We start from the raw sequence: 106321 nt of genomic DNA on the forward strand, positions 1-106321 counted from the left end.
GATACTAGGGCCCTATGTGTATTTTACATATAACTCGAGCAAATTTCATCCGTTTTTCGTAATTTTTGTTTCATTTGGAAGGGAGGTAATCAAAGGCCGAATAGAATGTTGTTGTAAAAAAATTAAATTTGGGTCCTTGGACTAAGGCCACTACTAGGGCCCTATGTGTATTTTACATACAACTCGAGCAAATTTCATCCGTTTTTCGTAATTTTTGTTTCATTTGGGAGGTAATCAAAGGCCGAATAGAATGTAGTTGAAAAAAAAATTAAATTTGTGTCCTCGGACTGAGGCCGATACTAGGGCCCTATGTGTATTTTACATATAACTCGAGCAAATTTCATCCGTTTTTCGTAATTTTTGTTTCATTTGGAAGGTAATCAAAGGCCGAATAGAATGTAGTTGAAAAAAATTTTAAATTTGGGTCCTCGGACTGAGGCCGATACTAGGCCCTTCAAAAAAATAAAATTTTAGGGCGATTTGAAATTTTTGTTTTATTTGAAAGGAACGTCGTACGGGGCTTCGTAATTGCGCTATGCGCAATTTGTAAGATGTACATATTACATAATAATTTTACTTTAACTACATTAACCGGCGCAATAGGCTTACGGTCAAAGTAGGGTGACAGACGCACTAGGGTCACGTACGCAATAGATATACGGGTTTGTACGGGGCTCAGTCGCAGCAAACGCTCCGACTGTTCTGATGGCTCGTTTTCTTGATAAGTACATTTTCATTCAAGGTTCCATTCACAGAATTTTTCGCATTATCGAAAAGTTACGGTGAAATGAGCCTTATGCGTTCAGAAACCTTAAGGAAGATTTACATAGGTACGTTGCTCCAGTAAGATTGAAAATTGATATTCTTTTCCAAGACATTTCCCAACATTTTTACCAGGAAATGCCAATATTGTTACGGGTAAATCGGATTTAGATACCGAAAAGATTTTTTTTTGTTTTTGAATGCTCCGTCGAGTTTTGAAGTTAGCAGTTTTACCTGATCATCACGATTTAAGGCTCTGCCTCTTTTGTTGAACTAGAGTGCAAACACATTAGTTGTTTCGCATCGAATGTCTGCACTGGAGTCATGTGGTGGTTTCTTCTATTTTCAATTGAATGCATGAAACAAGCAGTGTCATTTAAACATAAATTTTAATTATTCTTAAAATTAGTAACGACACAAGATTTTTTAAAATGAAATAATTAATTTTGACTTGAATCATTGAAACGATTAGACTAAAATAAATTTCATTCTTGGTTTGTAAACGATTAAAATTAAAGAGGAGTGCAATAGATGGATGAATGTTGTAGGTTTTTATATCGATAGATAGACCATTAAAAATAATACGATAAAAGGGGCAAGTAAAATGATTGTTTAAGTAGTCTGCATGTCTAATGCATTTATCTCATAATAAAAAACAAAAATGCAAAAGAAATAGAATGAATCGAGATAGTCAATTCAACAACTAATAAATTTAAATTCTGCAACAGTCCTGTCGAGACGATCGTTGATTATTCTGTAGATTTCGAGCTGCCGCATCACCGTATTGAATGCCACTGCCTATTCGTTCCACGTCCAATTCACCCGTTTCTATTTTAGCCAAAATAGTTTTCGAGCATTTTAAAAAAGCTTCTTCAACACTGTCGCCGGTCTTGGCGCTAGTTTCCAGAAATATCAGATCTGTCAAATTGAATATGCAAACGAAAGTCAGTCAACCTTTCAATCAGCATTCACTCATCTCATCATTACCATTTTCCTGTGCAAAAGTACTCGCTTCCAAGAACGTCACTTGTCTAGCTTCTTCCAAGTCTTTTTTGTTACCCACCAACAGAATGACAATTTGCGGACTAGCCATTTTCCGTGCATCGTTCAACCAATTTGACAATGTGTTGAACGATTCACGTGACGTTGTATCGTAGACGAGTAATGCACCAGCAGCACCGCGATAGTAGGAACGCGTAACCGATCGGAAACGTTCCTGACCGGCTGTGTCCCATATTTGCAATTTTACCGATTTGCCGCCAACGTTAACGATGCGCGAACCGAATTCGACGCCAATGGTGTGTGAACTGTCTTCTTTAACTGGAAAATTTAAATTTGATTTGATAAATGTAATGACAGAGGAGGTAGTGTAGTTAGTTTTGTGTAGTGAACTATATTCAATCGCACCGATTCATTTGACTGTAATTGAGCGAATTACTTTCTTATCTAAATGCGGACTACCTAATCATACAAAAAATGCTTTCTCGTTGAATTTGTTTTTTTTTTCTTGATTGTCCATTGTGCTTGAAGTGCTGCAGAAAATGTCACTACAAGCCGGTGCAACCAGATTTCAAACAAGAAGTGCAACTTGGTACTCAAACTACTATTTTCGTTCCTTAATTTTACCTGCTCTTACTTCTATAATACCATTTATGGCCCAATATAATTATCTATCAGTCAAGCAGATCACCTTTGTTATCACCGACAAAAATTATCTTGTATGTAAGAGTGCAGCGGGACACAAAGATTGCCGAATAACAAAAACTTGAATTCTATTTTTAGGAACTGACTCACTCTTCCCCTTACACACCAACGCAACTCTCAACATACAGGTACATTCTTTCGTGAAATTTGTTACCTCCATTAACTAGTCCGTAACGGTTACAGTATACCTACCCGATTTGTAAATATTTGTAATCAAACAGTTAACTCAACAAAACCGCTTAGCGCAGTTAAATTAATTTGTACACGTTTCAATCATGGAAATTGATTTAATTAACGTTGGAAGTTTGCGAAATAGACGACCTTGAGTTGGGGTATTGGTGTAACACTATACTTGGGTTCACGTCATGTATAATTTCACACACAAAAAAACTTTCATTTGAAAATCGATGAAAAACCAAATGTCCAATTTCTACTTACATTTACTCTCGATAAAATGATGCAGCAAACAACTTTTACCAGTGTTAGCTTGGCCAATAACAAGGAATTTAAAAAGATAATCTGAAAATTGATTTTTCTTTGTTGTTAAAATGTCAACAGCGAAATGTTTAATTTTTCACTTTAAACTTAATTTTCTTTTTTGCTATTTGCGCACTTACCATACGATTCGGACATTTTCTGCACGGCTTTTCAATGTCGATGTGTAGAACTGTAGTCCAATTATTAGATTACATTTAAAGCGACGACAATGATCAATAACTAATTTACAAAACAATTTTAAAATTCAATTTGCGTTGCGATAACATGAATGTTGTTTTGACGTTTAGTTTCTGCCATTTTGAATTCAGTGTTGTCAGATCTTTACTTTGTTTGAAGAACCATGTGACCATATGTTGTACAGCGGGGGAAGTTACTACCAAATTATATAAACACTGATGCAATGAAAGATACTCTATCTATATATGTCAAAATTGGTATGGAGCAGAAGAAATAGTGATTTCATATACACAAACTCACCTCTCAATGATTTTCATTGAAAGGTGAGTCTGTTTATATGAAATCGCTATTTCCTCCGATTTGTATAGATCATCTTCAAGGACGTTTGAAATGCCATCCACATCGTTTTTTACACAGGATTTAAAATTTAGTACTCAAATGGCAGCTCTTTTTCGACATAAAGAAAAGATCTCGTTCAGGAACTAAAAATTCGTTACCCAAAGTGAAGATTTTGACAATTTTTATATGATAGAAGTGTCAAAATCGTCACCAGTGAAACTTAACGAAGAGTTTCTGAACGAGCTCAAAAGTTTGTGTTTAACAGAACACAACGAAACTAATCTGAGGTTACGTTTGAAAGTACCGTAACCTGAAGATGATCTATGGATGGGTCCTTATATTTTTGTGTGAAACTAGTTTCGTTTTGTTGCACACATATTGAATGAAGGATATGACACTCCTATAACTAAAGGTGTTATCGAAAAGCTCCTCAAAAGTGGATGCTTTCGCACTAATTTATTTCACCGGAAACGTACACACATTTAAACTAAAGCGTTTCCGTTAAAACGTAATTTTTAAGATTACCGTCGTCATTTTATTTCTACTGTATGATACAGTCTGTAACATCGCTTCTGTCACATCAAGCGACAATATTGTAGTTTGTTCACATGATTGACCATAATAAATTTTTCATAATAGATCATTTTCATGACCTTGTAAACGTCAGACACGATCCCAACTGTCAGACATGTCGAAAAATATCGAATGAATTGAACGAACGTTTTTCATATAAAAATCAGTAAATTGAACGCAGTTAACGTCAATTGTATAACGTACCGTATAATGAAAATGATCTATTTCATTGGCTTCCACGAATATTTTAAGTAAACCGTTGATTGCAATGTTAAAACGAGCCATCAGAACAGTCGGAGCGTTTGCTGCGACTGAGCCCCGTACAAACCCGTATATCTATTGCGTACGTGACCCTAGTGCGTCTGTCACCCTACTTTGACCGTAAGCCTATTGCGCCGGTTAATGTAGTTAAAGTAAAATTATTATGTAATGTGTACATCTTCCTTTCAAATGAAACAAAAATTTCAAATCGTCCTAAAATTTTAATTTATTGACTATAAATACACATAGGGCCTAGTATCGGCCTCAGTCCGAGGACCCAAACTGATTTGATTACCTTCCAATTGAAACAAAAATTACGAAAAACGGATGAAATTTGCTCGAGTTATATGTAAAATACACATAGGGCCCTAGTATCGGCCTTAGTCCAAGGACCCAAATTTAACAATTTTTTCAACAACATTCTATTCGGCCTTCGATTACCTTCCAAATAAAACAAAAATTACAAAAAACGGATGAAATTTGCTCGAGTTATATGTAAAATACACATAGGGCCCTAGTAGCGGCCTTAGTCCAAGGACCCAAATTTAATTTTTTTCAACAACATTCTATTCGGCCTTCGATTACCTTCCAAATCAAACAAAAATTACGAAAAACGAATGAAATTTACTCGAGTTCTATGTAAAATACATATAGGGCCCTAGTAGCCTTTCACTTCTAAGGCCCTAACTCACGGTCCACTCACCCGATTTTAAAAAAACTTTTTTTTTCCTGGATTGGTATTGACAATACCTATCATTTGCCGTGTCATTTACATTTCCATCGTTTATTTTGCCATAAATATCACCAAAAGACCTTAAATCACTTAGGTGGCCCTAACTGACGAAGGGCCGACCCGAATATGCCCATCTTCGAACTTAGCCTCACTATTTCGACTATCTTTCAGGGAAAAAAAAATTTGAAATCGGATTTGATTTACTCAAGATATTGACGTGACGGACAGACGGACAGACAGACAGACAAAATTTTTATTGCGGATTCGTCATCTATGAACATAGGCAAACACTTTGCCCTTACCGTCTGCTTCGAATTCCATCAATTACACACGGCATCGTAATCCTATAAGCCCCTTTGTACTTCGTACGGGGCTAAAAACAAAAGAAGCTCATTTCCGCACAAAATCTGAATCAAATCACATCGAAATTATTACAATTTTCACAACTGACACCAAATTTTTGTGTTGGTGATTTGACGTTTCAAAAACAATGCTCATGTTACGATTAACCACTTCAACGACGATTTTCTTCGTTAAACCATATTTGACTAAGTTCAGAGTGGATGCGATTTGGGTGTGAAATTGAGTGGGAAGTGCTTTTTTCATAGATTTTCTTTTTGTAAAATCTTTTAAATGAGTAAAGGTCGGAACAGATCAGATTAATCTGAAAAATTTGTATGAAAATTTCAGGAAATTTCAAAAAATTTTCAGATCAATCTGAAAAATTTCAGATCAGATTGAAAAAATTCAGATTTTCAGATTTCAGTTTGAATTCAGATTTGACCTGAAATTTTCAGATTCAGATCAGATAAATTTTAAATCCATCTGAACCTGAACTGAATCTGAACATTTCAGATCGTCTTTTTTCAGTTTCAGATCAGATAAAAGTGATCTGTTCCGAACTTTATAAATGAGACAATATTTTGAGAATGCCCGATGTACGAGTTACTTATTTTTCTTGTTTCTGCTGATCTGTGAAAAAAAAAATCGATCCTCGGAATAACAAGGAATGCTAAGAAGTGCTTGTACAAACGGAACTTAACGTACGCTCATCTGCATTCTCTGTAGACAGAGAACCAGGCGCTCAAAATCCAACCCATACATTATTGACAGCACACTCAAAACAGAAAAATGCGCATCCAAGGGGTGGTTGATTAGCGAATTCACTTGAATACAGTTTCATTGATTTTTTATCTGACTTTATTCAATGAATCTGTATCGGCGATGGTACAACTCTTTAATTTGAGGACTTTTGTGCTGACAAGTTGTGTTTATCTAATTTTATATTTCAAAAGAAATTGTATAAACAGAACTTGTACCCTCCCTTATTCGTTTGTGTCAAGTTGCAGGAAGTGGTGAGATGAGTACGATACGTTCGATACAGAGAAATGATAAGTTGGTACGCCTGTGGCTTATCATTTCTCTGGTTCGATACTTAGCAGGTGCAACAACGTTAGTCCTAAGAAAAAATGTTGATGGCAATATTACAAAAATGAATTCAAATGGTTTGCATTAGCTTCAGTGTTTACCGCGGTCCCTCATCTAATACTTTATATCCATTAGGGGTGGTCGATCTCCTGGGACGCGAAAGAAATCGGTCCACAAAAAATTGTAGAGGTCTATTTTTCAGACTACAGTCCGGAACTTCTTCAGGTGGCGAAAAGTCAAGAACTCAACATTTTCTAGTAGCCGTACTTTCGTACATTAGCTTTGAGCTTTAAGACACCTTCAATGAAGATTGTTCATCCCACTTTTGGTAATTTCTACTCAATGCATTCCACGTATACATACGAGTGGTAATGCTAGAAGTCATACCAATTGCAAAACTGCTCATCAGGTTCTTCGACCTTGTTCTTAATACCTAACTGATAAATTTTGGCTGACTTTGGCTAATTTTTGGCTAACCTTAAGTTAATCAAATTATCTTATTTGAGACTCAATCAATTCAAACCTCTGTAAGTGCCAATCTGTAATACAGTGATTCATGAGCATATCTTGTTTTAACCAGGGTAAAACTACATCTGCCTTGGATTTTACCAGAGTCTCTGATTTTGGTCGTACAGCTGAATTTTTTTATAAAAATAATTTTGACAGACAGGCTTGTATGGAAATCCAACATAACAACGAATTTTTTTTTGAATTTTCATACAAAATTCAAATTTTTAACGGTCAAAAATTATTTTTATAAAAAAATTCAGTTGTACATACTATTTGACACAATTAGCTTTAGTGCTGGAGTTTTTAGTATTTATTTTATTGAAATGAAACAATTTGAAGTTAGGATGTGCACTGTGAATATTTCCGGAAATCGTATTGATCTGTGTTCAATATTTGTCATTTGCCCACTTGTTAATTTCTCTCTCGCGTTTAGAGCTTACACCAAAAATTATTTGGCACGTAACCAATTTTCCGAAGATAATAAATTTTTCTTCAACATTAATGCTTTTTAGCTTGACCCAAACAAAATGTTTTTTTTTGTTTGTTAATGAAATCGTAAATTTGAACACACATAATGATGATGATGTCAAGAGTAGAATCCGTGTGTACAATTTTGTATAAGGTGGGAAAAAACAAAAGAAAAATGAAAAACATTGTAATTGGTGTAGTGGGTACACAAACTTTGATTGATGTTTTCTGTTAGAAAAATGAGATGCTAATTTCAGCTAGAAAAATTTTAAATTCATTATTAACTCAACTCAACTCAAGTCGACGTGATTTTGGCCCTCTATGTGACTTACGTCACAATTAGCTTCGGTGCTATTTAGAGCATTGTAGTTAACCATTCACAGACGGAATTCATAGTTTAGTTATCGAGTCAGTTAATCGATTTGATCTAAGTATTTTTGCCAGATTTTAATAAAATCTTTCACTTTGTTTGTTTTGACATTTTGCTATTTAATGTGAAGTTAGACAAAGCTGGTAAATAAATATAGTATTCGTCGACGTAATAATGGTCATGGTAAAAAAAAACATTTCCACGTTTCATGATACGAAAACAGACGAAATCACGCGCCGAAAGTTATCGGAAACCATAGTTTTTTAGTTCTCTCTGAGCAGACCTTGTAAACAGATCTAGGGGATACGAAAACAGACGAAATCACGCGCCGAAAGTTATCGGAAACCATAGTTTTTTAGTTCTCTCTGAGCAGACCTTGTAAACAGATCTAGGGGATGATGTTTTAAAGGTGCAAGCACAGTTCACCGTTTTGGGTCTTCGTTTAGATATTGCGCATGCTCACAGAGAGAATTTTCTCTCTGCGCATGCGTATTGTCTAAAGGGAGACCCAAAACGGTGAACTACGATTGCAGCTTATGTGTCCATTCCACTCAACAAAAAGTACTCCGTGAAAGAGCCGTGAGAGAGCGAACTGTCTAATAAACAAATGAAAAATTGAAAAAAGTGAGAGACAAAATTGAATTTTTTCAATTTTTTCTTTGTTTATTTGACAGTTTGCTCTCTCAGGGAGTACTTTTTGTTGAGTGGAGTGGACACTTTACTCCTTGCTTTACTCGCATGCGACCTGTTTTGAATTGATGTATACGAAGGCGGAGCTAACTCTCTCACTTTCTTTTGCTCTTTTTGTTTTTTCTGTTTTTCGTATCAAAAAGCTTGTAAAATTATCATATGGAGAGAACACACTCAATCACATGTGTGTGAATTCGTATGCCGAGAGAATTATTTTCCATAAGTATGTATGTTTCGTCGAGACGAAGTCGAGGTTGCTGTTTTTCACACGTATACTGTAATTTCGTGGTTTTTTTCCTTATGATGAAAATTACTATTTACTATTATGGTTATATGGTTATGATTGGACTTTCCTTCAACAAACTGTAGGAGTATACTATCATTAAATCTACTACTTCTGTTGCTTACCGCACATTTTACCTATATAAATACAAAACAATGACCATAATGACAATATCACGTGAGTCATACACTATTATAAATATTTGCATTAAGTTGATTACCCGATTACATATTAAAATTTTCAGGATAGTGCAAAATTGCCAAATTAATTATTTTTTAATTGAGAATTGGTGGAAGGAATAAAGCAATGCAACTAATGACATTGGTAAGAAGAGACTTTGAGCTAGGGGAAGCTTCAAAGCGTTTGCGTAACTATAATTTTAAAATAAATACTTCAAATGTTAACTTACATACGCTATTTGATCGGAGCGGAATCACAAAAATTTCCCAAAGGCTCATGAAAAATGGCTCAAATATCGCATTTATCAATACTCTTCGTCCTACGTATATCGAGTAATTTTAATAAACGAATAGCTTCCAACAATCCAACATTTTGTTAGCTTCTCACAACAATTGACGAATACAAGTCGGAGAGAGATGAATTGCTATTTTTAAAAGTCATCATTACATAAACATACCTATACTACAGAAACTATAATGAAAAATGGGAAATATATTTTGACTATCGCATTTTATTCTCGCACTCTTTTACCAGTGATTTTCGGCATAACAACATTATTGCCCACCGTTCAAAATTTATTTTGACTAACAAAATACGATTACGAAATTTCGCTGACATTGAGTTTTGAGACGAGAGTCATTTAATTTGAAGTGGAAAAATGTCTGCAAATCGAATTCAGGTAATCTAACGCTTTTCCAATTCAATTACAATCGACATAACATTGTGAATTGTGCACTTTATGGTTTATAAGGCATGGGGCGATGGTGTATCTCACGGATTTGCTGGTCAGCCATCCACTTTCATGTTGAATCCGAGCGGATTAAGTCTATCAGGAATTACATTTGAGATTATAGGTAATGACTTGATTCAAACACGTCCTACATCTGACCAGTCACACATTGCATTACATAAAAAGTAGTTCTTCATTTTCGTGTTGTGAAATTGTCTAATTTAAACGAAATTTTATTTCAAGGACCGACTCGTCCAGAGTTTTTTGTTGATTATCTATCGGGTGGACTGATTGCAGTCAGTTATGTGCCAACATTTCCAGGTTTGAATTGAAATTTCAATTAACAGCCTCAATTCATTCAAAGAGTTTTTGTTTTAAAGGTTTGTACAAAATTCACATTCGATTCTTTGGCCGAGACGCACCAGGATCTCCATTTCCGGTCGAAGTTCTCGGTGATGCGCAGTCGAAACAGGATATGGTGCGTGACGTAATACAAAATGTTAAAATTTCCGGATCGGCTGCGACTACTGGTAAACCTTTAATTACCAATCAATTTTTGCTCGATCCACGAAATGCCATCGTCGCTGGCAATTTAAGTGCTCATATGCGAGGGCCTGGTCACATCGAGGTCGATTTTAAAGAGAATTTGGACGGTAAAATTTTTGCATATTAGCTTTGTAGGCCAAGCCAATTAATGGAATGTTTCAAAGGAACCATCCATGTGCAATATAAGCCGGAAAACAGTGGTGTGTACAAATTGAATCTTAAGTTTGGTGATGTGCCAGTTCAAGGCAGTCCGTTCACCATTAATGTGGTTTAAGCCGTCCCGGCCTTTCAACAACGTGTTGTATTAATTTGAATGGAAAATAAAATATTTTTGTGATTTCTGTGAATGAAACTCAATGGACTTTGTACAACGAGGATAAATGGATAGAGATGGATATATGGAAGAATCACATTGGTGGTTATTACGCCCCTGTGGCTCTGCATATAAAGATATTTTTATAAAAACATTAAAAGCTTACAACGAAGTCGTTTCAAGTTTTATTACAAATTCAAATTCCAACGGACAACGTTATTTCACCCTTAACTCAATGTTTACATTTAAGGCAGGCCACTCTTAAATTCCTTTGTTTTTGCATACTGTGACCACAGTTTTTCGTCGGTCATATACACCTGTTCAGTGATTGAAATTCGTCATATTTTTGAATCGGCACAAATACTCTTTAACTTCGATACAAGGCGTGTAATTAATGTCAACATCATTAATGTACTGGTGATATCGATCCTTGAATTCGGGTTGTTTTGGTCCCCAACTACTTTCCGGACGGAATATTTGAATGATGTTTGCCTACAAAAAGGGTTTGTCATTTTACGAAAAGTAATTGAAAGGGTTAAAAGTTTGCATGTGCACCAATATTTTGATTAATGACACGGGTATCAATGTGAACAATCACTAAATATATTACTTCCGTTTTTTAGACGTGCTTGATACAATTCTCGTCTATTTATGTGCATGCATACAACCACATTCTAGAATTGATAATTCCAAAATAAATAGAAATTTCGTCAATTTTTGACAGGACGTTATAGTTGGATTTACCGTTATAAACCTTAAAGCTCTATTAAAATCGGCAGAAGTAATGTTGGGAAATATATTACGTACCGAGGCTAATCAAGAAGTACACGGGAAAACAATGTTCACAAAACGTAAGCTTCGTAAAGCTTTGTGTTACTCTATAAGCTTTGTACTGAAGTTTTCTTTGTGTGGTAAATTGTATATTATGAGTGGAGCAAGAGCTTGAAAGCCAAAGCTTAAAGTTTATATTGAACGTTATAACTTGTAACTGTTCCGTTTTCGTCTATTACTCACCTTTAATGTATTCTTGGAACTCCATTTCTGAATCAATACAAATAACATCCAAAACGGAAGCTGAACGATTCCACAGAAGAAAATGCACCATCCGATTACTAAATACCAAAAAAGAAAGCTGCAAATAAGTAACGCCCCCAAAAACTTTCAATTTATGTTTATACCGGTAACGTTTGCTGGATATTTCTGTTCGTTATAAGAAATAGGTTTGAATTGCACGACCTGATAAATCAAGATGATTAGCATTAGAAGCGGGGATACAATCTTCCACGTCAGACGGTAATATAAACCGGTTTCAACATTTCGCATAAATTTAACATCTAACCACAATCTCTCTACTCCGTAAATCCATCCAAATGTTATTAGTTCTGGTACAGCAAGGACTAGTGCTACGAACGACACACCATAGAAATCTACCAAATTTAGTATGTGTTGACCGCCCTGCAATTTTAACTTAGCATAATTGGAAGGATCAACTAGCAGAATTGTTTGATACCAACGGGTGTTAGGTATACCAATCCGCACATAAATTGCACTACTGCTATCGGTAGAACGATTTGCCAATGCTTAAACTTGGTGAATTTGTCTTGTATAAAATTTACCAGCACCAAAGTCATGCCAACATTGCTGCCTGTATAAAGCCAATTTATTGGATTAGTATATGAAGAAGAGGTGACAACGTACACCATCAATTATACCCAGGCCTAAGGTAAGTAACATGAAAAAGAATAAAATCGAAAAGAATTGGGGCCACAGAGTGAATTTCGAAATTGCATTCGGATAGGAAACAAATGCCAATCCAGAGCCGCCTTGAACGGTTGAACGTATATCAGCAGTACCCGTTTCGTGAGCAAAATTTCCTAGGATTCCGAATATAATAACAGAGCATAGCAGGGACGTTAATGTGTCCAAGGTGGTAACAATGTTAACGCTTCTATGGGAGGAAAGGAAATTCTAATGTTTGAAAAAACTCAGATAGGAGCTGCGGTAATCGACCAAGAAAACCACTTTTTAGACCATTCCTTTGTAATGGAAGAGGAGCACCACATACAAAAAAATACCTTTCACGTTCGCAGCTCCACTAGAAATTCTACAGTACACTTCAAGCTGAAGGAATTATAATAAATTAAGAAAATATTGAAATAATTGTCGAAAAGGTGGCTTTCTTGGCTGATTCCCGCAGCTTCCAGACTTACCTGTTGATGTTGTGAGTGAATTTGTTAAACGACGAGTACATGATTATCGTTCCGAGGCATATTGCTAATGAGAAAAACACCTGGATAACAGCTGAGCTCCAGACCTATATCTCAATTCAATAAGTCTTTTTTGCAAGTTTGCTTTTTCACTACAATGAAATTTACCTGAGGAGTGAAAATGTCTTTCGGAATGAATAAAAATTTAATTCCTTCAATGGCTCCTGGTAGTGTAACGGAGCGAACAAATAAGATGATCATAACGACGTACGGGAATATGGCCAAAAAATACGACGCTTTTCCTGATGACCTTATTCCTGGAACGTACAATTTACACGTCGATTTCTACACACAATTTTCAAAAATTCCGCCATTTTTTGAAATATGTGGGTTCGAGATATTCCTTACCCCTCCTCTCGTATACGAATCTAGCTTTTCACTGACCTTTAATAAGTATCAACGAAATGGATACCCAAGCAACTCCCAAATAAAGTGCCAGCTCAATATCCGGATATCCGATACCATCATCGATAGAAGTTTTCTCTTTCAGCACCGATTTGCTGCGAATAAAATTCCATTGAATCTGGCCGGTGTAGAAAAATGAAAGTGGAAAATTTTACTAAAAATAAAATTCAGCCGAAGATTTGAATCGGCTGACATTTGTTGGTGATGCCAAATGGGATAGATCGGATGAGTTAATGCAGTCCCTGCCATATTCGATTTTACAAAAACTCCATGGAAGCGTTGACGCAAATGAATCGACTAAATATTTTATTATCAATGCAAGCACGGACGCGTAATACGATATCGCTAAGGCGGTTGCGTACAATTGTCCATAGCCGATTCCTATCGATTAAGAACAATTAATGAAAATCGAAATTTGATTCGAAAGTAATTTGGAATCTGTGACGACCTCTCATTGCTGGTGATACATCGTATACGTCAACACTATTTCGACCGGAGAATTGACCCAAAATCATTTCCAGGCAATAGATGGGTTTCCCAATGACGAATAAGATAATTATGTCTTGACAAAAAACCATTTTTGTCGTCAGCTACACTGATGAATTCACAGCGCAGCGCTGCTTCTAGCACGAACATAGAAAATATTCGGAGGCTGATCACAGTACTGCTATGACTTAAAACGTACAATACAAGGAATCCTAAGCGGTAGCTCTTATCACTAAAGCCTCCGAGTTCGACACTTGTAAATTCGTCATTCATGCTAGGAGCAGTGCTGTGTTGAAGGCAATTTCAAAGAAACTTACAAGGAAATAGAAAAGCGCCTCCGCCATTCTCTAGAACGGTAAATGGAAATCTCCATACATTTCCCAGGCCGACTGACAGAGAAATGCACGACAGTAAAAATTCAATGTCATTCGCCCAAACATCACGATTCGATGATGGTCCTTTGGTCTTAAAATGTAGATACGTTGCGGAATTGAATGGAATTTTAATTGAAAGAAAAGTCTACTCACCTCCCCCACCATCTCGGAATATATAGCCTCGATAATATGCTCTCTTAATGATTTCAATTAATTGTAATTCTTTTATCAAAACTGAGATAACGCAACATATAAGATTGGAAGATGCGGGAAGACACTGCTTGATAAAGATTATTCACTTCACGATAGTAACAACAACAGAACGACGTCTGTACGGTGTGATATTTCTTAGAAAGTGAAACGCAAAACCTTGTTATTGTACGGGAATTGATATATTTCATTTGTTGGATGCGTATATTGAATGTCATGAAAACCTATATAGGTGACTGATTGGCTCTCAGCATTTCCTTTCTTATGGTATATAATTTCAGTTTTCCGCTGATGGTGTACATTACACTTTACGCGTGCGATGAGTTTAATTTTCTTCAAGAAAAGTGTTGAATAAAATGGCCTGTTATTGTTTCACCTTCTGGTTGACCGACAGTTAGACAGTCTGCCTTCAACAGTGCGATAATAAATTGACCTAAAATTCTACTTTTTTTACATTGGATGCTGAGAAAGTAATTTATTACATGGGGTAACAGAATTGTGATAAAATCAAGCTGACAAATGTGTTTTTCAAGGAGATGTGGGAAAATAGAAAAAGTAGGCAAATATCCCGCTCCTCCCGAGCAAAAAACTTCGGTTTTTACAATAACACATTGTCGAAAAACAATTACAGAAGAAAGTTACTCAAAAAACACACGTGTGAGTTTACCAGTATGACAAAGCTGTTTCCGAATTATTGAATTACTTAGCAGCATCCAATGTATTCTGGTCTATTGCCTGCTTGCATTAAGTTGACTATCAGAAAGGAATTCACGTAAAGTGAACCAAACATTTTTGTTTATGTAATGGATCATTTTCGCGGGGGCACACTGTTATGTAATGGTCGATTTTCGCGGGAGACAGGCAATAATATCTTTAGCGGGTTAGAGGTTCAAAATTAAATAGGTCCACTGTTAGTCGAACTATTTACGCATTGACTTTGTCGCAGCTTTTGTTGACGAATAATTTGAAGCTTCGAATGATTAGGATGAACACTATAAGTGTCTTTTGATAACATAAAATTCAGCCGAGTTTTCCTGTTTTTTTTTTCGTGAATCGTAATATCCCCTCTGCGCGTTAAATAAAATATCTCAAGTTCGTTACAAGTGACCGCGTCTCCATCTAATGTTGAACAGACATTTATCGTGAAATTCACCTATATTTTCTAGAGTGCTAGGTAAACATATTGTTATTTTGATTGGATTACATTTTATTTCTCCAACACGCATATCAAGCACATAATATGTTATCTTCAGCCGCTCTCTGATTTCAGAGCACAATTAAACAGTTGGAGCAACGGTAGTAGTTGTTGTTGTTGTAGTAGTTGTTGTAGTAGTAGTTGGTAGAAGCGGTAAGCAGACATCGCCTTTGAATAAACGACAATAACCTGGCTTACAATCCCATCCTGGTAGAAGTAAGGGAGCGTATGGACAGACGCCACCCCATATGCACAACGACTTGCAAAAACTGACAGTCGGTACAAAGACTGCGTTGGGATCAAAGGGTTCAACAAATGCTAGAAAAAAAATTGAAGAAGAAAAATGTTTAACAAAATCGTCTTCAGTGCAAGAAAATTTGAACAATCGGAGAGATGGAAGGTGTCAAGGTGGCACTGTCATTATTTGAACATGTCTGGTTTCCCATATATATTTGTGGTTTCCTCTGATCGACAGCGCCACCATGCCACCTCTCGAGTATACTTAACACTTACTAGCTTCTAAGCTTACAACCGCCAACATCACCAATACCAAGCTAAGTACCAATTTCATTTTGTACAATAAATTTTTAATTTGCTAACTTTTACAACTTTAACTGATGGCAGCTATTCAGATTCTGATGAAATACTGCCAAAAATTGTCCTTTTTATATAGGTCTCGAACGATAAAGTACATTCCAATGGAGTGTGACTTATACAGGCGTTTTTGTTACTGTTTTATTTTTGATGACAAATAAAGCTGAACAAATATTGGTGTAGCTATTTTTTAATATACAAATTACATTCAAATAAGCTTGAGAACAGACCCGAAAACGTATCAGACTAACAAAAATAAATAGGAAAGTGATTCAACAGAATTTGATATGCAAATCGGCAATGACATTGGTCGTTTAAAGATAGAAATACACGTGTACCACCGTCAAGGTCAAGAAGACACTAAACCGTCCCGTCGTACGAAGTAGGAATGCCTAACGTTCATAGGATATAGGGAGTATCTCAGTTAAAGTTAAAGTATTGTAAATGTTACGAATTAAAAAAGGACTCTCAGTCCATTCGGTTCATTAAACTGTTGAAACTATCTTATTCGAAAACGTTCATTGGACGTGTATTAGATGTCTAAATGTGTACTAGATATCTAAGAAATCACTAGGGATTCAAGAGTCATCTCTAGAGAGCTGAGTAGTCAGGGATCTATAAGTAAGGAAAGTATAAGAGGGATTCTTCTGAAAAACAGAAGACCGAAATCGGACGCATTTTTGTAAGAAAAGTTCAAGTTTTCGGTTTTTGTTCACCTCCCACTAGCCACACAAGCTTCGAAGAGTTTTTTTGAAAGTGGTCTTGGCTTCTGGGGTCGAATACCTTGCTGGGCACATATAAAAAATTCCAATAGAAAATGGGTCCGAAGTCCGATTTCGGTCTTCTGTTGTTCAGAAGAATCCCTCTAATTGTGAAATGAAGATTATTTAAATTGCTAATATATTTTATAATGTTACCAAGATTAATTGGAAGAAAGTGACCTCAGTAGTTATATTGAAAATTTTCTTTATTAATATATTTCCATTCACGTTAGCAATAATAGGGCTTGGAACGACGTACTAGTTTACAAGTACCCCACACTAACAAAAAATATTTTTTCACATCACCTGTGACAGATAATCTTTTCAAAAAGATTTTTTTTTATCATTAATTTTTTTTATTTAATTTCAATATTTTGCATTTTACAATAAATTTTACAATAGAACACTACAGGATTAAACGACTAAAATCACATAAAAATATCACAATTGTTTTCAATTCCAAAGGTGTCCCGAATACAGGTGGCGTTTCTTCGTTGAATGGAAATAGAAATTTTTTGTAACAGAAAATCTAGCGACCTTGGTTCGTCGGAATTTCTGGCCATAAGATTACCTGCAGATGGTAATGTTACGAAAAGTTAGCTGACACAGGTAATGTTGTAGGAATAAATTATCTGTGACTGGTAACGTGCCCGAAAGCTTCCTGTAAGTAGGCTATCTGTGAAGCATTACCTGTGACAGATAATGTATCCGTCAAATGTTGGCTGTGGCAGGTAATGTACATTATCTGTGGTGGGTAACCTACATAGCTGTAACTGGTAATGTTCTAGCTTATATTCACAATAAAACTATGAAACGTTACGTACTGAATGGCTCAGTGATAACGCGCTAGGCTCATGATCTGAGGGTCCCCGGATCGAATCCAGTGCGTACAACTTTTTTTTTATTTGCAAATTAACTGTCGAAGTTAAGCTTTTACATTACCAGTCACAGCTAATTTTTTAAAAGATTACCTGTCACAGATAATGTTATGAAAATACATTACCTGGGGACGTAGATTACCTGTGACCGCTGTTTATTTTTCTGTCAGTGCAATACAACTTATAATAGACTGGTCTTCGGTCCTCTCGCTCTCAACGTAACATGTTGAAAGAGAAAGAAATATTTTGACAAGTACCCCAAGGCAAGTTATAATTAACTAGTCTTCGGTTCTCTCGCTCTGATTATAACAGTCTATAGCTGAATACGACTGTTTCGTGAAGTTTTACCCTGAAAACGAAAATAGCGCCGTATAAAGCTAAAGAAAATTTGCTGACAAGTCAACAAGATCCATTTCCTAGTCCTACATCCTATTCATTCTATAGTCTAGTATAACCTGTAATCGGTAGTTCCTGCTGTTGTTGACTTATTGACTTATAATGCATAAGCCCAAACGAGCTGCAATGAGTTAAAAACGATTGTAAAAAAAAATCGAAAGCATAGATGAGGAGATAATACCGTAAGAAGAGAGAAATCATTCGAAAACTTATCGACATTTTTAACCCCTTTGTGAAGGGGCTGTAGGATCGTCTTGACAAAGCATTAAATTTGACTGCTAGAAACTTTGCACCCATTGAGCTCCAATACGCTTTTTTTTTAAATCTTCGTAATTTTGGAAATGGAAGCAAACTGTATGTGCAAGTCTTGGAAATGTGTGAGAACTCTATGACAATGTAGAGAAAGTGAAAATTGGAAGTGGGTGCGAACTCGATGTAGAGTGTTTTCCGAGAAATTAAAAATTAAAGAGAGCTTTCTGTAATTTTCTATTTTTGTGATGGTAAGAGGAAAATTTTATATTTTGAAACAGCTTTCTGCATGGGCGCGAAATTCTGACCCAAGTGTAGGCACGAGATTCCTTGATACATGTAATTTCTCAGAAATGCAAAAAATAGGTAATTACGTGACTAAACCGCCGTGGCGACGATGATATATTTGTGATTAAGATTCACACGCGTATCAGAACACTTGTGTCGAGTTTGTATAAGTGAATTCAATTTTTTTTTTTAATATTTCGGAAAATGTAAATTTCGAAATACCAAATATACCAAGTCGTCACGTCAAGCAATATTTAGACGTATTAGACGGTTCAACAATTTCCATGATATCATACTTTTTGATACTGACTTGATGCGTGTTTGTGTCGTCGATATCAAACTGAATACTTTTGTTAATGAACTATTTTTAACTAGCAATCTAACAGTTCAAAACGTAATATCTTCTTCTTCTTCTTCTTCTTTTTCAGCCTGTTTTGTATCCACTGCTGGATGTAGGCCTCTCCAACTTCTTTCCATTTCGTACGATCCATTGCCATTTGCTGCCAGTTTGTACCTGCAATATTCTTAATTCCGTTTGTCCATCTCTCTGGTGGTCTACCTATAGCTCGTCTTTTATATGGTCCAACGTTCGTCTGTCCTTCTTGCAATATGTCCCGCCCAGCTCCATTTCAGAGATGCTATTCTTTCCATGACATCAACGACCCTGGTTTGTTGTCGAATCCATTGATTCGTCATTCTGTCTCTGAGTGTTATTCCAAGCATACTCCGTTCCATGGCTCTTTGTGTCACTCTCAATTTATCTTCGGATGCTTTCGTTAAATAAACAGCCTCGATGAAGCGGGTAACAGTGGCAGAGTCGTTTTGTCGTTGCGTCATATTGCGACAAAGTGGTTCAACGAAAAAGTGACAGTTGTGAAAATTCTAAATAATTTTTTTTTGTTTTGATGTGGTTGATTGTGATGATTTTTCGTTTTGTGTGTGAAAAAGTGTGCAAAATTATGATTGTATTATATTAATAATTGATTAATAATTTGCCACCAGTGACAGTGTTCTCATAAATAATAAAATCGGTGTTCAATGTTTTCAAAAACGAAAAATTCCATGGCCAATGTTCTCGTTCTCATAAACATTAAAATTGGTTTTATGTGAACATTGTGAATAGATCCAAAGAAATTGTTACGTTGAGATATGAACCTAGGAAAGCACTCCAACGACCTGATTCATTTCATATGATCCCCTCGGTCTAGATTCTAGATCTGAGATTTTTTCTGATTCAGTTTATGTGATCTGTTTGATCTGTTGCGAGCATTAATTATGAAAATATTTATTATTTCTTGTGTTCAATCAATTCAAATCGAATTCTTGAAAATTAACATTCAAAAATGTTGCGCTAAAAAAATCCAAATTTTACGACAGATCCACTTTGTCGCATTTTCTCATGTCGCATATTTCTGTCTCTGCCACTGTTACCCGCTTCATCGAGGCTGTTTATCGTTAAAGTTAACGTTTCCGCTCCATAAGTGAGCACTGGAAGGACACAAGTGTCGAAAACTTTGCGTTTCAGACTATTATTCATTTTGCTTTTGAAAATTAGTCTGAGTTTTCCGAACGCTGCCCATGCAAGACCAATCCTACGTCTTATTTCTGCAGTTTGGTTGTCCAGACCTAACTTCAGTTTATGTCCTAGATATACATAGCTGTCGACTCGTTCAATGACAGTGTCACCAATTTTGATTTCTCTATCGTCCCTGATGTTGGTCATGACTTTTGTTTTCGATAAGTTCATCTTGAGGCCAACTTTCATTGCCTCTTCACTTAATTGTTGTAGCATAAGCTGAGCCTGACCTATATTCGCTGCTATCGGTACAATGTCATCAGCGAAGCGGAGATTGCTCAGGTACTCTCCATTTATCTTTATTCCCATTTTACTCCAGTTTAACTTCCTAAAAACACTCTGCAGAATCGCCGTGAATAATTTCGGTGAAATAGTGTCACCCTGCCTTACACCTCGGCCGATTCTGAATTTCTCCGTGCTCTTATGAAGTTTTATAGATGAAGTAGCATTTTTGTACACATATCGAATTGTGTTGGAGTACCTTGAGTCTACTCTACATTCGTCTATCTGACAACAACAAAAGATGCTAAAAAGCCCATTACATTCCATTGATTATTTCTTGTCTATTTCTAATCCTCTGTGTTGAATTCTAACGTTATCAAAATCATGTAAGTAAAATCGGTAAGGTCAGCAATAGTTAATCGACCATTGGAAATCATTTTAACGCAGGCCCGTAGCTACGGGGGGGCTAGTGGGGGCTGAGCCCCCTCTGGAATTTCCAAAAAACCGTTTTTTTCCCATACAATTTTTTTTAAACGTCGTTCAGCCCCCTCTGGGATGCCTGAGAAATGGTTTCTAGCTACGGGCCTGTTTTAACGTTTCACTGATAGCGCTGACATAATATCAACTTGCTGTTTTCTTGTGATCAACCGATTGACACAAAAACTTCATCAGTTCTATTCTACGTATTTTAATGGAATATGTAGAATGTGTGGGTGGACTATAATTCCATTAAACTTTTAGAAACACAAAGCGTTTCACAACAAAATCATTAAATCTGTTACGTCATATGTTCCGGGAGTACCAAAGTGTTGATGCCGAATCTATTACTTCAATACTTACATCATACATTCTGCTATACAAAGTGAACACAAGCAAGTTCTGAGCTTGATATTTTCGTCTTTTCGACAAATAACCATTAAGCTGACTTTGGTATTTTGAAGTCCCCAATAAGAGGATCTTTTACACCTTGATGGGCATACAAGCTGGCATTATTACTTATATATATTCCATGTGGATATCCACTCTTCATTCGTTGCATTAATGAAATGCCTTACTAATAACAGGTGAATTTGACTAATTCAATGACGAAGCCCCAGCCACTCGGCAATTATTCGTCCAAAAGTCTACCAAAATGAAAGACTAAAAATTGGGAAAAATGTTTTTATTTCAAATTCTTTGTTCGAACCGACATTAGTTTTTTGAATCGCTTATTGTCTCGCGATGCTGCAGTTTCATGTGGACTTTTAATGCAGAGGCCAGGGCGAATCGCTTACTACAGTAGTAACATTCGAACGGTCGCTCCGTGGAATGTCGTTGCAATTTATGCCGTCTCAGATCGTTTGACATCAAATAAGCGGCATTGCACTGATCGCATTTGTTCGGTTTTTTGTTCAAATGAACACCGTCGATATGCAGTCGAAGATAATTGGCTTTCCTGAACGATTGTTTGCAGTACGTACAATGGAAATTACGCACCTCATTATGAATTTTCACATGATTGTCTAAGCTGGCAGCGAGTCGAAATTGCTTTTCGCAAACGGGGCACGAGTATTCGAATTCCCTAGAAATGCGACCACTGCCTTGACCGTGCTCATGCATCATGTGTTTCTTAAGATTGCCATACGTTGAAACGAAGTCGCAGAGTTTACAATTTTGAATTTTCGGCGGTTTGCGATAGCGATACCGGTACGGATATGCTACCGAGTCATGAGTGGATAAATGGGCTCGCAGAGCGACATCACCACGAAACGCTGAAAGAGATTAAAAAAAAAATATTGTGACTTGCAACCGATGCGCACGAGTAACGTACCTTTTCCGCAAAAATTACACAGGAACGGAGTCTCTTTTGTGTGAGTTCTACAAATGAAAAAGGAATGAAAATTGACAAACTGAGCGGTTTTGTGAAGAAAGCTAAGTCTCACCGAACATGATTCTCCAAATGGTGTCGATGTACGAACTGTGACGGGCAAAATGTGCATTTGTGAGGTTTGTCTGTGGAATGAGAATTCATTTGAAATTGAAGCGGATGAATCGGATCCACGGATTTTAGTCTTATTCTTACCTGGATTGTGTTTCATCAGGTGGACGCGGTATCTGTCTTTCAGTTTGAATTCTTTGGGACAGTGTGGACATCTGTACAATTCATCGGGATGAACTCGTCGCTTATGCACTCCGAGACTCTTCGGCGTTTTAAACGACTGCGTACAGAACAAGCAAGCAAACGTATTAAAAACGTGATGTTGCAAGTGCTTGCGAATCTGTCGTTTCGAAAAGAACGTTTGTCCACAAAAGTCGCAAATGAGCACTTTGTGACACCGTTGATGGTTGTTGAGCTTTGTCACTGTGGTAAATGATTTGTCGCATTTGGTACACGGATAGGCAGTGTGGTCGTTCTCCAAGTGATGATCCAAATCCATAACTGTCGGTAATGTTGCTTTACAAAATCTGCACTGAGGATTGATGCCCTTGACACACAGCTCGTATCGTTTGTGGTAGACAACCGAATTTCGATGGTCGAAACTTCCTCCACATCGGTTGCAAATGAATGATTTGGGCACGCCCGGATCGTTCGAATTGACTGCTGGTACACTATCGTCCATTTCGATTAATTGCTGATTAACTAACTCTGGATCTGGCAGTTCATCCTGTTCCTCCTGCGAACACGAAAGTAATATTTTAAGAAAACTGAACTGAAAGCTTTACATGGGTGCCCGTACCTTTATGTCAACAATGTCAACGGGTGAATAACACATAAGTGCAACGTCGTCCCTCGCTTCAACTTTCACATTTGATTGTCGCTGGACGACAAATTCACTGATGTTGGCAAGTGCACATTTGGATCGTTTACAGATCTGCTGGAACAGCGTCATCTTCGAAAAGATATTAAAACACTCGATGCAGATCTGCTTCGGTCCGCTGGTGTCATTTGTAATCTGAAACAAATGGTTTTCGATCAGAACAACTACATTCGGAGCTGGGTTACAGTCTACCAACCTCGACATTCATTGACTCAAGTGCGGCACTAATGTTCACGAGTTCTCCGCTAACTTGTCCGAAATCATCGTGAAACAGAATCTTATCCGGTGAATCGGTGAGGTCTTTCAGACAAACCTTGCACACTTCGTTCAAGAAAACTGACTTTGAGAGCGCTTCATCGAGCGGTAGGTGATCTGCAGCCAGAGAAGGATTTTGCTAGAATGGCACAGCGACTATTTATAGCTACTTACCCATTGGCGTTAGTTCCAGCACATCGTCGGTATGACAAATTTCTTCTAGAGGAATATTCGTGGCCAGTTGGGTTATGGTTCCGTTTGCAGCTAACACTCGTATAACATTTACGACGATCGGCTGAAATCGATGGTTTTTTATCGCTTTGGAATGCGTACAAATGTACGTGTATGACGTACCTCTATGAAGAGCTCCGTAATTTCGTATTCGTTGTTCATTTGAGACATGTCGGGTTGATCGTTTGAAGTAGCGTTCCTCCGAACATGTTTCTTATTCTTCGATACAGCGACTCTTGTCACTCTGATGCTGTAGTCATGTTCTCTGACACTTACGTCTTTCGCAGGCAATGCACATGGTAACAAACTGCGCTTCATAATGAGATAACATCTATTTTAACTTGAAATAAACAGAGATCGGGGACCCGATAACCCTGCAGTCAAAATAGAAAATTTGAAATTCGGAATTCTTCGAAAACTGTTTGACTTAAAAGGGTCTCACGGGCCATACGGTCAGTCAAAATATATTTTCTTTTGGGTTTCTTTGTTTATTTTGACGACATGTCTCAGCCAAGCCAGCCAAGGTAGATATGGGCCCATATATTTACCTTGGTCTCAGCCAAGGATTCCTTTACCTTTTTCAATTTTAAATGATATTCTTTCTTGTGTACATTAATAGGTTTGTTCCAAGGTAAATATATGGTCGGAGGTCGGAGGTAATATCGTTCAGTCGCAAATAAGTTCGATACCACTGATATCTTTTTGAAAATGATAAATGATGGAATTTGTTTATGTACTGTCCGTTTGACAAGAGGATCGCCACGGTTCAGCAGGGGGTTTTGAACATTTGTTTTTTACACGTTGGCACACGTGCTCTTGTCAGATTTAAGATTCTTTTTACGAAGGTTACGCTGATTATACTTTGTGAAAAAGGCCAATACCTTGCAAATATGTCACATCTTGGACAGAATTTGACACTGCAATATCTGCAACATGAGAAAACTAAATGTTCGAAACCCCCTGAAACCCCGTGCTTCCACCTACGTAATATACACAAACTAGGTGAGCCAATCTTAATTTATTGACTATGATAGGTTTCTTCCATCGTGCGTTAAAAACGAATTTTGACAGGCCGAAAACAACCGACCGTCATCCACATAAGTAAGCATAACCGCAACTTAAACAAATTTGTTCGCTAAAACTTCAAAGTGAGGTTGTGTTGGCTTCTCTGTGAATGACGATTGACATTTTGAACGGCCTTAGAAGAAACCTATTTACTTGTGTTTCACAAAATGTTTTTGCTATCTCTATAACAGATGGCCCGAGTCTTATTCCGTTTTTTGTTTTTAACGAAGAAAGGAGATGGCGTCTGTCGTCAAACTCAAGGTTCTGAAAGAACAAGTTAAGACCAAGGCTGTATACTTTGGGGAGGTCACGCAGACCGCCATTTTATTAGATACGTGGGAACACACCACTTCTGACACATCATCCCAAAGGATACAGCATCGGTTAAGACACTTTCGAGTTGATCACGAAGGCGGTGTGATCAAAATTTTCCTGTAGCGCCAACTAGGTTTGGAAAATTTTATATGACGATTTCAACTTAACAAAAAAAAAATTTGTTTTCAAGTTGACTTTTCAAACAATATACATGCTTTCGTAAGTGTCTTAACCTGTTCTTTCAGAACCTTGGTCGAACTTTCGTGCCGCTGGGCTGCACATCTTATCCGGTTATATTCATTCACATAACCCATCAAGAGCTCGTTCAGAAACTCTTCGTTAAGTTTCTCTGGTGAGAATTTTGACACATCTTTCATGTAAAATATGTCAAAATCTTCACTTTGGGCAAAGTATATAACCACTGAAGGTAATGCAGACCCTCAACGGATCAGAGAAATTACGGATCCAAACTTTCAGGTGATATCATTTTCGTATGTTGTCTAACTTAGATTTGTGCAACATGGCGGCCCTAAATACTTCAAATTCACCACTAAATACAGTAAACGAATTTTATATGTGTGCAACATAACGCCGCTAAATCGTTCCAGATTCACCACTAGATGCAACTTGACGCAAACGAATTGAATACGTGTGGTAACATGACGGAGCTAAAATTCACCTGAAAGTTTGGATCTGTGTGTAACTGCGGATTTGCATTACCTTCAGTGTTTATGTACTTTGGTAAATGCGTAGCGGAAACACTACTGTCTATAAGAGGTACAAGTTTTTTCCATCGTACGGTAATATTTAAAAAAAAAAAACGTCCTCTCCGTTCGTGCCTTCGTCATCAACTCAGTGCGGTAACGTCCATAAATGCATTAAAAGTATACTATATTCTCTTTCTCTATATAAATGAGCTAATCTGTTTTTGCTATGATCTGATGGGCTTTGCTCAGAAGTTGCTTTCCATCATCGTCCGAATTTTCCGTCTGAATATGGCAACCTTTTTAAGTAGACCTTCAACACTTGTTCAATTGAAAGATTTACTGCTGCCTTGGGAAGGAATCAGTGGATACAACTGATGATGGCTAGATCACGCTAGTCGATGACCGCCACTGAATCCCGAGGTCGAAGCAGCGTCTCTGCCTCACTGTGTTTTTCACTTCCCGTGATCAAGTTCGGCCTATCTAATGGTTTGTACTTTCATTGCACCAAAAGGTTTTTTAGACACTCCCCACTATTATCTGTTGTGGCTGTTTTTCAAAACACCTAGACTAGTTTGTAATCAGATCAATAATTAGATGTAGAGATTTATGCACGAACCGTCACAAAAAGACATCTCCAAAATAAAAAATAAAAATCGGTTCATCCATATCGCTCCTCAGATCATTGTCGATGTCATTTGAGATGTCAACTTGCCATTTTTCATCCAAACTCAAATCCAAAAAAATTATATGAATTTTTTGGGGGTTAGGTGGCAATTATTTTACACAGATTTATAGATGTGTTTGTGGAGAAACCGCTATTTGACGATGACGATGATCTATTAACAAAATATTTTAAATATCCGAGAAATTTACTATGACGAGACATTTTCTGTTGTCCAAACCTAGCATTGATCACAAAACATTTCATTTTAAGATGGAAATCTAGATAGAATTTCACTTACAACTCAATATTCTGGCGAGCGATCCAATATTGGTATAACTGAAAATGAAAAGGTAAAAATTTTCAAAATCTACCGCGCACATTCGACCACTTTTTCTTCGAAGACACAGATGACGCTGCAGAATGTCGCCATATTTTTGGTAAACGTCACGCGTACCACCATACAGTAATTTCATTCTGTCGCAAAACTCGTTGTAGTAATCACGTAAAAAAAATCTGTCGATGAAAAATCTTGATAATTTGTAAATAATCTTCAATTTTCTGAGTTTATTGTATAATTTAATGATAATTAAAGGTGTTGACTTCATCAATTATAAGTAATTGAAGATGTAAGTACGACTAATTTGATGACAATTCCAACATTAATTTCTCTTCACTCTTCGTGTACCTCCGCCATTTTGATTAAATTCGTCAATTTTTTTCCCACTTTTTCATTGAAGGAATTTTTTGTGTTGTGAAATGAGGCTTAATACGTTTCCAGTTCGTTTGGAAATTAACATTCACGTTAAAATCGTATCTGATGTTGGTGTAGTTTTAGAATGTATTCAGTTGTGCCAGTAAAAATTCATTTTTTTTCTCTCTCTATTCCAATTTTCAGAAAGCGAAAGGTAAGTTTTTTGTATAAAATTGCGATGAGTGACGCAGCCTCGTCGAACAATCAACTGGGATCAATCGGAACGGACAATCAGTCGTCATTGCCGTGGATATATAACAATTTTCCAAATAGCACCAGCGACATAAACTCATTTAATAATATGGCCGGAACAGCTGCATTCAACACCAATTTCAATTATGCCCAACAATACGCGAACGCCTATTACAATCATATGCATCAGTATGCAAGCAGTCAACAGAAACAGCCACCATTGCCAAACACACCGCCAGGATTCGGTAACAATTCGATGAACGAAGCTCCTCCGTTGCCACCGCATCCGCCGAGCATAACAACGTCTACGTCGTCGTCGCCCGGTAGTTTGATAGCGCGTCCACCGTTTTTTAATCCATTCGCGGCTAAACAGCCCATTCGGTTCAATTTAAATAACAAAAATAAACTGCAGCACAACAATCCGTTGAATTTAAACTCGTCGCCTGCGCAACAGCAGCAGCAACAACAACAACAACAACAGGATCAGCAATCACAACAACAGCAACACTACCTTTCGAATAATGCCAAGAAAAAGCGGAAGCGTAACAAGAACAAAGCCAATCAAGCGAACAACAACAGCGGCATCAATAACAATTCCAATACCATACCGAATTACCTTGATATGAGCATCCCTCCGCCCATCCTACTCACAAATCCAATCACAAGTCCCGACTTAACCAAACCTCCACCAACACTTTCCACACATTTTATAGGTCTACCTGCTCAGAGTCCGGATATTGCACCCGCAGCACAATCATCTCAATCCACTTCAGCTAAAAAACCCGATCCATTCAATCATCCGACCGATGCCTTCCCGGAAAGTTTGAATGTTTATGTGGCGCGTTGTTATGCAAAATGTAAAACCGATTTCGATAAAGATCAAATTGACATCTGTTTGAAAGGTCGTATAACGGCCGCAGCGAACCGTGGCGAACTCTGGACGAAAGATTGGGATTCGGAACCGATACCGAGTGTACACAGCGAACGAAACAATGTGTTGGTGCCGAAGCCACCCGTTGTCGGAATGCTAGCACAGTATCAGAAGAAGAAAGGTCTTTCGCAAACTTTAGGCGCTCGTCTCGGCGGTCGATCGTCGAAAATTAATCGCGATATGAGTAGTCGGTCCCAATCGCGGTCACCACCATCACGCAAACGTTCGAGTCGCTCACATAGCAGTGATTCAGATAGTCCGCCTAGGAAAAGTCGTCGCAGCTCCAATTCGAGTAGTGATGACAATTACAAAAGTCTTAGGATCAAAACGCCAAACAAATTTACTGATCGAATGGGTGTGGCGGGGCTTAACAAGAAGCAAAAGAAGAAGAAAAACAAGAAAGGTCCATTCGTTGTGGGTGGCGAGGTTGACGGTGATAGTGAACGGTTACAGCAACGTGCTGCTCGTTTCAAGGAATCAGCGAAACGACCGAATTCGGTTGTGACCGCTGCCAATATGGGCAAACGGAAGAAATTCAACCCAGTGCCGCAACATAGATTATTCGTCGATGATGCCGATGCCGGTTTTGATCTGATTGATTTCCACATTGTCGGCACATGTAGGGATATGGAAAAGTCGTTTTTGCGTTTGACTAAGGCTCCGCTACCATCAGAAGTTCGGCCGGCAGATGTGTTGGTGTTTTCATTGGCTAACGTTATGAAACGGTGGAAAGAGAAGCCGGACTACTTCTATGCGTGCGATCAATTAAAGTCGATTCGCCAAGATTTGACGGTAAGTGTGTGTGTGTGGTAGCATGGTACTGAGCGTTTTGTTTAACCAAATTTTTGTTTGTTTGCTTTGCAGGTTCAGGGTATCAGGGATTTATTCACAGTTAAAGTTTACGAAACGCATGCGCGAATCGCTATGGAAAAGGGAGACCACGAAGAGTTCAATCAGTGCCAGACTCAATTGATAATGCTCTACGCTGATGTGGGAGGGGAAAATAGACAGGAATTTATCGCTTATCGTATCCTGTACTATATCTTCACTAAAAATACTCTTGGTAAGTAACCAGTTCGACCCGACGTTCGACCACACAAAAGACATTCCAAATTAACGATAAAAAAATAAAAAAAATTTATTTTCCTTTGCAGATTTAACAACAATAATGAAAGAACTCGATGAGGCTGACCGTGACAATAATGCCGTTGCTTTTGCGTTGCAGTTACGTTCGGCATGGGCGTTGGCCAATTACAGTAGATTTTTCAAATTGTATAAAACTGCACCGCTGATGGCTGGCGCATTGATCGATTGGTTTATTGATCGCGAACGTAAAGCAGCACTCAAGACGATAATCAAGGGGTTCGTATTCGATTTTTGATTTTCCTCTTTTTTTTGACTTAGTTTCAAATTGAATTTTCTTGGCTAGAGGTATGAGCAAAGTGCAACACCAGACTGTTTTCACGTTAAAACTCTCTTGATCTTGTCGGTTTGAATCGAGACTTCAATACAACACGCGCTTCTGTCTGTAATAGCGTAACAGTTCGCAATCTAAATGAAGAGCACAAATTGTAGAGCTTTAGCCATTAGCTCGTTTCCGTTCCAATAGCCCAAGGGCTCGTATCTGTTTCTTGTTTGTTTTGACACTCGGTGAACTCACGACATAGAGAAATCATATTCCATTGAGGACGAAAAAGATACGAAAATCTGGTTATTGCCTTCGTGCCTTTCAATTTTCTCAGGCGTTTCAGCGAAAATTTTTCTTTCAAACTTCCGATCGGTCAAAAATTTGATTTCTCTGTAATGTTGGCTCGCTGACACAGCCCACAGACCTTTAAATTTAAAAATCACGCAAATCTAGGACGAGGAAAGTGAAAAGTCTTAACTGGTGTCAGTGCCACTAGCTGTCCTCAAACCCATTTTTGATTGACTAGTTTTCCTGCAAATTCCAACGCCAATTGACTCTTACTCTTTCTCTTCAATTTAGCTACCGACCGAGCTATCCGGTGGACCTGCTGTGTAAAACATTGGCATTCGAATCGACGGCGCAATGTGATGAATGGATGGTGCCATTCAATTTAACGTTTTCGAGTCCACAAAAAACGGTCATCGATTGTAAGAATTCGGTGTCGGCATTGGTCAACTTTTAAATGTATGCCGGAATAGGGATACCTGGGGAAAATGATATTGAATGTCCAATTTGGTGCTCGTCCGATCGAATGTGTGACGGGGGTGATCAAGTAGAAAAGTTTAGTTTTTTTGTTTCATGAATCTGAGCAAGACAATGAGAGAAAGACTCAAGTGCTAAAAGTGGAAAAATTGCTAGAGACAATTTTGTTAGAGAAAATAATGACTCTGTGATGTGTGTGTAGTGTATGCGGCTAGGGATTGTAGAGATCTCGTTTAATTTCTTACTTTTTTTACATTTTTTTTTGTTCATCTCCTTTATTGAGTCGACAATAGTTCATACACTGTTCACACACATGCCCATACGAATATCGACGACACGACTACTGCGCGTCTTTTGTAAATACCGAAGTATCGAATTAAAACCGCACCGGATCACATCAATTTATGCGATCGGTTCATGGGATTGGACAGGAGAAGAAATCCAGCCGATTCCGAAAATCGGACATCGTTACGACTATGGTGCAAAACACACCGTTAGGGGAACCGTCACTGACATCAAAACGTTGACAATTGACTTGTCGATGCACATGATCATGGAGAGTCCTCAGATCGAAGAAATGAACAAAATCGCTACGACGACTGGCTTACTGTCCGTATGTACGGAAAACGAATCACAAAGAGTATCCAATAGAGAAAGAAACGGATCAAGGAGCCATGTTTCAACGAATTGTTTTTTTTTGGTTGTTGTTGCTGCCGCTGTTGTATTAAGTGTTTATTGGCAATGGATGGACATTCAAGACGAACTTTCATGTGTGAACAATTAGGATGTGTGCTGAGCTGCAATATATTCATGATTTACATCACATTGACGAGTTTGTTAAATATCGTTGTCGGGTAGTATGTGGCCAAGTGATTGAGAGGGAGAGAGAGAGAGAGAGAGAAACGATTAAAAATAATAATTGGCAAATGATGATCGGCATGAATGTTTCGAATTAATCGGATTTTATTTTATCGTCAAAACGAATTCTTTTACGTTTTCTATCATTCTTTGTTAGTTCAAAAAAAAAAATTTGTCTCCTTTAATTTCTGATTTTTATTTTTAATTTGATCTAAAAACTAACTGCGATCAGATAAAATGATAAATTAAAACTCAGTGATTTGACGGTGTGATAAAAAAAATTAAATAATTTGCTAAACAACAAAAAGTGGTTTCCGCCGCCCCAACTAAATTTGAAGGAATGAAAAAAGATAGACATTTTTACGATTCCGTCGATGATCTTCTTACAGTTCCCTCTTAAATGTTTTAAATAAACCAAAAATTTAATTCTTTTTAAAAGCTCCGATTTTCAGGTCTAATAATTTTTGCAATTATAAGTGGGAGCGCGTTCACAACATCGCTACCTCCTACAACAAGTATAACAAAAACAACGAAATGCTATCGGAACATATCCGGTGATCGTCGAACACATTTTTTTTAATTTACTTTTTTCCATCCCAATCCAAGTCTCCACATTGAAATATGAATCCTTGTCACATTTCCATTCTGATGCCATACGATCGTCGAATCCCATGTCCAGTTGCACTTAAAATCCTTTTATATATTTAAATGTAAATAGTCTCACCAACATGTTGCTAATATTGTGTTCAACAATTTGATTACGTTGGAACATCCAGTTTGCGGAAGTTGTAAAATATTTAACAAGAAAAATATGCAAATAAAGACAACAAAACGTTACATAAAACTCCAAATTCGTGTTGCGTTTAATTTAACTTGTAAGAGAAGACATCTGTCTATAACGTCGGAATTGAAGGATCCTTGAGTTTTGTGCTGCAATGTAGATATTATTGTGGAAAGGACGCTACAGGTAGAAGTTTTAACCGTGAGAAGAAGCTGAAATTTCAATACCCTGAGAAGTACTTAGTAACATCCTAGCGTCCCAAATCAGGGATTATTTTGCAAAACAAGCTGCCAAAATCGGATGTTTTTCTTTCAACGCCAAAACATACAGTCCGAGGCAGTGAAATTTCAGCATGCATTTTATTCAGCTGTTTTCCAGCTGATAATCATAACTATTTACACGGCAAGCCTTATCTGTAATCTGTGTTTAGTTTAAATTTGTTAGGCATTTCAGGTACAGGAGAAGAAAGAATGAAAGCAGACCTATTAACATTTAACGGCGTGTCCTTTCGACTTTTGAATTCCTGTTACCGTCTACCAATGGCAGATACAAAACATCTGAAGTACTTATGTCTTGGCATATTCTGGCACCATAACCTATCAAACTACATAAGAACATAACGACCAAAGAAATACGTCAGATTCCGGTTGTTTTTCAAAAGAATTCCAAAGTCCTAAGCACCGTACCAAGTAAATAGCCTCAATACGAACAACACACACTCTACGGATAATAGCGGCAGAGTCAAAATGACCCAAAATTATATCGGCTAAATTTGAAGTTTTTGAACAAAATGATGTATGGACGACTTGTACATTATCAAAAATAAGGGGCACCTTCCATACATCACTTTTCGATTGGACCACAGGTACCACCCGGAACCACCTGGAACCACTTGCAAAAATCAAGCAAAATTTCGACTCTGCCGCTATTATCCGTAGAGTGTGTGTTGTTCGTATTGAGGCTATTTAGTACCAAGCACATTCCGCAGTAGATGCAGATGCAGAACGAGGGTCACCCATTTCGAGAGAAAATATGCGTCGGTAGATTGTAGTACTCGTAGTTCTGTATTCCAAAAGAAGAAACAAGAATAGACCGGCTATAAGTCTAGTGAGGTCTTTTTTCTTTCTCTCAATTTTCTCACTTCTCTAGATACCAACTACCAAATACGTGAGTTACAAATAGGCAAGCAGGAAGAATAGTTTCTTCAGTCGATATCCAGCTGTTGAACAGTAAACATCGCCACCATCGTTCTATCAGTTTCGTAGTCAACTACCAATTTTGTATTCAACTACCAAACTCAACTATTCAACAACCATTTTGGTATTCAACTACCAGTTTGGTAGTCAACTACCAAATTCTCGAAATATAAATAGGTTAGCGGCCTAAATAATAGAATCAGTTGATGTGCAGCTCTCAAACAGTTAACATCTCTACCACCTCTCTATCAGTATGGTACTACCAGTTTGGTAGTCAACTACCAGTTTGGTAGTCAACTACCAGTTTGGTAGTCAACTACCAGTTTGGTAGTCAACTACCAGTTTGGTAGTCAACTACCAGTTTGGTAGTCAACTACCAGTTTGGTAGTCACCTACCAGTTTGGTAGTCACCTACCAGTTTGGTAGTCACCTACCAGTTTGGTAGTCAACTACCAGTTTGGTAGTCAACTATCAGTTTGGTAGTCAACTACCAGTTTGGTAGTCAACTACCAGTTTGGTAGTCAACTACCAAAAATTCAAGCTGTAAATAGGCAAGCAGGCAGAATAATTTTGTCAGTCGGTGCGCAGCTCTCGAATAGTAAACATCTCTGCGAAAATTACGTTTGGTAGTCAATTATAATATTGTCAGTCAGCTACCAACTACAAAATTTTAGAATTGCAATGTTAACTGTGAGCTATCGGTTATCAGATAACAAATAATTATTATTTGCCTGGTGTTGATTTGCTCATAGCGACTTTGCAATTTTGAATTTCAGCTGGCAACTACCAAAACTATCAACTACCAAAACTACCACCTACCAAATTTTCGTTTTATAAATCGGCAAGCAGGTACAATAATTTCGTCAGTCGGTGCGTAGTTCTCGAATAGTAAACATCTCTGCCGAAAATTACGTTCGGTTGTCAGATACCAACTACCAAATTTTCGAATTGCAATGCTAACTATGAGCGATCGGTTATCAGATAACAAATAATTATTATTTGCCTGGTGTTGATTTGCTCATAGTAGCATTGCAATTTATCATCGTGGTAGCCAACTACCAAATTCTCGAGTTATAAATAGACAAGCAGGCAGAATAAGTGTATCAGTCGTTGCGAAGCTCTCGAATAGTAAACATCTCGTTGGTAATTAATTCGGTTGTCAACTATCACCGTGGTAGTCCAACTAGCAACTACCAAATTTTTGAATTGCAATGCCAACTATGAGCGATCGGTTATCAGATAACAAATAATTATTATTTGCCTGGTGTTGATTTTCTCATAGTAGCATTGCAATTTTGAATCAAGGCTGTTATCGTCTCATTTTTTATTTGTGACACAGACACATGGACGGACAGACAGACGGACAGACAGACGGACAGACAGACGGACAGACAGACGGACAGACAGACGGACAGACAGACGGACAGACAGACGGACAGACAGACATACGGACAGATGAAGTGTCCACAATAGGGTTTTTTTCTAAAAGAAAAAAGACCTAAAAATCACCAGCGTTACAATAGTACCACTCTTTTAGTTCCACTTTTTTCCGTAAAAGGGAAAAAGTGGAACTATTGTAACGCTGCATATATGCAATGATTTTTAGACCAGCGTTACAATAGTTCCACTTTTTCCCTTTTACGGAAAAAAGTGGAACTAAAAGAGTGGTACTATTGTAACGCTGGTCTAAAAATCACAATTATGCGGCTAGGGTTGCAGATATGGGTACATCCGCGTTTCACTGTCAATTTTTCTTAATTTTGCAGATTTTGTCGATGATCTCATTTAGATGTTCAAATAGTTGGTTACTCAAAACCCCAACGGAAAAATTTGTTATCTACGACATGCTAGTTATTTTAACTGGGACCCCTGTTCGTTCTGTCAAAATTGGTAAACAAAAAGGAACACAAGTTGAAGGAATTCTTGTTGGAAAAATGTAAGGTGTTTGTGAACAGGAACGGAGTACTTTGTAAAAGTGCGTGTTTTACGTTGATCAAGTCGTCCATAAAACCCTATCATACAAGAACATCTAAAAAAAACGCTCATGTCAGCAAGTGTATGGAATCGATTCGCATAAATCTACTAATCTGTTCGTTGGACTTGTCTTATGAGATATTAGGTCACTTACAATTAACTTGGTACTGGTGCTGAGCAAATTGGATTTTTTGCTGCAAAACAGAAAGTCAAAGTTAACCATTCCGATGATTTTGTGATTCATTCACCCATTCACGTCCTTACTTTCCACTCTACGCGAAAAATCAAAGTTTCCAAAATATGAATGCCATATTGGAATCAGATGAACAGACCGAAAATGCTGCTCCCGGAATCGATCTGGCTGTAGGACTTGAAACCAATGTGGTTGACGCAGCAGTACAAATGTCCGATTAAAGGTTATTGTGCGAGTTAATCAAATTTTTGTTGTTTATAGATTCCAGATTCGTTGGACGATAAATCATCCAAAGTGGAATCGGATGACGAGGACAGTTCGTCGTCCGAATATGACTTCTACAAAAATGTAACTGAAAAGCAAAAAAAGGCTGCCCTGAAACACAACGAATGTTTCGTGTGCAAGAAGCGCTTGGGATCGTTTGCAGTAAGTACTTCCTGATTCGAGTTGATGCAATCACCTCCACCACGTTATCTCTCGTAGATTTTCAAGCGACATGTCATGACACACGCCAAGCGAAAGAAATTTAAGTGCCATCTCTGCCCGAAATCATTTTCAGAAGGCCGATACCTAGAAGACCATTTGCTGATCCATTCGGGAAACTTCCACACTTGCAATATTTGCCATAAGAATTTTGCCAATTCCAGAAGTCTGCTGGGTCACATTCGCATCCATACAGGTCTCAAGGACATTTCATACTAGTGTAGTTGATAAGGACCATTTATACGAGAACATTTACACTCGTATAAAAGCTGGGCTACCTCTCTAAAAGTTAACTTTTCTCATTGTAAAGTAGGTAAAATTATCAGTAGATTCCTTAATGATAATTTTACCTGCTTTGCAATGAGAAAAATAAACTTTTAGAGAGGTAGCCCAGCTTTTATACGAGTGTAAACGTTCTCTTATAAATGGTCCTTATCAACTGCACTATACCCAAGCCAGTCCGGTTGTAATTTTTTTTCTTCGAATTTGTCAGGTGAGAAGCGGTACAAATGCGAAATTTGCGACAAAGCGTTCACAGAATCCTCAACGAGGGGCAAGCATATGGCTACGCATAGCACAGAACTTCCATTCGGTTGTGACTTGTGCGACAAAGCGTTCAGCCGAAAGTCCAACTTGCAGAGGCATGCCGAAATCCATGTGAGGGAGAAAAGGAAACTGACGGCGGACGATGTGGGGCAGGAGTGCCCGATTTGCTTTAAGAATGTTACCGGCGATTTTAAGCGACACGTGAAATACCACGAGAAAGCCGAACAGAATACCAAAATTTATTCGTGTGATTTGTGCAGCGCCAGCTACACGCGATTCAACAATTTACAAGCCCATATGTGGAGGCACACGGGAAGGAAGGAGTATAGCTGTGATATTTGCTCCAAAGAGTTCAGCCACCTGTCAAACGTTAAGAAGCACATGAAGATCCATTCCGGGGATAGAAAGTAATGTTTTGATGTTTCGAATAGGAGTGAATTGCCACCTTCAATCGATTTTGTTCCGCTTTACTTTACAGATTCGTTTGCGATCAGTGTCCACGCGCATTTACCATGCGTTCGTTATTACGACGTCATTTACGGACTCATTCCGGCGAGAAGAAAGAAAAGAATTTCCTGTGCGACCTGTGTTCGAAATCATTCACCGAAAGCGGTTCGCTACGTTTTCACATGTTGACGCATACAGGTAATTCAATTGCTACCGTTTTTCTTGGCTATCAGAAGCGAAATTCATTTCAAAAATTGTGTCAGGTATCAAATCGCATGTCTGTGATGCGTGCCCGAAAGCCTTTTATACCAAATCGGAGCTCCGAAAGCACCAAAACGTTCATCAATCGCCGAAGCCTTTCAAATGCGACCATTGTCCTTCGTTGTTTTCGCATAAGCATACCCTGAAGAAGCATATGCTTACGCATGAAGACAAAGCGGAAACAAAAGGTAATTGACCGTCGACATTGTCAGCCTTTTGAAGTAGTTGTAAAAATATGGAGCCTGACAACACTGCAGTCAATACTAGATTGTAGGCTAAATAGCCTTGACTGCAGTGTTGTCAGACACCGTTATTTTTACAACTATTTCAGGGGGGCATCATTGCTGCTAACAACACATCTTTTCATTGTCCCCATTATTATCCTTAGGCGAAGGTGAAGAGTACCTGTGTGACATCTGTTCGAAAAAGTTCACAACGAAACACAGTTTCCGAAATCACCGAAATAGCCACCGCTTTCCCAGCGAATTTACGTGCGAAATATGCCAGAAGAAATTCTCCAAACTCTACCGCTTGAACAGTCACATCGAAAACATTCACAGCGAAAAACTGTACGACTGCACGATATGCTCGAAAGCGTTCGCTACCATGAAACGGTTAAAATTGCACACCGACAAACATCTCATCGAAAAGGAATCGTTACCGTGCACCTTGTGCCAGAAAGTGTTCCGATCGACAGCCAGTCTGGAGAAACATTTCGTCAAGTGCAAAAATGCAATGCGAATTCCACTGCATTTGGCCACAACAACCACAACCGAGTACAATAATGCATTAAATCTTTCGCAGTCAATATACCATCGATATAGTACGCTCGATGGATTTTCCGGGCATACCACGACGTAACTAAATTTTAGTTTTTTTTAACGTAATTTGGTGTCATTAAAAGCTGAGGTCTTTAAAAGAAATGTTCGATTTAATTCGGGTGTTTGTAGTGCCACTGATTGGAAATCAAATATCATTTGCAACCAGACAAGGGAAATTTTTCCGATAAGTGTACCTAGCTCGGTAGTTGCAGTTAGAGTGTTACCTAATAAACAAATCTGATACCTGGAGCCACCCTTTAAGTATGGCAAACCCCAACAATCCTAAATACTGCTAGAAATGTCGTCAGTAATCTAAGCCTGTTCTGGACGTGGCTCCCCATTAGAAATACTAACATTTAAGCTTTTCAAAACGGCAAACGTATTGCATTCATTAAATCTACTACTTCATTCGCCCTAACAGTTCGCTATTTTGTCTACTTTTCGCGTCCAGTAAACCACTAATTTAAAAAACTTCTTTTCTCCATCACGTTGTCGATAGTTTCCATTTCCGTTAAAAGTACCTTCTTCGACCTTTGTCTAATTGAGCCAGATTTGAGGGCAACGTCAAACGTTTAACAAAAGAAATTGCTCTCATTTTGACATTGCCCTCAAACCCGAACAAAAGAAACAACTTTTCAACGACTCTCAGTTATCACCTCCTCTCCTCTTTAATCTGTCTAGTTGAACGATAAACAGAAGATTCGAAGGTATATCTAAGGTAAATATATGGGCGGAGGTAATGCCATTCAGACGCGCGGCCTAGCACAATAATTCGTTGCCACTGACATCTTTTTTTAAAATGGTTGACTAAGATTTACTTGTATTTCACAAAATGTTGTGCCTATCAAAAAACAGATGGCCCAGGTTCCTAAGCAATTTTGTCATTTTAAAGATTTGGAATTGGCAGCGCCCGGTTTTTTAACGTTACGCTTTTGCCACTGCACATCTGATTCGGTTGTATATGGCATTACCTCCTCACTATATTTACCTTGGGTATATCACATAGTGGGGTCAAACATACCAAATCAACAAACGACCAGCTGATACGTATATGGTTTCTTGACAGTTTCGAAAGATAATTTTGTTGAGACGTCAGCGCATATTCACTTGATATTAACAACAGTGAACATTCAAATCAAATTCGATCGAAATGACGGCAAGAAAAGCGATCGATGCTTGGTGTCAGATGGCTGTGCCGGATTTTTTAAGGAAAATTCCTGAAGTTAAAAGACTTTTGATTCAGTCGAAAACACCTATGGCTGCAATGGAAAAAGGGTTAACTGCCGAACAGACTATCAGTTTGATGGACAAAGCCGGTGTTGATAGACTTTGTCTCAGTGCATGGTATAGACCGGGCCATCACACGGTGATTAGTAACGAAATGATTTACGAATGGACAAAGAAATATCCGGAGAGGTTCATTGGAATCGGAGGAGTTGATTTGCTTCGACCGAGGTCCGCCTGTACGGAATTGGAGAGAGCAGTGAAAGACTATGGTTTCAAAGGACTTCGTGTTATTCCGTGGCTATGGAATCTGCCTCCGAACGATAAGCACTATTATCCGTTGTTCGTTAAATGCATCGAGTTGGACATTCCATTCTTTACTCAAGTTGGTCACACGGGTAATTGGGATTGCATTTTCGTTTGAATTTTCTTTATCATTAAATTGGACTTTGAACTTTCAAAAAAAAGGTCCCCTGATGCCATCTGAAACTGGCCGACCAATTCCATACTTGGACGAAGTGGCATTGACATTTCCCGAACTGAGAATTGTCGGAGGCCACATTGGTTATCCATGGACCAATGAAATGATAAGCATGTGTTGGAAGCATGAAAATGTCTACTTAGACACGTCCGCCTATCTGCCTGCGTATTATCCATCGGAATTGATTCATTACATGAAAACGTACGGCCAGGACAAGGTGTGTTATGGAACTAATTTTCCGCAACTGCAGTGGAAACAAACAATGGAACAGGTTGTCGCTCTAAAATTGTCGCCGGAGATTGAGGATAAATTTTTGTACAAAAATATTTGCAAAATTCTTAAATTATAAAACGATCGACACACCAATGAACGTTGTTCTTTTGTATGCATGAAGGTGTGAGCCACTGCTTCAATGGTCTGACTTGGCTCGAAAAAGCTCTTCGGGCACAATGTTTTATAAAATGGTAATCACAACGAATAGGATTTTCGCATCGGATACCTTTTCACAATACCACCGGTCAGCTAATTCACACTTATTATAGTACGACTTAGGCTAACGATTTTCGTTCTAAATTATTTCGTTTTCCTATAACGGCTTTCGTTCATTTAGTCCGGGTCCTTGTGTCGAAAAATGGCTCCGTGCGCCTTTAAGTTCTTTAAGTTTCTTCTTTCTTACGTGAAAAGCCATTCATATGAAACCTTCCAAGTCTAATATCTCTAGAAAATACTTAATTTTTTTCTGGAAAATTTCTTCTGTTCTACAAAGTATGGCTTTATACCGATCACGGTGTGCCTGAACCAAATTTTTAATAAAAAAAATTTACAATAGTATGTTACTGGGTGCTGCGGAGGTAGTACATTTACATGAGTGATCAATTTGTGATACGAGTGGAACTCACAAGTGTGTGTTTGAGCGCCGAAGTTTGAAAACTGTTATTTTGACAAGGGTAGGGTTTGCATATCCGAGCCGCAGGCGAGGTATGCAACAACCCGAGTAAAAATAACAGTTTTCAAACCGAGGCGCTTAAAAAACACTCGTGAGTTCACAAATTGATTCCGAATGTAATGAACTACCAAGCAACACCCAATAATTCATATTTTTTAACATATTTTTTTAAATGAACTTTGAAAATTAAGAGGTTTTGACCAAGGTAAATATATATTTTCCTTGGTTTTGACACTCGGCAATGATTTTCTTGATGATGACACATTCCTCCTCTTCTTGTGTTTCTTTAACATTACAATCGTCGGTTTACTTAAAATATTCGTCAAAAGCAACGAAATTATGAAAAATTTATGGTAAACAAACAACAATATTTTCGTTTGGTGTGATGTGAGATTCAAAAGTGATGACCCAGTAGAAATAAAATGACGGCGGTAATCTTAAAAATTGCGTTTAAGCGGAAACGCTTTAGTTTAAATGTGTGCTGCCGCCAGATCGGTTTTCGAGAATTTCGTCGTTTATGGTCTTCGTCACATATATCGATTTTTTACGGTGGGCTCAGTGTACATAAAAGTTGAGTCAACATGATAATCTAATCTCCAGGCTTCACAGATTATTTTATAAAAAAGATCAAGTCTAAAAAATATTTTTTGAGTTCATGACTGATTGTCAAAGTTCCCCGATGGTGATTTTGAGACTTTAATCTCTCGAGACTTCCACGACGACTCATTCTTCCAATCGGGGTATCGCTTCCAGACATAGAGCTGCGATTTGCTGAGCCTTGACTTACACGACTCGTTCGTTCAACATCGGAATCTATTAGCGATTGTCGAACATGTGTTATTGTTGGTTGATCCATCTCGGGAGAACTGCTGCTTGTTAAATCAAGACTTATACAAGTCATTCGTTCAACCCGGGAATCGCTTGACGACGGCCGAACACGTTGTTCCAATACTGATTGATCTATTATGTGCAAAGATCCACGGTTCGTTGGAACTTGATTCTTTTCAGGCTGAGTATGTGGGTCAGCTCGGAGTTTATTGATATAATCGAGACAATGAGTTTTCAATGCCAACATCTTTGGATCGTTAAACATCTTTCGTTCCATTGCTTCATTCTGTTGTTTTGTGAACTCGAATAGCGATATCTCCTTTACATTATCGTGCTGAAAGTAGAATCAGCACAATAGTGTCAACCGTGTCAACGTTCAAAGTTTATAATCAATTGGACAATGTTGACTGAACAGTCATGACAGTCAAGTGAAAACTGAAGCGATTTCTAAACGTTCTTCAGATGCCTGCTGCTACCCACAAAGTCTGACGAAAATGTTTCGTAGATCATGTGACAAGACTCAGGGAAGAGAATCCGAATTTTTTTCAGTTTTTAAATGCCCGACAGCTTGTGAAGTTTCACGATGGAAAATCGAAGGTTGAATTGGTACTCACAACTCTTGGAGGACGTGGTGGATACGTCCGTGGATTATGAATACGTGATAAACTCTCCGCAATCACAGGTGCATTCCGTATCATTTCGTAATTTTTGAGGTTCGGCATAATGTCGTCCCAAAATCTGTCAAACAATTCGGTCGGCGTTTCTTGGCAATTATAGAACTCCTTAAATTCTTTCCAAGCGTGTTCGATGTAGACCATACCATACCCATTGTACGCATACTGAATCATCGCATCGTCCAGCGAAACGTTACTCAGTCCCAAATAATCAGTCATTCTATGTACAGGAACTTTTCTGGCAGTTTCTTGGGCAAAGTGTGATGAGATGCGCAACTTGTTGAGTTATGTATATCTTGACATCTTGACAGTTGAATTGCAGTTTTTTATTCACTTGACTGTAAGTCAGGGTCTTATGCCGAAAAAACCCTGCAATGTTTGTCCCAAAGGTTGTATGAAATGTTATGAAAAACGGAATTGTTTGTCCCTATATTTTGCTTTACTTGTAAACACAATAACTTGAGTAATTATCAACCAATTAAATGCTAATTTTATTTTTTTGGTCGACGCAGAATTCAATTCCTGAGGGTTAGTTCGAAGATGGGCTCCGTGAGATTAAGGATCTGGAAGCTACTCCAGAAAAACAGTATTTTACACTGTTGAAAATTCAATCCATCGAAAAAGATTACTTTGATGATATTTGATAATTTGTCGGTTAGTTAGGCTATCACGCATGATAGTCAGCTATCACTGGTGTGATATAGTCAACTATCACTGGTGTGATATAGTCAACTATCACTGGTGTGATATAGTCAACTATCACGGGTGTGATATAGTCAACCATCACTGGTGTGATATAGTCAACTATCACGGATGTGATCATTACATACATCTATATATACATCATTGTAATTCTCAAACACTGAAATAAAAGCGGTTCCTTTCATGTTGATGTTAATAAAAAATTTTCAGCAATTGTGGCTTGAAATTAGTGCACAACAAGCAAGCACTATATTTTTCAAACGCAGAATAAGGGATATGACACCCCTCTAATAGGATGTAGCGGTTTTTACAAAATGTGTTAGTTCTTTTAAGGCTCAGCCGGAAATCCACTCAGCTGGTGCATCTGATCATTTTATGGAAGAAAAAAAATTTCAAACTTTTATTTTGTGCTGCCGCCAAATCGATTTTTGAAAATTTTGTCGTTTATGGTCTTCGTCACATATATCGATTTTTTACGGTGGGCTCAGTGTACATAAAAAGTTGAGTCAACATGGTAATCTAATCTCCAGGATTCAGAGATTATTTTATAAAAATGATCAAGTCTAAAAAATATTTTTTGAGTTCATGACTGATTGTCAAAGTTCCCCGATGGTAATTTTGAGACTTTAATCTCGCCACAAAATTTGATGAAAATGTGCAAAAATGTAAATTAAACTTTATGCTAAATGTACCGCGTTGAGTCAAATACAACATCTGATTTGATTTGGGACACCTAAATTTGATATTTATCTGACAAAAAGTTGTGTTTTTGGTACATGGAATATTGGTGGCGAAAGTCGAATTACCTCAAATCAATAATTTTTTAGCTTATAATGTATTCCCAGGTTCTGACAATGCGAAACCTTTAATTTTAAGTGTTTTCTAACTTAATTTACGTACTGTTGACAAGTTCTAGAGCCAGTAGCTGCGTCTCGTTACATTTTCAAATTTTAATGTTTAATGTTGTAAATTAGCTTAGAAAACGCCTAAAATTGAAGGTTTCATATTGTCAGAACCTGGGAATACATTATAAGCTAAAAAATTATTGATTTGAGGTAATTCGACTTTCGCCACCAATATTCCATGTACCAAAAACACAACTTTTTGTCAGATAAATATCAAATTTAGGTGTCCCAAATCAAATCAGATGTTGTATTTGACTCAACGCGGTACATTTAGCATATTTAAAGTTTAATTTACATTTTTGCACATTTTCATCAAATTTTGTGGCGAGATTAAAGTCTCAAAATTACGATCGGGGAACTTTGACAATCAGTCATGAACTCAAAAAATATTTTTTAGACTTGATCATTTTTATAAAATAATCTCTGAATCCTGGAGATTAGATTACCATGTTGACTCAACTTTTTATGTACACTGAGCCCACCGTAAAAAATCGATATATGTGACGAAGACCATAAACGACAAAATTTTCAAAAATCGATTTGGCGGCAGCACAAAATAAAAGTTTGAAAATTTTTTTCTTCCATAAAATGATCAGATGGACCAGCTGAGTGGATTTCCGGCTGAGCCTTAAAAGAACTAACACATTTTGTAAAAACCGCTACATCCTATTAGAGGGGTGTCATATCCCTTATTCTGCGTTTGAAAAATATAGTGCTTGCTTGTTGTGCACTAATTTCAAGCCACAATTGCTGAAAACTTTTTATTAACATCAACATGAAAGGAACCGCTTTTATTTCAGTGTTTGAGAATTACAATGATGTATATATAGATGTATGTAATGATCACATCCGTGATAGTTGACTATATCACACCAGTGATGGTTGACTATATCACACCCGTGATAGTTGACTATATCACACCAGTGATAGTTGACTATATCACACCAGTGATAGTTGACTATATCACACCAGTGATAGCTGACTATCATGCGTGATAGCCTAACTAACCGACAAATTATCAAATATCATCAAAGTAATCTTTTTCGATGGATTGAATTTCCAACAGTGTAAAATACTGTTTTTCTGGAGTAGCTTCCAGATCCTTAATCTCACGGAGCCCATCTTCGAACTAACCCTCAGGAATTGAATTCTGCGTCGACCAAAAAAATAAAATTAGCATTTAATTGGTTGATAATTACTCAAGTTATTGTGTTTACAAGTAAAGCAAAATATAGGGACAAACAATTCCGTTTTTCATAACATTTCATACAACCTTTGGGACAAACATTGCAGGGTTTTTTCGGCATAAGACCCTGACTTACAGTCAAGTGAATAAAAAACTGCAATTCAACTGTCAAGATGTCAAGATATACATAACTCAACAAGTTGCGCATCTCATCACACTTTGCCCAAGAAACTGCCAGAAAAGTTCCTGTACATAGAATGACTGATTATTTGGGACTGAGTAACGTTTCGCTGGACGATGCGATGATTCAGTATGCGTACAATGGGTATGGTATGGTCTACATCGAACACGCTTGGAAAGAATTTAAGGAGTTCTATAATTGCCAAGAAACGCCGACCGAATTGTTTGACAGATTTTGGGACGACATTATGCCGAACCTCAAAAATTACGAAATGATACGGAATGCACCTGTGATTGCGGAGAGTTTATCACGTATTCATAATCCACGGACGTATCCACCACGTCCTCCAAGAGTTGTGAGTACCAATTCAACCTTCGATTTTCCATCGTGAAACTTCACAAGCTGTCGGGCATTTAAAAACTGAAAAAAATTCGGATTCTCTTCCCTGAGTCTTGTCACATGATCTACGAAACATTTTCGTCAGACTTTGTGGGTAGCAGCAGGCATCTGAAGAACGTTTAGAAATCGCTTCAGTTTTCACTTGACTGTCATGACTGTTCAGTCAACATTGTCCAATTGATTATAAACTTTGAACGTTGACACGGTTGACACTATTGTGCTGATTCTACTTTCAGCACGATAATGTAAAGGAGATATCGCTATTCGAGTTCACAAAACAACAGAATGAAGCAATGGAACGAAAGATGTTTAACGATCCAAAGATGTTGGCATTGAAAACTCATTGTCTCGATTATATCAATAAACTCCGAGCTGACCCACATACTCAGCCTGAAAAGAATCAAGTTCCAACGAACCGTGGATCTTTGCACATAATAGATCAATCAGTATTGGAACAACGTGTTCGGCCGTCGTCAAGCGATTCCCGGGTTGAACGAATGACTTGTATAAGTCTTGATTTAACAAGCAGCAGTTCTCCCGAGATGGATCAACCAACAATAACACATGTTCGACAATCGTTAATAGATTCCGATGTTGAACGAACGAGTCGTGTAAGTCAAGGCTCAGCAAATCGCAGCTCTATGTCTGGAAGCGATACCCCGATTGGAAGAATGAGTCGTCGTGTAAGTCAAAATCCAACAAGCAGTTCTTCATTGCCTGGAATTAATCAATTAACCATGGAACGAAGTATTCAGCAATTTTCTAACCATTGCCAGATGAGTCGTGGAACACAGAAGCGTGTAAGTCGAGATTCAACAAGCCAGCGTTCAACGTCTGAAAGATCAACTGCCGATTCGATAATTGTTCTTGATTTAACTGAGAGCACCAGTGAAAGTGAGAGTGAAACTCCTCGTAAAAGACGTCGCAGTGCTGACGGAGAATAAGAGTCACCGAATGAGGATGAATCACTCATTCTATGGAAATTCCTCTGATTAAAACATTTGTTTCATCATAATGCTGGAGTTTAATTTGGCTACATGTCTTGGAGAGTGATTGCTAAGTCCAAAGTCTTACTCAATTTTTGTCAACTGGGTAGGCAAGAAATAAGTCTGAGTTGTACAATAATGATGTGCCAAATTTCAATTTTGTTCATTCGAGGCGAACCTGAGCTCGACAATCATACAAAACCCTCGACAAAACCGCGACTTGACATATTTCGTCGACTTCTAGGAATTTTCTGTCTTGAGGCTAACTTGCTCCCGACCTAACGGCGGGTCGGGTCCCTTGACTGTCAAAACATGCATAAGAAAGTTGATTTAGATTTCGCTCAGCGTTTACCATTTTAACATACTTACTGGTAAAATGGTAAAGGCTGAAAATCCAGTCATAACAAAAAATTAAGTTTTGACAGATGATAAGGAGTGATGTTAGGACACCTTTGGTTGTGTTAGTGATAAATTATCGCAAAAACGTAATCTTGTTAGGTAAAACCGGTAAAACACTGTTTTAACTCGTTTATCAGGGATTGTTCCACGACCGACAGATATCAATTTTTCCAATTTTCGGCACCCAACTTTTTTTTAACCTCATTTCTCAAATCCTCCGGAAATCGTCTAAATTCACAGTATGGCCAATATGTACTGAAAGAATTCAAACGGAAGAAAACCGAATCATCTTTTCAATTACACAAAACCCGTACTTGTACATGTTCTTTCGATTGTATTTTACAAATTTTTCAGTGTTCGTCGTTCATTCAATCCACTGGAAAATTGGAATTCTACTTACGTTCTCATATTGTTCTGATGGTATGAACCGATACAAAGATATAGCAGAAAAAAAATTCGAATCATCACATTCTGGAAATTGTTCTAATTTATACAACGTAACATTGTACGAATAGAACAACAAATTTTTGTTTAGTTTGAGGCATGGCAAAGCTAACATGACACCGAACGCGAACCGATAAAATTATGATGAGCCAAGCAGGCGTAATCAAACATTCCAACATCAAAAGCAAATGCATAAACCGACGACGATTGCACAGCGCTACCTCAGTTGTACCAGAGAAATTAGATAAGTAGTATTCCATTCTACCCAGTCAAAGTTCCCCAATCACGAAACGAAATTTCAATGGACAAGAATAGTAGCAATGAATCTAAATACAATGGCAACAGCTCGAGACAATATGCACGAAAGTCGACGTCGTCATTTTCACGATGCTCAACCCACAGCAGCCAAATGTTGCCTTGTTCTTCATGTGCAGCAGAGAGAAATGCATCCAACGAAAAGAAATGAAAAATAAAACGCGAAATTCGTGTACTTAACTTTCATCTACGGTCATGATCAATGTGTGTTGTTCAGTGGTGATTGTTCTTCAATAAACAAATGAATTGCATTGAGTTCAAGTTTTCTTTCTTGTTTTGAGATGGCTGAGAAGGTACGTGGTCCTGTGTTTAGTTTAAAAGTCCGTTGGAAGTAAATCAAAAGAAAAATTTTGTTTTGAGCATACGCAGGCTAATTATTGAGCTCGTATTTCTAGCCTGTTAAAAGTAGAGCACTCATCGTTCTACAAGCACTGTAGAATTACGTAAGTTCGTAGTGGGGTGACGTATATTGAGCTGTTGATTGAAGAATTTATTTGAAACGGAAAAAGAACCAGAGGATTGAACCATACATCGGTAAGGTAGGTGCACAACTCGCCTAATTCATCAAAGTTTTGTTTCGGTTTTGAATACATTTTTTGAAAGGTTTGTAAAATATTTTGAACGACTCCGTGAAAGGAAGTTTCGAGTTTGAAAGATCGATTTGTTCTGATCGAAAATCGGAGACGTCATCGATTAGAGAAATTGATGTCCTCATGTGCTCACATCTACCGTTTTATGTCGATAACAGATGGAAAATAACCGCAGATGCTTAAAATAAAAGATCTATGGACGAATGAAACGTCTGTTTGCGGTCAGATCTCTCGTTGACTTATTCATGGAACTGTTGAACTTCTTATGAGCAACATAAATAAACAGAAAGAAAAAATTCATTCAAATACATGCAGATGCCATTCATTGTAGTCTAAGCCGGCAGCTTTTTGAAGTAGTGGTTAGAAAACGGATTCTGGCAACACTGCAGTTAAAGCTAGAGTGTGGGCTAAAAATGTTTTTTGCCACTCCCTTAGGAAGAATAGGTACCACAAAATCATTTCTTAAAAGATTTTATTAATTTTGTGGTCTCAATTATGTCTTAATTGTAAAAAATAAATAAAATGTTGGGTCTTGATTATCAGAAATTATCATCTCGAAGGTCATAAAAATACTGATGCAATATTTGTAATCGCTAAGATGTTAGGCAGATGTAGACCACACAACGGTTAAGGTATAAAGGTGTCACTTGAGTCTTATTTAAAAAAAAAGTGAATAAAAATTGACTTGAGATGTAGGTACTTCACCGCATAATTTCCATCAAATTTTCCTTTCATTAGCATTGAAATTAGATTAATATGACGTCCTTAACTGAATTGCAAAAAAAATAATTTATTTCCACCATTTGTGTTAAATAAACAGTCTCGTCGTCTACTCAAACATTGAGCTTTTGTTTACAATTCACATAAATACTTCCCTCATTTCACTTCACCACATCAGTTCCAATTCACGATTGAGGACAAGATCAGTTTGAAAATTTAAATTGTAACAAAAACATGAACGTGAAAGCTATAGGGGTCATTTTTGCATTACTCTTCGCTGGTAACTTAATAGTGTCCTACCACTAAGCTACATTGACACGAAAACTCCCTTTTATTGAAACAGTCACAGCAGCAGAAAGTGATCAAGAATATTGGATCGAGCAGGGCGAACAAAATGCTATCAGAGATCTTGATCAATGGCCAGACGCCGTTACTGCACTCAATGATAACAATCCAACACCTGTTAATGAGCAACTGGCATTCTGGAAGTCACAAGTTGATGATGGCGTGACTAACATGGACGAATTCATTCCGACACTCATCTCTATTGTCGATAGAATCAATTCGCTGGCTGCCGGTGAGCCCAATGACATTCGTCGTGGTGAACTGCAAACGATTTTGCGGCAAATTGATGGTCAACGTGATAACAAATCCTATTATTTACTTGATGGTGCCGTTCAGTGGATTGCGAACAGACTTGATTCGCTTCAGGCTGGAGGTGAACGTGCTAACGATTTGGTGTCTCAGCTTACAGAAGCTCAAACGTCTGTGGCAAAATTACGAGATGAACTTGATAGCAATGCTCAAAATTACGTACGGGCCATAACGAAAATTCAAAAGTTGAAAGAAGATATTGCTGCGAATATTGTTGGTAAGTTAATGAAGTGAACAAACGTGGAGTGGTCACTAATTGACATGCCTTTTAGAAATTCGTGCCATAGCTAGTGCCTTGTTGGATGCATTACAAAGCTCCGTATTGTTACAGAATGCAGGAGCAACCAATGAATTCGTCAAATCTATTACTGCTTAAAAACATCAAAGTGTGTTCGTTATGTAGAGTTTGAATAAAAATTTTGTGTGATCGAGTTTACAGCGATTTAAAAAAAAAAAAAAAGCTATAAATCCAATGCAAGAGCATTGAATGGGATGTGAGAAAGTCGAACCTTGAAATACGTTGAAGCGCAAAAGTCTTCAGTCTGGGGCATGCAACAATGAATAAATGTGCTACTTCTTTTGCTGAAAGTTTTGCATAATATTTGATAGAAAATCTTTTACTTCATTCGTTATGTCACCAGAATTAAGCAGAGGTCATTGCTTAATTTTGTCGTCTCCGAACAGATATATTCTGTATGTCTGTGCCACATCAGATTGTTGAGCTTATGCATCTGTATTTCATATAGTGAGAATTCTTGCCTAAGAGTTCGATGAAATTAACTGCCAACTCAGGATTACTGTCATTTGATCTCTCTTGTTAAGACTTGAACTTGCATTCTACGAATGGCCATTGCATCAGTGTGTAATCATTAAGTCTCCTGCTTCGATTGCTCCGATCCATCTCACGGCATTTGAATCTATTACTTCGTCAATTTCGTCGATTTATCTCATTTTGACGTGCGACTCCGAGACCAGTTCGACAGAAATCACTCTCGCTAAACACTCGTTCACAGATCAACTGAAACACGTCTCTCGAGCTTATCAAAAACTGAACCGAAACGGATTTATTTAAAGTAAAAATTGAAAAGGAAAAATTTGCAGAGCGTTTAAGGGACATAATCGATTAAATTTGCAGCGGTGATGTCGGGCAAATTTCTGATTCCATTCTTATCGACCACCGTTACCTTGAAGTTGGCCAAATTAATAATCAAACGTTTCTGGATCTCCTTGACGCATTTCTTGAAGATATCATACGCCTCATCCTGGGTAATCTCTGCAAAAAAACAAACATTTCTTGTCAGTTAACGCACTCTTAAAACACCAGCGGAAAAAACACTCACTCGCATGGTGATACCGGTCAAAGATACTGGCACAGAACATTCCCCCATAGCCATGACCACCGTAATCGAGAGACTTAGCATTGGCCAGATAGTCGATGTAGTGCAATTCACCGCCTTCCTTTTCATCGTAGCCAGCAACAAATAAGTTGACATGATACGGCGTACGGCTTCTCAGATATTCGGCCAAATTTTTTCGCGTAAAATGGGCCGCTGCTTTCGGGGTCAGCTCATACCCGTTTCGCATTCGATAAAGTGCCAGATTCTTTGAAATGTACTGCGTAAACTGATCAGTGTCGCCCGATTCACCAATGGTGGCCATCAACAGTTTATCCGATATTTTATGGATCTTTTCGACATCTGCAACGGAACGAATACAGAGAAGTTGTCAGACGAAATTGCCGAATCATTCGCGGGTTTTAGGTTAGAAATTTCGGATTTGCTTGATGATGTTACCTTCTTTCATCATGATAATGGAGTGGGCGTGTGTGCAATCTGCAGCTAGCATTACAAAATCCGGTCCCTTGATTCCCAATATTGTCTCCATTGCAGTTCCTTTGAAATTCTTCTACTTTTCCGAATTGAAATTGGATGAATGCAAGTTTTGTTAATATCAAACTGACGCAATGACAACTAACAATCACTGACAGATCCTCCAAAGTCCCATCCTCAATAAAATGTCTGAGAATACGTCTCTTTGACATTTTTGAAATTTGTTGAAATTTTTACCCAGTAAACAAAACCTACCCAGCAGTATTTATGGCGCCTGATTTTAAATATTCAAAATTGTCGAGACCATTACAATTTTTCAATACTTTCTTTCGTTAAAGCTTAGTACACACCAAGTCACGCACTCATCTTTTTTTCAATGCAAGAAAATATGGGAAAATCACACTCGATGGAAGGTTTCATACAAATACGTCCACTGATCTAGTTCGTCTGGCAGAACGTCCGTACATATCTGTATTTGTTTCGCATCTCTCTCTTTGATTTTTACTGGACAAATTTTTTGTTGCTAAACACTCCTTAAACAGAAGTAGATCTGAAAATATGAAATTATCTTGGAATCCAAGACTTGGATATTTCATGGTGAAAATGGACTTTTAGTTTCTAGTCTTTGGTTGCAATGGGACAAGTAGGTTGGCCTGTAGAGGCCAAAGTTCTGAAAGAACAGGTTAAGACAACCACGAAGGTGGGTGACACCAAATTTTATAAACAGATAGTGTGAGAAATCAACTTGAAGAAAACATTTTTCTCGAAAATTCAGAATTTCGTTTTTGTTAAGTTCCATTTTACATATATGTATATATATACACTTTGCAGCCGCTGACGCAATTGTGTGTCGCCGCCTTCGTGATCAACTCAGGGTGCTCAGGGTTGTCTTAATCTCTTCTTTCAGAACCTTGGTAGAGGCGTCACATTTTTAGGTCTTTTTTCCATAGGAAAAAAAGACCTATTGTGGTAATTGGAACCCCAAAATATTTAGCAGCAGAGATGTTTACCGTTTGAGAGCTACGCATCGAATGACGAAATTATTCCGACTGCTTGCCTTTTTATAACTCAAATATTTGGTAGTTGACTACCACGTTGGTAAATTGCAATGCTACTATGAGCAAACCAACACCAGGCAAATCAATTATTATTTGTTATCTGGTAACCAATCGCTCATAGCAGACATTGCAACTTGAAAGTTTGGTAGTTGTTGGTAGTTGGACCCCCAAAATATTTAGCAGCAGAGATGTTTACCGTTTGAGAGCTACGCACCGAATGACGAAATTATTCTGCCTGCTTGCCTATTTATAACTCAAATATTTGGTAGTTGACTACCACGGTATTAAATTGCAAAGCTACTATGAGCAAACCAACACCAGGCAAATCAATTATTATTTGTTATCTGGTAACCAATCGCTCATAGCAGACATTGCAACTTGAAAGTTTGGTAGTTGTTGGTAGTTGGACCCCCAAAATATTTAGCAGCAGAGATGTTTACCGTTTGAGAGCTACGCACCACATGACGAAATTATTCCGACTGCTTGCCTTTTTATAACTCAAATATTTGGTAGTTGACTACCACGTTGGTAAATTGCAATGCTACTATGAGCAAACCAACACCAGGCAAATCAATTATTATTTGTTATCTGGTAACCAATCGCTCATAGCAGACATTGCAACTTGAAAGTTTGGTAGTTGTTGGTAGTTGGACCCCCAAAATATTTAGCAGCAGAGATGTTTACCGTTTGAGAGCTACGCACCGAATGACGAAATTATTCTGCCTGCTTGCCTATTTATAACTCAAATATTTGGTAGTTGACTACCACGGTAGTAAATTGCAAAGCTACTATGAGCAAACCAACACCAGGCAAATCAATTATTATTTGTTATCTGGTAACCAATCGCTCATAGCAGACATTGCAACTTGAAAGTTTGGTAGTTGTTGGTAGTTGGACCCCCAAAATATTTAGCAGCAGAGATGTTTACCGTTTGAGAGCTACGCACCGAATGACGAAATTATTCTGCCTGCTTGCCTATTTATAACTCAAATATTTGGTAGTTGACTACCACGGTAGTAAATTGCAAAGCTACTATGAGCAAACCAACACCAGGCAAATCAATTATTATTTGTTATCTGGTAACCGATCGCTCATAGCAGATATTGCAACTTGAAAGTTTGGTAGTTGTTGGTAATTGGAACCCCAAAATATTTAGCGGCAAAGATGTTTCTTCCAAGGTTTCTTCCTCGAAAGATGCACACCGACTGATGAAATTATTCTGCCTGCTGGTCTATTTGTAAATCGAGTATTTGGTAGTTGCTAACCAAAGTGGTAGTTGCTAACCAAAGTGGTAGTTGACTACCAAAGTGGTAGTTGACTACCAAAGTGGTAGTTGACTACCAAAGTGGTAGTTGACTACCAAAGTGGTAGTTGACTACCAAAGTGGTAGTTGACTACCAAAGTGGTAGTTGACTACCAAAGTGGTAGTTGACTACCAAAGTGGTAGTTGACTACCAAAGTGGTAGTTGACTACCAAAGTGGTAGTTGACTACCAAAGTGGTAGTTGACTACCAAAGTGGTAGTTGACTACCAAAGTGGTAGTTGACTACCAAAGTGGTAGTTGACTACCAAAGTGGTAGTTGACTACCAAAGTGGTAGTTGACTACCAAAGTGGTAGTTGACTACCAAAGTGGTAGTTGACTACCAAAGTGGTAGTTGACTACCAAAGTGGTAGTTGACTACCAAACTCATACGGAGGTTGTAGAGATGTTTAATGTTTGAAAGCTGCACACCGACTGATGATATTAATCGGCTTGCTTGCTTATTTATAAATCAAAAATTTGGTAGTTGAATACCGAAGTGGTACTTGAATGAATACCAAGGTGGCAATAAACAGGAGATTCAAAAACGATGGTGAGATTAAAAAGAAAAAGAAAAAAGACTCACTAGGCGTTAGCCGGTACTATTCTTGTTTTCATAGTACTTCATTCTCTACGGCCAACTTCACATTTGTCATTACAGAACAAATGTCACCATGAGGATTCTTTTGAAAAACAGCCTACCGAAATCGGACGCATTTTCCAGTGGACTTTTTTATATGTGCCTAGAAAGGACTTCGACCCTAGAACCCAAAACCACTTTTAAAAAAATTCTGGTGAAAGGTGATAAAAAACCGAAAACTTTCACTTTTCTTACCAAAATTTCTTCGGGTACACGAGCCGTACAGGGTCGTGTGGGATGTCATTAGAAAGGTAGAGACTAGGGATAGGTATGGAGAAACGTTCAAATTTGTTCTAGCCGGAGCACATACGGATTTGCATCAATGAAAGTAAATAGATAGGTATGGCCAAACGTTCAAATTTGTTCTAGCCGGAGCACATACGGATTTGCATGGCGCCACCTCAAACAAACTCATTTCTAGTGCAAATTTCCACTAGAAATGAGTTCGTTTGAGGTGGCGTCATGCAAATCCGTATGTGCTCCGACTTGTATGGACTGGCCATACCTACTTATCTACTTTCATTGATTTGCATGGCGCCACCTCAAACGAACTCATTTCTAGTGGACTTATATGGACTGGCCAGGCCGTAAGATTGGGGAATTCATTTGGGAATTTTGGGAATTTTTGGGAATTTTGGGAATTTTGGGAATTTTTGGGAATTTTGGGAATTTTTGGGAATTTTTGGGAATTTTGGGAATTTTTGAGAATTTTGGGAATTTTTCGGAATTTTTGTGAATTTTTGAGAATTTTGGGAATTAATTCCACAATCTTAATGAGATATTTACTTTTTTCTTACTAGTTCAAACAAAATCACTTCTGTTGGTCATTATTATTATTTGCTGAAATAACCATAAACGACACGAAAATAAAGGGTGTAAACATCTTTAAGTTATAAGACCCGGAGCAAGTCTTAATCAGATTAGTCGATATTTTCTGAATTACATTTCTTGTGACTTGTATGGCTTGTGTGATTCGATATATTTTTACTAAACCACAACCAATATCAGCAACCCTTTTTCACTGAAAGTAAAGATATGGTAGAGATATGAAAAAAAATCGAATTCTGATGTTGTTATCAGTGTTCGACCAATTGTGCTTATATGCATGTGTTGCACCTTTACTAACATTTATAAGAAAGTCTTTAAGACTACATCCTAGAGAGGTACCGCTCTGAAGATGATCGCACGCGAAAAAGAATTGCAACTGAGCTGCCCGACTAATAACGAACTAGTGACACCTCGAGTGACACTAGTCTGCGTTAATTTGCTGGTGAAACAATTTAATTTTATAACTATCGAATAATACTGAAATAACATACATCCGATGAAACTAAAATTTTGTTCGATCTAAAATTGGGTGGTCTCCGTTGCGATGCAAAAATTAAGATTTGCACAATTTAGTTTGGTTAATAATAATGTTGACCTAAAAAACGAGAAAGTAGCTATTTTTTCGCCTCATGCTTTTGTTTCGGGGAGAAAAACGTTGAATCAAACCTTACAGACATGAAAAACGTTGTGTTAGCCTCGGGGAGAAAATAGGAAATTCCAACACGGGCGAATTGCGGCCATCGCTCCGCTCAAGTCGAAAGCTTCGTCTTAGTTGGAATTTCCTATTTTCTTCCCTTGGTTAACAAATAACTAGTTCAACCTTTTCAACCTTTTTCGATTTCATTTTTATCACTCATGACAAAATATGATTTTCGCCTTCAGCTCTGTCTGGAAACTTCTCACACGCTAAAGAAGACTTTTAGTCCTAGGTACGAAATAGTATGTTGTGTTACAAGTATTGTAATGTTGAGACCAACCGAGACCAACCGACCAACCGAGAATTGAAATAGACAAATGCACAAAAATTCAGAATTTTCATTGTAAACAATCACTCTTCGAATTTGATCGATCACGTTGCTTTGCATTTTTTTAAAACGAATGCTGTAATAACTCATACGAATTTCATTTCAACACTGCTTTGAGTGTTGTAATATCACATCAAACGGGTGCTGAAACAAGTCACTTTACAATACTGAAATGAGTGCTGAAAAGAGTCGTATTTCAATTCTCGGTGGCACAATGTACTATTTCAAATAAAAAAGACGGGGATTAAGACGGTTGGAATGAAAAAAAACTACAATTTTCTCACCAATCATTAGGGCTCGCTGGTAAAGATACACTGAGTTCAATAAAAATCATAAGATTGGATTAATGTGAACAGAAATTGTGTAGCAATTTTTTGCAATCGAACTTCTTCGTTTGCATTTGTAAAAAATATTGAAAAAGCTTTGTTCTCTCTTTTGATTGAACGGCTGTGAAGGGTTGATAAGAAAACTCAATTTGTATAATTTTTCAACTAAAATCTTTCTTTTCCAAATTTCTTTATCTTGGGAACTATTTTAACAAGTGAGCAGTCTTTTTTAACAATTGACAGGTAAAATGCGAATCTTCAGTCTAATTTATTTTAAGACCAGTAAACTATTGACTGATCTATGTTTTTGACACACGATATAGAAAGAAGTGTACCTTAGTTATGCCGAAGGGCCTTGAGCGAGTTTAAGACGAATCGACACATAGCTAAACTATAGCCTAAATTCGTGCAAAAAATAGTAATTTATGCAACCTCGAAAAGAAGTTGCTCGCTTCGCTCGTTTCATAACCACATCGTGTGACGAAAATTACCTCGTTTCGCAACATGTTGCATACAACGTTTTCTGCAATCAGCTGCGAAAAGTGAACTTTCGAAATGCAAACTTGCCACAAATTCTTTTACAACAAAATTCGTAAATTTTTCAATTACTTTAATCATAGAAGCTCTGCTATTCAAGTACCCATTCACAGTCAATGTGTAAATAGAAAAATTCAGTATCGCGTTACTTGTGTATTAATTCGCACAATTTTGGTGAAAATTGTTTTTGTTTTTAAAGTAATTTAGTGAATCTGTGCAATGAATCCGGTTCGGTTTTGTTGAAATTCTTAAAGCGACATTATAATGGTTCAGCAGATGATATTTACTTGGCAGCATAATGGTGATGAAAAGTAGTTACTTTTAGTCACTTGTGATGAAAATTAAAGACACCAGGTAACCAGCGAAAAAAAGACCATGCATACGTCACCCAAATCGTGGCATTAGAAAGTTCACTTTTCGCAACAAGTGACGAAAATTAGGACCTTCCGTTCAAGGCTGCATACTTTGGTGACGTCACGCAGTTTGCCATTTTATTAGATAATACACACCACATCTGATGATTTTATGTAAAGAAATTCACCACATCATAAAGACGACGAGAATTATCACAAGAGGTGAATTTTTGTATGAAATCGGCCATTTTATCATCAACTGTGGTGTGGAACCCCCGTATCTGCATCTGCGTGACCTCCCCAAAGTATACAAGCCTTGCTTCCGTTGCCTTTATTGCGAAAAAAGTTGTATACAACTCTGAGATAAATGATTTTTTAGGCACACGATGTGTATTGTCACACTTGACCTGCGGTCTCGAGTGACAATCACATCATTGCCTAAAAAAGCATTTATCCCTCGATTGTATAAATTACTATTTCGCAGCGCCGTTACAGAAATTCCTAGTTTTAAATATTGTGTTGATTAATTTTTTACAAAATGTTTTTTTTTCTCATAAATTGGTTTTTGAATGCGAACCATCGATTTCCTATCAAAACTACGCATTATCTTGACGAATTCATAAAATTTAAGCACAGCCCCAAATTTAAATTATCGAAAAAAGTTGAACCACACCGTGGCTAACAATGACTTAAATATGCAGCATGTTTTAATCATCAATCCATAGGACATCGTCATGACAAAGGCAGATTAGCGCCATTCGAAAACTTAGATCCTAAATCTTTCTATTCACAGCACAAATTAATATAATATGGCATGATCGTAATTTTATTACAATTGCTAAAAGTTTCTTATATGCAGAATGAGCACCAGCTGAATACCACCAGCTGGTGTACAAACAAAAACATAGCTAACGCCGACCCGTACGAAACACCTATTCGCATCAAAAGCCTTTAATGTGAAACTCTTCATTTCTCTTACTTCATTTTCTTCTCTGCTGAAAAACTATTCTCCCTTTAAAATCACTTACATTATCCACTCTTTGCCTTGTTATCATATACAACTAAATTGCCGGAGGCAATATAGACAGCCCAGTACGAAGACAAATTTCATAAATTCCTATTTAAACAGCTATATACCGCTATATTTAACTATATTTCACTATAAATAAACATTTCACAGATAAATATATGCTATTATATAGCTCTATATGCCTGTATATAGCTCAATATAGCTGTATATAGGTATATATAGATGTCCGTATATGGAATCCCTGAAACCCCACACACATAACAAATTATTTCCATGTTAACAGAAACTCTCTAAGTATCATTTTTCCCAAGATATTTCTATTTTACTAAAATCCAATATGGCCGCCGGCAGCCATTTTGTTAGGAGACCGGAAATAGTACCGACGCTTTACATTCGTTAATACCTTTCAAACAAAAAAAAATTCATGAAATTCGGTCAAAATTTACTCGAGATATTGTCAAAATACACCACGTTCACTGTACTTCCGAGTAGCCAGATAAGAGCTCACTCCAAGAGACCTAGCTCACGCTCCGGAGAACATAATTTCATAAAAAAAAATTTCCCTGATTGGTACGGTCAATACCTATCTAATAAAGCTAAAACAGACGAAATATGTTCAAATGTGGCCGACCTACAAGCAAAAACTGCTTGCCGCCCTGTGCCTGTTCCACACCAAGGGGTCTAACTCACGAGTCGGTCATCCGATTTCCATAAACTTTTTTTTTGTCGATCGGTATTGTAAATACCTTTTATTTGACGTATCACTTACAAGTTTAACGTTTAAATGTCCGGAGATATCTTCGAAAAACCGTAAAGCACTTATTGGGCCACAGCTCAGGAGGGGTCGATCCAAAATCACTCATCTTCGAACTGAGCCTGTCTTTTGACATTACCAAACGGGAAAAAAAAGAATTTTCAAAATCGGATGCGTTTTACTCAAGTTATCGTGCAGACAGACGGACAGACGGACAGACGGACAGACGGACATTTTTTTTTCGCGGATTTGGCATCTCTAGACAACCACAATAGGTTTCCCCTTACTCAGGGAGTCCAATTCGACGTGTTACAAACGTATGCGTAAACCTATAAGACCCCAGTACTTCGTACGGGTCTAAACACTTTGTATTGTATACAATTCAAAGACAACCTACACACAGTGCATTTTTACGTTAAGATGACGCACATAACACGTATGAATGAAGTAAACACATTGTTAAGAATGTGTTTTGATTGTTTATCATACAATAAGTGTGTGTTAGTACATCCAGCTGGTGATATTCAGCTGGTGCTCATTCTGCATATATGAAACTTTTAACAATTGTACATATTCTCATTTTCTCAAAATGAGAGAAACGAAGAAAAAGATAATATGTAGCAAATAAGTGAAAATGGGAACATGAACACAATATTGTGCATGACAAACAGCCTGTAAATATTTTTCATTTTTACAGGCTGTACAGTAACCTAGAGTAGGTGATTTTTGTGAATTCTTGGGAATTTTGGGAATTTTTGGGAATTTGGGAATTTTTGGGAATTTTGGGAATTTTTTTGAATTTTTGGGAACTTTGGGAATTTTTGGGAACTTTGGGAATTTTTGGGAACTTTGGGAATTTTGGGAATTAATTCCCCAATCTTAGGGCCTGCGGCCATACCTACTTATCTACTTTCATTGGAAATGTTTAAGTGCCCATATTTCATCGCATCACTTTGTTAGGTTGCATCCTTATACTCAACACAGAAAATTGTATGCAGAACAACACATTTCTACCAACATTAAAACGCCAAACTACACGCAAGCAACATAACAAGTCTTATATTCACCCGAAACTGGTGTTCCGTAAAATTTGTGAACCGCTGAACCTTCAGTACCTTCAGTACAGCTGAATTTTTTTATAAAAATAATTTTTATTGCCTATCCACCCGGAATATTGTTGTTACACGTACATTTCCCACCCGCGGAAAGCGATCGTTACATGTGGGAACTTTTTCATTACATCACAAGTGAAGGAATATTCATATGAAAATTCATTACATATCAGGAGATTTTCATTACATACCAGCAGAATTTCATTACTTATCAGCAAAAATGTATCACATAAAATGTTCTTTAGCACTGAAATCGAAACAATGCTCGCGATGTTATTTTAGTTTTAATATAACAAACTTTGTCACTTGAATCAAGTACACACCAATCTAAGCAAATTCATTAAAAACTTTCGAAAAAAAAATAGAAAAATAAGTGACAGCCATTTTGTCTATAGCCATAATTTCAATTTTTTCAACTTCGACGAACACTTATGGCCAAACAATTTTAATTTTTGCATTTTTCACTTATTTTCAAAAACAATCAACACTTTTGTCTTTATTATCATGTATTCACTTCACTTCACAGCGAAATTTATTGTAACACCACCAAAATCGACAAATATTACGCAAAATATGAATCTAGCACTTCACAAAAACAAAACAATCGAAATAGTTTGTCAACATGTCATCATGCTTGGTAGTTCATTACACTCGGAATCAATTTTATGCACTCGCAAACTCACTCGTGTGGTTTTAAGCAACAAGCTTTGGAAACGGTTATTTTGACAAGGGTAGAGTTTGCATATCCGAGCCGAAGGCGAGGTATGCAACCACACTTGTGAGTTTGGCTCGTATCACAAAATTGATCCCTCATGTAATGAACTACCTCCGCAGCATCCAATGTAATCTACTATTGAGCGTTAAAAATTTGAATTTTGTATTTTGTATTTTTTTTCGTTGTTATGTTCGATTTCCATACAAGCCTATCTGTCAAAATTATTTTTATAAAATCAAGTTTCATACGCTCTGAAATATACAACATAAGTCCGCTGTAAATTCAAAATGAAACGCACAACAACCAAATGAAAGGCAGCGTTGTGTTTGGTCAACTCGCTTTATTTTCATATAACCGTGGATTTACATAGCAACGTAAAAGTGACAGATGCAATGTTTTTTAAATACTGCAACCCGAAATTTCATTCATAAAATTAAAATTATGAATGAAATTTCGAGTTGCCGTATGAGAAAATTTTTGCATCTGTCACTTTTACGTTGCTATGTAAATCCACAGTTATTGTAACAGGTGGATGCCTTTGAACACTTAAGAAAGAACTGATAACGGTGGAGTCGACGTTTACAGCTTCGAAACGGATGCAAAAACAAATGAGTCACAAATGGCAGATCAGGATAGCGTAAGCAACTGATTCAAAAAATTTGTCATTAAAAATAAGTTACTAACTATTCCACTTCATAAGGAAGATGAGTGGCAGATGCTGAGAAAATCGCTGCAAAGAAAATTGAAAAACACAGAAAATATGTCCTGAAAATACATTCATAACGACGAATCATCTGCATATTTGTCGATGACAGATGTAAATGTTTAATGTTCTTATAAAAGCCAGAGCAAGATTTTAATTCAAATCTGGTTTCACACACACACACACACCTGTATTGTATCATAACTCACATCAGTTAATGATTAATAAAAATAAAAATGTTTTGCTTTTAATCGAGGTCACAATCGTGTCGCAATTTTGCATCATAAAACAATCGATTTTATACGTCGACCAGTCTAGCATTAACTTCTTGTATTGCTTAAACGTTGATCCGTGATAAAAAGAAGTTACTCAAAACAACTTTTGATAATCTTCGTTAAGTCAGTTACACGAATAGATACGCTACGATTGCACTAATTGCTCTGTACATTGCAATGCAAACAAGGTAGGTGATGATGGTGTCGGTAGATAAAGAAAAGTTTGAGATAAGCGTCTCGCATAATTACTGGATGATAATGAAAGCTTTATGCAATAAATTCCTGCAATAGTTAACTGATCCCATTTTCGATTTTTTTTTTTTGGCTCAACATGATCATGGTCCACAGGGGTGTAACTTAGAACATTTTTGATTTTTGTACCAGCCCTGTTGAATGTCGTTCAAAAACATCGAATCGTTTTTTAATTTTCTGAATGTCAGCTCATTACCGACAATACCACAACATGTACCGAAATATTTTTTGAACCGGTGGGTGGCGAATTAAAGTCGCATTTGCGTCTAGTTCTCCAATTAATTTAATTAAAATCTGATTCTTATTGTAAAAAAAAACTTGAAACGAGCCGAACAATTCTTATGATCTGGAATTTTGATCACCCAACGCAGACCCAGTCAAATAAATCGACAAACATTTTAAATGCAAATTTAACCGATTTCTGTGATACAATTGGAAATTCCAGATCATACGAATTGTTCGGCTCGTTCAAAGGTTTTTTTTTAAAATAATATCAAATTTTAATTAATTTAATTAAAGAAATAGATGGTAATCGATCAAATGGGTTGGTAATCTACACTGAAATTCAATTTGACAAAATCAAAACCAAAATCTGCTGCCTTTTTCATGTAGTTCGTTAATATTTATAGTTTTCGGCAACAACGATTTTCTGTTATAGTAACTTTTAATTGTCTTCGGCAATTGCCTAAAATCGATGGTATTTTACGACAATTTTTATGGTAAAGTGGTACACCCGTGTCATGGTCAATCAAGCATTTCAGTTGCCACTATTTTAAATGAAATGCACGCATAAAATTTCCAATGAAACACAATGTCATATATCCAAATACCTATATCAATCAGTGACAATCTAATAAATTGATATCTTGTTAATTGTTTACAGTAAATTTCTTTGTTTCACACACTTTTGATGAATTTATTTATTTATTGGTTTTTATTAGACACACATCAACAAGCTCGACTTTATGGGACTTCATTAAAATATTCACCAGTTTATTGTTCCCTCGTAACACATAGTAGGGTAAACGTTTCGATCGATAGAAAATTGATTTTTTTTTTGCTTTCAAATGATGAATGAACCTATTAGAGGTATCATGAGTAATTATTGCCTGAAAAATAACGAAAAATCCATTTTCCATCGAATGTACATCAGCGCCGAATAAGCCGACCATTGAAGGTCGGTTTATTCGGCGGTCCAATTCGATACTCTGACAAGAATGAGTAACCCGGCCACCTAATGTTCTTTTCATTCATAAACTTCTTTTATGAATGATAAAACAATAGGTGTTCGACGACTCATTCTTGCCCGAGGATTGGTACGCTTACCCTATGTTGCTTGTATCGAGACTTGCATATATATACAACACTGGCGATTAAAAGTTATCTTTCGTCAAGTTGCTGGAAATCACATATATAACCTCAGAGACAATATCACAGTTTCTCTAGTATAAGATTTGGACGCGGCCTCTGAAGACGTTATTTTTTTCTTGATAGAGAGTTAAATTCTCGTCTCTATAGTTTGAGTTTTATTGTATATGATGGGAATGTCCATCTCTGAATTGCTTACGAATCGCTTGGATTTTCTACCAGTACAGTGATGAGTTTTAAAGACATTTGTGACAAGAAATATTTCTGCGAATTTTTATTTGCAAGACATTGAACGATTATTGTGCAGATATTACCGAATTTAACTGAGGTAAAATCATATATAAGTTCTACAAAGAATTAGTTTCGGATACTGTGCTGTTAAATATAGTTGACGTGCCTAGAGCTGTAAATATGGATATCTCATAACGAGCTAGGATAAATGTTTTATGACCGCCTGTCATCACAACATATAAACAATGAGAACTTCTAGATTACTTCGTGCTTTATAGTACAAATAACTGTTGAACAAATTGAGTGAAGGGGTGAAAGGGAAAGGGTTTGAGCTACGAAAAAAAGTGCAAGAACATTAGATCTGGCAACAAAATACCAAGTAATCTAATTCTGCACGGCAGAGTAAAAGTAACCCAGGCAGGAGCGCTTGTTTGACTAGGGACCTGAATAATCTAGTAGGCCTATGTTTTTTGCGAATGTCAGTGTTCATTTGAGTTCATTTTCATACAAAGGATTAGGTCCCTCATTTGACGTTTCCATAATGAACCGCTCCTGCCAGGTTTACTTTTACTCTGCCGTGAATTCTGACATGACGATCAGTATTTTTTTATGTTCAATTAGTGAGAGCACACACCTTTAAGCACTCAAAGTGGCGGAAATGCTTTTATTTGAATGTGTGCATGATTCCGGTAAAATAAAATAGTGATAAAGTCACCACTATTGATGACCTTTAAAATGGCATCATTGGTTAAATATGATTGGCATAGTCTATTGTCCCTAAAATAACGAAATCAACATTCTCTTCAAAATTTTGAAATTTGCTCTTTAAGTCGCACCAGATATCAAGTGCAGAAACATATTGCAGCTCTGTTGCACCACGGACTGATAAAGCGTACAAAGTAATCTTTATTTGATTTTCCAGATAATTGTGCACTTTACAATTCCGATTAGAAGGTCATCGTTCACTCCACTTGACGAAATTATCCGCATTACAAAGACGAAGCAATGAAAACGGGAGGCTACAAACAGTACATTGAGTCGTTCATTTTGTCGCTGAAGATTTGCAAGCCAAAGTCAAGCCAATCTGATGAACATAATGTAGAGGTTGTGGTACGAGTTGGCTGTAATTGTAAAGCTTTTCAACAAATTTCCATGCGTACAGGTTCCAGCGGCTGATGTTGAAAGTGACAATAAACGAGATTCTTGGGGAAATGGTTGGGAATTTCTGATGTCTTGCATATCTTTATCAGTGGGACTGGGCAATGTATGGAGATTTCCATTCACCTGCTTAGACAATGGCGGTAAAAGTTTTTGTTTTTGTTGTAAAACATTACGGAGGACGACGATGGTAATCTTCTTATTTGATGTAGGTGGTGCGTTTGTTATACCCTACGTTATCGTGCTATTTTTGGTAGGCAAACCAGTATATTATCTAGAAATGGTTATCGGACAGTTCTCCAGCAGAAGCAGCATCAAAGCATTCGATTTGTGCCCTATAACAAGAGGTATACGCGGTGCTAGTGATAAACGTAAAAACGAGAGATTCGTGGGTGATGTTAATCTAATTCATGTTATCAGGAATTGGCGTTGGACAAGTTCTTGCAACAACCATGGCCACCGGTTACTATGCATCTATATTGGCAATCATAATTCGCTATTTCGTTGCATCGTTTTATCCAGTGTTGCCATGGAGTCATTGCAAAAGTGAGTGGGGTGGTGGAACATGCATCGATTCTGCTTCTTCAGAAGTATACAACCGAACCACTGATGCTACCTCATCGGCAGAATTGTATTTTTAGTGAGTGCAAAAAATGTCAAACTCTTTTAGAACTCCCTAAGACTCACGGTTCCCTACATTTTCAGTAAAGAAGTTCTAAAGGAAAAAGAAACGATTTTGGATGGTGCTGGCGCGCCCGACTTACAACTATCTATGTACTTAGGTTTGGCATGGATCTTAGTGTCGTTGATCATGGTTAAGGGAATCAAAAGCTCTGGCAAAGCGTCGTACTTCTTAGCGATTTTTCCTTATGTTATCATGGCGGTTTTATTTGTCCGTGCCGTTACTTTACCTGGTGCAGCCAATGGTATTGCGTACTTATTCAAGCCGCAATGGAAAGAGTTAACCAATCCGAGGGTAGACGATTTGACCAAGTCGCCTTAACATTCGAACCTGAAGCATGCAAAACCGTTTCGTTTCAGGTCTGGTACGCTGCAGTGTCGCAGGTGTTTTTTTCGTTGGCAATTTGCTTCGGAAACATCATAATGTTGTCCTCTTACAACAGATTCTCGCATAATATTCACAGGTAGACCTGATTCGATATTCCTTACAAATATGACGATTCCTCACTCCCTCCCTAGAGATGCGACTGTGGTCACATTGCTAGACACGTTCACATCACTCTTTTCAGCGACGATAATTTTCGGAATTTTGGGTAATTTAGCTTACGAAAACGGTTCCGACGACATTCAATCAGTGGTGGCCGGTGACACCGGCCTAGCGTTTGTGTCTTATCCGAATGCAATTTCAAAGTTTCAAACTGTGCCGCAGTTGTTTTCGGTTCTATTTTTCTTTATGCTCTTCGTCCTGGGCATCGGCAGTAATGTCGGCATGAACTCTTGCTTGTACACTGTAATTAAGGACCGATTTGTGCATTTGGCACCGTGGAAAATTGTTGTGCCCGTAGCCATTGCACAGTTTTTCATCGGACTGATGTATGTAACTCCGGTACGGATTTTCAATTCACATTGTATTGTCGGCATGACGAGAACTTTCTGTGACCCATTTCCATTGTAGGGCGGTCAACATTTACTTCGGTTCATCGATTTTTACGGTGTGTCGTTCATTGCATTCCTATTGGGCATCTCTCAAATGATAACGTTCGGTTGGATATACGGTGTGAATCGAATAGCGTTGGATATTGAATTTATGTTGGGCATAAAGACGGGATGGTATTGGAGACTATGTTGGGCAATTATTACACCGGCACTAATGACAGCCATTTTCGTTTACAATCTGATTATGTTTGAGCCGGTGACTTATAAGGGCCACGAATATCCACATTATGCGTATGGTGAGTTGAGATTTGATTAATCAGAGCGCTTACAATATGACACCATGTCAAAACCAAACTAACCAAATTAATTAGCAATCGGATGGGTAATATCTGCTGTGGGTATTATGCAGTTACCCTTCTGGGCGCTGTATGCTGTGTACCAACAAAAAGGTGACACTCTCATGGAGGTGATTGAAAATATTTTACTGAAAATGTCTCTGATAGGTGAAGAGAATTGATCAAACGAAATGATGTTTTGTAGAAAATCAAAGGGGCACTCAAGCCAACAGACGACTGGGGTCCAAAAGATGCAGAGCTGAAGCGTACATATGACCAAATGATATCGTCTCAATCGAAGACGACGACGATATACGACAAGATTAAAAACAATATTTTCGGATAAGTTTGTTTGATTGATTCATTCATTCATCGGATAATTCTTCAGATGCGCACACCGAAAGCTGATCTGGCATTTATGTTTAGCTCAATGTTTTGCATTGTTTAGGTAATCGATCGACAGAATTTAGTAAAAAACTGTAGTAAAAGTAAAATTTTTTGTTTCTATGTGAATTTGTCCAGCATTTCGTTCTTTTCGGCAAGTGTCAGTCTAAAACTTCCAAAATGAGTGCTACTCTAAATAGGTTTGTTCCGTCGTAGGGTAAAAACGATTTTTGACAAGTCAAAAACAAAAGATAGCATCCACAGAGCCTCAACGCTTTTGCGAACAATACTTTTTCGGTTATGTCTCTATGGATGACGTTTCGACGAAGGCATAACGGTTGCATAATCCGGAAAACGATCCAATAGGCCGAATAGGCCAAACCATATATGAAAGAGCAGAGAAATGATAAGCGCGGCCACTCATGGCTGGGATAGAACACGCCTGAGGCAATTTTTTTTCAACAATTTTCTCTCTAATTTCGTCTCTCAATTTCACATATATTTTTGACGTATTGGTTGGATTTTTATATGGAGTTTTTCTCCCATCGGTTACATGCAATCAATCTGTCATCGTCAGGCGTATTCTATCCCAGCCACGAGCTGCCGCGCTTATCATTTTTATGATGAAAGAGTGATGAGATTAGAGTTGGTAACACTGATTTTGAGCTAGTGTTGTATGGGGACAATCTAGCGTCATCTAGCGTAGCTTCATTTTTGTTTGGCATCTTCAATGTTTGAGTTGTCGATGCTCCAGGATGTTAGTGTCTCACAAATACACACATAAAAACTGAAAAAAGGAAAAAGTTAGGTTTGTTCCAAATAGCTGTAAACACGAACTTTGACAACCCGAACCACGATGATTTGATCCATAGCAACGTCGTCTACGAGATGTTTCATACAAATATGGCAACGTCGCCTACGTGATTTACACACAAATATTATTGAGGCTATGGTTCTATGGATCAAATTTTACAATTCATACAGCCTTGGAACAAATTCATAGTGAAATTACAATATGGTGGGACGCGTGACGTTTACAAAGAAAAAATTGCGACATTCTACCTTGGTTTCGACAGCTGAAATAACCTTGAAACAGACTATAACTGGACAGTGTATCTGTGTCATAAAACTGTAAACGCTGTAAAAAAAAACAATTTTATATAAAATAGTACTCTATTTACCAGCTGTCGATTATGATCACTGTTGCTTGAAGTGACTGTTGCATCCGTATGTTTTGCTTTTTATTTTTGTCGCCATTATGACAATATTTTGACTTCCACTGTTCATGATAGGACATTGTGAATTTTTTAGAGAAATGATAAGAGATGCCTGTGGGACGGAAACAACGCCATCTATCTTCGTTTCTCTGACAAATTCAAAACACAATATAACAGATCGCGTTACTTCCGTCCCACATGCAACACCATCTGTTATTATTTCTCTGCTGGTATTTGTAGTATGTCCATCCAGTGGATCCAGTGTCACTAGTTTCGCCAAAGCACTGCTCCAAGCATTGACAAAATAAATATTTGGAAGTTCTGCATATTTCTTTCGTAACATGTCTGTCATGCTTTTTCTTTGTGAGTTAAGACAGTATGTACAAAAGACACAGCAGATGCAAGTGTACATAAATCAAAATTTGGACGCTGATTGACGTCTGACAAGTATTAATGCTATGAGCTTGAGCAGTGGTTTCGCCAACTAAAGATATCTACATACATATTTGGTTCGGTTCAAATAATCAAAATATTTCATGTATGTGGGGAAGTACCTTTTTAAATAATTAAAAAAGAGAAATGTATGCCAGCGACATCTTTTGTCTGCTGCTGTAAGCTTGTTGACATTTCATTGGAGACGGATTCTGATAATGTTTGTTTTGGTATACATATGGAAACATTATTTGTTTGATTCTGCACCTCCTTAAGGTCTCAACGAAAACAAGTTCAAAAAGTTCATTTGAACGGTTTCTACTGCTAGTTTGGAGCAGTGCTGGTTCAGGCATAATGTCAACGCCACAAAGGCCATCGTTGAATACAAGTGTTTACTCACCGGTGCGATGTAATAAGAACTTGATTCACACCCTTCGAATGCAAAACGCACTTTATAACATTTCCGTTTTAGTTCCGGACACACTGCTATCACCAAAATCTCCCAAAGCCGATCCACTAGGAATACGTCTGAAAGTTCGATCAATCGTCAAAACAGTAATGGAAAATCACAAAAAATGGGAATTGGCACAAAAGCGTGGAATTGCACTTTGCAGTACAATCGAAAACGTGAAAAAGGAGGCATTGGACCGGATAGCTAGTGAACCATCGACAACATTGTATCCCGACGAATTGAAAACGCCCAGTGAAAAGCTGAAAACAATCACAACAATTCTAAAAGATGTGCTGGACAGCAGTAAGGAGTGCCTTAGCCAGTTGAATGGCTTGAAAAAGTTGCAGAGCAATACCAACGAAAGATTACTGAAAAGTTGGACAATCGTGAAAGTGATGAATGCAATCGAAGCAATTGTACACGCCTACGAGGATGAATACGATGTGAAAGTAACGGTCATGGAAAATGTGTGCCATTCAAGCAGCAAAGAGGAAATTGCTTTCCACGTTACTGTCTGGGAATTCGAAACGTTTGTGAATGACGATGTGAGGTTCATGTTGTTCGGCATGCAGGTTGAATGTGATATCGATGGAAATAGTTAATAAAGGAACGGATTTCTGAACAGATGTTTCTATTTCATTGATGGAGATGATGGAGTACCGTCCTTCGTCGCTGAGTTGGGCTGCGTTCCATAAGCAATTCTTTTCGTTTTGAGTCAAAATCAAAAGAAAAGTGGATCCTTGCAACTCCACTACACGCTTCGACGTGACAACTAGGAGCCGATCTCATAAAATCTTGAACCAAGCGATAAAACAAAATTGTTCTAGTTGTCGATTGTCCCCACGTGAGTGTGGGTGTGAGTGTGGGTCGGTTCTGCAAAAATGATTCGAGTGATAGCTGCCAAATATAGAGTATTTTGCATGAAAAATGTTTCCAGATTTTTTTACAGTGCCAAGATTTGTTTGATACACTGTCTCGTTTCAGTACTCTATTTTAAGTCCCACTTGAAGCGTTGATTCTTTTCAAAAACACCCTATACCGAAATCGGTCGCATTTTCCAGTGGACTTTGTTATATGTGCCCAGTAAGGTATTCGACCCGAGAAGCCAGGATCACTTTCAAAAAACATAGCTAACGCCGACCCGTACGAAACACCTATTCGTATCAAAAGCCTTTAATGTGAAACTCTTTATTTCTCTTACTTTGTACTCTTCTCTACTGAATATAGACAATATAGGCAAAATAGACAGCCCCGTACGAAGTCAAATTTCATAAATTCTTATTTAAACAGCTATATACCTATATTTACCTATATTCCCGGGTAAAAATGTCGGACTCATGAGACCACGAAAAAAGTATTCTCAACGGTCTCATTTCGGTCTAAAAATGGTTGGTAGTCTCAATGCAGTCTCAATTTTTTTTTTGTGTGATGAAACTTTTGGATGAACAAATTGTCATTTTCGGGATCTATTGAGTCCGAATGAGAAGTCTCTTTTCGAGTATTTTTTGATGGAATTGTCGAGACTAAGTGAGCAGTCTCACAGTGGATAAGTTTACAGACCGCATGAGACCGAATGAGAAGTCTCTTTTCTGGTATTCTTTGACGGAATTGTCGAGGCTAAGTGAGCAGTCTCACCGTGGAAAAATTTTCAGATCGCATGAGATCGAACGAGTATTTTATTCGATTGCTGAGACCGACTGAGTGGTCTCATTTGACGAAAATATTTTCTTCAACTTTTGAGGCTGGCTGAGTGGTCTCATTTGACAAAAATATTTTTTTCGACTTTTGAGGTTGGTTGAGTGGTCTCATTTGAAGAAAATATTTTCTTCGACTTTTGAGGTTGAACAATTACCGAACATATTGGTCCGACCCAAATGTATAAAACTCAAAACTGAAGAACATATGGGTCCGACCCAAATTCGAGGCAGTCATAAGAGCTGAACATATTGGTCCGACCCAAATGTATAAAACTCAAAACTGAAGAACATTTGGGTCCGACCAATATTCGAGGCAGTCATAATTACCGAACATATTGGTCCGACCCAAATGTATAAAACTCAAAACTGAAGAACATTTGGGTCCGACCCAAATTCAAGGCAGTCATAAGTACTGAACATATTGGTCCGACCCAAATGTATAAAACTCAAAACTGAAGAACATTTGGGTCCGACCCAAATTCGAGACAGTCATAAGAGCTGAACATATTGGTCCGACCCAAATGTATAAAACTCAAAACTGAAGAACATTTGGGTCCGACCCAAATTCAAGGCAGTCATAAGTACTGAACATATTGGTCCGACCCAAATGTATAAAACTCAAAACTGAAGAACGTTTGGGTCTGACCAATATTCGAGGCAGTCATAATTACCGAACATATTGGTCCGACCCAAATGTATAAAACTCAAAACTGAAGAACATTTGGGTCCGACCAATATTCGAGGCAGTCATAATTACCGAACATATTGGTCCGACCCAAATGTATAAAACTCAAAACTGAAGAAGATTTGGGTCCGACTTAAATTCGAGGCAGTCATAAGAGCTGAACATATTGGTCCGACCCAAATGTATAAAACTCAAAACTGAAGAACATTTGGGTCTGACCAATATTCGAGGCAGTCATAATTACCGAACATATTGGTCCGACCCAAATGTATAAAACTCAAAACTGAAGAACATTTGGGTCCGACCAATATTCGAGGCAGTCATAATTACCGAACATATTGGTCCGACCCAAATGTATAAAACTCAAAACTGAAGAACATTTGGGTCCGACCCAAATTCGAGGCAGTCATAAGAGCTAAACATATTGGGCCGACCCAAATGTATACAATTTAAAGTTGAGGAACATTTGGGTACGACCGAAATTCGAGGCAGTCATAAGAACTGAACATATTGGGCCGACCCAAATGTATACAATTTAAAGTTAAGGAACATTTGGGTCCGACCCAAATTCGAGGCCGGCATAAGTACATAATAGCGATAGCATAATTCTTTATGTAATATGATTTGTTATGTACAGTGTACACACATTAACATACATCTTATGTACAGTGAGCATTAAAAGTTTGGAAACATATAAGAATATGAACAAAAGAACAATAGACGTGAATACAATATAACAATAGAAATTTTATATACTTGCTTCTATTGTTCTATTGTCTTCTTGTCTATTCTTTTGTTTATATTGCTCTTATATGTTTCCAAACTTTTTAGGCTCAGTGTACTTATAAGCATATTTGTTACTAGTCATAATTTTGGCGTTGCGCTAACTTCAGCCCGATAATTTCTCGAGGTACACGACACTTTCATGGTCGTGTGCGGTGCCATTAGAAAGGTAATTTTATGTTGTTTTAGGGAAAATGTGGTTATATGGGGGTTTGGTAGCATCTACGATAAAATATGAGTACTTAAACATTTAACTACTCATATTTCATCGTAGATGCTACCAACCTTCCGTAAGACCAACGCCTTTATTGTCAGATTTGCCATACAATAAATCTGCACGGATGCTGAATAAGGCATTTAAAGTTGGGGTAGTTGTTTCATTGAATTTATTTGGTATAACAATAGAATCATGACCTTATCACAAATATTCGTACACAAATTCTACGAATCGATCATATATCACAAACACGCATTACATTGAACTGATTGAATATTTTATCGTATTATCCTCCTTCAGACGGCAAGCCATTAGCATTAATTTCCCACAACATTATCCAGGGCTCACTGCTTGCTATTGATAACAGATGGCATAGCCGTCTGTAAATCGTGATTAGAACTACACTTACATGACTAGAATTTCAACGTTCGATTTATAAACTTAAAGAACTAAGAAACAACCCACCGATCCCACTCTCCTCATTTTATTGACCCCGTTAAAACTTTTTTTTGTTGAAATCATTGTTTTCGGCTACAAAATCAATGCACAGCATCGCAGAGTAAGAATAATGGCGTATTGGCGTAACACGACACACCGAGAGCTACCAGCTATCTTTCATTTCGCAATTGAATATCACAAGTTGATCGTCGATCCTCATCATCGACAATTTGATTTGGTAACGGTGTACAGCAGCCGCTATCATTGTGCTGCGATGACGATCCAGCCGAGCCAATACTGTTTCGATATGCATATTTATATGTGTTTGGATTCAGCAGGACGGAAGGACTAAGTTTTATTGCATGGTCATAGCTGGGTGGTTCGATTACGACCGAATCGTATTCGGGTGGTTTTTCAAGCATTTGCACGTCAGGAACTGTGATCACATGGATTGGTTCGTCTGTCTGAAATATTTTTTTTTGTTGATAGATGAGAAATATGAGAAACTTTTGATGGGTAAGTCTGTGACGTGTGGTTTGGTGTGGGACGGAAAATAATCTATTTTTTCGTCGGAAGCTTTGACTGACTTTCCAACATCCGAATGAACACTCCAAAAAATCTCCAAAATGCTCTAAATTAGAAACTAACTAAATCCACTGCTTCATTTTCGCTTTACACCCCAGACACCCAGAACGAATATCTACCACATTCGCTTATTATAAATCAAAATTACCTCAAATGATCGAGTTACCGGAACTGGACCTGGTGATCGAAGCCAACAGCACATCGCCGTGCAGATTAGCATTGCTTAAATAGAATAAATTCGAGTTCAGTTTAATCATGACAATCCGAAACGTTATTTTCTAAATCAACCTCCTAATAAAATGCATGCAACTCCAGCATATCTTATTGGTTCGGTGTAATTTTCAGCCAAACCAACCCAGTTAATTAGGGCACCGAAACACAACAGTAACATTCCATATCGGTAAGGTCTTTGTGTTCGTTTCGCCTCCTCGGGGGTCATCACTGAAAAAGGAGTAAAAAAATGATTTTATTAAATCAAGAGGATTAGACTGAAACAAATTCGAAAACTATAAGAAAGTTGAGCCGATTACGATTCATGCAGTTCGCATGAGCTTTAATATGGGAATCACATGTTAAAATCATCTGTTTCGACAAAGTAACTAAGACCAGCGTGGAGTTTATGGTGTTAAAAAGCTGAGTACAATTTTCTTCCCTGATTCGGACTACTAATTCATTTTCTTGTAGAACGTCTTCATACTGAGTCAGCGAGACAAACAGACTAACAATATATCTGTCTAGCTCACACCAATGAAACTTCCGTAAAACTCTGAATTGACTAAGCTCATTATGCACACGTCATACATGAAAATGAATTAGTCGTCCAGAATTAGGGAATAAAAGTGGACTAAGCTTCTTAAACACCTTTTAAACTCTGCGTTGGTCTTATGGTCACTTTTTTGAGTAGTGTATCGATAGCAAAAACCGAAATGGGCGGTGTCAACGCACTTCAAGCAAAAATTCATACAAAACAGTACTCTATTTGGCAGCTCCCACTTGAAGAACTTTTGCTTGAAGAGCGTTGGCGATGTGTTCTAATTTGCGGTATTATGTGATAAACTGAATGAAGCAAGAAACCTTCCCACTGGTCAAAATAATAATTTGGAAGCACAGTCGTATTACATTTTGCAGCCAATAATACGTTAATTGTTAAGGTCACAATAACAATTGGTGTAAGTGAAAGTATATATACACTTAACTCCTATTTTAAGAGTCTTAAGCAAGTATTTCGATGAAAATCTAAGGAAAGTCTTTACACATAATTTCGGAGGAGAACTCTAGACATGTAGAGTGTTTTCGAAGCATTTTGTTAACCTTTAACAGTTCAGATTTCGATTTTATTCTTTTTAACTCTCTTGCCCCTTGTTCTACTTCTAAATTACTGGGATTACTTTAGATTTGTTAGGGACGGTTATGGATTTATAGAAATTATTTTAATCCCACGGGGATCTTACTCTGTGACAACGTTTCGACATAAACTCCGACTACTTTAAGAACACAATTGCTCTGCGTGTGCTGTTGGTTCTAATTTCGTCTGATATATGACCAATTTTCAGATTAATAAAAATGCCTCCCTACACGTAGTGGATGTCGATTTATTCTACCACTTCCAAATACAATGAAAGTAATTCCTGAGAGATTAAATTTTTATTCCCAAAAAGATTCGGCCACGTACTGTTAATCTCTAACACATTCAAATCTATGTCAACGTTTCTATCTGTGTATCCGTTCTACCTACGTCTATACTCTAGAATCTAGAGGACAGACATTTTGTCATCAAAACCTAGAGAGGAGATTTCGAACAAAATTTCGTAAAATATATGGTCCAAACATGAAATACAAAATGTTTATTGGAATGTGTTTGCCCTCTTAATTAAGAGGGCAAATTGTATTGTCGAAAGCGTCAACGTGTAAACTCATACGAAATGTGTATTTTATACCAAACAAATCGTACAAATGTCGTACAAATTTCCTCTCTAGGTTACACTAAGATCAAAACTGCATTCGATCAGATTAAGGTCTAAATATTCTAATCTATACAAGAAGTGCGAGAATAAATATTTTTACACGTGACACTTAGACAATGTGTGTTATCCTAAGGTAAGTACATCCACTATAAAACATACTGATAACAGTGATTGGAATAATATAATTTTTATGATGTGTGTGCCGAGTAAATCACGGATGGAATAAACATAAAATTGAAGAGCACAGTCGTACGTATAATACGTAGGTAAGTCATATATTTAGAACGTGAAGATCCTAAAATACTGCAAATGATAAAGATGATAAGAATTCGCTTAACTTAAACGAAAATATTTTTAGGGACAAACAGCTAATTTTATGCGATGCCATAAATGATTATAACAGTTCCGAGATAAAAACAAAAGATAAATTCGTTGTTTGTTGTTCTATTGCTCCAAATGTGAGCGTCAGGTTGTATATTTATACATACTTGTGGGATTCATGGAAATAACTGAACCAAGCAAACAAACCTTGCTTTATCCAACAATTTATTGCACACAAAGAACACTACCAAAGTCCAAGAAAATTTTCCAAGGTAAAGGTACGATTGACTTTGAATCAGAGGTATATAATTAATCTACGCCAAGAGCTCGACGTTTTACTTGTTTTGTGTGAAGTACCATGTACATTTAGTTTCAAACTTCACACAAGATAAGTAAAACTTCGATGAAAGATCAAATATATATCACCCTAAATACCTAAAACCTGAAATACCTTAAAAAAAATTAAAATAAAAAAATTTCCACAAAAATCATTTGCGTTTTCAAAAATTTCGCGCACAATAAAAATCCATATCACCCTCATTCATTTGTTGTCATTTTATAAGCGGCGGATGTAAGGAACGAATCCGACGTTTAAAAATCGGTCAACTTTTGCCTGGTATAGAGCCTTTGTCTACGTTGATGAGACAGTTTCTTTAAGCAACATAATATAAGGCATTCATGCAGCACACAATAGTAAGTAGTAGTAGATTACTAACTGGTTTTAGAGCATTTTATTTTGACGAGTGTGACGTTTACAGCACGAGCCGAAGTGAAAATATACTACACAAGTCAAAATAAAAATCTGTAATATCTTTACGTACGCTGATGGAAAAACCGATTTTCTTTCCGGGAGCAAAATCGGCAAAAATATCCGGATTTTAAATAAAATCAAATTTTTTGTACCAAATGGGAACAATTTCCCGAGAGCAATGCTTCCGTGCTCCCTATGATTTTCCATCAGCGTTTACGTAGTTTATTTTACTCACAAAGACCACCGGCAACAAGAGTTTTAACTCTATTTATTCTCGGAAAATTAGCTTCCGGTAGTGCAGCGAGTAAAATATATTATGCAATAGTCATTTGTGTACCTGTTTTGGACGATTGATTTTAGGCAATTTCGCGGATTGTAGGCCGAACGAAGTGAGGTCTACAAGCGAAAGTGCCTTAAATCAACCGTCCCAAACAGGTGCACATGTGAGTTTTCATGCAGAGGGCCGGAAACCCGAGAAAATTCGAAAAATTGCCCTCATTTTCGGCCCCGAAGCATGAAAACGGAATTTTATGGTTTTTCTTACTCTACCTACACATAGCAAATAGTACATTGAATGACAAGGGGCGAAAGTAAAAAAATTCAACCGTGTGCGAGAGTTGATGCCCGCGCCGAAGGCAAGGGCCTCAATCGCACAGGTTGATTTTGTTTACTTTTGCCCCGAGTCGTTCATACTATTTTTTTTGATACCAACATCGAAAGTTGATACGTATCGCAAACAGCAGAACAAAATGTTGAAATATGAAGGCATTTAGCCAGAAAATGCGGGTGTCCAGGGGGCGGCAGCCCCCTGGTATATCAAAAATTTAATTATTTAGCCATCACAACAATAACACACACAAAAATTAACAAATAACTAACAAATCATTAACAACAAAAATTATCAACTTCGTATGTTAATTTCAATAAGAGCACTGGCGCACGCTTTATTTCAATTTTGATCGCAGTACACTTATTGACAAGAGTCGACTATTACATTATGTAGTCGACTTTCGCATTATGTATATTGACTTTCGCTTTATGTATTCTTTCTTTCTCCCCGCTCAAACACATAACTTGCATTTTTTTACTTTCGCCCCGGATTTCGAGGGCGAAAGTATCAACTTTCGATGTTGGTATCAAAAAAAAGAAATTTAACTTTTACTTTACTAGTGAGGTAAAGTGGCTATTCCCTCACTAGTGAAAGCCTTTTCCCTCGCTCGTAAAGTAAAACGTTATACTTTACACGTGAAATAATTTGATATCTCGTATCACGATGAGTAAAAGTATCCGAGGGCTTCATCTGGATACGAGATATCAAATTACTTCACTGGTATAGTAATGTACTATTCTTTTGTTCTTCTGTCAAGTTTGACAAATGTAACAAAAGAAAAATTTGAATTAGGTCTTTTTCGCGTAGCTGAAGGCGAAAGAACTCATAATCACTCTAAGTAAAATTAGTCACAATTTGTTGAGAGCAAAATTAGTTGAAGGAAACTTCAGCCTAGGTTTTGAATACAAATATAAGTCAAAGACCAGCGCATGCCACATTCCAATATAAAGAACTTACCGCAGTCAAACAAATTACAAAGGGTTTTCGGTTGCCCATCGTCGATATTGTAAATTGGAGATTCCATAATTTAAAGCAAAATGATTGGTCAATGACCCGTTTTCTAATTTTGCTTTTAACTTTTTCGTTGTGAGGTAAATTGCAGAGCGTAGCACATCATAAAATGCGTCTTAGGAATCTGTATCGGGAAAATGGAAATTAATTTGAAATATTAATTGATGTTCCTTGAGCAATGATTCCTTGAATTTGGTCGTAAAAATGTTCCTCTGATGATAACCGTAAAATACGATAATCACATTTGAGAGTTAGACACAAATTGATTGAAAGAAAGCAGAGTAGTTTTAATGAGAGCTTCGAGCAGGGCTCATTGCAATTTTCTTTGATATATAGTGTGAAGCTTCCTTTCCGAAGCATCTGCATTGTTCGTCGGAAAAGAGATTATTTTGTAGAAGGAAAATTACTTCAAAGTGACTATTTGCATCCGGGGCAATATAAAATGACTATTTGGACCCGAATCATAAACAGAGCGAATATGAGGCGTTTTGTTCCTTCATAAATAAATCCTCAAGGGAATCATCCTTTTACAAAGCGTTTAAGGAAGTTGTTGGAAGAAACTTCAGGTTGACGTAGAATGTAGAACAGCCCTACGAAAATACCGTTTATTATTAAAAACAAATTGTAGAAATATCGCTCTCTTTTTATTCGCTCTATTTGTCATTACTTTCCGTCCTTTTGTTTTACGAGAATTTACCAATGAAAAGTTTTTACATTACAAGGCTCTAAATGTCCTACAGTCTAAATCATGTTATGGACACAGATTTTAGTAATTTGATGATAACTCTTTAACTCTTTACAAGAGCGGTTTTGGACCGACTCTGTCAGAACTAAAGTCTCATAATGATGGTCATCATGTATTCAACTGAACAAACGGTTAACTTAAGTCAATGAAATGAGGTCTTAAAAAAGGTAACCAACGGCGAGAATAATTTTAATTTCTGTAGGATTGAAATTGCCAGTGAGCTTACTTTAAACACACCACCCTTGAACTAACTATTCTAGTCGGACACTAGAAATTTAATGAAATTACGAACACCTATAACCTATTCATAGGTACTGGCTCGGACATTGTTGTAGAAATGCTAAATTATGCTCCATCAATCAATTGTTATACAGCAAATCAATAGGGCAACAGGGCAACTTTTTCAGAAAAAATACGCCGCACACTATCAATAATTACAAAATCAATACCAACAACTGAAATAATTATAATATTCTTTATATAAAGATTCGACCGTTTCGATAGCGCTCGCTCTAACTGACCAAATCAGAATGATTATAATCCCTGAACCAAATAACCGCAACAAACCAACCGGTAATATAAACAAAACCTTGAAAATTGCAAACTAAAAGCCGAAAGACCATAATAGTCAAATTTCATTTCCAAATTAATAAACTTTCAACATGTCTCGTGCTTTTCTGTTAACTACAAACACCCAACAATTACAACAGCAACAATTTCAGCATATAGAGTCACATCGGTCACATCTCAATTTTATAACACAAAAATCGCAAGAGTTTCGAAAGAATCTCACGCGGTAATCCACTTTGCATGCGAATCACTACCTATATCGAAACTCCAATGAATTAACGAACAAATGATTGTTTTCGTGTAATCAATAATGACGTCGTCAATACATTCATTCAATGTTATATGCTAAAAAAATAGTTTTCATTTGTTCTCAAAACGGTTCGTAATTCAATACCGATAATAAAGAGATCAAATATTCTTTCAACAAATAAAACCAATATCGTGCCATAGTAACAACACGTACTAACTTTGGTGAATAGGGAAAAATTCAACCACTTCCTTTGGAAATAAAAACCCCCTTGTAACATTCGGCACAATGTTAAATTTTGAAGTTCTGTTAATACGAAGACTCGAATTCGAATAGGAGAGAGTGAGAGGAAGACAGTGCGTGTGCCTATATTAGATTTGAATATCGAAATATTAATAAACTAATGGACTGTGTCTTTTTGTATGTAGCTACTAAGGTTTTACGGTCAGACAATAATCATAAAAACATTTATTCGAGTTAAGCACTCAATTTTTTTCAATATAAACAGAACGTGTCACTCTACATAACGATATGTACCTAAACGAATACAATGCAAAATTTACAGCAGTCAATTAAGCATCTCTCACTTATTAATACAGAACTGGCAGTCCCAAATTCCTTTCCAATGATGTTAGTGTGTAAGTTGTGTCGATTTTATTGCTTCTCGTTCAATAATTCTTTTCATATTTTTACGCCTGATTGGAACTAAAAGAATCACTCGCTGGTTGTACACCGAAAATGGTTATTTCTGTGCCTTAGAATCATAATTCGACGTTTTTCGTCACTGCACGCACCTACCATCGAAAAGTGATTGCTAAGAAAAGCTGAAATTGTTGTAATGTTTTTGTTTTGCTTTTCGTCTCATTATGATCCTTACGGCACAGAAAACGTAGTTCGTGATTCGTGACGAAAGCAGAATTTTTCCAGGACGCGTCTTAAGCTTGTCCTAACGAGGCGAACCCGAATAATCTGAATAATTCTACTTTTCGTCACTTGTGACGAAAAATACTATTGTTTACCAAGTAGAGAAAATAGGAAATTCCAACAAGAGCGAAAATTTCGCTTTGCTCGAGTTGGAATTACCTATTTCTCCCCGAGGTGAACACATAATTTTTCATCCGTGCGTGGAATGAATATGAATAACCTTATTTTTTCTACTCAAATTCATTGAGTAAATGTCGTTTTGTTGACGCTATCTCGAATGACAGTTCAGGTGAGAAATTTTTTATTTTCTCCCATGGTTCGGAAAAGAGTTTTTTGTGTTTATTCACGGTAATTCACGTCAAGGGCGGAAGGAAAATTATGTGTTCACCTCGGGGAGAAACAGATACAAATAATCATTTTATCCACGATACAAACACAACACATTAATTTGTTCCACCATTTTCAAAACCAGTTTAACAGTATTGCAAAGAAAAGAAACTCTTGTGCACCCCTTGGAAACAATAGATAAAAAAAAATAACCTGAGCTGTAAAGGCCATCTTTACACCACATTTGAGCCGAACGGATGAAAACACATTTTAATTTTTTTAATTTTCTTCTGAAGGTGGATCGTCTTATCAACCGGCTATATCAATATGTTATCAACATAGACAATTTTTACAAAACCATTAGGTCTGCGTAGCATTCGCTTAAGTAGCAAAACTTTGTACCAACAAACTAATGAAGTAATAGATTGTAGTATCGAATCTAACATCAGAGGGAATTATTTAAACGTTAAAGTCTTGACGTTAATGTGTAAAATATTTTCCTGTTTTATGCATTGTTAAGTGGTGTAACGTGCGTGTTTCATTTAGACAGGTATCTTCCGGGGAATCATAAATTATTTAAAAAAAACTTTATTTTTATTTATATAAGGGTAAGGGTTGCAGGAAGTATAATAGAATTTTCCGAATAGATATTTATAGCATGCAGGGACCTATACCGCACATTATTACACCCGACTATTAAAAATACATAAATAAACAACCAACGCTATGTTGAGCTACAAGTGACGTAAAACAGAGATGAAAAGAATGGTTCGAATGGCAGATATCAAAACACTAAACCTAATCGGTTTCAAATCTTTTCGCGGTTTTCAATTCATTTTACCTGTTTGATATATATCTCTATTGCACTCATTCACCGATATTTGCCGAGACAGATGGTCTTCCATTATCATGGAGTTATTCGTTCAGTTTAATTCGCTTAAGGTAATATCACGCTTTGCATCAAACATGCATCAATATTTTCAAAACAAAACTTGTTAAACGCAGCCAACAGAACCAAACAAATATAAATCCAGCGCACGACTAAACGTATACCAAAAATTAAAAAAATTGTTTCAACTTTTTTGTCGAATTGTTGCATTACATAACTCTTTGTTTTATCACTTAGCATCGTTTGAATAAGAAATTTGACACTGCTAACGACTAGATATAATATTTTTGTCAGCAAGTTGTAGGTATCCATCTATCCATTTCAGTTTTTTTTATTCTTCGCAAATTGGTTACGATAATAGATACTCTTCAGAGAGGCTTGTATTGTGAGCAAACTTTTCATTGGTTAAATAGTTTTAAGATGTTGGCTAGACGTTCTAGTGAATATGGTTTCGAAAATGTTCTATTTGCATTACATTTACCGGGACTTGTGCGTCGAAGAAGAGTTTTATGATTTGCGTTATTATGTTATTTCTTGACACTTTTGTACAGACCTAATGTTTGAGTAATTGAAGTAATTGAAGCAGAGATGTGGATGTAGTTTCAAACACTTCCTTCGATTTCACTGATCCTGATCCCTGATCGAGGGGCGGACATTTGTAAATTTCGTTGGCAAAATATTTCCAAGTTTTGAGGATTTTCTTGGAATTCCAAAGAGTTTCTTGAATTTTTAGGATTTAATGACGAGTAGATTTTCAAGGAATTTTCAAAGGATTTTCATTCGACTGATAAAGGAATATATACAAGTATCTGCCCCTTGTCCCTGATCGATGTGGACGGAGCAGAATTATATAACTTTTCCGCAACTTCAATGAAATCTGTAAAAACTTGAGTACTTTCGAAATGAAGAAGTCTTTTTTCTGTGCTATCCATAGAAATGAAATCCACCAAAATAGAGCCCGAAATTGAAGTTTACTGATGAAATGACCCTAGAGTGCAAATCACGATTCAATACCTTATATTGACTCGTTGGTTAGAAAGTTTTTTTTTTTATTTTTTATTTATAAAGTGATAATGGTAATTGATTGCGAATTTAGGAAGGTCGAATTCGATTATAACTGATTTTGAAAATAGTAAGTTATTTATGTAGACAAAATAGGAGTGAGAATCCAATCCAAATTTTCTAATTTTTTTACACTTGCAATACGAATTTGAATATTTCAATATTTCGTCTTTTACTTGAATGTGCATTTAATGCCTTTTTTTTTGAATGGGCATTTATTGCCAAGTTTGAATGTGCATTTATTGCCAAGTTTTTTAACGTTGCGATTTGGCATTTGAATATTTCAGAAACATCATCAACAAATTCACCTTATTAAGGTTGATTGCATAAATTTTGCAAACATCCGTGACTCTGACATATATGAAGTGCTTTTTAACGTTACAATTCTCTGTCGTCGTTAAGTTAAAATTACGTTAAACCGATCCAAATCAAATTGTCTAAGTCGCGTTATCCCTAAAGTACCTAGAGACACCGTTTCGTCCCGCTAGTTTCAAAAGTTTCACAGTTCATCGTTATAATTCCCGTGAATTATAAAGTGAAAACAAATGCATTGGGGGATCTCATCAAGGACGACAATGTTTTTTTTTTGAATGGGCATTTATTGCCAAGTTTTTTAACGTTGCGATTTGGCAACGGACTAAATGCAACACAAGAACTCACCCACAGCGCAAGGCTATTAGATTAAAACAGAAGATAAGTTCAAAAACAAAGCCAACGCTTTTCCCTTTCCCAGGGCTCGAAAGTCAGAGTGGACTGACTATCTTCAGTTGTTTCTGCTAGTTGAACTAGTTTTTAAAAGGCAACATAGATAAGTGCCATCGTCTGATGGAAAGCTTGTGGACATTGATGGAATGCTACTTTGAAAGACCCAAATCGTAGCCAAAAAACAAAACATTCTCGCAGAGAAAATCATAAAAGGCATAAACAAAAGACTCACCATACACACGCATAACTCAATTTCAAAACTCATAGACAGGGAAGGTAAACAGCTCCACTAAATGAATTCCTTTCAAATGACACGAAAACTGAAAATTTACTTTCATAGACAGCTGTGATGATTCTGAATTGAAATGTGAAAAACCATTCACAACAAGTTGCTAAATTTCTAAGCAAAATGACACGCAGCAGATCAATCGTTGCGCTCTTAACCAGAGTTTGAAAGAGCCAAATCGCAACGTCAAAAAACTTGGCAATAAATGCCCATTCAAAAAAAGCATTGGCTTTGTTTGTGAACTTATCTTCTGTTTTAGTCTAATAGCACAAGGTTAGGGTGAGTTCTAGTGTTGCATTTAGTCCGTTGCCAAATCGCAACGTTAAAAAACTTGGCAATAAATGCACATTGAAATATTCAAAGATTAAAAAAAGTTGGAAGAACAATCACGTTCTTACATTTTCGTGTTATGAGTCAATCACATTGAGACAAATAAATTAATTGAAAAATTATTTCACGAAAATAAACGAGATGAAATATCCCGAAAAAACAAATCCAAAATGCTCGATTCACATTCTTTTCACGCAAATAAGAAGTAGGTCGCAACATAACAGACACTTTATTGAGTGCGAAAGGAATCATCCGTTACTGAGTCACTGTAAGACGGTTCATGGTATTATAAAACGTGAATAGATTGTTACGAGTCGTCGTATGGAAGCTTTAAATAACTGTGTGTCGATAATGAAGAACTGGAGATAGTACCGATTTAGTTTTAAGCTTTAGTATGGACAGTTATCGAATCTATTAATTGATTTGATCTGAGTATTTTCGATAGACTGGAAAAGAATCTTCCATTCGAAGAAAAAATTTTTTTTATTAAAACAATTTCATTTTTCTTACATTTCGTTATCGGTTCTCATACTTCATGGATTACGAATATAAGTTAATCGTATGTTAATTGATTTTACTGTGGATATCTGTTGTCGAAAGATAAGCAACAATTTGATACTACTACTACTACTACTACTACTACTACTACTACTACTACTACTACTACTACTACTACTACTACTACTACTACTACTACTACTACTACTACTACTACTACTACTACTACCATGACAACGTAAACTAGAGCTACTAGAACTTATAGGTTTGTTCCAAGGTCATTTCGAAATGTCAAATTACATCCACAGAAGGCAACTTAACCTCAATTTTTAAGTTGACGAAAATTTTAACGAAAAAATTTCAAAGAAATTGGTTGACTTTTAGGTTATGTTCATCTCTGTGGATGAAATCGTCGGCGTTCGTATTGTCAAAGTTCGGGCTTACAGTTATTTGGAACAAACCTATTTCTGTCGTCGTTGTGTTGAAAACAGATGATATAGCTGTTCGCAGAAGGTTCAGTGCTATGGATGTTGGTGGGTCACCATTTGTATAAGAGTAAAGGGGAGAGCATATTTTTGGAAAATTTATTAATTAATTTTCCAAAATTATGTCCTGCTCGGTTCTCGCCGACGCACACATAAAGACGAATGAAATCGAAAATATTTTTAACTTGGAAGATCCGAAAAAAAAGTCAGAGGCTGTGAAATTTCACCATGAATTTGACTCAGCTGTTTCACAGAAATAATCAAAATTTGTTTTCGGTTAGTTTTGACTTTATGTGTCGATCAGCTAACAAACAGCTGAGCCAAATTCATGCTGAAACTTCACTAAATGTATCAAATGGAAAACAAAATTATTTGCGAGATGAAAACACAAAAAAATTATCACCTGGCCAAGTAAAGTATGGATCATAATTGATGCTATCGGGCATATAAAATCGTAAATCTAAATGGTCTGGCATGCTGGTTAATATCGCCACCATCAAGCCCCTTAAGATTATATTATTTCGATGTTAACTAATTTACTCGAAATCCGTCGATTACACTGTGCTCGCACTCCACAAACTCCACATCCACAACAATAATTATTTATATTTCAAACAAAATCAATTTCCTCAGTGAAAACAATCAATCAATTTAAGATTTGAATTCAATTTACATTATTTATCACAGTCGTCATGCAGTGATTGGAGAAGAAAATTGAAAAAAAAGGGTCAAGAACACCGTTAAACACATCCAATAATGTGTCTGAATCGAGTTATAATATCCGTTTTTTTTTGTTACTGAGAAAACTGCATCGAACAAACCTCGCGAATTAAAGCACATCTGCATACTGTCCGAGAAAATTTCTTTCAACCATATAAACAACAACAGAAAAAAGTAAAGAGAAAAAATGAAAAGAAAAATTTTAAAACAATTTCATCAAGGCAGAATCGTCTCGTTTATTATGTGGCATGAAACGAGACAACACAATTGTTGTTATTTGTTTACCAAGGGGAGAAAACGGGAAATTCCAGCAAGAGCGAAAGTTTCCAGAGCGTAGCGAGGCTGCAATTCGATCGAGTTGGAATTTCCAATTACTCCCCGAGGTGAATACATAATTCTTCATCCGTGCATGGCGTGAATAACCTTATTTTCTCCACTCAAATGCAGTGAGCAGATGGCTTTTTGTTGACGCTCTCTCTGATGTCAGGTGTTTATTTTCTCAACTCTTGTTTCCATGTGGCGAAAAAAGCTTGAAACTGTCACTTTGTTTTGGTATTGAAAAATGGTAAGATGTCTTTGTTTCGTGGATAAAAGCTGTTATTCATGCCACGCACGGCTAAAATGGTTATTTGTTTACCAAGGAGAGAAAATAGGACATTCCAACTCGAGTGAAATAGCATTTTACATGATTAGGGATAAAAAGATAAAAAGAAAAGTTTTGGCGTGAATTTGTGAGGTGAAACCGAGGTCAATAAACACACAAGACACAAGACTTTTCATCTTTTTATCCCGAGCCATGTAATGGATTTTGTATGCTTGCTAAGAGGACCGTAAGTAAAGCTGTCAATTCGCGGGGCGAAAGCTACTTTCGGTCCTCTTAGCAAGCATACAAAACTTAATACGTAACTCTTTCGGCCTACTCAATCGATACGTAAATAACTATTACATGCTTTTGAAACCAAATTTCTTGTTTTCCATAGGTATGTACGTGTACTTTCGACCCTCGGGAAAACAAAAGCATGTATTAGTATTTTACTATGCTGGTGCATGTAATAAGGCTGTTACATGTATAGGCAATAACCTTTACATCACTCGCATAGTAAAACGTCGTACTACACACGGAAAATAAAGTTATATCTCGTATCACAATGAGTAAAAGTACCTCGGGCTGCCGCCCTCGGATACTTTTTCTCATCTGGATACGAGATATCACTTTACTTCCCTTGCATAGTAATGTACTATTACATAACTAGGGATATAAAGATGAAAAGTAGAGTTTTCGTGTAAATTTTGTTTATCCGAGGCGAAACCGAGGTCAATAAACACACGAAAACGAGACTTTTCATTTTTATCTCGAGTTACGTAATGGATTTTATCACATACGCGCGGTGTTCGGATGTCAAAATACTTCACTAGAAGTTTAATTCAAACACTACACTTCAAGTCTATGTTGTTGTCTCGTTTTCGCTTATGTGATAAAATAGAGTACACACTTGTCACTATCAGTCTCGGCAAGCCTCGACTTCTTCGTGACAAGTGTGTAATATATATTACATGCTGAGAGCGTCGAAAGAAGTGCTTGAAACATGAAAAGTACGGGTTTCGACGCATGTAGCATGTAAAAACTCTTGTTCACCCCATTGGAAAAACAAGAAGTGAGAAAATGCAAATTATCATCAGAGAGAGAGAGAGAGATAGAGAGACAAAACGCATTTGAGTGAAGAAAAATAAGGTTATTCACGCCGCACGGATGAAAATATATTAATTAAATTCAATTTTGCTATCTTAGCCGGCGCGAGATATTGTTTACATTCCATTTATTGGGATCAGGTTATTCTATTTTGCATTTTTTTTGTCTTTTTTTAATTTGTTTACGTCTCAGAATTTATTGTATATGATAGCTGCCGGCTTGATATTTTGTGACATTCACATTGCAGTTATTCTTCTCCATCACTCCCCACACACAATATATAATTTCGTTGGGGAATACACTTTATATACAAGTTTATGACCGTTAAATATTAAATATTTATTTTTAGATAAGCCAAAATGTGTGAACGCTTTCATTAATGTTAGTCGTTCAAGCACCGAAATATATTAGCACATTGACTTATAATTACTAGATTATAAACAGAAAGCATTCTTTGCAAACAACAATTATTGATTTGTTTATACCTTGTTTATATTATGATGAGTGTTGTTGCAGGTACGATATACATGAACACAATTGTGTTAATGGAAAAGCGATTCGATGCACTCGATATCGATAATATTAATTTTCAATTTGTTTGTTCTTAGCCGGTTGCTGGTTAATTTATTGAATGATTTTATGATTCATAATTTAGTGGTGGAGTGCAGAGTACAGGAGGTACTACTTATATAAAAACAAAGATATTATCAGCGAACGCAGCTTTACTTTCGTGTCGACGCCTATCATCGTGAAATCAAAAAATCAAATCAATTTTTTTTTGAAAATTCGCGAAAAGCTCGTGAAAATTCACAAAAGTTCGTTTAAAGTGGCGAAAATGTTATCACGATTACAGACTCTATTTCGTTTGACACTTTCTTTCAGCAGTACTTTGGAAAACAATTTAAAAAATAAACATTTCGTAGGTGCAGGAGTAAGTGATTTACCAACAAAAACACGTACGATTGTTGTGCAAGAACGAACGAAGAACGAAACTTTGTTTTGCTTATGATTCGCTAGACTTGTACATGCAACAGAGTATGACTTGTCACTTGTGGTTAGTTGTTTCCTTGCCACTGTCGCCATGGCCTGATAAGATGTTGGCAACAAAACTTTTGTGGAATTATGAAATTGCATTGCACTCAGCAAAACATGTAACCTTTTTAAAACCTTTATTCGACAGCCCAACTATTCCGCGACTTACAGAGAAAAATTGGTAGATTAACAAGCTTTCCATTCCATTTTCTTTTGTTAGAATTTGAACAATTTTCCTGAAGCTGAAGAACTAGATGTCTCAGCGCTTCTCGCATTTTTAGACCCGTACGAAGTACTGGGGTCTTATAGGTTTACGCATACGTTTGTAACACGTCGAATTGGACTCCCTGAGGGGAAACCTATTGTGGTTGTCTTGAGATGCTAAATCAGTGAAAAAAAAATGTCCGTCTGTCTGTCTGTCCGTCTGTCCGTCTGCACGATAACTTGAGTAAAACGCATCCGATTTTGAAAATTCTCGTTTAATAATGTCAAAAGACAGGCTAAGTTCGAAGATGAGTGATTTTGGATTGACCCCTCCCGAGCTGTGGCCCAATAAGTGCTTTACGGTTTTTCGAAGATATCACCGGACATTCAAACGTTACACTTGTAAGTGATACGTCAAATAAAAGGTATTTACAATAACGATCGACAAAAAAAAAGTTTATGGAAATCGGATGACCGACTCGTGAGTTAGACCCCTTGGTGTGAAACAGGCACAGGGCGGCAAGCAGTTTTTGCTTGTAGGTCGGCCACATTTCAACATATTTCGTCTGTTTTAGCTTTATTAGATAGGTATTGACCGTACCAATCAGGGAAAAAAAATTATGAAATTATGTTCTCCGGAGCGTGAGCTAGGTCTCTTGGAGTGAGCTCTTATCTGGCTACTCGGCCGTACAGTGAACGTGGAGTATTTTGTCAATATCTCGAGTAAATTTTGACCGAATTTCATGATTTTTTTTTGTTTGAAAGGTATTAACGAATGTAAAGCGTCGGTAAAATTTCCGGTCTCCTAACAAAATGGCTGCCGGTGGCCATATTGGATTTTAATAAAAGTGATATATCTTGGGAAAAAAGGTACGTAGAGAGTTTCTGTTAACATGGAAATAATTTGTTATGTGTGTGGGGTGTTTCAGGCATTCCATATATGGATATCTATATATACCTATATACAGCTATATTGAGCTATATACAGGCATATAGAGCTATATAATAGCATATATTTATCTGTGAAATGTTTATTTATAGTGAAATATAGGTAAATATAGGGGTATATAGCTGTTTAAATAGGAATTTATGAAAGTTGACTTCGTACGGGGCTGTCTATATTGCCTCCGGCAATTTATTTGTATATGCTAACAAGGCAAAGAAAGATAATGTAAGTGATTTTAAAGGGCGAATAGCTTTTCAGTAGAGAATGAAGTAAAAGAAATGAAGAGTTTCACAGTAAAGGCTTTTGATACGAATAGGTGTTTCGTACGGGTCGGCGTTAGCTATGTTTTTTTACTTATTTCTCGAATAGGGTCAGAGAAAGAAGTTAGCATCCCCCAATCACCAGATAATATCTACCGTCGTTGGAACTCATTCACATACGAAGTCAATATACCAGACAAGCAGACTGCTGGCTTTTAAAAATAAATTAAAAAACAAATATTTGCACGTGATAACGGTGCATGATCAGGAGTAAATGCAGACATCTAGGCTGTTTACATGCATATAACGGAAACATCTTCTCACGCACCTGAATCACTTTTTTCCCTGTTATAATTTAGGGAATCATTCGCTATTCAAGTTATTGTTCTAGCAATCAACGCTTCTTACGAATAAAATTGAAGAGAAGAAGTAGGATTAGGATATTCTGAGCAAGGCGGACTCTGCATCTGCACATTGGCCTCCAATAAGCCTGTTGTGTGAACTCAGCAGTTTGTAATTCTATATAATGAAATGAGAGCAGACTATTGCAAGAAAACAATTGGTAATGCGGTTACCGATTACCCATAGACTCCAAAAAGACTCTTTGTTGCCGTAACTTTCCATTTTCATTTAAAGCAACGATAAAAATAACGTCCTTCAGCCTTCAGTCAACTTATTCACACTACACGAAACCAATATATCAACATAACACGACAATGCAATGGCCTCATTTCAGTTGTAACTTTTGTTTTGTTTTTTGTAAGTGACGATTCTCCCGATTCTCTCACTATACGTATATTTAGATAGGTATAATGTCCATTGATGTACGTTCATTCGAGGTTTATTGACTGAATAGGACATTCATTGATTAAATCAAATTTTCGTTGAGCACATGACTTGACAAAAATATTGAATATTTGAAGCTAACAACCGTAAATCGTGAATAATATATGATGCCAATAATGTCGACTAAGCATGGTTGCATGAGTAGAGAGTTAGGATGGGTATAAGATTGGTGAGGTGAACCTATTTAATAAGTGCGTACAAAAAGTGGGGGGTATCAGATAAGTAAAGGTCGTTGGAAAGATTTCGTCCCTAATTATCGCACTTTAATTGTTGTCTGTTCACTTGGCCTATAAGAAATAGTTGTGGACGGTAGATTTTAGGCAATTTCGCGAGTTGTAGCCAGAACGAAGTGAGAAAATGACTAATTACGAGAAAAATTCGGAAATGTATACCCAAGTTGTTCAACATTGAAGTGAAAGGAAACCGTTGGGGTGAGAAAATGGCAGTCTTGGCATTTGAGACTAATCATACCTATATTGGTATTTCGTTCGATAAAATGTGGTCCCGACACCAGCTATGATACACATTTCGTACGGTTTTACGTAGAAGGTTACACCAAAACATGTGGGCGTTCGTAATTCATATTGGGACCACATGTTTTACATAAGTTTGCTCGAAATTTCCCCTCTAGATATAATTACTCTAAGCGTCTAGGTATGATTAGTCTAAGCATAAAATTACGATAGCATTCTTGTCATTGTCAAGTGTAGTAGAAATGCTGGTATGTTGCCTGCAGTAAAAAATTCGACTGGTCTTGAAGCACTAAATTTCTTTTTTATTTTTTTTTTAATTTGTGTTTACACTTGCTTAAGCCTAATATTTAGACGAGAATTTATTTATTTATTTATTTATTTTCAATTTACTCAATTTACCCTATTGTGCTTAACCCACTTGATTTATGAATGTTTGTTTTACATTGTGTTCCACGCAGAAATAATGGAATGATAAATAAATGGTTTATTTAAAAAAAGGTGTACATATTCTTAGAACCATTAAGAATCTATTACTTCCAAGTCTAAGAAAATGTGGGCTGAGTTTGTGGAATCTAGGCATGGGCTGTAATGATAATGATTTATCGATAATTATCGATAATCGATAATTATCGGCTTTTTTTATCGAAAATTATCAAAAAAGTATCGATAATCGATAATTATTGATATTTTGCAAATTATTATGGTAATTATCAAGATATCGATAATTCGATATATCGATATGTCGGTCCGAAATTCCGATATATCGGTATATAATCATGAATTTTCAGATAAATATCAAAATATCGATATTTTGATAATTATCGATAATTATCAAATTATCGATAACGATATGATTAATCGATTATCGATAATTTCTTTCGATTGATATTATCGATAATTTTGAACGACTCCCATCCCTAGTGGAATCAAAAAGAAAAAAATTATAAATGTTTACTACCCGATAACTAAGACTAACGTGATAGTGTATCACATAACTGTAAGACACTGTAAAAAAAACCATTTCATACAAAATAGTATTCTATTTGGAAGCTGTTGACTATAATCACTTTTGCTTGAAGTGCGTTGGTACCACTCATACTTGTAGAATGCCTTGCTGTGATGTAAATTTCAGCGATTTTTTTTTATCAATTGCAATACGTGTCTCGAGTGAGAGATTATTGTTTTTTCTTTTTCGGAAACGACGAAGAAAATGACATAAGTAGAAATGAGAAAATAATAACGAAAGTGACTCACTCGACATCGACAATCTTTATTAAAATTAAATGTTAAAATGTAACGTCACTGTTTAATTGTGAAAAAATTAGGTCTCTGGATGTATCGAACTATACTCAACTAAAGCAAAATTACCTCAAACAAAATTTTGATTTATTATTTAAATTCAAATTTTTTCATCGGTTGGAATTGGGGCAATGTGCATCAATTAGGTTGCGATAGTTTCTGATGCGTTTATGGTATCCAGTTCAAGGAGAACAAAGAAACGATTTTAATTTTTCGATTTATTTGTCTTTGAATATTTAAACATCCTCAACTGACGTCAGTATACGAGCAGAATTACACTGGTTAGATGGGGTGTGTTTGCATAAAATGCCAGGTTTTTAATTCGTGTATTCTCTAGACTCTACGCGTGGAAATTATCGTTTGTTTTCCATTAGAACTAACTATTTCCAATGTAAGATCATTTCTCTGCTTCTGTGGCTAATCTCGGCTTATGCTGCTACGCGAACTTAGGATTGAAATAGTTATTTACTTATTAAGGGGAGGAAATAGGAAATTCCAACAAGAGCGAAAGTTTGCTGCCAGAGTGAAGCGAGAGCCGTAATTCGCTCGAGTTGGAATTTCCTGTTTTCTCCATTTGTTAAACAAATAACTATTTCCGAGATGAACACGTAATTTTTCACCCGTGCGTGGCGTGAATAACCTATCTTATCAACGAAACAAACAAACAGATCAATTTGTTTCGCCATTTTTCAAAATTAAAACAGTTGCAAAGAGAATAAGTTCAGTATTTTCGACGCCCTCAGCATGTTAAATCCATTACATAACTCTGCTACGCCTCGAATCTACAAAATTCACACGAAAACTCTTCTTTTCATCTTTTTTTCCCTAAACATGTAAAATACTATTTTAGACTAGACATACACAACTCTGTAAAACAACATTAGTATTTACTGCAATTGCTTTATAAGACGGTATACTTGGTAGTCATTCCTCTCACATTTCATTACAAATAAAAAATTGTGAATTGAGCAGCCAAACTTACTGAGAAATCTCGTAATAGAATCATTACAGACACACATTTTGATGAATAAAAAGGCAAATTGAGGCAATCCAGCGGTTCAAATAATTCCTTAATTCAGCCGTTGTTCGTTGAATGACGATGATGCTAATACACTTTGTAATGAAACTACTTGAAGATTTAAACGCCGGTTCACTTTACACCAAAAATGTTCAAATCATAATTATGACAGCAAGATCCGAGGCAAGATAACTGATTTCGTAATAACTAAAAAAACATTGCGAGTGTTTTGCGGTAAAGGGCCACTAGCTCAGTCACTGTTAATGAATGGTTGTACTGTGAAGGTCTCCGTTGAACTGCCACTTCAATAAATTTTCCACAAATATATTCAATTTTCCGATGTATTATGAGCACTATGCAAGTATATATAACGACGCAAGTGGTCAATTCAATACTCACAATGTGCTGAAGAGAATGATTCGATTTATTCGATTTCTCATTATACATACAAATGTATGTATGAAGCATACAGTGTTGCTTGCATTTAATAAAAATGGTGCTACTGACTTCAACGATAGAGTATTATCCGGCGGACATAAATAAAATGTGAAATCATAATTCGTGTTTTTGATTTCATTCAAATGTGGACTAAAGAGGCTAAGTTTGCAGAAGCAGCAACGTACACAATAAGTAGTTACGTACTAGCCTTCCACCTAAAGTCTAAAGTCTAAATAGACCCGATTCGATTCCTGTGTCAGACAATTCCATATGGAACTTTTTCAAGCGATTATATCGCATTGGGAACGTCCTAGAGTTTACTCAAGCTCAATTTGGGTAGGAGCAGTGTGTTTATAGTGGCTGAAGGATGCACACATTGAATAACTCGTATGAAGTAACCAAAAAACTATGAATTTTTGTGCATAATTCCCGTTACTCGATAGAGTAACGGGTCTGGTAAAAAAAAAATTAGTTTGTGTGTCCGCTGCCCGAGATCTGCTGATAATAGATACAATATTATTGCAATAATTTAGTAGTATCTTCTCCTTTATGTTGCAGCACTGCTGTATTATTTACACTATATAGTTTATGTGTCCGGATCTCCCTCTGGACTCGGTCAGTTTGTGTGTCCGGAGCCGAATACTGCTGACACTTTATATTATACTAGTGTATAGCCTACATTCAGGCGATATATCATTTCATTTATTTTCATAAAAGAGAAATCTGCAGTATAGATACAAGTCTAAGGAGCTACATTACAATTATCAATAAAGGCACGTTACACCGGTGGTCCAGACTGCATTATTTTTATTGTACAAAAGGCTGTTGGTTAGGTCTCTAAACAAATCAAATGAAATAATGGTTGGATAAGCAAGAAGTCCCGTTGGGCCCAAGTTTTCTCATGACTGTAAGGCTGCAGCTCGATACATAGTTTTACAAATCTTAGTCTACATTTGCGTGTCTCGTATTTCGTATTTCATTTTTGATGATATTTTTTCATCAGAATCCTTTTGGTGTTCTCTGAGAACAGTGGGCAGCTTAACGAAATTTTCATAAACTGCTCAGTTTTCTTAGAGTTGACCAGCAGTTGCTACAACCACATGTATTTTCTGTTGAACGCTAACACATTCGTCGTCTATATTATTTAAAAAGGAATGTGGTGAACTAAAATACAGTATTCAAAAAACGCCCAAATGTATGCTTTTCAGCAAAGCATCGATGCCACTTGATGTACGTAAAGGTGTCGTTCTAAATAGAAAGATTGTTGAGTTCTTGATTCAACCAATGTCGCCTTCCTTCGACACCCCAAACTCTATAGTTAAAGATCTCCGATAACTATTAACTATACCATGTGCTGACGGCACTAAAGTAACAAAAATAAATTGAATCGTGTTTGGTTATTTGTTCCATACAATAAATGGTTAGATACACATAAAAATATCGATGTTTCAGCTAAATACTGACTGACCTAAATAAGATAGCAAAGCATACATTCTATAGGTAAAAATGTGTGGAATTCACATTGTGCAATAGACACGAATCAGGTCACTACACACCGTCTGGTCAGATTCAATTCTTCATTTATAGTCATTTTGCAGGCAGTAATATCCAAATTTCAGGTTTTTGAACGTTCAGCAGCAGAAACATTCAGCACATTCTCATGATAAACGATTATCCATTGGACTGAATAGAGAATCGTATTAAGAAGCATATCAATGGCAGAGAAAACCAACGAATTATTCGGTTTAAATTAATTTGTACACAAAAAATGAAATCTGTACACAATAAAAAATAACTGTACACAAAAAACAATTCTCGTACAATAAAATTAATAATTTGTACACAAATTAATAATTAATTGTACACAAAAATTGTTCATTTTGTACATAAAATGTGAATTTTGTACACAAAAAATAAATATTGATACAAAAAATAAATATTTTGTACACAAGAATTAATATATTGTACAAAGAAAGAGTGATACTGTACACTAAATTTTTTTTTCATACACAGTATGAAAACATATTGTACATAAAAAATAGATTTCGTACACAAGCATAAGAACAAGAAACTAGATGTACGGCATAAAAATAAATATAATCCTTATACACAATGTGGCAACAAAGTCTCAATCTCACAAATAAATTGTGATTAGATTGTTCCGGAATGCACTTGATACACATAAGTAGATCGCAGATGCGAATAATGTTATGAGTTTAATAAAATAGTCAGCGCCGCAGGCCGTGAAGAAAATTTAAAAAAAAAGCGGGGTCGAGGGGCGGCAGCCCCCGCTGAGGGGGGTCAAGGGGGGAGAATCCCCCTTGAATGCAATAATAGAAGTTGCAAAGTTTTTGTCAAAATTTCCACATTGCCAGCTAATATTATTTCGGCCAATATTGATTTTCGCTTTAGTTATTTTGACTTTCTAAATTTTGGATGTAGATATTTTGGCTTTAGACATTTTGTCCGTTAGATATTTTTACTTAGACATTTTAACCAAACGTCCCTCTAAATATTTCCGCGTTGTGCAACACTAGAGTCTCAATATTTTCCTTTTAGACAGTGTGGCACCAAAGTCTCAATATATTCCTTTCACTATATCACAGAGTGAATGTAGGGGAAAATTGAATATTACCTTTACCTAGTGAATAGCATTCGAAAGTTATATACGACAGTACGACACCGAGAAAATCAATATTTTCCTTTTAAACAATATGGCACTAAAGTCTCAATATTTACCTTTTACACAGTGTGGCACCAAAGTTCTCAATATTTACCTTTTAAACAGTGTGACACCAAAGTTCTCAATATTTACCTTTTACACAGTGTGACACCAAAGTTCTCAATATTTTCCTTTTAGACAGTGTGGCACCAAAGTTCTCAATATTTACCTTTTACACAGTGTGACACCAAAGTTCGCAATATTTTCCTTTTAGACAGTGTGGCACCAAAGTTCGCAATATTTTCCTTTTTGACAGTGTGGCACCAAAGTCTCAATATATTCCTTTCACTATATCACAGAGTGAATGTAGGGGAAAATTGAATATTACCTTTACCTAGTGAATAGCATTCGAAAGTTATATACGACAGTACGACACTGAGAAAATCAATATTTTCCTTTTAAACAATATGGCACTAAAGTCTCAATATTTACCTTTTACACAGTGTGGCACCAAAGTTCTCAATATATTCCTTTTTAACAGAGTAACGCATCACAGAGTGAATGTAGGGGAAAATTGAATATTACCTTTACCTAGTGAATAGCATTCGAAAATTGATATACGACAAGGAGAGAATCAATATTTTCCTTTTAAACAATTTCCTTTAATAAAAACGTACATACATTGCAAATCATAAAATTCCTATTCTTTCACCAGTGCCTTGGAGGTTTTCTTTGGTCGTCCACGGTTGGTGGGAAACAATACTTCATCGTCATGATCTGATTCTTCTTTTTCCGGCTCGTTAATGATACCCAAAGTGTGAGCTACCGATACAATATGATCGCAGATAAACGATTTATCAAAATAGTAACATGAACATTCTGCCAATTTCCATTCACTACTTTGTTGCGGAAAAGAAACGACGCGAACACCTAATACGAACGTAATGAAGTCGCTAAAAGTTTTGAACGTTGGTTTTTTCATCATTTTCACATCCTCCCAAGTAATATTCTTGTTTAATTTTGAGGAAAAAGCAAAAAAATCTATGGAACCATTACTATTTGTTGGTCCGTTAATAAAATTCAGATTTAAACGTCTGCCACGCTTCAATGTTTCATCAGAAATGATTACTTCATTAGCAAATGGTTTCTTATCTTTCAAGTATTCTAACGACCGTTGACGAACAATGGTTAGTGCAGTGGATAAAAATATTTTTAACGGCTGGCGACGATGTTCCGTTTGGCAACGTTTCATTGTTGAATTGAAATTTTCCAACCCATTATTGTGTTTCGGAATACGTGGAGCCACGCCGACATACCAATTCTTAAAATTACGGAAAAAACGATTTTTGTATCAGTCTTGTAGCTTCGGGCTCTAGCTTCTTCCACTTAGTAACAAACAACTTGCATCCGAAATCAAATATTGCTTCAGATTGACACAAATGTAACTTCCGCACATCTGCTTTGAATAGATTTCGATTTGTGGATTTTTTAAATTTGTACTTCTTCTGAATGTTAAGGATAACATGAAAGTAGCACATTATGATCAGATGTTTGCGTTTGGGACCTTCATTTGCTGTGAAGACAAAGACATGACATTAATTTAAGTGAGTTAGAGGATTCGAAGTAAATGTTGAGACAAGTAATTACCCTCATCACCCACGAATACCGCTTTATATGCGTTATGTATAGCGGCGTCGGCATCACAGACTAATACATCCGGCTCGAATCGTTTCTTCGTTACTGCTTTAACACCCGTTCTTAGCCCTTCAAATGATAATTTGTAATCGTCTGACGCTTCGTGGTTCGACAACGTCATACCAGCAAAATGGAATTTGCTATTGTAGTCAGTGACTCCAACAGCAATCAACGGTATCTTTTCCGTTGTTACTTTATGAGTTGCATCGGCATGTACGATGTTTGAATCCGCTGCGTTTTTCAATAAACGCTTTGTAGAAATAAAAAACCGAAAAAATTTGTTGTGGCTCTGTTGCGGTGGGGATCTTTCGAATAAGATCACAAACGGTGTGTCGTCGTCAGTCGGCACTTGCATGTGGCTTTTCACAAAATCTGTTAGCTTTCGCATTGTAAGGGGCGTCGATCCACTTCCATTGTTTTTGAAATTGAGTATAGTTTGACGGATTTGTATATAGCTCGGCTTATCTTTCAATGATACTGATGAATCGGCCAATATAATAAATGAAATGTTTTTTGGTTTTCTTCCGCACTTGTAGAGATCAATTATTATATCCTTAACACGGTTTGTAATTTTCTCCTTGTATTCCGGTGACCTCTTGTGCGTATGAATAGCACTCTTTCGATATAATGAGTAGGATGTCGCAGGGCCATCGGCAGCAAACTTTGACGATTCAACGATATAAATCCCGGCTTGACATTGCTCTTTGCTCGTGCGTTTAACTCGATTGCAGCGATATAAGGTCTTAACTCCATCGGTGCATTGATTTTTACTACGAAACGACCACCAACTTTCTTTCGCTAGAAATGTATCCTTGGATTGTAAGCTTTCGAAAGATCTCTCAAAACGCCAATGGTTATCTTTTGGCCCATTTTTGATTTCCGTTTGGTCAATGTCATCATCATCCGACACTTCGTCGTTAGAATCAGTTTCATCGATGTGGTCAGCATTTGTTTCAGTGGAGAACTCTACGTCGCTGTCATCCGAATCTATATTAGCGCCGATATTGTCGTAATCAGAATCTGACGCATTCGATACATCTTCGATTGTTTGACGACTGTACAAAATTGAAAAGTTAATTAGCAGTCAACATTTGATTATATTTTGATCACACACTCACTCATTCGACGCATTGGATCTCATTGGACCACGAATTCCACTACCAATGTTGCAACGAGCAGCTATCAAACGTGTACTTCGAACGACTGGTTTCTTTAATTTTCCAGTTTTCGTTACGACCACTTCTGAGGTAATAGCACTTCCTTCAATTCCTTGGCCCTCAGACTTAGAAGCCGACCTGTAATTTATCGAATGTAAATCAATTATTAACAATATCCAAGAAGTTATCTCTCACAATATACTAAAGGTCGATTTATTATATGAAACAACGTAACAACTCACTTGATGGAATCACCGTCGCTCTCTTCTGAAAAAATATTTTCACCGATATTAGGGACATTGGAATCTACCATAATCGATGCCTCTTTCATTGTTTGACGTGACGTTGGAGTCACACTACACATAATTGAATATTTAATTAGTCGTCAACATTTGAATATCATTTGAACACACACTCACACATTCGATACATTTGTTAGCATCCGACCACGCAGTCCAATACCCAAATTGCTACGAACAGGGATCAAACGAGGCCTTCGATTGACAGGATTATTTAATTTTGCAGCTTTAATTTCGACCAGTTCCGTGTTGTTAGCATTTCCTTGAGTAGATCCGACAGCTTCTATTGTATTGTTACTTCCAACAGTTAACGATGAAACATCGTCCACTCTCTATGTAATTTTGTAAATCGCACGAGATTGAATAATTAGTAAAAAAATTTCAGAATTGCATCATCACAAAATATTATCTTACGTTTTTGTTCGAATATTCAGCCTCTATCTGCATATTCGATAACACCTCCGAGATCGTTGGTGAACTCTGTACCACAGTAGCCACCTTATTGTTAACTCTTGGCTGCCAATTGCCACTACAAGTTGGAATAGATCTGTAAGTCATCAAGCATATATTAGAATCATTAACATCAGCCACGAAATTATCTAGTTAACAAACACTCACTCTTTCGTTGGTATAATTTTATTGCTAACTTCTCTGCTAGGACGTGCAATGGGATGGACACAAACCGTGGTTTTCTGTCCTTGTTTTTTCGTTTTGACTTCATCTTCTTCAATCAAACGCGGTGCGTTCTTAATGGTTTCTACTTTATTAACCTTCGGTGGCATATTAGAACTTTCCTAAGATGCCAATTAGAACAATATAGATCGAATCAATAAACACTTATACACATAAAATGAACAGACAGATCAACAAACACAATCGAAGCACAAATTAAATTTTTACGAAATGCAACGAATCACTCACTATCTTGTTACCAAAATTCCTCATTTCACCGTTTAAGTACATCATTAATCCGTTGTTTACATTATATGAATAATAATTTGTTTGGTACCGTTCCTTTTCAAAGTCCTTGTACAACACAATCACTTTGTTTTTTTCTTCTTGTCTCATATCAGTCCACCGTACAAGTGTCAACAGTTGTTCAATATTTACACCATTTAAATATCCAAACGCGGCAACAATTAACCTATTGCGATATGTGCACGACCCGAAAAATGCATCCACTATGTGATCGGGAACATTATTAAATGACGTTACATCGTATCTATTAAGAAGCCGTTTTCTGGCTTCAACACGTTGCTTTTGATATTTGAACATATTGCTCAGAATGACCTATTGAAACAATAACGAGATACAACACACACTTTATGTACATATACAAAGTTCAATACTTACAGTTCAATAAAAAATGAATTTATTAGAGAAATAGAATTTATGTTTGTTGGAAAAAAATTCTGATTTAAGAATAGATACTTCAATCGATATCGAATAAATACAACATACAACTGTGACTTTGCAACAGGTACATTGTGTAAATTCATTTTTGTGTCACACTTGAATATTGAAGCGCTGCGATCGACAAATTCTAAATAATTGCGCCGATTATAGTGCGCCACGCAATCGATGCTCGGATATACAAACAGTACCGCTTTTGTACAAATTCTGGGTTTAATTGTGTACAATATAAATAATACTAGAGTATAAAGGGTTTCTCTTCTGTGTACGAAAAATATTTTTTGTGTACAATATAACTGTCTCTGGGTACAAAATAAAAAATGAATATGTACAAAATATTCAATTATATGTACAGAATACATTATTTGTGTACAATGTGAACGATTTTGTGTACAAAATGAACATTTTTGTGTACAAAATATTTTTTTTTTGTGTATAAAAATCATTTTTTGTGTACAGAACTCATTTTTTGTGTACAAAATAAAATGAACCGAATTATTCTACAGCAGGTAGAAATAAGACGTAGGATTGGTCTTGCATGGGCAGCGTTCGGAAAACTCAGACTAATTTTCAAAAGCAAAATGAATAATAGTCTGAAACGCAAAGTTTTCGACACTTGTGTCCTTCCAGTGCTCACTTATGGAGCGGAAACGTTAACTTTAACGAAAGCATCCGAAGATAAATTGAGAGTGACACAAAGAGCCATGGAACGGAGTATGCTTGGAATAACACTCAGAGACAGAATGACGAATCAATGGATTCGACAACAAACCAGGGTCGTTGATGTCATGGAAAGAATAGCATCTCTGAAATGGAGCTGGGCGGGACATATTGCAAGAAGGACAGACGAACGTTGGACCAAAAAGATCATGAACTGGCGACCATATAAAAGACGAGCTATAGGTAGACCACCAGAGAGATGGACAAACGGAATTAAGAATATTGCAGGTACAAACTGGCAGCAAATGGCAATGGATCGTACGAAATGGAAAGAAGTTGGAGAGGCCTACATCCAGCAGTGGATAGAAACAGGCTGAAAAAGAAGAAGAAGAAGAATGAAGGGCGCGTAGCTACAATTTGGGATCTTAGATCCTGTGTTTCTTGCACAGACATTTCGTCACTTCTTTCCCTCTCCTTGATTTCTGTTCAAGGACTATGGCAAGTTTCTTATTTGGGATGTTAGTGACGATTTTCGCTATGAAAATTACAATTTACGAAAGCATTTGCGCTTGACATTCGTTTGTCCATTTTTCGACTAAAATTTGAACAATTAACAAGTTTGAAGTCACGAGAGGTCACTTCTTAACAATAAGTGATGTCTTCATGGTCTCCTGTCTTCCCTATCCTAGAACTATAGAACTGCAGGGAATTCAGACGATTTTTCTGGTTCGTTTCTGAATTCTGTAGATGGTTATGGTAAAAGCAGGTCAGTTCATAAGTCCACTCATGAAAAATCGATTGGAAATGGCCAGGGAAAATGGTTTGAAAGTTGATGAATTTTGGTGGAACTCCATTCCGACCTGTTCAAAAAAACAGGCTGAAAAAGAAGAAGAAGAGGTAGAATCTACTACTTCACATTCATTTTCCTAAATAGACTAAACATGGAACACGCAGATACCTACTCCAGATTCTGGAACGTACTAAGTTCCATCAAACATTGCATGGCCAGTGTACAAAATCTACTACTTCACATTCATTTTGCTATAATACATACTACACGGACCAAATTATGAGCGCTGAACAACAATGAAAATATACTCTATGTTTGTATTTTCATTACTTAAACAATACAAAGCAATGTCCAATGTCGTGTGGCTATTGTCAATTTAGTTCAATGGCGTCTGTGGAACACAATTGTTTACAAACGTTCGTTGAAATTGGAACTCGAGTTAATGTTAAATTGTTCGTATAAGGGAGATGTCGTTGCGGCCAAAAATGTTTTTGTGCAATGGTTCGGGAACGACCATTCTCAAATATAGATCATTGTCAAGTGCATTTGATATTATACATTTAAATCTCATTTTCACAAAACTAGCCTCTGAACAATAAAATTTCATATAAATTTTTCAAAGTTTGAGGCTGGCTTTGTGAAAGTGACAACTAATTTGACATAAATGTAAATGATCTATTGAAGCAAAGCCTTTGATTGAAGCGAAACTTGGTGCGGAAAAGTATCGGCGTATCGAATGGTGGTACAGCACATTTCCTAGAGCGGACGATGATACTGTTCTTATCATTAAGAACTACCTGATCTGCAACAATGCACAAAGTACGGCCAAAGCTAAGAAAAAAGGTAATTACGTCGGATTCAGCGAGAAGCCTGATTTGGCCTGGCTACAAACAAATAACTACTGTGACAGAGTCAAAAGTTTGGTTAGCGGCAAGTATTTTGACTACCGTGTCCTTTCTGTGATTCCATCGAGTGAATTTGGCGTTCATGAATATCTTCAATTAGGATTAAAAACGGAGAATCTGATTAAAAGATGGTTGCTAATGAAGGGTGTCGATATCTGCAATTCCTCTGATGTTGTCAAGTTGAGTTATAACTACTGTTTTCTATTTCTCGCTCCGAAGTACCGAGTCTCGGATCCACCGATGACGAGTTCATTAACAATCAATTCGGAATAAGGAAGAACGATTGAGTAAAGAACAGAGAATCAGACGCAGACATACACACACACATTAGTTTTCACAAAATTAATTTTCAGAACGCAATTGAAATCGACAAAGTGCTGGAAGATGACGCCAGAGCCTACCAAGGATAAGGAAAAAGAAAAAAATCGTAAAAAACCTACAGAGAGAGACACACACACAATTATCGATCACACAATTGCCTTACAGAAAGATTATGGAGATTTCGAGTAGTATCAGGAAGTGGGGGGACAAACAACGCAGTCCAAAAATTAAAATAATCCAAAAAGACCTAGCACGTCGGCACCTAATCTTAGTGCACCTAGCACATCTATGGCTTTTAGATTTGGTGCACCGATATCTGCATCTGATTGTGCTGGTGATGATGCAGCTTCTGGTAGACTGAGCACGGCGCTATTGGTGAAGAAGTGTCTGGAAACAGGAAGCGAACCACCGTCACTGTTGACGGATCAGCGTTCAACATTCTTTTGACGGACAAAGAGAAAGAGAAACTACTGGAAGTATTGGGAAAATTTAAGAAGGCGAAAAGAGAAGATGAGAAGGTAACCAGATCATTTAAAAACCTAAAATTAAGATAGAAATTAAGATTAAGATGACAAAATGTTGTATTGCTTTGACTTGACCAAAATTGTTGAAAAAATTTCTTTTATTCAACGAAGGGCGAACGAAACGTGATACCGTTTACGATTCCTGACGAAACGTTTTACCGTTTACAATCATAGTGGACGAACAACAGAACAAAACAATACTGATTTCGGGGTATCAAGCCATCATCAGTGCACTTATGTCTTGCGATGACTATGTGATGTGCATATCAGCACGACACAAACTGAAGTGAGCAATCGCTTCAATTGCACGAGCATGCATACACTTTTTCGTCATTTGTTTAAAACTCTTTGTTTTTCGGGCTGTATTTCTCACATACAGCTTTTTTGGATCTCTCACATCCGACAATTTGTTTTTGGTAATTTAGTGACAATAAATGAGTCAACAAGCGCGCACAGTACGACAGCCGTGGCGCCAGCCACAGCTGCGATGCATAACTTCAAAAAGCATCAGTACAATTATTTATTAAAATTGTTGTATTACTTGGTTAGTAATTCAATATTGACAAAATGTTGTATTGCTTTGACTTGACCAAAATTGTTGAAAAAAATTCTTTTATTTAACGAAGGGCGAACGAAACGTGTTACCGTTTACGATTCCTGACGAAACGTTTTACCGTTTACAATCATAGTGGACGAACAACAGGACAAAACTATGCTGATTTCGGCGTATCCATCGATTCTGAGAGCAAACAGATGATCTTCAACTGTGGCCAATTTGTTTTTAGTGATACACTGTGTTCGTTCTCAAATTGAACTTCAACTTTTTGTTGAAGCAACTGCCACGGCGAAATGAACAAATGATTTTTGGTTGGTTTTTTGTTTTTTATAATTTACATTTTATTAAAAAAATGATTAAAATACTAAAATCAAAATTTTATGTTTTTTTTTTTCTTCTTTTTTTATTTTCTAAGGAAATAAAAATTCTTAATAAAAGTTGAACGGCAAATACCATCATTAATTTTCGTCGTTTCAATTCAAACAGAGATGCCAACCAAAAAGGAACAAAAAAATTAGTTTTTCAATGTAAAAATAAAAAAAAAATATTTCCTTTCCTATTTACTGTTTCTCGGCCTTGAATGTTTTCAACTAATAGGAATATTTAATTAAAA

The 106321-nt window shown here is 36.9% G+C and overlaps 15 protein-coding genes and 1 long non-coding RNA gene across 26 annotated transcripts; 8 read left to right on the forward strand and 8 right to left on the reverse strand.

Annotated features, from left to right (window-relative positions):
• Positions 1-1373: 1373 nt before the first annotated feature.
• On the reverse strand, positions 1374-3269 carry LOC119081904 (ras-related protein Rab-4B). The gene is made up of 4 exons (XM_037191137.1): positions 3084-3269; positions 2905-2985; positions 1750-2082; positions 1374-1680 (listed from the first exon to the last, which is right to left on the reverse strand). Exons 1-4 carry the CDS (start codon positions 3097-3099, stop codon positions 1475-1477), a joined length of 636 nt encoding a protein of 211 aa, XP_037047032.1. The 5' UTR covers positions 3100-3269; the 3' UTR covers positions 1374-1474.
• Positions 3270-9408: 6139 nt separating this feature from the next.
• On the forward strand, positions 9409-10601 carry LOC119081906 (filamin-A-like). The gene is made up of 5 exons (XM_037191139.1): positions 9409-9655; positions 9728-9830; positions 9950-10027; positions 10087-10359; positions 10417-10601. Exons 1-5 carry the CDS (start codon positions 9635-9637, stop codon positions 10524-10526), a joined length of 585 nt encoding a protein of 194 aa, XP_037047034.1. The 5' UTR covers positions 9409-9634; the 3' UTR covers positions 10527-10601.
• A 228-nt stretch (positions 10602-10829) lies between these two features.
• LOC119081905 (sodium-dependent nutrient amino acid transporter 1-like) lies at positions 10830-14554 on the reverse strand. 2 transcript variants are annotated; one of them, XR_005088550.1, is made up of 13 exons: positions 14251-14554; positions 14041-14188; positions 13686-13799; positions 13393-13618; positions 13217-13332; positions 12941-13089; positions 12776-12879; positions 12278-12513; positions 12080-12210; positions 11905-12020; positions 11744-11801; positions 11580-11677; positions 11017-11057 (listed from the first exon to the last, which is right to left on the reverse strand). XR_005088550.1 is itself a non-coding variant. In XM_037191138.1 (12 exons), exons 1-12 carry the CDS (start codon positions 14260-14262, stop codon positions 10887-10889), a joined length of 1782 nt encoding a protein of 593 aa, XP_037047033.1. In that variant the 5' UTR covers positions 14263-14553; the 3' UTR covers positions 10830-10886. The 2 variants fall into 2 exon arrangements, 1 of the variants encoding a protein (XP_037047033.1); XM_037191138.1 differs by having other exon boundaries at positions 10830-11057; positions 11744-12020; positions 14251-14553.
• A 1012-nt stretch (positions 14555-15566) lies between these two features.
• Positions 15567-16178, reverse strand: LOC119081909. Its single transcript, XR_005088551.1, has 2 exons — positions 16016-16178; positions 15567-15820 (listed from the first exon to the last, which is right to left on the reverse strand). It is a non-coding gene; the product is annotated as an uncharacterized LOC119081909 (long non-coding RNA).
• Positions 16179-21616: 5438 nt separating this feature from the next.
• Positions 21617-24176, reverse strand: LOC119081908 (zinc finger protein 878-like). Its single transcript, XM_037191141.1, has 8 exons — positions 23874-24176; positions 23694-23814; positions 23461-23636; positions 23184-23399; positions 22529-23120; positions 22389-22458; positions 22277-22323; positions 21617-22217 (listed from the first exon to the last, which is right to left on the reverse strand). The coding sequence occupies exons 1-8, from the start codon at positions 24066-24068 to the stop codon at positions 21658-21660; spliced, it is 1977 nt and encodes a 658-aa protein (XP_037047036.1). The 5' UTR covers positions 24069-24176; the 3' UTR covers positions 21617-21657.
• Positions 24177-26965: 2789 nt separating this feature from the next.
• Positions 26966-32254, forward strand: LOC119081907 (leukocyte receptor cluster member 8 homolog). The gene is made up of 6 exons (XM_037191140.1): positions 26966-27127; positions 27397-29167; positions 29240-29438; positions 29530-29737; positions 30363-30555; positions 30609-32254. Exons 2-5 carry the CDS (start codon positions 27431-27433, stop codon positions 30523-30525), a joined length of 2307 nt encoding a protein of 768 aa, XP_037047035.1. The 5' UTR covers positions 26966-27127; positions 27397-27430; the 3' UTR covers positions 30526-30555; positions 30609-32254.
• Positions 32255-35261: 3007 nt separating this feature from the next.
• Positions 35262-38214, forward strand: LOC119081910 (gastrula zinc finger protein XlCGF57.1-like). Of its 2 annotated transcripts, XM_037191144.1 has the most exons (8): positions 35262-35686; positions 35726-35750; positions 35809-35973; positions 36031-36226; positions 36524-36983; positions 37055-37221; positions 37287-37472; positions 37673-38214. In XM_037191144.1, exons 1-8 carry the CDS (start codon positions 35655-35657, stop codon positions 38143-38145), a joined length of 1704 nt encoding a protein of 567 aa, XP_037047039.1. In that variant the 5' UTR covers positions 35262-35654; the 3' UTR covers positions 38146-38214. The 2 variants fall into 2 exon arrangements, with proteins under 2 accessions (XP_037047039.1, XP_037047038.1); XM_037191143.1 differs by having other exon boundaries at positions 35262-35750.
• A 963-nt stretch (positions 38215-39177) lies between these two features.
• On the forward strand, positions 39178-40171 carry LOC119081911 (2-amino-3-carboxymuconate-6-semialdehyde decarboxylase-like). The gene is made up of 2 exons (XM_037191145.1): positions 39178-39727; positions 39798-40171. The coding sequence occupies exons 1-2, from the start codon at positions 39256-39258 to the stop codon at positions 40157-40159; spliced, it is 834 nt and encodes a 277-aa protein (XP_037047040.1). The 5' UTR covers positions 39178-39255; the 3' UTR covers positions 40160-40171.
• Positions 40172-40630: 459 nt separating this feature from the next.
• On the reverse strand, positions 40631-42554 carry LOC119082014. Its single transcript, XM_037191331.1, has 3 exons — positions 42199-42554; positions 41468-41918; positions 40631-40653 (listed from the first exon to the last, which is right to left on the reverse strand). The coding sequence occupies exons 1-3, from the start codon at positions 42475-42477 to the stop codon at positions 40631-40633; spliced, it is 753 nt and encodes a 250-aa protein (XP_037047226.1). The 5' UTR covers positions 42478-42554.
• A 2677-nt stretch (positions 42555-45231) lies between these two features.
• On the forward strand, positions 45232-46646 carry LOC119081912. 2 transcript variants are annotated; one of them, XM_037191147.1, is made up of 3 exons: positions 45232-45587; positions 45868-46114; positions 46289-46646. In XM_037191147.1, exons 1-3 carry the CDS (start codon positions 45309-45311, stop codon positions 46573-46575), a joined length of 813 nt encoding a protein of 270 aa, XP_037047042.1. In that variant the 5' UTR covers positions 45232-45308; the 3' UTR covers positions 46576-46646. The 2 variants fall into 2 exon arrangements, with proteins under 2 accessions (XP_037047042.1, XP_037047041.1); XM_037191146.1 differs by having other exon boundaries at positions 45868-46646.
• A 2589-nt stretch (positions 46647-49235) lies between these two features.
• On the forward strand, positions 49236-50175 carry LOC119081913. Its single transcript, XM_037191148.1, has 3 exons — positions 49236-49365; positions 49429-49956; positions 50012-50175. The coding sequence occupies exons 1-3, from the start codon at positions 49320-49322 to the stop codon at positions 50113-50115; spliced, it is 678 nt and encodes a 225-aa protein (XP_037047043.1). The 5' UTR covers positions 49236-49319; the 3' UTR covers positions 50116-50175.
• Positions 50176-50771: 596 nt separating this feature from the next.
• Positions 50772-51742, reverse strand: LOC119081917 (proteasome subunit beta type-2). Its single transcript, XM_037191154.1, has 3 exons — positions 51533-51742; positions 51080-51436; positions 50772-51012 (listed from the first exon to the last, which is right to left on the reverse strand). The coding sequence occupies exons 1-3, from the start codon at positions 51621-51623 to the stop codon at positions 50846-50848; spliced, it is 615 nt and encodes a 204-aa protein (XP_037047049.1). The 5' UTR covers positions 51624-51742; the 3' UTR covers positions 50772-50845.
• A 60-nt stretch (positions 51743-51802) lies between these two features.
• LOC119081916 lies at positions 51803-70296 on the forward strand. Of its 2 annotated transcripts, XM_037191153.1 has the most exons (3): positions 51803-51808; positions 69558-69628; positions 69692-70296. In XM_037191153.1, exons 2-3 carry the CDS (start codon positions 69574-69576, stop codon positions 70270-70272), a joined length of 636 nt encoding a protein of 211 aa, XP_037047048.1. In that variant the 5' UTR covers positions 51803-51808; positions 69558-69573; the 3' UTR covers positions 70273-70296. The 2 variants fall into 2 exon arrangements, with proteins under 2 accessions (XP_037047048.1, XP_037047047.1); XM_037191152.1 differs by lacking the exon at positions 51803-51808 and having other exon boundaries at positions 69457-69628.
• Positions 62216-67693, forward strand: LOC119081914 (sodium-dependent nutrient amino acid transporter 1-like). Of its 3 annotated transcripts, none has more exons than XM_037191150.1 (11): positions 62216-62426; positions 65031-65180; positions 65239-65377; positions 65447-65581; positions 65655-65874; positions 65940-66210; positions 66276-66379; positions 66435-66801; positions 66871-67147; positions 67223-67317; positions 67392-67693. In XM_037191150.1, the coding sequence occupies exons 2-11, from the start codon at positions 65082-65084 to the stop codon at positions 67530-67532; spliced, it is 1848 nt and encodes a 615-aa protein (XP_037047045.1). In that variant the 5' UTR covers positions 62216-62426; positions 65031-65081; the 3' UTR covers positions 67533-67693. The 3 variants fall into 3 exon arrangements, with proteins under 3 accessions (XP_037047045.1, XP_037047046.1, XP_037047044.1); XM_037191151.1 differs by having other exon boundaries at positions 62216-62413; positions 64999-65180; XM_037191149.1 differs by lacking the exon at positions 62216-62426 and adding an exon at positions 63936-64173 and having other exon boundaries at positions 64999-65180.
• A 2914-nt stretch (positions 70297-73210) lies between the features above and the next one.
• LOC119081918 lies at positions 73211-94624 on the reverse strand. 5 transcript variants are annotated; one of them, XM_037191158.1, is made up of 5 exons: positions 86204-86397; positions 78679-78856; positions 74364-74516; positions 74224-74297; positions 73211-73954 (listed from the first exon to the last, which is right to left on the reverse strand). In XM_037191158.1, the coding sequence occupies exons 2-5, from the start codon at positions 78743-78745 to the stop codon at positions 73661-73663; spliced, it is 588 nt and encodes a 195-aa protein (XP_037047053.1). In that variant the 5' UTR covers positions 78746-78856; positions 86204-86397; the 3' UTR covers positions 73211-73660. The 5 variants fall into 5 exon arrangements, with proteins under 5 accessions (XP_037047053.1, XP_037047054.1, XP_037047055.1 ...); XM_037191159.1 differs by lacking the exons at positions 78679-78856; positions 86204-86397 and adding an exon at positions 94253-94624; XM_037191160.1 differs by lacking the exons at positions 78679-78856; positions 86204-86397 and adding an exon at positions 94401-94623.
• A 4311-nt stretch (positions 94625-98935) lies between these two features.
• LOC119082015 lies at positions 98936-101321 on the reverse strand. The gene is made up of 6 exons (XM_037191332.1): positions 101158-101321; positions 100954-101086; positions 100660-100871; positions 100483-100596; positions 100202-100378; positions 98936-100138 (listed from the first exon to the last, which is right to left on the reverse strand). The coding sequence occupies exons 1-6, from the start codon at positions 101319-101321 to the stop codon at positions 98998-99000; spliced, it is 1941 nt and encodes a 646-aa protein (XP_037047227.1). The 3' UTR covers positions 98936-98997.
• Positions 101322-106321: the final 5000 nt, after the last annotated feature.

Source organism: Bradysia coprophila, unplaced genomic scaffold, assembly GCF_014529535.1.
Source record: "Bradysia coprophila strain Holo2 unplaced genomic scaffold, BU_Bcop_v1 contig_373, whole genome shotgun sequence".
NCBI classification, from domain to species: Eukaryota; Metazoa; Arthropoda; class Insecta; order Diptera; family Sciaridae; genus Bradysia; species Bradysia coprophila.

Bases quoted from the DNA above. Each gene is read 5' to 3' on its own strand.
- LOC119081907 (XM_037191140.1), top strand. From the start codon at position 27,431: ATGAGTGACGCAGCCTCGTCGAACAATCAACTGGGATCAATCGGAACG. The intron at 29,168-29,239 runs GTAAGTGTGTGT...TTTGCTTTGCAG, and splicing joins CGATTCGCCAAGATTTGACG to GTTCAGGGTATCAGGGATTT. The intron at 29,439-29,529 runs GTAAGTAACCAG...TTTCCTTTGCAG, and splicing joins CTTCACTAAAAATACTCTTG to ATTTAACAACAATAATGAAA.
- LOC119081916 (XM_037191153.1), top strand. From the start codon at position 69,574: ATGTCAACGCCACAAAGGCCATCGTTGAATACAAGTGTTTACTCACCG. The intron at 69,629-69,691 runs GTAATAAGAACT...TTTCCGTTTTAG, and splicing joins TGTTTACTCACCGGTGCGAT to TTCCGGACACACTGCTATCA.
- LOC119081914 (XM_037191150.1), top strand. From the start codon at position 65,082: ATGAAAACGGGAGGCTACAAACAGTACATTGAGTCGTTCATTTTGTCG. The intron at 65,181-65,238 runs GTTGTGGTACGA...CCATGCGTACAG, and splicing joins CTGATGAACATAATGTAGAG to GTTCCAGCGGCTGATGTTGA. The intron at 65,378-65,446 runs GTAAAAGTTTTT...TATTTGATGTAG, and splicing joins CACCTGCTTAGACAATGGCG to GTGGTGCGTTTGTTATACCC.
- LOC119081917 (XM_037191154.1), bottom strand. From the start codon at position 51,623: ATGGAGACAATATTGGGAATCAAGGGACCGGATTTTGTAATGCTAGCT. The intron at 51,437-51,532 runs GTAACATCATCA...GTTCCGTTGCAG, and splicing joins CATTATCATGATGAAAGAAG to ATGTCGAAAAGATCCATAAA. The intron at 51,013-51,079 runs GTGAGTGTTTTT...GTTTTTTTGCAG, and splicing joins TGACCGGTATCACCATGCGA to AGATTACCCAGGATGAGGCG.
- LOC119082015 (XM_037191332.1), bottom strand. From the start codon at position 101,321: ATGCCACCGAAGGTTAATAAAGTAGAAACCATTAAGAACGCACCGCGT. The intron at 101,087-101,157 runs GTGAGTGTTTGT...GATGACTTACAG, and splicing joins AAAATTATACCAACGAAAGA to ATCTATTCCAACTTGTAGTG. The intron at 100,139-100,201 runs GTGAGTGTGTGA...AATTTTGTACAG, and splicing joins AGATCCAATGCGTCGAATGA to TCGTCAAACAATCGAAGATG.
- LOC119081918 (XM_037191156.1), bottom strand. From the start codon at position 86,297: ATGGTGGCGATATTAACCAGCATGCCAGACCATTTAGATTTACGATTT. The intron at 74,298-74,363 runs GTTGATTTAGAA...ATTCTATTTAAG, and splicing joins TGCATGCATTTTATTAGGAG to CAATGCTAATCTGCACGGCG. The intron at 73,955-74,223 runs GTAATTTTGATT...AAAATATTTCAG, and splicing joins CGGTAACTCGATCATTTGAG to ACAGACGAACCAATCCATGT.
- LOC119081913 (XM_037191148.1), top strand. From the start codon at position 49,320: ATGAACGTGAAAGCTATAGGGGTCATTTTTGCATTACTCTTCGCTG. The intron at 49,366-49,428 runs GTAACTTAATAG...TTATTGAAACAG, and splicing joins TTTTGCATTACTCTTCGCTG to TCACAGCAGCAGAAAGTGAT. The intron at 49,957-50,011 runs GTAAGTTAATGA...CATGCCTTTTAG, and splicing joins TATTGCTGCGAATATTGTTG to AAATTCGTGCCATAGCTAGT.
- LOC119082014 (XM_037191331.1), bottom strand. From the start codon at position 42,477: ATGACTGATTATTTGGGACTGAGTAACGTTTCGCTGGACGATGCGATG. The intron at 41,919-42,198 runs GTGAGTACCAAT...TTCTACTTTCAG, and splicing joins CACCACGTCCTCCAAGAGTT to CACGATAATGTAAAGGAGAT. The intron at 40,654-41,467 runs GTCTCGAGAGAT...CTACCTCCGCAG, and splicing joins AAGAATGAGTCGTCGTGGAA to CACCCAGTAACATACTATTG.
- LOC119081911 (XM_037191145.1), top strand. From the start codon at position 39,256: ATGACGGCAAGAAAAGCGATCGATGCTTGGTGTCAGATGGCTGTGCCG. The intron at 39,728-39,797 runs GTAATTGGGATT...TTCAAAAAAAAG, and splicing joins TACTCAAGTTGGTCACACGG to GTCCCCTGATGCCATCTGAA.
- LOC119081906 (XM_037191139.1), top strand. From the start codon at position 9,635: ATGTCTGCAAATCGAATTCAG. The intron at 9,656-9,727 runs GTAATCTAACGC...ATGGTTTATAAG, and splicing joins TGTCTGCAAATCGAATTCAG to GCATGGGGCGATGGTGTATC. The intron at 9,831-9,949 runs GTAATGACTTGA...TTTTATTTCAAG, and splicing joins AATTACATTTGAGATTATAG to GACCGACTCGTCCAGAGTTT.
- LOC119081912 (XM_037191146.1), top strand. From the start codon at position 45,309: ATGACTGATTATTTGGGACTGAGTAACGTTTCGCTGGACGATGCGATG. The intron at 45,588-45,867 runs GTGAGTACCAAT...TTCTACTTTCAG, and splicing joins CACCACGTCCTCCAAGAGTT to CACGATAATGTAAAGGAGAT.
- LOC119081910 (XM_037191143.1), top strand. From the start codon at position 35,655: ATGAATGCCATATTGGAATCAGATGAACAGACCGAAAATGCTGCTCCC. The intron at 35,751-35,808 runs GTACAAATGTCC...TGTTGTTTATAG, and splicing joins CCAATGTGGTTGACGCAGCA to ATTCCAGATTCGTTGGACGA. The intron at 36,984-37,054 runs GTAATGTTTTGA...TTTACTTTACAG, and splicing joins ATCCATTCCGGGGATAGAAA to ATTCGTTTGCGATCAGTGTC.
- LOC119081908 (XM_037191141.1), bottom strand. From the start codon at position 24,068: ATGAAGCGCAGTTTGTTACCATGTGCATTGCCTGCGAAAGACGTAAGT. The intron at 23,637-23,693 runs GTAAGTAGCTAT...CTCTGGCTGCAG, and splicing joins GCTGGAACTAACGCCAATGG to ATCACCTACCGCTCGATGAA. The intron at 23,400-23,460 runs GTTGGTAGACTG...CATTTGTTTCAG, and splicing joins TTGAGTCAATGAATGTCGAG to ATTACAAATGACACCAGCGG.
- LOC119081905 (XM_037191138.1), bottom strand. The intron at 12,880-12,940 runs GTAAATTTCATT...ATTGAGATATAG, and splicing joins AAGACATTTTCACTCCTCAG to GTCTGGAGCTCAGCTGTTAT. The intron at 11,678-11,743 runs GTATAAACATAA...TTTGGTATTTAG, and splicing joins ATATCCAGCAAACGTTACCG to TAATCGGATGGTGCATTTTC.
- LOC119081904 (XM_037191137.1), bottom strand. The intron at 2,083-2,904 runs GTAAGTAGAAAT...TAAATTTTCCAG, and splicing joins TCATTTTATCGAGAGTAAAT to TTAAAGAAGACAGTTCACAC. The intron at 1,681-1,749 runs GTAATGATGAGA...TCAATTTGACAG, and splicing joins TACTTTTGCACAGGAAAATG to ATCTGATATTTCTGGAAACT.